This window comes from Chrysemys picta, chromosome 1 (assembly GCF_011386835.1).
Source record: "Chrysemys picta bellii isolate R12L10 chromosome 1, ASM1138683v2, whole genome shotgun sequence".
Lineage (NCBI taxonomy): Eukaryota > Metazoa > Chordata > Testudines > Emydidae > Chrysemys > Chrysemys picta.
This window is the reverse complement of record NC_088791.1, coordinates 181,148,336-181,292,514: the sequence shown is the minus strand read 5'-3', so window position 1 is coordinate 181,292,514 and position 144,179 is coordinate 181,148,336. Positions and strand designations below refer to the sequence as shown.

At 41.2% G+C, this 144,179-nt stretch overlaps 2 protein-coding genes across 3 annotated transcripts in view; both read left to right on the top strand.

Moving 5' to 3' along the window:
* LOC135977113 (uncharacterized) overlaps nt 1-763 on the top strand; it is a 2,422-nt gene extending 1,659 nt beyond the window's left edge. Inside the window, exon 2 of the mRNA XM_065576255.1 lies at nt 288-763. Coding sequence (XP_065432327.1) covers nt 288-763 — 476 coding nt within the window. The remainder of the gene's footprint in view (nt 1-287) is intronic.
* Nucleotides 764-57,738: 56,975 nt separating this feature from the next.
* TMPRSS15 (transmembrane serine protease 15) lies at nt 57,739-139,766 on the top strand. Of its 2 annotated transcripts, none has more exons than XM_065576235.1 (21): nt 57,739-57,818; nt 60,069-60,188; nt 65,363-65,471; nt 73,272-73,381; nt 76,229-76,366; nt 77,546-77,695; nt 91,380-91,485; nt 92,315-92,465; nt 93,999-94,140; nt 102,708-102,797; nt 104,199-104,324; nt 104,816-104,956; nt 106,643-106,753; nt 109,550-109,682; nt 120,831-120,926; nt 125,706-125,755; nt 126,083-126,257; nt 133,512-133,693; nt 133,998-134,093; nt 136,699-136,838; nt 138,364-139,766. In XM_065576235.1, exons 1-21 carry the CDS (start codon nt 57,785-57,787, stop codon nt 138,517-138,519), a joined length of 2,556 nt encoding a protein of 851 aa, XP_065432307.1. In that variant the 5' UTR covers nt 57,739-57,784; the 3' UTR covers nt 138,520-139,766. The 2 variants fall into 2 exon arrangements, with proteins under 2 accessions (XP_065432307.1, XP_065432317.1); XM_065576245.1 differs by having other exon boundaries at nt 57,739-57,822.
* Nucleotides 139,767-144,179: the final 4,413 nt, after the last annotated feature.

Here is a 144,179-nt window from a genome sequence, read left to right as displayed (position 1 = left end):
TTTAAATGTGAAATGAGGCCAGTGGTAATATAAAAGTTTTAAACTGCCACAAGTGTACGGCTTACCATGTCTGCCTGCAACAGAAATTCCGTTGTGCTGCCCCGCTTCTCAAATGTGCTGTGCAAGACCCCAGGCACTGAATGCAAAGGCCGAAAATTCGACCTTGTGCTGAGTGCGCATGTGATAGGTGCTGTGCATGGTCTTGTTCACAGAGAAAGACTATGTTCTTTGTTCACAACTACATTTTTCTTTCTGAGGAATTCACTCCCTTTTTCCCATTTCCACAGCCCCATCTGCGACTGTCTCACAACCTAGCCTGGAATCACACTCCCAGAGGCTAGCGCGGATTAGGCGTAGGAAGAGGAGGACACGGGAGGACATGTTCTCTGAGCTTATGGCCTGTTCCCAAGCCCAGGCAGCACAGCAGACCCAGTGGAGGGAGAACTTGACCCGAATGCACCAAGCCAACATGGATCGGGAGGAGAGGTGGCGGCAGGAAGACCAGCAGGCGACTCAAACGCTGCTTGGACTACTGAGGGAGCAAACGGACACGCTCCGGCGCCTTGTGGATGTTCTGCAGGAACGGAGGCAGGAGGACAGAGCCCCGCTGCAGTCCATCTCTAACCGCCCTCCCCTGCCACCAAGTCCCATACCCACCTCACCCAAAGTGCAAAGAAGGAGAGGCGGCAGAGTCCCTGCTAAGTCTCACTCCACCCCTGCAGAGAGCTCTAGTAGCAGAAGGCTCTCATTTCCCAAAATTTGAAAAGTTCTTTCCTTCCCGCCTGACACAAGCCCCCGTCCAAGTTTCACCTCCCAATGCCATGTGTAGTTGATAATAAAAAATACGTTTCTGTAAACTACTGTTTCAATCATGTTCTTTTGGAGGAGGATGGGAAAGGGGGTTGGTAATTGGACAGGACAGTCACCTTTGGCAGGGTACATAGTCGGGGGCAGGCACAGCAGCAGGGCACATACACAGTGCAGTGATGCAGTGACTAGTTACCCTGGTTAGTCTGGGAGGTTGTTTTCATGTTATGTGGTGGGGGGGTGGGTTGCTCTGTGACTTTGTGGCAGGGGAGGGCAGTTACAGATCTTAAGCGGCGGTCCTTAGGCAGGATCACAGAGCCACACAGCAGGGGATCTGTAACCGTCCTCCCCCTGCCACAAAGTCACATAGACCCCCCCCATACACACAGTCCCGATCAGGAGGGGTGACAGGCTCCGTTGAAACAACCATCCCACCGCAGCGGAGCCTGTCAATCCTTGAGTTTAGAAGCTGCATTCGCGTCACTACACTACACCCGCTCCGCACCACAGTCTGCGTCCCAGTTTTAAAAAATTCCCGCGAAAACAGTATTAAAGAAAATGGTGTGCTTTAACAAAGTTGAACTATTTTTATTTCGAAACGTGTGTTGGAAGGGGGGTGAAGGGGGTATGTAACTGGATAGGATAGTCAACATTAACTGGGTAAAGAAACGGGGGCAGGTTTAGCTTCTCAGTACACAAACTTTAAAGTCACAGGTTACCCTGCTCACTCAGGAACTTTGCTTTGCTTTGCTTTCAAAGCCTCCCGGATGCACAGCGCTTCCCGCTGGTCTCTTCTAATCGCCCGGCTGTCTGGCTGTGAGTAATCAGCAGCCAGGCTATTTTCCTCAACCTCCCACCCCGCCATAAAGGTCTCCCCCTTGCTCTCACAGAGATTGTGGAGCACACAGCAAGCTGCTATATCAATGGGGATATTGGTTTCGCTCAGATCACAGCGAGTCAGTAAGCTTCTCCATCTCCCCTTGAGACGGCCAAAAGCACACTCCACCACCATTCTGCACTTGCTCAGCCGGTAGTTGAAGAGTTCTTTTTCAGTGTCCAGGGCTCCAGTATAGGGCTTCATGAGCCAGGGCATTAGCGGGTAGGCTGGGTCCCCGAGGATGACTATAGGCATCTCCACATCCCCAACAGTTATTTTGTGGTCCGGGAAGTAAATACCTTCTTGCAGCCGTCTAAACAGACCAGAGTTCCTGAAAACACGAGCGTCATGAACCTTGCCCGGCCATCCCACGTAGATGTTGGTAAAACGTCCCCTGTGGTCCACCAGTGCTTGCAGCACCATGGAAAAGTAGCCCTTTCGGTTAATGTACTGGGTGGCCTGGTGGTCCGGTGCCAGGATAGGGATGTGAGTTCCATCTATGGCCCCACCGCAGTTTGGGAATCCCATCGCTGCGAAGCCATCTATGATCGCCTCCACGTTTCCCAGGGTCACTACCTTTGGCAGCAGTACATCAACGATTGCCTTGGCTACTTGCATCACAACAACCCCCACGGTAGATTTGCCCACCCCAAACTGGTTCGCGACTGACCGGTAGCTGTCTGGCGTTGCAAGCTTCCAGAGGGCTATGGCCACTCGCTTCTGTACACTCAGTGCAGCTCGCAAGCGGTTGTCACTGCGCTTCAGGGCAGGGGACAGCAACTCACAAAGTTCCAGGAAAGTTCCCTTCCGCATGCGAAAGTTTCGCAGCCACTGGGATTCATCCCAGACCTGCAGCACTATGCGGTCCCACCACTCAGTGCTTGTTTCCCGTGCCCAGAATCGCCGTTCCACGGCATCAACATAACCCATTGCCACCGTGATGTCCTCGGCGCTGGGTCCCCTGCTTTCTGAGAGGTCTGTGCTACTCTCAGACTTCAGGACATCACCGCGGTGCCGTAGCCTCCTCGCCTGACTTTTCTGCATCTGCCTCAGGGAAACCTGTATGATAAGCTGCGAGGCGTTGAGAGCGGCCACAACTGCAGCGATGGTCGCAGCGTGCTCCATGCTCGCAGTGCTGTGGCGTCCGCGCTGTCAATGACTGGAAAAGTGCGCGAACTGTTTTCCCGCCGGCGCTTTCAGGGAGGGAGGGCGGGAGTGATGGACGGATGACGACAGTTACCCAAAAGCACCCTCGACACATTTTGTTACCCAGAAGGCATTGCCGGCTACACCCAGAATTCCAATGGGCAGAGGGGACTGCGGGAACTGTGGGATAGCTGACCACAGTGCACCGCTTCGAATGTCGACGCTTTCACCGTTAGTGTGGACGCACAAAGTCGAATTACTGTCCTTAGTGTGGACACACACGTTCGACTTTGCAATATCGATTCCAAAAATTCGATGCAAGTAAAATCGAACTACTCTCGTAGTGTAGACAAGGCCTAAGAGAAACAAAAAAAATGAGGTAACAAATATGGGAGCAGCTATAATCATAGTAGAGTCACCTGCTTGGTGAAGAAACGTTTTAAGTAGTTTCTTGAAGTGCTGAGAGATGCATTTCAATAGGAAGTGAATTTCATGCCCTACCCACCTGGAATACCTCAGAATAATGAAATACAGGATCAGATTCTGTGCCTCTAACTCAAGGAAACTCTGGTAATGCCAAGGGAGTGGAAATGTCTTTTAATAGCCCTGCTTGGGATCCCTCCACTATGAAGTAATCCCCAGCAGGTATAGAGTCGGCAAGTCCAGCTTCTATGTCTGTCTCCCCCACCATAGCCACCAACATGAGTGCACCTTTGGGGTCAGGAGGAGTGTGTCAGGGTTGAAGGGGAGCTGGAACGACTGGCCAGAGTGCAATGTGGTTTGGTTAGCCTCAGCTGGGATATAGTCCCTAGAAGCTCATAGTCAGATGGCAGAAGTAAGAGCAGCCCCTGGGCTCTGGTCAACCATGCTAGAATTGGGGGCAGAGACTCTCAGGGCCCTTACAGATTCCCTCACTGCCCCCATTCTGCTGAGCCCAGCAGAAGCTCAACGCAGCAGGAAAGCTGCCCCACAATATTCTGCTTCCCTTTCTGTCCTCTGCTATTGCTGAGTTTGGCTGAGCAATGTTAGAAAGGTGCTATATTCTACTGCACGGAAGGCAGCATTAAAATTGATGGGAAAAGTGATTTCTCGGTACAGTTTGTGTATCAGTTCGAAAAGCTCTTTGGGATCCTTCAAGTGCCTTAAAATTGTAAATTATTATTACACATTAAAATTAAATACGTTTCCCACGGAGAACAATTTTTGTAACTTTATGTTTCAGTGCCAAGAAGCTAGAGTAATTATATTCAATTTCTTTTACCCATTTCCTTGTATTTCAAGTTGACAAAGTAGCAGGATTTACTCAAGCAGAAGTAAAGCAGAACATAAAAAATGTCTGTCTGTTGTTGCATTTTAATATGCAGTGCTCAAACTGAGTTAATACTTTAAAAAGTATTTGTCAGTATTTGTTTGATTAAAAACCATGTACTGGCTTTAACAGTATTTCTTCTCCTTCCATACTTCCATCCTTTTTAACAAGAAAAATTTCCACAAAAATGCACAAGAATGATTTTTTTGCAAGAATATTAATAGAAAGTGAAAATTTTGTAAATGCTTGTGCAAATGTGCTAGTGAGAAGATTCACTCCCAAAACGTTCATGCAGTCAGAATTAATTGATTTCCTTGCCCCTTTTAATAAAAAATGCAGTCATCCAATTAGGAAACAGAAATGATACAGCTGTTTTACACCACCACTGGCCTACCATTAACATCAAAGAGTGAGAAACTGAACCAAATAATTCAAAACAACTCACAGGCTGAAATTTGGTTGCATAAAACAAAAGGTGAATAATTTCAAATAACTGGCATGTTTATAAAAAATCAAAATCTGTTTGCCAATAATTCACTAAACTAAAAAGATGGGAGGGCAGATAGATACAAAGTACTAATCCATCACTTTCAGAAACGTTCACTATTTTAAGGCACCTCAATTTTGAGGCTTCCCAAAATGAAACCCATTGGTTTCTATCAAAGTTCTACATCCTCTGCACCTCTGAAAACCAGGCACAAGCTATGTTATTTTAGGAACCAAATAGTTTGAAGCTTAGACAACTAGTGATTGCTTCTGAAAGTGTGACTGCATAGCCACTCAATAAATTATACACTACAAATAGGTCAGCTGGCACATAAACTTAAATTGGAATGGTGGAAGTGCACATGTAAGCTTTCCCAAATTTTGAATTGTGTGAGAAATAATATTAAATGTATTAAAGACTCTCTCTCTCTCTCGATAGAGATATACACTGAAACCTAAGTTTGCTGTATTTGTACTTTCTGATTTTTAACTGATATTGCTGGAAATGACCTTGATGAAGAGCAGCAATGCCCTCCAGTGGCCAGATTTATCCTTCACAAATGTGAGATCCTTTTTGATTTTCCTTTGATTCTCAAGTACAGGCTTCCTTAAAAGATTTCACCTACAATAATTATGTCAGCAAAATATATGTTCATGCAACTTAAGCTTTCTTGGCATGTATTATATCTGATAGTAATGAGTGTTCTTACAGTACTCTGCACAAATATTTCCACACCAATGGCATCAGAAACGTAAAGAACTATAGAAATGCAAGTGGAAAACAAAAGACAGTAGTAAAGAATTAAGGCTTCAGTAAATAATCTACAATCAAATCAGTGTCTCTGATAATGAGCTTATTTACTTTATAGTTCAATGTATTGTAAAGCTTCTTAGCCCTTTGGCTATGTTTATAGACAATTTAAAGTGATTTGTGATTAATTGGTTTAAAAGTAAACAATTAACAATTGAAATCCAAATATTTTAATATCTGGATAAAGCAGAATAGACTGTAGGATAAGTAAGTAACAGAATCATTCCTTTCGCAAAGCCAATCAGAAAAAAAAAGGAGAACAAAATCAGTATGATTTCCATACATTTGTATTTTTTTCTTTTATCTATTGTTTGAAATATGAATAATTCTTCCTCTTCTTTGGCTATATTTTCAAAGGAGTTACTCTGGCTTTACACTGATATAACTGAGATCAGAATTGTGACCTTTGTCTTTAACCGTAAAAACAAAGTTTTATTAAGATCATTTTGAAAAAAATACTTAGATTTTCATACATTACTTCTTTTTAGCCATGACTTTACCAGTGTTTCAAAAATCTACTCAGCCACTTGCATGTGGAAAGTAACTTTGTTTTTCTTGTTCTTTATTTAAATTCATGACTAAAATACCATTTCTTTTGTCATTAACATCATCATTCTAAATAAAGGCAAATAGAAGTTGAGGTTTAGCTACTAAATTCCCAGGGCCATTTTCCAAAGCTGGATTATATGTAACATTTGGGCTTGGCTTGCCTCTGCCCAATATGTTATCTTTTATCCACAGGCACTGCTGAGCTATACCTGCTGTCCACTGAAAAGAGTCATGATTCAGTGAAAAGACTAATTCTAACAGAGCATTTTACTATAAACCAATTTTTCAAGCAATGTTGTCAGCAAGCAGGTTTTCCTTAGCTCCTAGCAGCTGGAAATAATTTTGTTGACATATTGCACCCACTTATGTTGTTTCCACTAACTACTGAATGATGAAACATCTTAAGTGAAGAAAGAATATTATTCCAGGCAGATTCTAGCAGATTCTAGTGTCAGAGCTGCTGGGGGGGCTGCACTTAGATCTTTATCAAATAATAGTTAATTAACTCTTTGCTGATCAAGTTTTTTTCTTATGTCTCTATACTGAGAAAAAATCTGGTATTGAAGAGAATCAGAATAGTCTGCCTTTTGTAGCCTAGCTCTTACCATTCATCACACGGCACAGGTGTGGCAGATATTTTCTGTTTCAATTCATTCACTCATGGAAGTAATTTCATATTTAATATTTGCAGGCTACCCAATATTACCCTTAGAGTTATACATCAAGCTGAAATTTTCTAAGGATTCTCAGAGAATAAGGTGCCCAACTCCCATTGAAATTCAATGAAAGTTGGATGCCTTACTTCCTTAGGCTCCTATGAAAATCCCATATTAATACATACTCAGATCTATATTTAATTTCCTGATTTCTCCACTGATGGCCATTCTCGTATTACTCGTGGTTTAGTAGACATCAAGCCAAGTGTTCCATTGTTATCCTGATACAGTCCTCTGGATTGAACAGAAATTGGCCCCTTATATCTGGCCTTCGTGTTGAATATGCCTAAAGGTGAGGTTCTTTCATTGACTTGGAATAGTGCAGTACTTTCCTGTTCTCCCTTTGAGGTTGACTTCATTTTTATCACATTCATGGCAGTGCCAAGGAGCTTGGGTGCCTTTGCTGAGTCTGACATGCACCCTCACTTGTCCCTCTGGATGCTACCTATTTGACATTTTTTTAAATGTGTAACTTCTAAATTTGTTCTTCAGGTATATCTTTAAATCACTCATTATTTATTCCACAATTGGCTATTCCCTTAGCCCTCCTGACAGACTCCCTTTTTCCTCTGCCAACTCCTAAAATCATTTAAAGCCATGCTATTAGTCTAATCTTCACCATCCCCATCACTCACATGCTTCTCTATTAATGTTTACTCATGTACACTGGCTGTTTCGCAAGGCCCTCATTCGGCAAAGCACCTCAGCAAGTGCCTAACTTAAAGTATGTGTTTAAGTGCATTGCTTCTGTTGCTGACTTTCAAAATCCTTAAGGCTGTGACAATATTTTTCCTTCAGCAATTGGTTTATTTTGTATTCACTAGCAAGTGTTTTATATTCAAGTTTTAGCCAAGCTGCTGATCAGCCCATCACTTCTATTTGCAAATTAAAAATATAGAATTGAATACTGAATGTTTCGATATGCTCCAATGGCTTTCTTTCTGGGAAGGGATGAGGCTCACAGACTGTATAGTTACTTTCAAAGCTAACCGGTATATTTATTCAGACGCGGATCACATTTTAATTTTGTAAGCCCCTGTGGGACTTGTGATTGGTGATACAGAATAAATTTCTCAGAAGTGTCTATCTGATTTAGGAACACAAGTCCCATTTTCAAAAGTGACGTAGGGTACGTCTACACAGAGTAAAAGACCTACGGCATGGCCCCGGCTGGCCCGAGTCAGCTGACTTGATCTCGCAGAGCTTGGGCTGCAGGGCTATCAATCTCAGTGTACATGTTCAGGTTCAGCCTGGGCCTGAGCTCTGGGACCCTCCACCCTCCAGTTTGAGTCCAAGCATTGACAGAACAATTTTTGAGCCCTGGAGCATGAGCCCCATGAGCCCAAGTCAGCTGACTTGAGCCAGCTGCGGGTTTCATATCCCTGTGTAGACATAGCCTGAGACACTTACAACCAAATATTTCACTGTATCTAGAAGCCTAAAGATGTAAATGCCTAGGCATCTATCTGCATCTTTAGGTACTTATTGACACCGTTAGGTGCCTAAATACCTTTAAAAATCTGGCCCTAAGTCCCACTGACTTTCAATGAGACATAGATGCTGGCACATAAGGGTGGGATTCCCAATGGGGGCTCAGGTTCAGTGTTGCAATGCCTAATGTTTAGCCACCCTGCAGACAAGTGGAATTCACAACTATGAGTTACATGCCAAGGCTCCCTATGCAATACATGGGGAGAGTTAGGCTCCTAAAAAAGGATTCACAGAAACCTACATGGTGAGTGGGGAGCCATCTCATTAGCCAGTAGGAAATGTGTGTGGGGCCCATTCTATTAGGCAGCTTCTTACAACATCTAACAGAGCAGACCCAGAAGTGAGATAGATGGAGGAAAATCTAGTCTGAAGATCCTCCCAGGGCTACTCATGAGATAGGCACTGGGCATCAGGACCTAAGCAGCTGTGCACACGTGCACTAGCAGATTTTTAGTGGTCTAGGGAATTTAGGTTATTATAGGGTTAGGCAAGAGATGAGAGTCTGAGGATCTAAATTTTGGACTTTGGCAACTAAAGTTCAAGGCAGGTACACACAGGGATTTAAGTTCAGTGCTTAAATCCCTGTGTGTACCTGCCTTGAAATGCCTAAATCAGTTTTGAAAAGGGGACGTAAGTGCTTTTGAAAATTTTACCCATATTTTATAGATGAACAGATAAGTTAAAAATAATAACTGAACATCATCTCTATGCTTTGCAGCAGAATTGATTTTTTTCTATTACAAGTTTTTGTTTTCATTTTTGTTTTTTAAAGATATGCTCAAGCCCCAATATATGGATCCAGATGCAGATTCTGTACCTAATAAAATTCAGGGATAAATAGGTTGAGTTTTCATTTGGGTCTGTCTCTGTTAATATTTAGTGTAACAAGATTAAAATATAGGTAAAGTTTATTTATATAACAACTTCCTAATATTTCATAGGGCCTTATCCAAAGCCTTCTGAAGTTAGTGGGAGTCTTCCCATTCACAGATTTCAATGGGCATCAGAACAGGCCCATAAAAACAAATGTAAACCCCAACTCTAGCTGTTTTATAACATTTGGTTTGCATGTTCCCCCAATGCCTGTGGGTTACTCACTGGGCTCTTGAAAGAGCAAAACCACACCATCTCCAAACTTGGCTGATTCCTTAATAGATCTAAAAGGCAAACTTCAAGGCATAACCTATTACTGTAACAATGCTTCTTCTCTTCCCCATTTCCTTTGGGAAAAGGCAATAGTGCTAGCCCCAATATTTTTAAAAGTATAAAGTTAATAAAGAAATCTTAAGCTCATAATTTCACTAATTCTACCTAATTGAAGCTATATGGGCATGAAAACTCAGAACTGGAGGTAGATTCTGGGACAAATTCTGTCCTGGTTTACACTTATGCAATACCATTGTCTTCACTGAGGTTTCATGAGATGTCAGAACAGAATATTATCCTTGGTCATATTGCTGCTTGTTATTGCTACCTCTCTCAGATTTCCTCTTTCTCTCAAACACTGAATAGTGTCAAAGTAGTTAAATAAAGATGAGCTGTGCCTATCCACCTTAGGTGTTTATAAGGCATCTGTCACCTTGGTATCCAGGTGCCAGTATCCAGTAAAGAGACAGGATGAAGCTGAACCCACAGTTCTAGGAAGATTATTTTAGTTCTATTAGTCTACAAAATTGCAAGAGGTCCAATACAGTCTGTGGAAGATTGTAAAATGAATTAACCTAGCTGTACATTCTCTTATGGTACCTGATTCCAAAGCAAAACACTTTCCTCTCAGTCTCCATAAATATCTTGTCTGGTCACTCCTGGGTTTATTTTACTGTAGGAATATGATTGGTTTTTATCTGCTTTTAAAGCTCCATTTTTCACAGAAGGGAACAGTGTTTGGAACCTTTGCCATCACCATCACTTTAGTTTTGGTGAAATTGGCCTTTTTCCTCTTAGAGAATGTGAATGCACATGGTGAAAGCTGATCTTTGCTTGATCTTGATCTTTTCCATTAGGCATCAGGAAATGATCAGGCAAAACTCCAAGTCTCTACAAGATCAGCAAAGAGAAAAAAAATGAAACAGTTTTACTTTCTCCTAAACTGTACAGCGGTACATTCTTTATATATACACAACAAAAGAGAGAGTTAACTTCTCCAAACACCCATTATGGATATTAATACATGGACAAATCCTAAAGTCCTTTTTCAGACTACACCAGATTATCAAAGGTATTTAAGCACCTATTCCCATTTATTTCTATGGGAATCAGGCAGCTAAATACTTTTAAGACACTGGACTTCAGCCCTTACTTTAACTCCAAATAAAGATTTCCTATCTCATGATCTGGCTCTTTATCTTTAAATATTCATCTGTGGTAATAATTCTCAAAATGCTTCATCTTTGTCTCAGGTTCAAATTCAGCCCAGGCTGATAGCGAGCAAGAGAGTGATAGGCATTACCATCTGATGCCTCTTTGTTGGCCCATGGCAAATAAGTTGATAGTATCTATCCAGCTTTTAGAATGATTGTGTTCATAAAACAAAAACCTCCAGCACAACTGGCACTGAGCAGCCTCAGCAGTGAAGTCAAGGACTGAAAGGGCATGGAAGCTTAAGCTACCATTTTACCCATAGTGATCCCACCTCCATATTAGTGTTCAGGCACATTACAGAGTTGTGTGGGGAACCAGGTACTACTGTTGTCCATTATTAGAAATATTGCAGAAATATTGTTTTCAACTGAAAATGATGTTGACTAAATAATATTATGATCCCTTTGACATCCTATCTTTATCTCAGTCATCAGTGATTCTGATACATTATACTAAAATTCTTCCTTTTTATGTATTAGATTGTGACTTGGACTTGGACTATACACCTGCTTTTATTCCCTTGAATGGGCTATCTGGACCTTCCTTGGGCTAGGTATGTGGAGCTATGGCCCCATTTAGGTGGATTAGAGATCATGCAGAGCCTTGGATCGACCTTCTTTCTTGCTCACCAGTACAGCTGAACCTGTGCAGGGCGTGTCATAAATTGCTGCTGGTTTAGTCCAGCAGAAAATCACACCCCTTCCCCTCTTCCTGTAAGAACAAGTAGAAAGCCGGAGAGGAATCATGACTGAGATGTGTTTCTAAGTAACAGTGTCATCCAGGACTATGTGAGAGGTGGTACAATTCATACACCATGCCTTACAGAGGGCTGTGCCTAAGGTTGCAATCTGGCCCTATGAATAGTTGAAGCATGGCATGGCTACTATGATTAAACTAAGAATAGATAATTTGCTTTTCTTTGAGTATGTGTCAATGTAGCTCTTTCTCAATGCAGTCTAGGTGCACATGTCCCCATGTGCTTGAGACTGGATTTTTTTTTAACAACTGCATCTGTTGGGGCTGCGCACATGCTCTGTGCTGTCTTGTGTTCCCTCATGAGAGCATAAGTGGCAAGGCAGTCATGATCGTCCCTCACTTTCCTCTGAATGCCTGTGGCAGCAAGACAGAACCTAGCTGGTATCCGACTCACCAGACTTTAGCTCCAGCTAAATTTCTCAAAAACTTCTCTAAACTCTCTAAGGCTCAGGAGAACTATATTTATTCTATTATTTTTACAACCCCAGTCTGCTCTAGTGGTTGTCAAACTGAAAGCTGCTTGCAGAGCCTCCTGTACGACCCTCCAGCCTGTACAGACCCCTTCCCGGTACACACACACCCATATAGATTTTTAGAATGACAGACTTCAAGCCTTTTCCATCCTGTAATGGGCTAATTCCATTGAAAGACAGCCATAGCAGATGCTGGTTCAGCTTAGGGAGAGTCTCACATCCCAAACTGGTGATTGGTCTACCTCTCCTTCTATACAGAAACCCACATGTCCAGGGATACAAGGTTGAAGCTCCATCTTCTGGACCAATCTATGAGAATAGCATCAGATTCAGAAGACTCAAATTTGAAAACCTCCTTTAATGGTCAAGCCCATGTCTTCCAGTGGTCTATCCAGCAGGCAAGAAACACTGGACATCTCTGCAAAGAGGGTAGTACTGAAGCCCGACCAGTGGCAACATTGATATTGACATTTGGCACCAGTAATGAAGCTATCAGTGGCCTCAAACATCAATGCAGGGTGCCATAAGGGGCTGACCCGAGAACTGATGCAATAGTTGAAGATAGAGCTTGAGATGCTCTCATAAGAGGGACACAGGAAGACACTCCAGCCAAGGTAAGCATGGTGTCAAAGATGGGCAAAAAAGAGCGGACTGTGCTGCAATGAACTCCATCAATACTGGGATCATCACCAGAAAAACCCCCAGCAAAATCAACTCTGGCACCAACAGTGAGCAAAATCAACTCAGAGTGTACTGGAGCCACACTCAGCACCGATATGGGCACGTGTACCATTACAGCCCCAACTAATACCACCCTACCAGATGATACCATTTATGAAAGAGGCATATTCCTCATCACCATCCCTTGGACACATCTTTTTGTCAGAATCGAGGAGAAACCCATCGCCACTGAGATTACTACCAGTGTCACCAAGAGACCAAAGGATCTCTACAGACCTCAACCACCGGAACACCAAGACTGGTGCTGACCTGGTCATCTACTTGTTAACCTCCATACATATACAGAACGCCACCATGGTCCTACTGAGGCTATTGAGGCCCAGCCAATTGGGCATCTAGATGATGGTCCACACCTTTATAGAAGTGGAGAAAATCCCCTTCTGTGGCTTCACTAGTGAGATCTTAGTCTCCACAATATAGAGACAAATGGGACCTGGAAGCTGAATGAACCCTCTTCTCATCATCCCCAGATGAAACAGTAACCTTGGCACCAATGCTGGCACTAGACAACTTCAAGGTATGGATCATGGACACCTTAGAGATTAAGACTTTGGTCATCTGCAAAAAAAAATCTCTTAAACAATTCAACATTTTGTCACCTGCTGGTTCCTCCAGGATTGCCCTTCCTATAAATGAAAGCCTCTTAGACCCAGCAAGAACTTTGTGGCAAATGCCAGCCAATATTTCACCTATGGAAAAACATGTCAGAAATGATACCAGGAACTTCCCCTTGGGGTTTTGATTATTTTTACTCCAACACCCAAACCTGGTCTCAGATGTCCAGGAGAAGTTGAGATCTGCCAAAAACATGCATAAAAACAAGGATTGTAAGGTCTGTTTGGAAGAAATGGTCTTGCTCCAACTGAAGGTGACCAGCTGCCCGCCATTGCTGGCCAAATAAAAGTTTTTGACATGGGACAGAGGGACACCCTTCATAGCTAAGTTCCCTCATGAAAACAGAGAGAAGCTGAAAAGACATCATAAAAGGACTGCTCCTGGACAAGTTGGCTCACAGGTGGCAATGGGCACTTCTGACAGTGCGGAAGTGACCATGTAGAGAGTTTTGTGGCTCCAAACCTCAAGTATCCTTTGCAAGGAACAATCCATAATTGAGGACTTCCCCTTTGAGGGTTTGGGGCTGTTAAGCAAATGGACAGATAGCACCCCACATTCACTGAAAGATTCCACAGCAATCCTGTATTCACTGGAGATCTACATTCTCCCACCTTATTAGAAGGTGTACTATCCTCAACCATTGCACCAACAAACAACACTCATCCTGTTGTACCACCGACTAGTGGAGTAACATGCCAGGAAATGCCTGAGGTACAATAAGCTGCATCAACCTTCCTCAATCTCAGCCCTTCACTCTTCTGTGATCACCACCAGCAAATTTGATGGAATGGTTGAGAGCTGCATAGAAACTAATCCGGGGAACACAAACTTTGGTATGTACCTCATATCCTTCCACCAAACAGGATCTGTATAACATCAGACAGATGGATATTGGGAATCATAGACCACAGCTACCCCAAATAAATCCGTTCACTATGCCCTACCCATCACCTTCCCTTTCTATCTACAGAGACCCTTCTTCTGAGAGCCTATTACAAACAGAAGTGGCCTTGTTGCTTCAGCTAAGAGCCTTAGAGGTGGTTTCCTCAAAAATACAGGGAGGCAGAGGTTTCTACTTCTGTTATTTCTTTACTCCTAAGAAAAAAAGGGGCTCTTTGTCCCATCCTAGTCTGAAGAAACTCAACAAATATATAGGCCGTCTCAGGTTCAGGAAGGTTACATTTGCCTCCATCATCTCATTGCTTCAAGCTCAAGGTTGGTTTGCAGCTCTTGACATGTAGGATGCATACTCCCATATGGTCATGCATCTGGCCCACTGGATGTACCTATGATTTACAATGGGGTTGAACCATAACCACTACAGGGGGCTAGCCTTTGGGCTCACTACAGCACTTAGTGTTCACCAAGTGTCTAGCCATAGTAGCAGTGTATTTAAGGAAACAAGGAGTCCATGTCTACCCACATCTAGGTGACTGGCTGATCAAAGTCAGGTCCCAGGTGGAGACTGAAGCAGCCCTGAATTCCACTTCAATGAGCCTTCCTACCAGAGGACAGGATCCGGTCCCTGAAGCTGATGGAGGATGACCTCTGAACAAGACCTATGACAGTATGTACATGTCTGAGACTCCTTGGCTTTTTTTATGGTGCACATATGTGATGCCACTTGCCATACTTCACCTGCAGCCTCTGCAGTGCTTGCTGAAGATGGCTCACTCTCCATCCACACACTTTATGATATGACCAAATGAATTTCAATCTCACCCTGTATCCTTCAGGAAGTTAACTTATAGCTAAACCCATTAAATGTACAAAACACCCATTTTAGTCCCTTCCCTGATGATGGCATTGGTCACAGATGCATCAGGGACAAGATGGGGTATCCACTTGAATTACCTGAAAATGAAAGGTATTCTGGTCTCAGGATCATCTAAAACTACACATGAATATCTTTGAACTAACAGCCATCAGACTAACTTGCATGGGATTCCTAGTCACCCTTTGAAATGCCATTCAGATCCTGATTGACAGCATGTTGGCGATGCACTATATAAACAAGCAGGAAGGTGTTTGATCATTCCCTCTCTCCCTGGAGGTGATCAATTTCTGGGAATGGTGTCCACAGCATGGAGTGACTCTGAGGGTTCTGCACCTACCAGGGGTCAACTAAGACCTGTCAGACTTTCAGAGCAGGTCATGAACCATAAGTATTAATTGCAGAGACTCCTGCCTCAAGGGAGGTGAGAACACTGGCTCCCTTCCAAATGTCTTTCAACTTTGGCGGTCTTGAGGACTATTGTGTGCCTTCCCACCAATCCCCCGGATTCCCAGGATCATATCAAAGATCAAATGGAACAAAGACACAGTCATCAGCACCTTATTGGTCAAGGCAATTTTGCCTTTTGGATAGCCTACAGATGTCCTGCCAGCCATCCATATGCTTTTCCATCTATCCAGACATGTTCTCACAGAGCCAAGGTTATTGCACCTGGACCTACAGTAATTGCATCTGATGGCCTGGATGTTGGCTGGTTGTGCAGGATTGACATAGACTGTCTTCTGACTGGTCCAGGAGATTCTTTGCAGGGTCATAAATCCTCTACCAGTGAGATTTACACTTTGAAGCCAAAAAGAATTTCCATATGATCAAAACAATGTGAAGCCAGCTGATGTCAAAAATTCTGTACTGCTCATGAAGTAAGCAGGACTACCCTTTAACTCCCTTAATATCCATCTGGCAACGATATCAGCATGTCACACTCTAGTACAGTCACTCTTGGTCTTTTCAAACCCTACAGTGTTGAGATTCCTTAGGGGAATTCTTCATATCTGTCCTCCAATTAAGGACCCTACTCCCACAAAGGAGTTTAATGTGGCTCTCCTGTAGCTCACAGAGCCAGCATTAGAACCATTAAGAACGCTTTTTTTATCATCACACCATTTAGATGTCTTTTTTTTCTCATAGCCATCACATCAGCATGAAGAGTCAGCAAATTACAAGCTCTTACAGCTGGGCCACCATATACACCCTTCCATGGGGACAAAGTGGTGATGAAACCGCACCCTAAATTCATCCCTAAAGTGGTCTCAGAATTCCACATGAACCATTCTATTGCCTTAGCTGTCTTCTTCCCAAAGTTGCTATTTAAAAATATCTGGTCTCACATATGGGATGCATGCACACCTAGAGTGGGATCGGCCTTTAGTACAACATCTCAAAGAGTTTCAGTTACTATAGAGTAAGTAACCATATTCTACTTAGACTGAGAGATAATATTTAATTTATTTTATGCCATCTCTGAAGGCTGTTTATATTACAGGATTAATTAATAAACCAAATAAGAAAGACAAGAAATAAGAGGAATAAAATTAAACAAAGTTATAATTTCCTGGAATATATTGTCTCTTTTATAGAGTGAGGTGAAGGGAACTTTATCATTAACATAAGCAATTATATTAATAAGTTTCAGAGTATCAAAGATTAAAAAAAGTTCCTGACTATTAAATTATAATTACCAAAGCATGAGGAACTGTGAAAAATTCATAAACTGAATGGAAATTGATAATATTCAATTACATTTGTAATTACAAATCAGAATAGAAAACAAAAGGATAAACTCTTTGTTGTCACCATGTAATTGTGAACTGAACTGATCAGCATATGAACAAGAAACATTATGAATTTACAAAGTAAAATTTGCATTCAATAAATTTAGAGGAAGAGGCATTACCATTTTTTATTGTGTCTGTTTTCTGGGATAATCCTGAGATTCTCTTAACATTTTTATACACAAGACTGTGGTGGTTGATCAATGAATAATACCTGTGCCTATGAAGTACACCTCTACCCCGATATAACGCGACCCGATATAACACGAATTCGGATATAACATGGTAAAGCAGCACTCTGGGGGGGGGGGGCTGCGCACTTACCGGCGGATCAAAGCAAGTTCGATATAACACGGTTTCACCTATAACGCAGTAAGATTTTTTGGCTCCCGAGGACAGCATTATATCGGGGTAGAGGTGTATGCTGCATTCTCAGGCTCTCTGGGTCTGAGAAGTCTTCTATGTGGATGAAACACTCCTGCAGGAAGAGAGGCACAAAAAGGCCTTTATCCTGTGGCACTCCTTTGTGTCCTTGTGTGTGTGTGGTTGGATGGGATGGAGACAATATGGGGGAAATGGTCCTGCATGGTGGACTCTGCATTGGCTCCAGAACGAAACACTGAACGTTGGCCAAGACAGGTGGTCTATGTATCAGATAGCTCAGTTCCTGTTTAGCACAGACACATAAAGCCTGATAACTTGGGCTATATGTGGGATTCAAGAATTTCTCACTCTAGCCATAGAACAGGAACAACTTGTCATATCTGTGTAAATGTAAGATTATGGAAAGCACATAAAATAAAAGAAAATAAAATTCTGGGATTCATCCTCAAAATTTGCTCATCCAGACCACTAATATGCTTTTTCAGGTGACTGACAAACTGTTCTAGATACATCCAGATAGAGAGTGTTTATGTGCACGATGACTCATTTGCATACTAATACCCTTCTAAATCATAGCAGGTTATTAGTGAGCCTGGTGTTCCAGCTCTGGAGAAAGAGAAAGAAGACAGTGGTGTACACAAAGGCATTGATTTTTGCAGTACGATTTACAAATGAGATATCAAAAGGCTCCCTGCTTTTGTTCTCCCTATGATGGGGCAAATTTTTGAAATTATTACAAAAACTCATTACAAAATTGTAATCCACCAGTTGTATCCTAACTAGCTTAAAAATAAATGTATTCAGGAAATATACAAAATTAAGGCCAAGATTTTCAAAAGACTAGTGGTTTCAGTTGTCTCAGTTTTTGGGTGCCCAACTTAAGACACATCGAAGACGCCTGATTTTTCAGTGGGTGGAAGCTCAGCACTTTCTGAAAATCAGGCTCCATTAAAGAGTTTCTAGTCAGGCACTCAATAACTGGTTGTTTATGAAAATTTTGACTTCAATGTTTTGAAAAAAGCCAGGTTCTCAAAGCTGTGAGAGCCAAAGGGTTCATTTATAGGGAACTAATCAGGATCGTGGAAGACGAGCTCACTCAGATTCTCAGTGGTTCTGGACTATATCGCAAAATGAAACAACAGTGACTCTGTCAATTTTATCAATTTTATCAAATCTATAGACAAGCAAAATTAAAATTAAGAAACACATCCCTAACCTTCCATTAACAATACTATCCAGTTACCGGCAGATAGCTTGTTGTTGTCTACCCTTTTTATATTTTATTATTAAATACCAAAACTTTGTTTCAGATATTGATTATGTTTAGTGTTACTGATTTATTACCAGCGTGGGAAACATCTTGATAAAGTTTCCTTTCCACTGGGCCATTTGTGACAAATATTAAAGGTATTCTATCAACTTAAAAATCACAGTTCTCTATGAAAACAAGTTAAAATGTAGTTGTAAATTCACAATATTACCTGTGGGGCTCGGGGGCAGGTACAGTACCTGAAACTACTTTTAATTCTATAATTGGCCAGATTTCAGGTAATCGTCTTCTAAAGTACAATATACAGTGTAATTTTCTATCCACTTGTTGCTCATGGAGAAAATTTACACTTGAATTCAAGTGGAATTTTCAAAACTGCTCAGTGATGGCCTGTTTTAATTAAAGTCAATGGTAAAACTCTCACTGACTTCAGTGGGAGCAGACTAAGGTCAGTGGAAGCCTTTGAACAGCCCACTTGAAATATGTTTCTGTTTCTAGCTAAAATGTTGATCTTTTTCACAGCCTCTTTCTGCTCCAGTTTTGATGGCTGTGTACACTAGATCTGAGTTGAAGGCAGTATGGGCTGGAGGAATGGGCCCTAGTTTGAGAATCAGGCATTACTGCCTTCTGATTTTGACTTTGCCACTAACTGTGGTCTCGGGTAAGCAACTTCATCTTTTTCTCTCACTCTTGGAGGTGGTGGGGGTGGAATAATAATTATTGAACCATATCACAGTGGGGGTTAATTATTTTATATATTTGTGCATTAAATATATAAATCCTAAGAACAGTCCACTCCTTAGAAGCTAGTGGTCTAATAAATACTCTAGCAAAATATAAAGCACAAAAGCAAAAGGTATAACTAGTACAGTTTAATGACTGGAGCACTGAATGATAGTATGTATTGTTCCTATACTGTACTAGAAAAATAAGCTTGTCACATTGTTTATTATCTATTGTATTCATGTATAAAATTTTGAACAAATACCATGAAGAAGAATTAATTAGCCAATCACCAGTAACTCTGTTTCATTTTGCAATGGAACCCTGATTGTAAAGTCATATACAGTTCATAATAAATTTGTTCACTTTTAAATAAACATTTCTTTTTCAGTCAAATCAGAAACTGATTTTTTACCAATTACCATTCATATTTTAAATGCTCAAAGGTTTCTGTTGTTACATGTCATCATTAGTTCTTAATTCAAATACCTTCTCATATGCTTTTTTAGTGAATAATATAATCTGTGACTGACTGTAAAATAAGTGTTGAGAAGAATAGAGGTTAGGCCCCTCCCTAAGGTTATAGAACACATATATCCTAAGAGGTTGCGTATATTATTTGTCTGATATAAAAATATTTAATAGTGAAAGTTACTGAGAAATATGATTAAGATAAAATTATTTTATTGAATATAATGTCTTAATTCTGTATGAATGTTCCTATAATTTAGATCTGTACATTTTATATTAGTGCCAGTTCTTTAATGGTTCTGTGGAACACAATAAAATACAATTTACATTAATACATTAACTTCCATCAGCAGCATCTGAAGGCATTTAGTGATTAATAAAACATTCCTGCTTGTGTGTCAATATAATTAAATCTTACAAACTAATGGAATAGATAAGGGCCATAATTTTATGTAAGAGGAAATAAAATCTGCACAAAGTCCAAAAATGATCCTCTTAAAAGGCAAAAGTTCAAGTAACAGTAAGCATTCAATCAATACAATTGCCTCAATGACAGTTTACAATTTGTAGGCTTTATCTGTAATATAGGGAGATTCAAGTCAGCTTTCTGAAATTATACCACGCATATTGGAGATAAGGAAGACTATTATTGAATGGAATTGGCAGGGAATTTACTGATGAAATGTGTTTTTGTCAGAAAATGCTTATTTGTCTAAACTGAAACTTTTTGCAGGAAAGAGTTGGTTTCAACAAAAATTTGATCAGGAAGGTTTCTCAGGTCCAGGATTAAATTTCTGATCAAAAGCAGAGAGGAGGAGGAAAGAGTCTACCCTAGTGCGACCTCATGTGAGCTGGTACTTGATCCTGGATTTCTTATGTCCTAGCTGAGTGACCTAACCACTAGGTTAACGAGCACTCTAGGTTTGGTCTTTCTCTGTCTCTCCTATTGGAGCTGTTACATTTTGTATAAATAATTAAACATTCATTGGGCTAGAGAGAGACTGACTCCTATAATCTGGTGGTTATAACACTCACTTAGGGTACGTCTACACTACCCGCCGGATCGGTGGGTAACAATCGATCTATCGGGGATCGATTTATCGCTTGTAGTGTAGACGCGATAAATCAATCCCCAATCGCTGTCCCATCAACTGCTGAACTCCAGCTCAGCGAGAGGTGGAAGCAAAGTCGACGGGAGAGCGGTGGCCACAGATCCCGTGCCACGAGGATGCGAAGTAAGTGATTCTAAATTGATCTAAGATACGTCGACTTCAGCTACGCTATTCTCGTAGCTGAAGTTATGTATCTTAGATCAATCCCCCCTTTCCCCCCCTCCCCCAAAGTAGACCAGGCCTTAGGATGTGGAAGACTCAGATTCAAGTTGCTGCTTGGAATCAGGCAAAGGGACTTGAAGCTCCATCTCTTATATCCAAGGTAAATGCCCTAACCACTGGGTTATTGGATATTCTGGTCTCTTGCTTTCTGTCTTTTTTTTTTTTTCATTAAGCATTTTGAAAGTTCTGAGTTTCATCCGAATACAGAATGGGGAAAGTTTTAAAATCTCAAAAATGTTCAAAGGACAGGAAAACAATTTCCTATCCAGCTCTCTTATTGATCCTTTAATTTTAAAAAAGAAACATATCCACATTATGGACAGAGTCCTGCAAATCTTTGATAATTTGATGGCAGAGTTTGGAGGGGCCTTTTGTCAGAAACCTAGGATGTTTTTTGGTCCTGAATTAGCTAAATAATAATGTACTTAGAAGACAAGTTTCCTGTGAAATTACATAGAGTCTGGGACCATTTCTTTATTTATAGAATATCTTCTATTTTATGTAAAGCTTTTAATTATGTAATCAAAGTATTTCCTTTTTGCTTTCACTGCCCCTCTATTCTCTTCTAATATTTTGGCTTACTTTCATTTAGGTACGTGTAGTGCGCAAAGAGATTCTCCATTCTTTGTTCACGCTGAGCACAGTAGCTGGTATGAGGGGTGCTTTGCTTATTCTGGAGCTGGCTGGCATCAGCCCAGCTTCCCAACATAAAGCATCTTCAGGGCTGCTATACATTACACTCAGTTTCCCATGGTTCTACGGGATCATTCCAGAAGCCAGGAATAACTGGAGCACAATAGTACATCAGCCATGTCTCCTTTCCTCAGTCATGCCCTACATAACTTAGGCAAACTCCTTGCACATGGAGTATTCTTTAGTGGACAGACCAGCCTTCTTGTATGGCCCAGTCATAGGGGCAAGGCTGCCCCATATAATCTATTTTTGGTCAGAGTGGGTGACTCTCCTTGCCTCAGTTTTCTTCCCCAAGGTTGGTCTCCTCAGCTTCGCACAGGCTGGAGATGTGGCTTAGCCCTCTGGCCAAATCACAACAAACATAACCTCTTCTGAGTACTGAGTCCAAAATAAATAATCACAAACAAACAAAAGGTCCCTCTGTCCTTCCGGGCTTCTTTTCAGACCAGCCTCTGGGATCTGTTTCCAGACCCTTTCTAAGTTTTGTGCCTCATGTCATTCCTAGCTCACATGTACAGTCCTGGGTTCTTAGGCTGGTTCCCCTAAAGTACCCTTTTCCTTTCAGTCCCTGGCTCAGGGTCTACCACCCAGTTCATTTTCCAAGACACATGACATACATCAGGCATGTGTGATTAAATCTGCTGTATAGTTCCACAGTAAAATACCCCAATATTATTCTAATAGTCATTTAAGTTAAAGGGTAACTTTGCAGAAGCTTTTTCTTATCAACAAATACAATAATGATGAATGCTGGGGCAGAGGTCCTATCTTCTGCCAGTTCCAAGTTGACATTTTGTACATGAGTGTGGAATTTATATTACATATCAAAGGTTGGCACCTTTGCAGAGCCAAGGATTGGAGAAACACATTAACTTTTCTCTTAACTATCCTTTTTCATTTAAATTAACTTTGGAAGAGGTTCAGTGCAGGTTTGATTTTGACTTTAGTCAAAAGTTCAGGTAGAATTTCATTTTATCCCATCTCCCTTTTCTGTTTCCAACCACAATGTTCTTAAACATACTGATTTTAGGTTATGAAAACTTGAAGCACTCATAACAACATTGAGAAGTATAAAGAGTGGAAAAAAGTAGTTTTGTCCAGAAGTTGTTGGGATGCAGATAACTCAGAAATAATCTTGGCCTTGATTTATTTAAAGCAACTTTAATAGATCTTGTTTTCATGGATAGCAGAAGTAGAACAATGCCTCTGGGCACAAGAAAACAAACTGAGGCAGCTAGAAGAAGGATTGAGTATGGCTTAAGGGGAAAAGAAGGATGACTTATGGAACTGTAACTCTCACAACATGTGTTTCTTTGTTCTCAGAAGTGGATAAAGACGGTGACCCATTCAAATCTCCTCTCTGATTTCAGCCACATCCAGGGGAAATGGAGGCTATATGTGGTAGTTTCTGTGTTGCAGAGAAAGCAATCATCTCTCTCTTTTCTACTAAATAAACTGAATTGATCATCCCCATTCCCCAAAGGAAGTGCAGTAGAATAATGTTCATTTGTATGCAATAAAGCTATAAAACCATTGAGGGGTTCTGGTGAAAGAGTAAACCACAAGAGTAAAGGCTTTCAAATAGCACAGCTGCAATTCCTTTCAACTTTCACTTTTTATTAAATAAGCTAAGGGACATGATTCATCCCTTGGTGCCTGCACATAAGTCTCATTAGCACTAATGGGAATTACACGTTCAAAAGAAAATATAACCCTAAATTGGGAGCTTTCTTTTAAAATAGAAAATAAACTTTCCAAGTAGGGCAGACACAATGAGAGAACACTGAAAGTCACACAATTTACAATGAAAATTTTAATTTAGTAGAACAATGTAGTGTCCTCTCTTGGGGCTACATCTGGTTGAGGATGCATTTTTTCTCCAGTCTCTTTCACCACACCCCAACCTCTGTCACCTGCTGATCAGGCAAACCATCAGTTTTTTTTCTTTTTTTTTTTTTCAAAATAAATAAAATCTGCAACAGGCTTTATCAAGGGCCTGACCATTAGGAAGACTTTCCAATCTCGGGAAGTCCCACAGAGAGGAGAGACTTTAACTGTGGGATATGCTTTAAAAGCCTGGCTTCCATTTCTGCACATGCAAGTACATGCACTAGGACTTAGCAAGCGTGTGCTTGCTTAAAAAATGGCTGTGTCTGTGGTCTACTTTCATTAGAACAACACTCGCACATAAGAAAGATTTTTAATATCTGGGTGAAATCCCCAATGGGAAGAAATTTTTAAATGAGATTTTTGCCAATGACTTTAGAGGGGCCAGATTTCAATGTATTTCTTCAAAAACAATTGGTCCCAACACGTTTTGAGGATGCAGATTGTAGCAGATGTTAGACTATTGATAATGCCAACATAGGCATTTGAACCAGCCAACTAAAGATGCATGAATGTACACGTGCTGTTTTGTGCAATATTTGTTGAGAGACCCATTCAAAATGGTTGACTCGAGACACAGGGTTTAAATTCCAATTGTCTAATCTCCAATCCCAATCTAAAAACCAGATCCAACATATTACTCCACCATTGTCTCCTCCCCATAACTGTACTTCTACTGTGGCCAGAAAGAGAGGAACATTGATACAGTCACCCACTTCTGGGGTTTCTGCATCTCTAACCCAATATCAAGGAATCATAAGAGAGAAGAATTCAAAATCCTCATCTCTTATAACAGTAGGGGCAGCTTGTATCCATGAGTTCATCTACACAATCTCATCTTTAACACTCTCAGAGCTTCTCTACACACAAAAGCTGCACCTCTTTAACTATGTAGGTATAGTTAAAATGCTAATCCTCTCCCCTCCGCTGTTATACTGGTATAAAATTGTTTATACCAGTATAGTTTATTCTCATGTGGGAAAGGAATGTTGATTTAAGTCTTTATGGTCTATTATTTCTAAGGTAAAATTAAATTGTTTAAATACCAGTTAAATGAAAGTGTGACATTGGACTTTCCTTTTCATTTCAGGAAATAGAAAATTGCTGCTGCAGTTCTGTGAAATCTCCTGGAGAAGAAATTTAATCCACAGAGTTCTATAAATATTTTACTAACTAGTTAACTTTTATATTCTTGGGCACCTCTTAATTCTCAAGCAGTTCTTTACTATCTGTGCAAAGTGTACTTCTGTTCCTTTTGAAGAAAAGAATTCTTTGAGTTTTCCTATACTCATTTTATACTTAAAATGCATTTTGCATGGACTGTTACAAACTTTTTGCAATGCCACATCAGAATGTTACTTTATTTCATCCTCAGTCCTTCAATGAGTTCCACCAGGGTAAATCCAGTTGCAGGATCGGGGACATAGTGTGTTGTTCAGCATCAGGTAATGGCCACATGTCTGATGCCTTAGAGGAGGGACGGGGGGAAGCACCTATATTTCACCTCGGGTTTGTGCCAAAGCCCACTGAACTCAGCTATTTTGCTGAGTTCAGTGGGCTTTGGTACAAACATTAAATTTTAATAGCCTTTGGATACAGGCCCTAGTGAAATTGTGTGCAATGCAGTACATAGAAAAAATTCCTTCTTGACCCTCATTCAGCTTTTACCCTGAAACATTAGATTTGATGACCCTATCATTATTTTAGCTTGGATTGTTAATGGTCATCAAGTTATCAAGTGTATGTATAAATCTAGAGAATTCCACATTGACTGTGCTTTGCATTAAAATTATACAGGATTTAATATACCGAACTTTAATTTATTGTAACTAATGGATTATGAGAGAGGAGGCTGAATGGTGATTTGTTTTCAAACTCTGGCCCCAATTCTTTCTTTCGAGTCCAAAGAGAGAGTGTTTTCCAAAGCTGTAAGCCTGATAAGCAGACAATTTCAGATGTCTGTGAGAAGCTTAAGTAAAGCTGCCTGAAATATTTTTGAATGCAAAATTTTGTCAAAAAATGACTTTTTTTAAAAAAAATGTGCGTTTTAAAGAAAACCTGAAAACAAAAAAGTGGAGGATATTTTGGATTTTTTTCCTTTTTACCCCCTTTTTCAGTGAAGAAAGGGGGGAGGGAAGAAGAGAAAGAGGGCAAAAACTGGAAAACTAAAACTTGAAAATCTCAAAACCAAAAAATAATATTTTTTATCAAAAAATTCAATTAAATAATAAATAAAATTCCTTTTCAAAACCTGCAGAATTACAGTGGTTTTAAAGTTTTAAACATTTTTTTCTACCAATTTTATACAGGAAGGGATTAAGAAAGTAACATGGACAGAGAAGCAATGGAGAAGCATTATGTTAGTAATGGCTGTCTCTCTGCAGGCCTTTCCAAAAAGACTATAGAAGATGCTACCTTTATTACCTAGAGAAAGGTGACTTGGTTTGGATAAAATTAGAAGTACTTTTAAAATGTAATCTGTTCTTCAAAATGAATAATACTTGATATTTGAAAATGTTCAATTACTTTTTCTATATTATATTTGTACCCCTTCTATATAGGACTAACCCAAATATAAACAAGAAATATCATACATTTTATTAAAAAAGACTTTTCCTGTATGAGTTTTATCTCATTTTTCAGGTCAAAGTAATTTAGATAATGTGGAGAAGATGAAAGCTCTACATCAGTGCAGACTAGTGCTTAGTCACAAGATTCTGAGCTACCACATTCACCTCTGGGACAGTAGGCATCCAAACTTCAGTGCACTTATTCAAGCTTTCAGACAATTTGAAGTTAACCCACTATCAGTAAATGTTAGTGTTTGGCAGGTTGCCTTCCTTAAATATTGATGGTCCCACTGCTGTTTGCCTTCTACCTGTATGACTGCTCCATTTAGAAGTCACAATAAAAAAAAGTTTTTGCATGAAAATAAGTTTTATTGAAACTCTTGTCAAAAGCAGGTTCATAAATCTGCATTATAGGAAACTTGCAGGCATCACTGCTGGAACAAAAATTGTAGGAGTAGACTGAGTAGAGATATATAATTTACAGTGATGCTACTGCCACAAATTCATTGCAGCAGTGCATATAAAATAAATAGTTGGATAGGGAGTGGTTCCATGAGATGTTTCCTATGTTTTAAATATATATATATATATATATATATATATAGGGCAAAATGTACAAATAGGGACAGATTCTAACCTCTGTTACACTGGTGTGTATCTGAAGTAACTCCACTAAAGTCAATGGAATTACTCTGGATTTGTACTTTGTGACTGAAAGCAGAATTTGGCCTACAAAGTATAACTTTGTCTCATGGCTTCAAAGCCTTCAAGAAAATGTTGATAAAATGTCTGGGTTTGTTAAGATAATTAACATGATAGATAAATTAATATGATGACAATGCCATGTTTCTTTAACTCTCAAACAGTTGGAGATTCATCATTTATTTTAGGTAAGATGTGTGTGGAGGAGACAGCTGTAGTAATTATTCAAATGTGTTCTTTGGAAATATTTTTTTTCTGTTGATAACAGATGACCTCTCACACAGTGGTCCATGACACTAGGTCCAAGTTCCTTAACATCAGCCTCCAGAAATCGAACTAATAGAAAGAAAGTATTAAAAATGAAGTCACACGGTTTGGGCAACTAATTAATTATTATTATTATTACTTAATTTATTTGTATAATCATAGCACAGGACCCCATTGTGCTAGGCGCTGCATGAACACAGAACAAAAAAAAAAGTCCCAGCCCCAGAGAGTACACTTCAGAATAGCCTCCTGAGATATTGATTCATCATGTGCTCTACTGAAATGGAAAGGATAAGAACAATCTTTCAAATCAACAGTGAAATTCACTCAGAACTGCAAGATTTAGTTTTCAGCTGTAAATATTTAAAAGGTTCCCTATATTTCTTTTCTTTTATTTACAGTAGGTGCATGTGATGAATTTTAATCTTGTGCTTTATTTACTTTAGAAATTGAACTAGGTACATAAGTGAGCATTCTCCAAGGGTCTTCTGGTGTCTTAACTTTGGTGTGGGTTCTTTTCAAATTGAGATAGGAGAAGACTGTTAAATAGGTCATGGATCAAAAGTACTGAGGTGTGGCTTTGTCTCTGCTAATACGGTAGATCAGTGAAGAAAAGAGAGAAAAGATCTCTAAGGCCTGATAGTATAAAAAATGGTCAGTCACAAGATTAGGGAGACTTTTTAACAATCAAAACTGATATTGGGTCTGAATTCATCTGCTTATTTTCAGTTGCATTGTACCTGACATTGTCATCTCAGGGGCCCTGATTCAGGAAAGCATCCCAGTCAGGAAAGGGGCTTAAGCACAAGCTTAAATATAAGCCTATGTTTTCCTGAATAGGGATGGACTAGAGCACTGTTTAAGTGTTTTCTTGAAGGGGGGCCTGAGTGGGATAAGAACATTTAAAATTCAAACACTTTTATAGATGGCATTGTGATTCCCAGTCTGAGTTCACAGGACAACGTTCTTCTAATATTTAACAAATTCCAAATTCTGCTCACAGCCACCCTCTGAAATCTTTATTGAGCTTATGTGAATGTATGTGATGAGTATTTTAAAAAAGAGCAAGTAACAAAAAACACACATTGAAAATAGATGTCTCACATATGTTCCCGAATTACATGACATTATGCCTGTTACCCACAGTTTAAGTGGTAATAGTTATGCTACTATGCAGGAGTGATGATCAAGGATTAAGTTAAGCAAATATTTTGTTCAACCAAATATATATATTTTAATAGGCATGCAAAAAGTCTACGCTTAGTAATTTATTTGCTCTTAGTGTTCTACATCTAATGATTTAAAGCAGATTAACTTATCTGTATCGTTGAATGTTTCTGTGACAAAGATTAATGATTAATGTATCATTTTTAACACTTTTTGACATCTGCTAAATTTTCTCTTAAACAGTTTTCCAAATATGACTTGTAGAAAAGTAAGTATTATTATTGGGAGGAGAACCAAACTGTTTTTTATTTAAAGAAAATAATGATGTGCATTGTTCATTTCAAGAAAGAATACTCCTCATTTAGATTATTTAATACCTGTGTTAATGTTGTTAGTTCATAGACTACATTTTTCTCATATTGTATGTATTCTTCTTTAAGCCTTTCACTTTAATGCTTCTGAATGCACTTTTAAAACTATAGTATTTGTATAATTTTCTTTTACAAAGTCTTTCGTACTTCTCTAGTAATTCTCTAATTTCTCTGGAAGAGTTATAAACACATTACTCTGGCCTTTTTGAGGCTTTCACACTGTCCTTAAGATGTTCTCTTTCTTTAATTTCTTTACCAGACAACTTGTCTATTGATCCTCAGTCTCCTTTTGATTAATTTCATGTTCATCCTGATTCTCTGCATTTTTATTCTTCAGGTAGACAATGGTCCATTCCCAGGAGTATTGTTTGTTAGAACTGGGTGAAAATTCATAGTGAATACTTTATTGACAAATTTAATCTATTTTTTTCTGTTTGTGAATTGTCTCTGAACAGTTGGGTAAATCTCATCGATTTTCTCTGAACCAGAGTTTCTGAGTGCTTCTGAATATCCCACCCTGGCTATTTATTTCAGATATTGATTCTCTTGTTTTTATGCTTTATAGAATAGAAATTATTTTCAGAATAAAATTCTGGGAACAGTAAATGGAAAAATACTTAGATTTCATTTGTGTGTCTAATTATCGTAATTTGCTTCATATAATCCCCAGCCCAAAATCAAACATTTAACATTATGCAGCAGTTTGCCATAAATCATCAATACCATATCATTCATATAAGTTTCATACTATATATCTATTAATTCTATAATCTTTATGGTTGCAAAAAAGGGCAAATGTCCTATACTCTTTCATAGGTACTTTAATTAGCCTACTTCGCTCTGAAATTTTTACCCTTTGTGTTCATATTTGACTATTCAGCTTCATGAACTTAGTATAAACCATTGCTCTTCTAAATTATGGTACTTTCAGTCAGCACATATTGTTTGAGAACCATGTAGAACTGTAGATAGAAAGTGATTTAAATTTATAATTTATGGATCCCTTTTTCTCACGTGCAGACTTGATCTTAAAAGGATAAGTATAAAAAGTAACCAGCAAAATAATAATAAATAATAATAATACTGAAACAATTAAATTAGACATTGGCAAAAATAATGCATAAATATCCTTGGTGAAATCCTATCCCCACTGAAGTCAATTAAAGTTTTGCCATTGATTCAGCAGGGTCAGGATTTACACCTTGAATGCAAATTTAATAGTATCTGGTTTCCTTTAAAATTTCTTGTACAAAATTAAAAAGTTTAAAAGAATTAAGAATTTTAAAATGTTAGCTAAATATTAGTATTCAGAATATTCCACGGTTGTTACAATGGACTACAGTGTATGCATTAATCTAGAATGGTGCAACTAGTTAGTGGAGAAACCCCTCATAATTCTTTACTAGTGCTCTCATCTTCAGTCTCAAGAAACTAGACACATTCATCTGTGATCCTTCTGAGAGGGATAGAGTATCATGTCATGTTATCCTTCTTAAATAGGTTATAATCAATGATTTTAGCATTCCAGTTATGTGAATCAGGTTTCTGTGATACCTGTTAGACAGAATTTATGCCAATAAATGAGCAATTCTAATTTCTCTTGTTTGCTATCTAGGTTCCTGGCATTAGTATATAGGCAATTCAATAATTTCTTCTCTTCGTGTCCTTTGGTTCCTTGATTAATTTTCTTCTCAACATCTCAATTTTGTGCTGAGTGCTCAGATCTTCCCTCTTTTTACCCTCTCTTTTTGCCATTTGTTGAACGCCCCTCTACTTTTGGAAAATTGATGATCAGCAATAAATTTCTTTTATCAAAATATATACAATTTTTGAATTTGATGTAAGGAACACTATGATGAATAGAACTGGAGAGAAGTTTGGGAAAGAAAAAATCTTTTATTTGAAAAATTGCCCTTTTTAATTGGAAAATGTGAGCATAATTTTTTCAAAAATGTCCAATTTTTCTGAAAAAGTTTAGCCATCTTTTTTCTTTTTTTCATTATTTCAGGATTTGTATTTGTTTTTCTTCCCCTTTCTTCTTTCCCCACTCCATAGTAGCAAAGTGGGCAAAAGAAAAATAGGAGAGAGTAAAGACGAGGGAGCAAGGGAAAATGCAGGAAAAACAAAACAAAACAAAATAAAACCCAAATTTGTTTGATAAACATTTTGCCAAAAAATAGAATTAAAAAAAATCCTTCCTTTTCAAATCCCATGGAACAAAAAAATAATTTATTTTTTTCCTTTAATTTTCATGTTTTTTTCTTCATTTTTGACTAGTTGTAATAAAGAGGCATTGAGATTTGAGAAGGCACAAAGTCACTTTTAACTAAAACGTTTGGAATTATATGCTTATCATTTATTTCCCCACCTATTTCTCTTTGTACATGGTCAAATTCTCTTTGAAGGACTGACTGTGTTAAAGGAATCAAATTGGCTGATTTCATGTTGTTGTCACACTGGTTGTTGGTTGTTAAGCATTGCAGAGTGTTTTCAAGACTCATAGTTTATTGTATATATGTACAATAGCATAGTGATGGGAGGAGAGGCAGAAATTATTGTAGTTTTCATTATAATTATAATTATTTCACCATTATAGAGATTACAATGAGATTCTTCTCAGACATGTTTTGTACATCAGATTGGTTACTCCTAGTTTCAATGAGGAGTATTTTAGAAGTAGCATAGGTATTAGACCACATACAAATCTCACTTGGAATCGTCTCCAGAGTATTTTATTTTTATTTTCTATTGTATCCTCAATGATAATAAAAATAAATATTTAAAAAAGAAATCTGCAGAGTCCTGTGGATTTTCCATATTCTCCCATTTTGCTTAAGCAATTGGTTGAGAGCAATGTGGCAAACAAGACTCATGGACAAAGTATCCCATCCTTTATGGTACCCACCACATATAGCCTATTATCAAAGGCAGAAGACCCGGAGGGCAATGAAAGCTACTGGGTAATCATTTCATCCAGCTTCTGCAATACAGTCATTTGCATCTTGTGTTTTTTTCAGATCTGTAAAGGTAGAGCTCAGTTTCAAACAGGGTTCTATAGTAGGTTTTCCAAAGAGCTGAGGCATAGCAGATTGACCAAAGACTTGAGTGATGTACAGAATTGGGAGTCAGAAGGTTCTAGTACAACCTCTCCAGGAGGCTCACTGTGTGATTTATTTTGATTTACCATCTATAGGTTTCAGTTATCCCTTCCCCCCCAAATGGGGATGATAACACTTACCTATGTGTAAGGAGACTGTTGCCCCCTTACTAACACTCAGTGGGGGTGTTTTGGTTGGCTAGCTCCCAGCACTAAAAGGGGAAGGGTCGATGGCAAATCAGGCGCCTGAGACTGACAGTCCCCAGGAACAATGGGGAGAGGCCAATGCTCCAGATCAGCCTGATTGACAGGGCGGGCAGGTTAATCAGGGAGTCAGGAGGCCAGGGGGGTCCCGTCCTCCTTTTGAGCTGGAATTGCCTGGGTCAGACAGAGCGGGGCCGAGCTAAGGAGAGAGCAGGGGCCCGAGCTAAGTTGCTGGAAGCAGAGCTGCAGCCCCAAAGCCAGAGCACAGCCCAGAGAGAGCAGAGCTGCCCTCGGAGCAGAGCTGCAGCAACCAGAGCCAGAGGGGCCAGACAAGCAGCCAGGAAGCAGGTTAGAGCTGGGAGCAGAGTCACAGAAGCAGCCTGCAGAGCAGACCTGTCCTGGGAGCAGAGCAGTAGTAACCAGAGCCAGAGAGGCCAGAGAAGCAGCCCAGGGAGCTGAAGGCAGAGCAGCAGCAGCCGCCGTGTTGAGGCCGAGTGGAGCTGAGGCCGAGTGGAGCTGGGGCTGGGGCTGGAGCTGGAGCTAGAGCTGGGGCTAGAGCTGGGGCTGGAGCAGTCCGGAGCTGGGTGCGGTGAGCAGCTGGGGAGAGGAGGGGGACCCTGGGCAGTGGGCCCAGCACAGGGAGATGCCTCAGCCAAGAGGCCTTGCAGGCCAGACTTGGAGGGGGGATCATAACCCCGACCGGGTGGGGGCGACGCTGGGAAAAAGGGTCCTGCCACCTAGAGCCTGAGAGCCTGTGGCCACCACCAGAGCAAGTGTCCAACCCACAGCATCTCTGCAGCACAGCCAGGGCTTGAGAAGAAGCCTGGGACCTACAAGGATCAGACTGTGAACTGCCCTGATGTTCCAGAGACACTGTTTGTAATGTTCCCTGCCACAGAGCAGGGTGATGTGTTTTCCTTTAACCTTTCCCATTTTTCCTTATTCTTTTTTAAAATTAATTGTTAATTAAACAACTTGTATTTGCTTTAAATTGTATGAAATGATCAGTGGATCAGGGAGGTGCCCAGTGCAGAGAGAGTACCCCGGAGTGGGGACACCCTAGCCCCTGTCCTGGGTGACCACAGCAGGGTTGGGGGTCGAGCCCCCCAGGAATCCTGGGCCCAGCCTTGTCAGGGTTTACGAGGACTCTGCCAGACAGGAGAGTGGAAGGGGAGTCCTCAAGGACAGGGAGGCCTCTGGGTAAAGGAAGTGGGAGCGAGGACTTGGATCCTTTCGCTAGCCCACTTCACTGGGGTAGTGCAGAAGCCAGGAAAGTTCCCCACAATAGCGGGACCATTCGCCCGCTTACATATGTTTGTAATACATTTTGAGATCTACAGTAAATAAAGTTATATATATACTCCTTAAACCCAGATGCAGATGCTCAAATAGGCATTTAGGCATTTCCCATTTTAAGTGTTTAAATAGCAATGTGAGTATCCAACCTTTGGATTTGAACATTGCATTAAGTCACCCCTTTTTTAATGTGTCCTGAGGAATAGTTCATCAATTTGAACTGGCCAATGAATAGGCATATCAGAAATGTACAGAAAATGCCTGAGATTGTAAAGAAAAAGAGGGTGCATCTATACATAGTTAAAACCAGTGATCTCCCCACCTTTTTATACATTTCCCAGTACAGATATCTTTAATAGACTTGAACAGAAAGGGATAACGATGATTCCGGCCTGTGACTTAAATTCTTCTTTCAGTCGTATCCTCTTTTCCTTTTCCATCTCTTGGTGATCCCTTAGTATCATCACTGTACAGATATTTCTACCTAGACAATGTACATTTTGTTCAAAAAGCTGCTTAGAGGGGGAGGGATGGCTCAGTGGTTTGAGCATTGGCCTGCTAAACCCAGGGTTGTGAGTTCAATTCTTGAGGGGGTCACTTAGGGATCTGGGGCAAAAATCAGTATTTGGTCCTGCTAGTGAAAGAAGGGGGCTGGACTCAATGATCTTTCAGGGTCCCTTCCAGTTCTATGAGATAGGTATATCTCCATATTTACAAGCAGCAGATAGTATAATTTCGTTCTTTCAAATGCAGAGAGTCAGGGGTGGGGCAGAGACCCATATACCATCCATCTTGATTTTCTTTTCAGGATTTCCATATTTGTCTCCAAGAAGGAAATCTACATACATAAAATGTTTCATAATTGCCTGCCACCCCTGTACCCTGTTATATTGTCCTTGGACTTGCTGCTGTTTTCCAGTCATTGATATATTATTAACTCACTGGCTTTTCTACAAATTTAATCTGTGCATCAGTGATGTTTTTACTCCCTCTTGACCTTTCTCTTTTGCCTTCTTGTTTTGCTATTAACATTATCAGTGGAGATAAGAGGCTGATTCCTCCTTAATTTGTCTTATCTGTCCCTTCCCTCTGCTCTTATTTATCTTTGACAGGGAGAACTTTGGGCTTATATGTACTTTTTATTCACTAGTCCATGGTTCATGCCTTTTCTCCTACTGTTTTTCTTGCACCATGTGTCATTTTTGTCATTCACATGGGCTTTATATTCCAATTTCTCCTATGACCCACACATTCCCTCCCACCTTTCATGTCACCAAACACATCACTCAGAAACAAATGTTTAAAAAAAAAAAAAAAAAAACCATGAGTGGAAATATTTGGGGTTAAATTCTGACAGCCTTACTTACAGCGAGAAGCACTTAGTTCCACAAGTAGTGCTATTGAAGTCAGTGGAATTCATCACAGAGTAAGGTGTTATTCCATGTGAGGAAGGGTCTCTGATTGTGGCCCTTTTCTGAGACATGTCTATCCAGTGCTGTATGTGTGAGGGCACAATTTTGGAACTAGTATTAGAGAAAATGAATGATGAAGAGAAGCTGCCTAGAGCTGGGCAAAGTGTGGCCAGGTGTAATGAAAGTTTCCACACTCAGCTCTGGCAATGCACTTCAACCAAGGCTGGCAAGATCCTGCTGGCCTCCGTTGAGCACAGAGAGTTAAGGAAGCTACTTTTTTTATTGTCTTTCAGCAATGTCTCCAGTTTTGCTTTATGTGCAGATTTTATTTTCACCTGAGTTGTCTAAGACTTACAGATTCTTAAGACAGCAGTGTGTTTTTAATTATTTCCCTGATATGGATCAATTCACACTGCAACAGATTAGTTCCCAGCAATCCATCTGGGTCATTTCACTGGATACTTAATTTCAGTTCCTATTTCTGAACCCTCTTCAGAAAATGTATGATGTCTTCAGGGGGTTTAGACTATATTTTTTATCATAGGGTTATTGAAAACCAGAGTTTAATTAAATTGTGAATGCACAAAACATGGTACAGCTCAGATATTGGCTTATGTGATATGAAACTGAATATACTCAAACCTCATTCTTTAGATCCTCAGCATTCTCCTCCTTATAAAGAAAATGTATCAGTTACTTCATTGCATTCAGTTACCCATCAAAGTATAATTTTGTGCATCTGTTCAGCCAGTGCCCCTAAAAAACCTTCTATTATTTAGCAATCTTGTATGTGAAAGTTCTAGGATAATATCTTAAAGCATACTCCTCTTGGGTATGCCCATGAGTGGGTCTTTCCATTGCCTGTGGCTCTCCCAACATGAGCAGACCCATGGATCTTATCTCTCAATGTTTAATCAATAGTTAGACATGGCGTTTCCTACATTCTTGGTCCAAGATGCCGGCTCTGACCAGCAAACACAGGCACTGCTCCTTGGTACGCTATCACATGAGTAAAATATCAGCCTCAGTGGAACTTAAATTGTGCTGAGAAACTCATAAAATCAGACAAATTATTGGATGGAAGTTTGTGTCCTAAAAGACTAGGAACACAACAGTTGTTCCACAATGGATTATTGACAAATGTTTTCCAGTAATATGACGTATTATATCACATACAGGCCAACAATGACGTAACTCCTCTGCTGGATTGCTGATGAAGTTGGATAACCCGGCATCAAGAAAAGAAATTGTAGGGGCAACAGAATTTTATAGAATGCTAGCGAGGTATGTTATGTCATTGCCATGCAGGCAATACCAAGCCCAAGCTAACTGTGCCACGGTGGAGAGAACAGGTTGCATAAGAGAGACACAAATAAGGAGTCACATAGTCCTTTAAGTTACCAAAAACAAGGCAGGTAACTCATGCTGTGGATGGAATTAAGAATCATGTGAGCCTTTTTTCTCCCACATGTGAGGTTTGACAATAAATATGCCACAGTCCTCATTTGGAATCTCATTAAGTTCTGCAATTGTAAAGCTTGATGGAAAGTCATTTAAGTCCGTGTTTCTTAAAGTTGCAATTGCTAGAATTTACCAGTATAACAAACCTAGGAAGCCATATATATGCCTGAGTTCTGTTTTAAAATGCCAGTTCATAAGCATCAGCAAAAATAAGTTAACTGTCTGTTACTAGGTTTTCATTGCAGATGTATTGATGCAGTTTTCCAGTGCTTTCCACAGCAGCCTGCACAGCAAAATGCACTCACATATCTGAAAACACCTGCCACAAGAAAGCTGAGTCTCACTTCATCTTGTTAATGGAGGGCATTCCTGTGAATGTAACCAAATCATTTTCCCACAGACGGATTAACAGAATGTCAGGCTTTGAGTGTGTTTTGTCGTAGACTGAGTATTAGAGGAATTATCTGAATACAACATTTCCCCTCTTTCTGTGTCAGCAACCTCTTTGCCCTATGCAATAGTATGATTAAAAAGGGAAATAAAAACATCACAATGAGACTGTAAATTTTGCTTGGTCTGCAAATGATGTTGGCACAATATAAAGTGATTGTACTGTCAATCTGCTGGGATTGCACTCTAATATATTTCTTAGGAAATGACCTGAACTAGAATTTGGTTACTGAGACTATGGAGTTGATAATGAAAAGCTATCAGTCAAACAATATTTATATGTAATAACACTGTCATTTATTGGAAAAAGTTGTCCATTCCTCTCTATTTTTGAATACAGGGACAGATACAACATTTGCCCATATAATCGTTAAATATTGTACTCTTTTAAATTATAATAATTTAAAAAATATATTGTTCATAGCTCAAACTGGGTGAAATTGTTCTGCTGAAACTGTTTTTGATTAAAAATGCAGATTCAGGACAACCTAAACATACTGCTAATTTGTGTTGGTTTCACTGAATTATTTCAGTCAAAGAAAAGAGGGAAAAAAGATCAGAAAAGATGCATTTCAACATCTCCAAAATAAAACATTTTGACTTTCAAATGTTGACTTTGAGTATCATTCAAAGAAACCAAGTAGGAAGAAGAAAATTCTGAAGAATTTTGGTTTCCAATCGACCCAAAATTATTTTTTTCTGACATTGCTAGTGAACAAAAAAGCTCAATCAAGACATCTCTATTCATTCACCAAACTACAGCTTAGCAAATAATTTGTAACGTATAATTTGATTAATTTCATCTTTTTTCTGGTTGCAAATTGTTTACCAATAGATCATAACATTCTCATTTATTATTTTAAATTAGCCATTAATTTATTCAGTAAATAATTAGGTTGTTGGTGAATTATAAATGATTGCAACTTGCAATTTGGAAAATGCACAGAATTGGTAATTACAGCCGATTTAGTTTTGATAGCCCTTCTTGATGGGCAGGAAACGATCCCTCCGGGCTGGGTTCACAGTTTCAGAGCAAACATTTTTTAAAGTTACAAAACAAAAACTTAAATATCACCTTATAGCCTGTGATAAAGATATTATAAGTGAGATTAATTCATGCAGCAACTTACAAGCATTTCATAATGTCTAAACACATTGTTATTCATTCAATACCCATGTTAACCATACTAACACAGAGTTGAAACAGACTGGTTTCCAGCAATGAATTTGCCAGTGATCAGCTGAGACCTAAAGCCTTGGCAAGAGCTGGCACCTGGTCTGACAGTGTCACAATGAGATTGTGCTCTTCCAACTTCAGTTAAAAGATTAATTTATGTGCTTGACTAAGCTTTCCCCAGGCTTTCTAATTTGGCTCTTTATTTGATTACAATCATCCAAGAGATTACATGGAGAAAAGAGCTGGTGCAGTAACACTATTCGCTTGGCAGGCAAAAGGGCTTCATTCACTATTTTAATTGTGAATTATCATATTGTAAAATGGATGCTTGAAGGGATTTTTTAAGTGCTTTCTCTGTAGTAATGAACTGGGTGAGTGCCTGCAGAAACATCTGAGCAGGGGAACATGCTTGGACACTGTACAAGAAGTCATTCAACTGGTATGATACCACCACTAATTAAACATGATGTCAAAATATGTCTATCTCCAAAGTCTTGAAGGTTTCCAGTTGAAAAAAGCATTGGTTATCTTTTTATTCTTTTTCAATATGACTAATATTGGAGACAGCTCTTCAAGTTTATGCCCTTGGCCAAAATTGAGTAAATCCAAGCATATACATAGCTTGACTATGTATGCCATGCATCATAAAACATAAAGCAGTTGAGCTGTAGATTACTGCAGCCTCTTTTGCTACTTCTCATATAATGAGTCCATCAATTCACTGTGTGGGCATAAATTCAAAATTCAAAAAAAGTCTCCAACTGTGATTCTTTATTCTTGTTCAAATGTGCAAAATGGTAGTGGTGCAAATATTTATATAGCTAGAAATCCAGAAGTCCTCACTCAATATTCACTTAAACTTTATGCAGGCAGAACTCTTGATGACTTTGATGGAAGAGTTGCCAGATGAAGGATGTGACCATATTCTTCACATATTCTTCACAGTGATATTATGATATGATGATGGTATAATTATGATGTATTTTGTACTAGACGGGTCATGTGAGGTGTCATTGGAAAAGTTATGATTTGCTGAATATTATTATCCTATTTGTATGCATGTATCATGTTTGTTTCTAAAGTTAGGAATATTGACTATGTATCTGTATTTCAAATGTGCTTACTCTGGGTGACACCCACAACGAGCCTTTCAGGTACAACAATGAAGAAGCCAGACAGTCTTAATGGCCCATCAACAAAGACAATGGACCCTGGAAGAACTTAACCTTCCTGTAAATGTTCAACACAGCCTGTAAGTAATGGCTGCTATGACTCAGCAAGGTATGCAAAGGCCTGTGACCAGGCCACATACTTACATACTTACTCCTAAAATAGTAAACCAAACCGCAATAAACTGTATTCATAACATGTATTTTAAATTTAAAATTGCCAAATGACAGGTAATTATAAAGCTGATGATTAACATTTACGACTTTGGGTAGCTGTTTGCATACGTATTTTTTATCTTAGACATTATCATCTTCCTTAATGAGAATTTTATTTTCTGTTTATACCAGCATATACTGTACACTGATATAACCATTCAGGAATGATATAAAAACTACATCATACTGACTGAATGTAAATGAAGATTAATGGTGCAATTAATTTACAAATTTCTCCTATAAATATCTGTTCATGTAGATCACTGCCCTCTTTGTCATGCTTATATGTTTCTTGTGACAATTCTTAATTGATATAAACTTCCTAGCTGGAAATGAATCTGAAAAAATCATTATCTAAGAAAAGTATCCCTCTTAGTGACTTTGAAATCTGGCTTGCTGCTCTGCTTGCAATTTTTGTATGTGTTTGTGCTGGATTAATTACACTTTCATGGCTACTAATCAAGGAATCGCAACAAGGTTAGTAGTCAAGATTTAACCTTTAAAGGAGCTCTCTGGTAAGTGTTCATATTTGGAAGCCAACTGTTGTTTCATTGTCATTATTTTTTATGTTTCATGCTCTGCTGTTACCACTGTTGCTTTAAAAAGATTCATTACCATTTTTTTCCCACTGATAATCGGTACAAACAAGAAAAGCAAAAATTTAAGCACTTCAGGCCTGAGCCAAAGTTCATTGAAGTTGATGGGAAGACTCTTATTGACTTCAGTGGGCTTTCGGTCAGGCCCCTGGACTTTAATCTAAATAGTAAAGATTATGATATTTGATCAGATGTGTCAGAGGAAAAATTAAAAGCACTAGTTGGGGTATTTTTGTTTTTATTTTGTTTTGTTTTTCATTAAAGTAGGCTGTATCATTTTTGTAAATGTCCTTTATCGGAATACCATTTTATTTTACAAGCTTCTGGCTTGATCCTGTGAGGTACTGACTTCCATGTAGTGTTGCAGATTCTCAGCACGTCTTGGGAACACATTTTTTCAGAGACAAATAATGTTACTAGTTTATGTAATATTTTGATTTGCAGTGCCATCCTGCACAGTGCCTTCATCTCCCAACCTTGTGGATAGTGATATGTGAGGGCACTCAGCTGGTAGTAGGAGGTTCTTGGCACATTGACTATCGAGAGCCTGACTGTGCAAAGTAGGTTACAGTCACCGTCAGTGCTAGTGAATTTTTTTTCCATAGGAAAATGCAGTTTTACTAAAATAAAAACCTGTCACAGGAATGTGTCAATTTCAATGACAATGGGAAAGTGCAGAAATGAATCATTTTAAACTTTCTTATTTCTTTTTAAAATACTTTTTGCAAAATCATTATATAGAGGCATATGGCAGTGAAGCTAATTTTTTTTGGTACTACCAGATTGGGTCCTGGCAAGTGAGATAGGAGGGGAAACATCTAGTCTGAAGAGCCTGCTGGGACTTAGATGTGAGAGAGGCACCTGGGTGCCTAGACTGAGGCAGCTGTGTGCATGCTCACTAGCAGATTTGTAGGCACCATGGGCACTTTAACAGCAGAAATTTAGCTGCTCTAGAGACTTTAGATGCCTACAGAGTTGGGCAGCAGCTGGATAGGGGGGTTGAAGACTGTACTGGTGCCTAAATGTTGGATTTAGGTGCCTAAAGTGGCAGTGAGGTGTCTGTCCTTTTCTGGATCTAGCCCTTACTACCTACTTTCACATATTTTTTCCCCATAGATTATAAAGCCGCAAGGGACCACTGTGATCCTCCAATCTGACCTTCAGCATATCTCAGGCCATAGGATTTTCCTTGAATTAATTCCTGTTTGAATTTGTTTTTTATAAATTCATCCACACCATCATGTACGTTCTGGTAGAAAAGGTCAGTCACACATACCATATAATAATTAGTTCAGTGAAAGTAGTATTTTCAAAGCTGCCTCTCAAAGGGGTGTACGTGTATTTAGAAGTTCACAGAGCTTTTAATTGTAGAAAGCCAACAGTGTGAGATCTTGGTGCCTGCAGTCCAAGAACTGACAAACTTTTAATAGCTCATTGCCCACCATGCTTCCCTTGTATCAGTCCCTCTAGCTGGAGGAAGCTGACCGGTCATTGCCTCTTTCAGCAGGTAATAGTGGTTCCAGGAAGCTCTGAAATGAAGATATAATTGAAAGTAATGGGATTAGAAAAAATAGAATGGATTTAAAGTTGTTAGCATTGTGAAATAGTGTCCTTTAAGCAGCTGAAAAGAATCTGACTTTTCTTTTGAAATCAGTACAATGCAAAGAAAAGCTCTGAATAGAATGTGAAAGGAGAGAGTAGCAATATTTTATTATGATCTTTACTGGAAAAGTCAAATACAACCTCTTGCTTACATTTCTACTTAATTCAACACTTCCACTGTTTTGTTTTTCTTTAAATAATACAACTGAAGTATACGGAAACAGTCATGCATCCACAGGAACATTTAAAATACTGTCAGGAGCATCATTCAGCCCTGGTTTACAAGACAACTCATCAGCTGACTTCAAGGCTCTTGCCTTTGATGTTCAACAATTGGTAAGAGTCTAGAGTTAATTTAAGAGGATATAACAGATAACATGCCATTAACTGTATTGATTTCTTAAAGGCATCTAATATCGGTTATAACTGGTTAGGAAATTTCTGACAAAACATTTTTGGAAAATGCAGATTCATCAAATATGAGATGGTTCCATCAGAAACCTGCCTGGGGATTCAGCTGGCACAGGACCCTGAGCCCTGGTCTACACTGGGGTGGGGTGGGGGGAATCAATCTAAGTTATGCAACTTCAGCTATGTGAATAACGTAGCTGAAGTCAACATACTTAGATCGATTTACCCTGGTGTCTTCACCGCGGTGAGTCGACTGCTGCCACTCCCCTGTCGACTCTGCCTGCGCCTCTCACGGCACTGGAGTACAGGAGTCGACGGGAGAGCGCTCGGGGGTAAATTTATCGCATCTAGACTAGACACAATAAATCGATCCCCGCTGGATCGATCGCTGCCCGCCGATCTGGTGGGTAGTGTAGACATACCCTGAGATCCCTTGGTCCCTGTCCTCAATGCCATGGCCTGCCTATCTAGGAGCTCTGGCAGCTGGTGACTGAAATTGACATGATTCTTATCCCTTTAACCATTGTTATTTGAATAGCAGCAGTGAAACTGACAAAAATGTCAATTTCAGTCACCTCAAGGAGCATATTTCATTTAGGAAAAAAAAACATGTGCAATGTTAAAATCATAATTGTAATGTGTAATTGTGTATATTTCTAACTATTGTAGTTCTTTAGAAGTTTTCATATTTTTTGTATAGATAAATGAAATCTATCAAGCAAGTCAGCTGAAGAATGAATATAAGAACTCTGAAGTTTTGCAGTTCAAGTGGGTATATACTATAGTTCATAATTTTTAAGTTTAAAAATCCTCATTAGATTATGAATGTCAACAGTGTATAAAAAGGATTCTATCTCTTAAAGGGGTCGGACATTTCATCTCTCCCCTTGTGGAACACTTTGTGGAAAGCACAGTGTAACTATATTCCTCTGGATACTTCTTCTTCTCAGAACCTATTGATGCAATGCCAAGCCTTGGCCAAAGGTCGTCAAGCAATATACAGTGCTTCTCTTCCAAGGCCAAAAAATGTCAACATTTGAATGAAAAATGTTTTTTAAAATCTGTAAAAAAAATTCACAGAAAATGTGTTTACCTTTTTCCAAGCTCTACTGAGTGTGCTTCATCCACAGTGCTCCCAGGCCTTGGTGGCTGAGAGTAAAAAAGACAAGTTCAGGATTGAGGGACAGATCCTCAGCTGGTTTAAACTGACCTAGCACCAATGAAGCTACATCAATGTACAACAGTTTAGGATCAGCTCTTCTTGGTGATAGTGATTAGGCTAGTATTATAACCCAGACGGACCCACGCTTTGTGTATTTTGTACAGTATAAAACATGTGGGGTATACTTTGTTTTATTAAAGGATGGTTAGCTTTATTTTCCAATATCCCACATGCCAGTTATGCCACAAGCCTAACCAAACTTGAATTCAGTCCAGTCCACTCATGTTTCAGTGCGGCCCTGATTCAGGATATGCTCAGGACCATCCCTATTCACTAAACAACTTCAGGATATGCTCAAGTCCCAGTCATTTCAATGTAGCTTCAAAGGTATACAGCAGAGCACTTGACCTCATGCTTAGGGATGGATCTCTGAATCAGGGCCTGAGAGTTCAAAAAAGTCTCAAAATCAGGTTATCAGACAATGTTAACTTGTACAAGGGCAGGAGACATCAGTGCTATTGAAGCAGAAAGTAATGCTCTTGAACAATATCTGTGGGTGTACCATACATTCAAGGATTGTATCAGACAGACAGAGGAGCATGTAATTACTATGCCCCTAATAGTACTTTTCCCCCACAAAATCTTCCAAAATAATAAAATAAAGCATCTGATTCTCTGTTACTCCATTGCAGAGTGCGTGTAAAACACTGCTTTTCTGATCTAGTAGCATTTTAAACCCTGCATTGGCATAAATGACTCTGAATTGGCATAAATGACTACAGAGAATCAGGCTTTCAGTAGAGAAAAGAGAAGAGACATGGAAACCCAACACTGCATTTTCATTCATTTTAATACAACTGTAAGAAATTGAAATGAAAGAAAGAGAGAGAGAGAGGATCCCAGAGCTGCACTATTAATATGTATTTAAAAGAGTAGGGTGTTCATATATCTGTAAAGAGCTGTTTTCTCCATTTATAAGCATACAAGAGGAAATGTTAGTGAGCATGAAATATTCTCCCACAACCATTTTCCTAATCATAGAAGATTACATATCAAATATTATTTCTATTTTTGTGAGCTTCAAAATAACATGTAGAGATGTTTCATTTTCACCCTTCCACTCCCCAATAGATTTTAATTAATATTTATGCACCTGACAAGCATTCAGATTTTAGAAAAAATGCCTCTTCTTAGGGTTGACCTACACTGGAGCCGGGGAGCAATTTCCAGGTTAGATAGACATACTCACACTAGCTCTGATTGATCTAGTGTGCTAAAAATAATGATGTTGCTATGGAGACATGGCTGCTGTGACATAGGCAGTGGCTTGCACTAGACACTCAAGCACCAGGGGGACAAGTGGGATTATAGTTGTGGTCACTAACCATGGCTAGGCTATTATTTTTCGCACACTGGCTCAATCAAAGCTAGCACAGGTAAGTTTAACCAAGACAGAAATGATACCCCCGGCAGCAGTGTAGATTTACCCTAAGTGATTTGATTTTCCTGAGGTTTGAAGCTTCCTCTTTCCATCCCCCCAATACATTCCTGTTCATTTATGCCCTCTAGACATTTTATGGCAAAATAGATTGTTTTCCTTTTCTTTTCCTTTTGTGCAGCTAAAGTGAGAGCCAAACCCCTGTGAAGTCACAGGGAGACACCATTGATTTCAAAGGACTTTGTATCAGGCCCCTAAATTCTTTGGAATAATCTCTATTCCTGTTTACTGTGGAAATACTTAAATTATTACTTTGACTCAGCAATTGTTTTCTAGTTGACTCTTTTCATAAAAAAATGTTTACCCTTTTGGGCAATCTGGTTATTGTTTTACCCTTGGAACTCAGCTGAGTCACAAAGATAGCAATAAAAGCTTTTGTTTACTCAGCATGGCCTAGAGGTTATCAGAATCATTTAAGAAATTAGTCTATTAATATATTGCAAACTGTGCTCAGTGCAGTGATAGGATTAATCACCTCATATCAAAGAGCACTGTTGAATCAGTGGCACTCTGCTAGCACAAATACTTTGCAATAAGGATGGTCACTGCTGTTTTTCAGCAAGGAGAGAAAATGTCCTTTTCTCCAGTAAGCAAAATTATATATTCAACTCAACCAAGATGTTGCTATAAGTATAGACCTGAATAACAGGGGTTACCAATAGAACTGGGTGAATAGATACATTTTCAGTTTGATGGCAGTTCTGAAAAATCAGGAGGAAATGGTTTGGGGCTGACTCAAAACTGAATTTTGGGGCAATTTTTGGTGAATCAAAAAGTCAGAAAAAGTTGTTGCAGGTTAAACGACATGTTTCTCCCCCCCCCCCCCAATTGCAGACAATTTTAAATGTTTCTTAATAAAAGCAAAAGAAATATAAGGGACTTAAGGCCATGCACAAAACAGGAGGAGTATGGGGTGCTGTTCTCTTTTATATCAAGGGCATTTACCTGGAATGTGGGAAACCTGGGTTCATATCTCCACTCTGGAGCAAGAACTTGAACCTATGTACCAGGTGAATTCCCTAACTACCTGGCTATTTGGTATTCTTTCAGTTTTGCCTGTTGAAGTTGTTCCATTTTGTATTCAATAGTGAAATATTCATTGGGCCAAAGAGAGAGCAAACAACTCTATATCTTGGTGATTAGAGCATTCATCTGGGAAGGTGGACACCTAGGTTCCAGTTCCAATTAATATTTAATTATTTTAGAAAGTGGGACAGCTTCAATGGGAAAGACCTGGTATCTTGGTGATAAGGACAGCTATCTGGGATATGAGACACCTTGGTTCAAGTTTCATCTCCAGAGTGGGGATTTGAACCTGGGTTTCCCACAGTCCAGTTGATTGTGATTATTAGTGGGCTTAAGGGGATACCACCACCATCTTCTCACTTATGGGAATGGCACCTAAGTTCCCTTGTGAATCTAGCCCCCAAAATCAAACTATTTCAGTTTGGACATGTCAAAACGAACCATTTTGAAAGTTCAGAATTTTTTTTCTAGTGAGACAACTTGCCAAAGTCGAGAAAAATTCACCACATATTTTGTTTTCACAAATCTGCATTTATTAGTGAAATAACGTTTCTGCAGAAAATCTTGCCCTGCTCTAATTACCAGGGCCTGTCCCCAAAGAAATTAATGGAAGTTTTGCCATTGACTTCAGTGAAACCACGATTTCACCCTGTATTGTTTCATGCGAGCAGTCCCAGTACTTATGGAATCCACCTGTGACACAAACATACTTAACTTTGGGGTCACAAAAATGAGTACTTTACATGATGTTTTATCATGTGGATATTTCAAGGCTATCTGTCATTGTTATAAAGCCTAAAATAAGAGGCCTAATGAAGACTCAGTATGGGTTTAGCAAAACACAGGTCCTGATTCTCCTTCCATTTACACCAGTATAACACCATTGACTCCTTTGACATAAATGGAGTTACTTTTGATATACAGCAATGTAAGTGAAAGGACAATCAGGCCACAAGTTTCTAAGACGTTCTGTACTTTTTAAAAATTTGCCCCTTTCACCATATCTCTAGTTGCCCGCCCCTGACAGTTTGAGGTTAGTGGATGGAACCTATTATTAGAATGAGGTCCTTGTTAGATTCATATATTCTATAGCCAGAAGGGACCACTGTGATCATCTAGTCTGATCTCCTATATAAACACTGGCAACAGAACTTCACCAGAATAATTCTTGTTTGAAATAGAGTATATCTTTTAGAAAAAAAAAATCTAATCTTGATTTTAAAAAATGTCATATTGCATTCACTTGGTATTTTATATGATTAACTTGTTTTTTTTCTTCTGTGATGTTTTCTGTTTGGCAGAAATGGCAGCATTATCGTAATATTCAACCTATACTTTGCACAGTGGATATCTAATGAGAAAGCAAAGAATGAACTGGTTTTAGGTATTGAAGCAAATAAAACTAGCCTTTTGCAGACTATTAACATTGATGTGAACAGCATAGAAATCACAGGTAACTATGAAAATTATTTGCTTTCTTTGAAACCTTGACATGTAAGTGAATTGCAGATGTTGACACTCAATCCTGCAATGGCATGTGTGCAGGTATACAAGTCCACCCATGAAAATTCCATTACAGAAGATGCCTTTACTAGCTGGCACAACAGAGGCTACATAATCAGAAGCTGTAGGGAAGAAGGCCCAAATCCTCAGTGGGAGTTAGGTACCTAAATACTTTTGAAAATCTTGACCAATAGCCTGTGAACTGTTCACAAGTGATCTCCTTTAGCCAACCTGGAAGCAGCATTCACAAACCACACTGGGCGCCATGTAGAGCCATCTTCACAGAAGGCTGTGTGAGCGTGATATATACGCTTTAAAAAGAAAACAAGAGGGTAAAATAAAAGGTGGACTCCCAGTGAAATTCCATAATATTAATCCTTTATTTATGGTGTCCATCATTTGTGATGCCTACCAATGTCCTTCAAGGTAATGAAATTAAGGCCCAATAATGCTATTTCTTAAGTAAATACAGTTATTTTACCCAACATTCGGACCAGGGGTAGTGAGAAGTTCTAGTCTTCATAGAAAGCTAGATGTTCTGCTTTACTTGCGGGGGCAGATAAGGGAAAGATGGATGATATATCTTGCTTATTGCCGAAAGTGGGATCTCATGTAAGTGGAAACAAACATTAAGAACAGAATTTAAAAGGCTTGATGATTCAGTTGCATCTAAGCATCATAAATATGATTAAAAAGTGGTGGTGGGACCCTTGATACCCAGAGGGAAGAGATGTATGAGCAATGGATAAGACCTGATCCAAATCCCAGTGAAATAAGTAGGAATCTTCCCATTGACTTCAATGAGTTTCTGAACAGGCTCTCAGTGAGGAGAAGGATAAAAATTAATTTGAATCCATTGAAGTGGAAGTTGATTAAATGACATTTTCAGCCTCTGTTGGAGATACTAATAGGTAGCTACTGATTTACCTTCATAAGGGGAGGGAGACATCTGGTGTGTAAAGTCTCTTATGCTCTATATTCTAAAGGCACATTTCATGCTAGGTACTTTAGGTATTCAATGACTAAATTCAGAGCCTTGACATAATTATTTATCCTGTGTGCATGAGAGAGAGAGAGAGATGGGAGAAAGGGCTTGATGTGAAGTTGTAATCCTTGGTGAGCTTGCAGAGTGGGAGGAAAAGCTGCAAGAGAGGTAGGATATTCACCAGGAGAGAATTGGAACATTTCAAATGGCTCAGAGGAATATTCAAGTCAAAAACAGTCTCAAAAATATTTGCGGGATTCCTACGCTAATGTGAAACTCCAAAATACTTTATATAGAAAGTTTACACTTAACCTGATTTTGTTCCAACAGCTCCTGAAAGTCTGACTACAAGCCCACCTCTAACATCATCAGGTCAGTACTTCTTGTAAATGAAAACTTGCTTGTGTGCACAAGTAAGGTATGATAACAAGTGTAGGGCCACATATTCATCTTGTATAAATTGGCATAGCTGCATTGACTTCATTGGAGATACACTGCAGTACAGCAACTGGGGAGCTGTCCCATAAAGTGATATGTTACCTGAAGTAATACTCTAGATAATCTAAGATGCTTGGATTTGAACTCACCTATAATGAGGAGACAAGCTTTTGTATTTTGTATGGAAGTCCTTGGAGTCTAGTGATTTAAACCAGTCTGGAAAAAAGTAAAAACAAACATAAATCTTTTCCCACCCATTGACTCCAAACAAAAACTTTGTAAAGGTTCAAATTGGTTTAGATAAGGCCAGAGCTATCCATACTTATGCTATGAGAGATGGTTAGTGCAACAACTTTGCTAAGCTTTGGTTCCATTCTCAATGGAAATCTTATGGGGAAAGGCACACTTAGGTTTCCCTTGACATGGAGATGCTGCCACAGTTGCTGGGCCTTACAAATTCAGATTCAAAGGTGAGCAATTAAAGCCAGTTAGAAGAAGGTCAGAGAGAGAGACCTTGGACCCTGCAAGCAATTGTCATGAGAGAAAGTTGTACCATAAATGATCAATCACTACATACACACAAGCAACTTTGTTTGCACTACACCACACATTTTGCACCTGATTTGCAGCTCAGGTCAGTTCTTCTCCAAAAACAAAGCCTCTATCTCTTGAGCTGAAAGATGCTCTTCATTGGCTGTGATAACACATCTTTTTTGAGATAAAGATGACATGATCACACTTGAGGAGGTCTTGGCAATAGTACATAGTACATAGCAGTAATGCATATGCACAATAACCAATACCTTAATCAGCAGCCAAGGGCCTATGATAAAGGAAGAAGGTGCTTCAGGAGGAGTTGGGAGATTTTGGGGCATCATGAGTAAGAAGAAAAAAGTAGACTATTGTTAGGAAGGTTAAGAGGAAGGTATTGATGGGATAACCAACAGATAAGCACCCAAACTTTTCAGATTTTTTTTTTGAGAACCATCAATAAAGTAAATCTACACACTAGAGTGTTTACAGATATAGATTAGAATTAAACTATGGGTTATCTCAACTGTGTTTTGTTCTAGCAGATCCTGTGAATCTCACTAAAAGCCCCTTTCCATCAACTTCAGGTCAGAACCTTTGCATATCATGAGAATACAAAATAATGTTATTGTTTGTTAATGGAAGGACCTGGTATCTACCTGAAGTCAGTCTCTCTCTCTCTCTCTCTCTCTCTCTCTCTCTCTCTCTCTCTCTCTCGGTGTGCCTGCATACACACATATATGATGAGATTGGCTTAATAAATCATGAGATTTTAAAATAATATATGTTGGATTATTTATGTTACATTACGGATTTTTGACCTTTTAAAGTTAATATTTTCAAGCTTTTCTACAAAGTCAGGAGCAACGGAAACTTACCTATTTAGAAAATCAAAACTGAGATTCTCACCTGACTCCAGGAGCTGGAGTTTTGAGACTCATGAGAGTTGGTAACTCTGCTTGACTCTGGACAATGTCAGAGTAGCAAATATGGGCTTCTTTGAAGCAACAATTAACACTTTTCGAATAGTAGAAAGATCTTTTTTAGGCCTTTAAGGAATAGGAAATGTGCTTCTGAAATGTTTTAATCTTGAGGTTTGTTTGTTTACATAGATTCAGAACCACTCACTACAAGCAAGTCTTCAACAACTTCAGGTTGGTAACTTAAATATAGTGAAAAGGTTGATGTTTTACATAGAAGATTTTGGTGTCCATTCAGTTGTACAAATTATGGGCTGACCCTACAAATACTTCATACATAGAATTTCCATTGACTGAAAAGGGAGAGCCATGCACAAAGCAGACCTTTCAAGATTGGGCCCTAAACACAAAGGATATTGTATAGTATATACGGTGTTGGATTAATAGAGCTATTTTTGCAATTGTGGACTATAGGGAATATTTTGAAAAACACAAATGACAGTTAGGTGCTTAATTCTCCATTGAAGTGGAAGTTGATTAAATGACATTTTCAGCCTCTGTTGGAGATACTTATAAGTAGCTACTGATTACCTTCATAAGGGGAGGGAGACATCTGGTGTGTAAAGTCTCTTATACTCTATATTCTAAAGGCACATTTCATGCTAGGTACTTTAGGTATTCAATGACTAAATTCAGAGCCTTGACATAATTATTTATCTTGACTATTTGCACCATCTAGAAGGTTTTTTTTACATATATATAACTTTTTCTATATTACCATCATTGTGGGAAATGATTGACCACTATATCCCAGAAGTTCTGTAGAAGAAAATTATGAACTAAGGGCAATATATCTACTTGTGAGCTTTGGAATAGGCAAACTTTTTTGCTGTGAGAGATTAACAGGTCTGATTTAAAATTTGAATGATAATTGTATATAGCACTTTAACTTCCTAAATCTCAACACGCTATAGCAAGAAAAGTCTCATCTCCCTTTTACAAATGAAAAAATTGAGGCACAGAGGTGAAGTGACTTATCTATGGTCCCACAGCTTCCATAGTGATAAAAAGAAACTTTATTTTTGGAAAATTGCTGCCACACCCATTTTCATTTCAGCTCATTTAACTGATCCAAATATTGTCTTATGAGATGCAGGTACCTCAAGGAGTACTGTAATATAAATGGTAATATGACTCAAGATGGCTGCTTGAAAAATATGTCCCTTCTGACAGTCACAGATGAGTCCCCATGAGTCCCCAGACACACATTCTCTATAAAATCCTTCTTGAAGAGGAGAAGGAATAAGGATTGAGGATCCTGTGTGCATGAGAGAGAGAGAGAGATGGGAGAAAGGGCTTGATGTGAAGTTGTAATCCTTGGTGAGCTTGCAGAGTGGGAGGAAAAGCTGCAAGAGAGGTAGGATATTCACCAGGAGAGAATTGGAACATTTCGAATGGCTCAGAGGAACATTCAAGTCAAAAACAGTCTCAAAAATATTTGCGGGATTCCTACGCTAATGTGAAACTCCAAAATACTTTATATAGAAAGTTTACACGTAACCTGATTTTGTTCCAACAGCTCCTGAAAGTCTGACTACAAGCCCACCTCTAACATCATCAGGTCAGTACTTCTTGTAAATGAAAACTTGCTTGTGTGCACAAGTAAGGTATGATAACAAGTGTAGGGCCACATATTCATCTTGTATAAATTGGCATAGCTGCATTGACTTCATTGGAGATACACTGCAGTACAGTAACTGGGGAGCTGTCCCATAAAGTGATATGTTACCTGAAGTAATACTCTAGATCAGGGGTGTCAAACTCAATTGCACAGGGGGCCAAAACTCAAAACTCGCGGGCCGAACAGTATAACCATTTATTTAACAGACTAAATATTTATGTTTTTTAACCATTAATATGAACCAAAATACAGGATATCATTCCAAAATAAATACATTTCAACTTAAAATATTTTGCTCTTCATAAAAAAATATCCTGTCAATACAATACATTCAAAATCTGTACATGCTGGAATATTAAAAAATCTGAAAATATAAATAAAAAATTGAATTTAAAGCAAAAGTATAATCATAACAAATCATAACATTCCATTTTCTTGTCCTATTTAGTCAGAGCCTGATACTTGGAGTCTTTTCTTTGCAACAAGTTCGTTTATGTTTGGGGTTAGGTTCTGTGTTGTGAAGATTCTCAGGATCGATTGCAGGTGTTCATCAGTGAGGCGACTCCTGTGTGACGTTTTGTTAATTTTCATCACAGAGAACAGCTGCTCGCACAGATATGTGCTGCCAAACATGGACAGGATTCGAGCCGCATGTTGGCGGAGCTGCGGCATCGCTTCAGGAATGAAGCGAGTGAACTGTGCTGGCCCCGCAGTGTCGTACTTTGCCTTCAGTGTCCCGTTACATTGCAGTTCTATCAGCTCCATCTGCATTTCTACAGGTGCGGTTTCCACATCGACTGCAAATGGGTTGCGAAGCAGCTCGAAGTTACTTTTCTGTGCCTCAAAGTCACTGAAGCGCCGTGCGAACTCAGTGCGCAGCGCGCTGAGTTTTTCAGCAAAGGTGGCATTTGGGAAAACTGTGGCACTTTCTTGGTTCCGTATTACTTGGCAACAGGGAAAGTGAGACAAGTTGCATTGGTGCATTTGTGTCTCCCATAAGCGCAGCTTCACTTGAAATGCCTTCACTGCATCATGCATATCGGTTATTATGTGCTCCCGTCCCTGGAGTTGAAGGTTTAAAGCGCTAAGATGCGACGTTATGTCAGCCAGGAACGCCAACTCACATTTCCACTTTTCATCCCGCAGAACTGTGCAGTCTTTCCCCTTACTGTCCATGAACTGGCAGATTTCCTCTCGCAGCTCAAAGTGTCTTTTGAGAACTTTTCCCCGACTTAGCCACCGGACCTCCGTGTGATATGGCATATCGCCAAACTCGCTATCTATTTCCCGCAGAAAAGACTGGAATTGGCGGTGATTTAAACCGTGGGCTCTGATAAAGTTGACGGTTTGTGTTACAGTGTTCATCACATGATCCATTTTTAGGACTTTAGCACTCAGCGATTCCTGGTGTATGATGCAGTGATACACTGTCAACTCACCGGCACAGTTCTCCTCCCGCATCTTTGAGCGCATCCTTCCCACCAGTCCATTTTTTTCACCACACATAGCAGGTGCGCCATCTGTTGTAAGTCCAACGAGTTTTTCCCATGGCAGTTTCATGTCGGTTACACTTTGAAATACATTTCCAAAGATGTCTTCTCCTTTCGTTGTCCCGTGCATCGATTTAATGTCCAGTATTTCCTCTGTTACGCACAAATTGGAGTCCACACCACGGATAAATATCGCCAGCTGTGCAGTGTCAGTCGCGTCAGTAGTTTCATCCACGGCAAGGGAGTATGCAACAAAATCTTTTGCTCTTTCAATCAACTGTGTTTTCAAATCAGTCGCCATCTCACAAACCCGATTAGCAACAGTGTTTCTGCTGAGGCTTACATTTGCAAACGCTTGCGTTTTATCTGGACAAAGGACGTCGCACACTTTCATCATACAATTCTTTACGAATTCCCCCTCGGTAAACGGCCGTCCTGATTTGGCGATCTCTTCGGCCACAATGAAACTTGCTTTCACAGCAGCTTCACTTTGTGATTTTGCTTTGGTGAAAAACGTCTGCTGGGATGTCAAATTCTTCTTCAACTCCTCTACCTTTTGTAGCTTCTGTCCTGCGCTCAGGTTTTTGAATTTGTTCTCATGTTTCGTCTCGTAGTGCCGTCTTAGGTTATACTCCTTCATTACAGCGATATTACTCCCGCAAAGGAGACACACTAGTTTACCTGCAATTTCAGTAAACATATACTCATTCTCCCACCGGCTTTGAAAGCCTCGGTTTTCAGAATCAATTTTTCTCTTGGCCATTGTTGGGGCCTAGCTTTGATTTGAGATTAGCGTTGTATACATCAACAGACCGCGAACTTGAACCGCGGCTTGCCGTTGGCGGCAATTGCACTGCATCATGGGATTTGTAGTGTGTGTTATTGGGGCGTCATATCACAGGGCCATTAAAAACAGATATATAAAACGATTTCGCGGGCCGGATATAATTGTATGGCGGGCCGGATGTGGCCCGCGGGCCTTGAGTTTGACACATGTGCTCTAGATAATCTAAGATGCTTGGATTTGAACTCACCTATAATGAGGAGACAAGCTTTTGTATTTTGTATGGAAGTCCTTGGAGTCTAGTGATTTAAACCAGTCTGGAAAAAAGTAAAAACAAACATAAATCTTTTCCCACCCATTGACTCCAAACAAAAACTTTGTAAAGGTTCAAATTGGTTTAGATAAGGCCAGAGCTATCCATACTTATGCTATGAGAGATGGTTAGTGCAACAACTTTGCTAAGCTTTGGTTCCATTCTCAATGGAAATCTTATGGGGAAAGGCACACTTAGGTTTCCCTTGACATGGAGATGCTGCCATAGTTGCTGGGCCTTACAAATTCAGATTCAAAGGTGAGCAATTAAAGCCAGTTAGAAGAAGGTCAGAGAGAGAGACCTTGGACCCTGCAAGCAATTGTCATGAGAGAAAGTTGTACCATAAATAATCAGTCACTACATACACACAAGCAACTTTGTTTGCAATTACACCACACATTTTGCACCTGATTTGCAACTCAGGTCAGTTCTTCTCCAAAAACAAAGCCTCTATCTCTTGAGCTGAAAGATGCTCTTCACTGGCTGTGATAACACATCTTTTTTGAGATAAAGATGACATGATCACACTTGAGGAAGTCTTGGCAATAGTACATAGTACATAGCAGTAATACACATGCACAATAACCAATATCTTAATCAGCAGCCAAGGGCCTATGATAAAGGAAGAAGGTGCTTCAGGAGGAGTTGGGAGATTTGGGGGCATCATGAGTAAGAAGAAAAAAGTAGACTATTGTTAGGAAGGTTAAGAGGAAGGTATTGATGGGATAACCAACAGATAAGCACCCAAACTTTTCAGATTTTTTTTTTTGAGAACCATCAATAAAGTAAATCTACACACTAGAGTGTTTACAGATATAGATTAGAACTAAACTATGGGTTATCTCAACTGTGTTTTGTTCTAGCAGATCCTGTGAATCTCACTAAAAGCCCCTTTCCATCAACTTCAGGTCAGAACCTTTGCATATCATGAGAATACAAAATAATGTTATTGTTTGTTAATGGAAGAACCTGGTATCTACCTGAAGTCAGTCTCTCTCTCTCTCTCTCTCGGTGTGCCTGCATACACACATATATGATGAGATTGGCTTAATAAATCATGAGATTTTAAAATAATATATGTTGGATTATTTATGTTACATTATGTATTTTTGACCTTTTAAAGTTAATATTTTCAAGCTTTTCTACAAAGTCAGGAGCAACGGAAACTTACCTATTTAGAAAATCAAAACTGAGATTCTCACCTGACTCCAGGAGCTGGAGTTTTGAGACTCATGAGAGTTGGTAACTCTGCTTGACTCTGGACAGTGTCAGAGTAGCAAATATGGGCTTCTTTGAAGCAACAATTAACACTTTTCGAATAGTAGAAAGATCTTTTTTAGGCCTTTAAGGAATAGGAAATGTGCTTCTGAAATGTTTTAATCTTGAGGTTTGTTTGTTTACATAGATTCAGAACCACTCACTACAAGCAAGTCTTCAACAACTTCAGGTTGGTAATTTAAATATAGTGAAAAGTTTGATGTTTTACATAGAAGACTTTGGTGTCCATTAAGTTGTACAAATTATGGGCTGACCCTACAAATACTTCATACATAGAATTTCCATTGACTGAAAAGGGAGAGCCATGCACAAAGCAGACCTTTCAAGATTGGGCCCTAAACACAAAGGATATTGTATAGTATATACCGTGTTGGATTAATAGAGCTATTTTTGCAATTGTGGACTATAGGGAATATTTTGAAAAACACAAATGACAGTTAGATGCTTAATTTTCACTGGCTTTCAGTGGAAGTTTAGTACCCATCTGCCATATGTACCTTTGAAAATATTTCCCAGACTCATTAATTAGTGAAAAGTATGAGAAACACAAATGTATTTCAGATATGTCTAAGCATTTGTAATTTTTACATGTACAGTAGCAATTTATACTCCTCTATCGATTATGATTTAGAGGTAATTTGTTCTTCAAACTTAAAATAAAAAAGAAGCATTTTCAAACAAAATATCAGTTTTCTTGTGCCCAGAAGATAGCAGTGCAGTTTGGTTTTTTGAATAGGAATAAAAATGGAATCGAAGATATCTTTTGTAAACACAACATTCTTTTTGCATATTAATTTCACTCAAAGCATATCTCTGGGTATTTGGTGTAGTTATTTTGGGTTTTTTTCATTGAGTCTGGAAACGTACTAGGTTCAAGCATCTCAACAAGATTTGTGGTCATTCCCTTTGCTGATACTTCAGTGAAGAGTTAGAGGGGTGTTGTGTAGGGTTACCATACGTCCGGATTTTCCCGGACATGTCCGGCTTTTGGGGGCTCAAATCCCCGTCCGGGGGGAAATCCCCAAAAGCCGGGCATGTCCGGGAAAATCGGGAGGTCAGCCGGGCCGGCGGGGAGCCGGGTCAGCCGGGCTCGCGGGGAGCCGGGCCGGCGGGGAGCCGGGTCAGCCGGGCCCGCGGGGATCCCGGCCTGCGGGGAGCCGGGTCAGCCGGGGATCCCGGCCGGCGGGGAGCCGGGTCAGCCGGGCCCGCGGGGATCCTGGCCGGCGGGGAGCCGGGTCAGCCGGGCCCGCGGGGACCCCGGCCGGCGGGGAGCCGGGTCAGCCGGGGATCCCGGCCGGCGGGGAGCCGGGTCAGCCGGGCCCGCGGGGATCCCGGCCTGCGGGGAGCCGGGTCAGCCGGGGATCCCGGCCGGCGGGGAGCCGGGTCAGCCGGGCCCGCGGGGATCCCGGCCGGCGGGGAGCCGGGTCAGCCGGGTCAGCCGGGGATCCCGGCCTGCGTGGAGCCGGGTCAGCCGGGGATCCCGGCCGGCGGGGAGCCGGGTCAGCCGGGCCCGCGGGGATCCCGGCCGGCGGGGAGCCGGGTCAGCCGGGCCGGCGGGGATCCCGGCCGGCGGGGAGCCGGGTCAGCCGGGCCGGCGGGGATCCCGGCCGGCAGGGAGCCGGGTCAGCCGGGCCCGCGGGGATCCCGGCCTGCGGGGAGCCGGGTCAGCCGGGCCCGCGGGGACCGCGGCCGGCGGAGAGCAGGGTCAGCCGGGCCCGCGGGGAGCCGGTCAGCCGGGCCCGCGGGGAGCCGGGCCTGTGGGGCCGGGAGCGGGGGGGTGCGCCGGGCCGCCGGGGGCCGGCAGTGCTGGGCGGGCCGGGGGTGGTCGGCCGGGGCCGGCACCCCAGGGCCCGAGCTGACCCAGGCTGGAAACGCCGGGGGGCCAGCCTGGGCCGCGCCTCCTCCCCCCACCCCCCGCTTACCTGCTTCAGGCTTCCCGCGAATCAAATATTCGCGGGAAGCAGGGGAGGGGGCGGAGACTTTGGGGAGGGGGCGGGGCTGGGCGGGGTGTGGGCGGGGCTGGGGGCGGGGCCGGGGGCCGTGGAGTGTCCTCCATTTGGAGGCACAAAATATGGTAACCCTAGTGTTGTGCTTTGTATTGAATGCTATGATTAAGGTTCTTCTGCTTATCCTAGGTGGTTGTCCTGTGGAAAGTTGTAACTCCCATTACACATGTGTGGTGCCCTGGCCAACATTCCCATTCTGCATAAAATAGGCTATGATATAAAGGCTATGAAGTGTATAGCCTATTGCTTGAGTGCAAAATGGCAGATTTTCTTTCTTAGGCCTTCACTTTGTATTCAGGGGCGGCTCTAGGCACCAGCAAAGCAAGCACGTGCTCGGGGCAGCCCACTTGAAGGGGCGGCAGGGATCCAGCATGGGAGCTGAGAACCAACAGGGGGCCCTGGGATCTGTAGTTCCTTGGTTAGCTCCCTGCCTATAGAGCCAGCCCTGGAGCAGGGAAAGAACTACATTTCCCAGCATTCCCTTGGCCATTACCAACAGGAAAGAGGGGGAGGGAGTGAGGAAGCTGAGACCTCATGCTGCAGCCTGCTGTGAATGGAGAGCTGCGCTGTGAGTAGGGATACCATATTTTAACATTCCAAAAATAGGACACTCCACAGGGAGGGAGACTAGCCCCACCCTGTCACCATCCACTCCCTCCGACTGCCCCCCACAGAAACCCCAACCCATCCAACCCCCCCCCGCTCCCTGTCCCCTGATCACCCCCTCCCCGGGACCCCTGCCCCTAACTGCCCCCCAGGACTCCACCCCCCTAACTGCCCCCCAGGACTCCACCCCCTATCCAAGCACCGCTGTTCCTTGTCCCCTGATTGCCCCCTCCCGGGACCCCCACCCCCCTATCTAAGCCTCCCTTCTCCTTGTCCCCAACTGCTCCCTCCTGAGACCCCCCCCAACTTCTGCCCTAGGACCCCACCCCCTACCTGTCCCCTGACAAACCCCCGGGACTCCCATGCCTATCCAACCACTGTCTGTCCCCTGACTGCCCCCCCCAAACTCCTGACCCATCTAACCCCCCCTTCTCCCTGCCCGCCCCCCCCCCCCGAACCTCCACCCCATCCAACCCCCCCAGCCCCCTTCCCGTGCCACTCAGACCAGCGTGTCTGGCTCCGTGCAGCGCCAGACACACTGTTGCATACATGCTGCCGTGCTCCCCCGCGTAGCCACAGCCCCCCCCACCCCAGCATCTGCCTTCCAGATTTGAACATCTCAAAATTCAGGAGTGCTCAAGCTCAATTTGGGCAGCTGTTACTTCATTTCTCCCAAATCAAATATACTGATCCACTGTAACTTGCTGTAGAAAAAGTAGGATAAAATTGAGCAAGAAATGCTTCCCAGTGGTTATTAGGACTGGAATTGCTATTTTCAACAGCCATTGCCTTTTTTGTTTGTTTGTTTTGTTTAAAAGGAAGACAGTGATACTGCATTGGAAAATTCCCCATAGAAAGAAAGAGTGGAACAAAAGAATAATAAAAGCACCTCAACTTTTCCTCATTTATGTAGGACAGTCTTATAATATGCATCCAGATATCCTCCAATCACACAAGCTGAAAATTGTTCCACTTTCCTGTAGTTCTGTAACCATAGGGCAACCAATCCTGTCTGTGTTCTGTGCACATCTAAAATTCCTGCTGAATGACCTGCCCTGGGAGCGAGTTACCAGTGACCCAGGCCTGTGGCAGAAGGAGGGTGCAGGTGGGGCGGGGGGAGAGAGCCCAGGGCTGGGGCGGCAGGAGGTGTGGGTGGGCGGGGGGAGAGTCCAGGGCTGGGGCAGCAGGGGGGTGTGACGAGGAGCCCAGGGCTGGGACGGGGGGCAGCCAAAATTTTTTTTGCTTGGGGCAGCAAAAAAACCTAGAGCCGGCCCTGTTTGTATTACAAATACAATACAAAGACCCTATGTCTGATCCAGTGTGGTCAATCTTATGTTCTTATAAGTATTTTGCTGCTTTTTTCTTAAGTCAGTCTTTTCCACCTTCACTCATATGCATTTACTAACAAAAGCAAAAACAAATGTACATACAACTGAGTGATTTCCCTTTTCCCCACCTCCATCCCATCAGGTATGTACTTCCATGATGCTTATTCAAAATGTCTTTATGGTTCAATCCTGTTCCATTGGCAGAATTCTTATTCACTCAAATGAGGACAGGACTGCACTCTTTGGCCCTGATCCAACAATTAGATACATGTGGAGGGATGCATACACCATTGGGCAGTCCTGTTAGTGTGACTCCATACAGACTTAAGGGTCCACCCCCAGGAGCTGATTGCAGAATCTGGGCAGAAAAATTGTACAAACATTGATTATTTTTTTTCTCAGAGATTTATAATATTACTAAAACTTGTCCTTAAAAAGGCTTTTTTATTAGTGCTGGTCAAAATGTGGGAATTCTTTTCCATGACAAATTTTAAATTATTGATTAAATGATTGAAGGTGGAAAAAAATGAACTTCCAATTGAGTCAAATAAAAATGATTTTTTTTTCATTTTGCAAAAAAAAAAGGGATGAATAGATTTCCACCAGCCCTAGTTTTGAGCATAGTTCTAACAAGAAGTGAATGTTCTGTTTTCATATGTCTGAACTTATTCACTCTTCTGTACTAATATTCACCTTTCTGATGAGTTTGTTCAGCTATTATGTATTGACTCAGAGCATGTAAAAACACCATAAGCAAGTTAGACATACAACTCACACAATTGTTGTGTAATTAGGTTTGTGCTGGAGTCCCAAAGGCAAGTCAGTTCTCCTTTGTAATATAATTTTCTTTTTTCCCCTTTTTCTTATCTCAATTATTATTTCAGTGAAGTGTTTGCCTCCTGAGGAACCTTGTGCTGATGCCATAAACTGCATAAGTAAAGACTTATTTTGTGATGGAGTATCAAACTGCCCAGATGGTTCAGATGAATCTGAAGAAATATGTGGTAAGAATGTAAAGCTCTGAATCAATCTTTATATCTGCTTGTACTTGTCAATATATTAAGCAATAAAAGTATTTTCCAAACCAATCCCAACAGAAGTGAAAAATAGAATTCAAGAAGATATTTTACTCTTCAAGAAATGTACGAAACTACAGATTGGCTTGATATTTTTATGAATATTTGTATGGTATAATGCTGAAGCAGCATAAGCCAGCTATATTCATCTAATGGAAGAGCCGTTGTCAAATAATTTAAAATTATATCCAACATTGTGCTATCAAATGATGTTGCTATGCAGCTGCAGAACCACATACCCCCATCTCCAGGATGCATAATTCTTAATTTCTTGGTGGAACCAGTACAAAGATGTCCCTTGTGACAGTTGATAATGGTATCCTACTTCAATCTGATGTTCTTCCAGTGCTTACTGTTCTTAATTAGCTTTTAATACTATTGACCAGGGGGATTCTACTGCACTGAGGCAATTTATAGGTCTTCCTTTATTATCTCAAACCTGGTTTCCATCTTACTAGAATGTTTGCAATGGAACTTGTGACAAATTTATGTTACGAATCTGCCTGGGACATCAGGTGATCAGGCTGAGGCTGCAGGATCTTTAGGGGAGGAGATGAAGAGCACACAGAGACAAGAGTGTCTGAATTTTAAAGCTTTATTAATAAGATAATAAAATAACAGCGGTGAGTGTTGGGACTGCCCGCACGTCACTCAGAAGAAGCAAGAAAGCATTAGTACCCCAGCCCTAACCCACTTTCATATTCACACACGCACGACTCAAGTCTGACCAAGTCTGAGTGTAACATAAGAAGAAGAGGGGCGGGGTGGATGGGAGTTCTTGTCCTGTGCACAGGTCATCCAAGCTCCGCTGTGATCTCCGACTTGCTTTGGCTCTCAGGAGGGTTTTTAAGTCCTGGGTTCTTTTCGGGGTGTTTCATTCAAGGACCTCTGCTCCTGGTGCTCTTTGTATCAGTCCAAATCGGCTTTGTGTGGCCTTCTCAGCTTTCCCCAAAACACGTCAGCTTCAGGACCATGTTTTTTCCTTCATTGACCATGTTGTCTCACTCCTTTTCCCGGCCCCTGCAATTTGTTCAGCCACTCTCCTGTCTCACGGCTGGTCGCAGGGGGGGAGAGTGGACTCCCTCCCTTCTTTCTTGGCAGGTAGCAGAGTGTGTGCAATGGCCTTGGGCTGGAGTCAGATCCTTATCTTCGGCTGTAGCTGGAACATCAAGTTAACCCGTTCTTTTCTCCTTTCCTCACCCTCTGGCCTTTCGTTGCCTGTAAAGAAACCTTTTGTTCCACACTCACACCTTTAACCCTTCCCAAAATGCCTTGCAATGCTTGTGACAGTGTTAGCAACATACAATGCTGATCTGTCTCCCCAGGGGACCCCCTGAGGGAAGGGGCCACTGGGTTGTGACAAACTGATTAAATAGTACCAAAAATGACTCAGGAACATCTCAAGAATAGGCCTGATCTCAAATGGTGCTGAGCCCCTTCTTCAAATTGTTGACTGCTCTTGTTATGGGCTAACTGCACCTCTGCCCCATTTCTGATCTCTCTGGTCCCTTGCTTATACCTGTCTTAGGGGTGGAATCTCACTCTTCTCCTCACACTTAGCTCAAAACCAAGTTACACTCCCCTCTGGGAACCACCACTTATCACTCTGCAAGTCTGTCAGGGTTTTGGACACCTGAGTTTCCTCCTTTCGGGAGCCTGTGACCAGTGTTAGTGACCTTCTTGGGGGGAAAATGTAGTTCCTTAACAATTGGAACAAAACACTAGAGAAAAAAAGCCGTTTAAAACAACAAAAAGCCACCACACATACTTAAATCTCTTGTAATCTTGCACTTTGCTACAAACTAAGTCAAATAGGCTTCATCCCAGCCATCAATTCCTATTAAATCAGTGGAACTGGAAGGAATTCAGGAGTTTGTGTAATTCGGCCTTTGACTCAGAACAATGTTTGATGCAATAGCTCCTGCCAATGACTTAGCTAATGTTTGTACAGTGGTCTGAAGCCATACATAAATGTTCCATTTTATATGTAATACAAAGTATTCTACCTGCTACAATTAAAGAAATAAACTGATTTTTTAACAGTAATTGTATAGGTTTTTCATTAGAGTAAATAACACTTTTTCATAACATTGTAAAAATGCAGGGCTGGAAGGGACCTTGAGAGTCATCAAGTCAAGCCCCCTGCACTGAGGCAGAACCAAGTTTGTTTGTGAGCTCAATTTTGCTCACAAATTTTGCTTATGTTTTGTAGAGAACTAATAGAAACACTTGTAAAATAAGAGAGAATTCAGTGGACTCTTTGAATGCTCAGTTCTTTTGAAAAATCAGAACATTATTTCTTACTCATAGCAACATGTCTTTAGATTGCATTGAATTGTAAAAATGAGTCCAAACTTGCATGGGTCTTTAGGACAGAGATTATGTGCAGTTATGTCACACAGAAGCTTGATATAGAGTATTCACAAAGCAAAATCCAGGAGTTACAGCCTGCTCTAGGGAGTTACTGGTGGTATCCTTTTCCTTTTAATTTGTGCCTGGTGGATCAAGCATCCAACCTATTCTTTTCAGTTCACATTTTCACTGAAAGCTGCTCTTCACAGCCTGGGGGGAAATAAAAGTCTGGTTTCAGGACAACATGTTATTGAGCCCATCACCTTTATTTTAGATTTTGAATCTTAAATCTTATGCTCAAAAGTAAAGAGCTTTTCCAGGCTTCTATATTTAGACTTCTTAGCAACGTTTGCAGAGCCAGTGTACTGAATGGCAATAAGCCATGTGCACATTTGGGAGACCTGCCAAGTTTTCCACCTCTTTGATTTTTCACTCCTGTACCATCCCCCAGAGTGACTTAATACAGCCATATAATAGCTAAAGTTGTCTGGCTTTTCAGAAGTGCTGCAGAGTTTTACAATGAGATTTACAGCCAATTTATAATTCTTGTTGCAAGTGCTTTTGCACACAAAAAGTGCTATTTCCCTTTAAACAACTAAACTTGATTCCTCCTCTCCCCCCCCACCCCCACCTCACTCCTCCCTGGTTTATTTCTCCCTCTCGTGTTACTGAGTTTAGCATATGTTAGAGATGTATAGATACATTACAGGAAAGGTGAAATTCTAACTATTTCTTCCTGACTTTGACAAAGTGTAGTGAAATCCATAAGCTTTTAAGCAGAGATTCAGACAACAGATGATGAAAAATACATTCATTTTCTATTTTATCAATAAAATTGCCCTGAAATGTTTCCTTCTGGCTCTGCTATGGGCAAGAGCATCAATAGGCAATACTGAAGGGCAGTTAGAAATAGCAGTTAAGGGGTCTCTAGAGAAGTAGGGAACACCTAGACTGTTTATATTATTAAACAATTTTGTTGGAAAAGCAGCAGTATAGCACATCAGTCTAAGGAAAAGGAGTCTGAAGGCTCATCCCTTGGGGGCATTATTTTTCATAACGGGCGCTAACAACCCTGTTTTTGTCTACCATAATAAACCTACTTCACAGCATCGCTACTTTGCTGAAAGAGATTAACCTATGTTAGCGGTGAAGAAATAAACCTTCATTGGCAGGTAAAGACTCTGCACATGAAACAGATGGGCTGGATCCTACTCTTTTGAAGTTAATGGGAGTTTTGTCATTGACTTAATTGAGAGCAGGATTAAATCCTAAATGCACCCAGCCCCCAAGACAACTGGCTGGAGCTGTCCAGATTCTCCTGGGATGGAGAAGCAACAAGAGCAATCTCCAGGAAACCCTACATTGGACCAAAAGGATCTTCTTCTGACCCAGCAAGGGAAGCAGCTGGAGCTGCCCAGAGGCTCCAGCAATGAGGCAGAAGAAGTCAAAATGACAGCTCAGACTCTGCCTTGCCCTGACCAGAGGTGCCTCCTCTCTCCGCAAGGGAAGTAGTTGGAGCAGCCCAGAGTCACCAGTGAGGTGTCTAGGGAAATCAAAAGGGACAACTCCAGCTAGCCCTGTGCCACTACCTTTAAACTAACTTTGTGACTGTTGGGGAAATCTCCTGATTAGATAAGTGCATTTATGCTTTAATGCCCTTGTGTTGTGTAGTAGTCCTCTTACAGTCAGTCCAAGGTCTGTGATGGGAAGGGTTGGATTAGGGGCAGAGAGTGAGAGAGAGCAGATAAAGGAAAGGGGGATGGGAGAGGAGCAAAAGGGAATTGTTGAACAAATGAAGCATATGCTAATCTTTGCCATAGTCATTATGGGGTGATAACTCTACGAGGCTGGCACCTATTTTGCTAAACCTCTATAAGAAAATACCACACCTTTGTGCACTTTATAAATTCAGCACATTATTATTATTATTAATAATGGGGTAATAGCCACATCCATATTAATAAAGACAAAAATCTCTTAGTAACAATATATAACTTCTTATGGTCCATATCAAATTGACCAACTTTCTCTTGCTCCCTGAGTAATATGTGGCATCGCATTTAAAATATAGTAACTGTCCATTTTTCAAGTAAAATATCTAAATGGTAAATAGAAAGCGTAGGGGAAAACACTTATGTTATTTTAAAAATAAGACTACCATAAAGATCAGCATCAGTGAGGATACAGGAAAAGTATTTAATGTAAGATTTGGACAATCCCTCTGTTTTAGCAAAAAAATACCTTATGAAATTCAAAATGTGCAAACGTAAAACTTTGTCCATTTTCTTACTGGGCTTTTTACATTTGTGTTTTTGCTTAAATTCACTGATTAAAAAAAAAGGTATGAACCACATCCTTCATGAGTTCAAGGATGAAATATGAACTCTAAAGGCAAGATCCTGTTTCTCTGCAAATGCACTTAATAATAATAAAACAGGGAAGGAGAATACAAAAAATGAATGGCTAGATAAGCAGTGTTGTCTCTGACTACTGTACAATGTTTTCCATAAGATGTCAGTGAGACAAAAAAAAGTCAAGCTTGTATTGTGAAATCATACAGTTATAGGAGTTAGAGATAGGAAAGATCTATTGGGTCATTTAGTGTATCCCCCTGTCAATGCAGGATTGTTCCCTATAATACATTTTCAAAATTGTTGATGTAAGCCTGCTTCTGAGTCCAGTTTCATTCAAGCAATACCTTCAAATGTCATATTGTACTATGGCAAATATTAATGATTATTTCTTTACAGCTACAACTTGTGATGGAAAATTTATGTTGACTGGCTCCTCTGGATCTTTCCACTCTATTAATTATCCAAAGCCTTATAATTCAAATATTGTTTGCCAATGGATTATACGGTAAGTAGCTTCAAAACATGTTGTTACCTAACATCTATTTGATTGTAAGGTGTTCTCATTTCCTTTATATCAGAATTTATTCCTTGTGTTTTGTATTCTCTGTTAAGATGTCCCTGTAAAATGCACAATAGAAATTTATTCCATTTATGTACACAGCTTTCCTTAAAACAAGGCATAAACTTCAAGAGTGAAATATACCATCAGTTTTCTCACTTAAGATATTTGATGCCTAAGGTGGTAGGGATCGTGTGAGAAATCTTGGGTACTGAATTTCTGTATATGGAAGTATTTGTCTGCTCTGGATAATTTGGGTGTATTGCCACTCAATTGACTCTCCATAGCGCAGAATGTTGTCTTTCATAAAAATATTACTGGAAATATTACCTTCAAAGCAATAGTTTTGAAAGTCAACTGTTGTTGACGAGTGGGATTTTAAGATGTTCCTAAGTGACTTAGGGGCACAAGTCTTTGCTGGAAGTCAATAGGACTTCTGTTCCTAAGTCACTTTGGCTCAGCTCTTCAAAGTTTTTTAAACACTTAACTCCCATTGATTTCAATGGGACTTATCTTCAAGGATCTGGGCCTTAGTTGCTTCTGAAAATCCCACTCCATGCCAAGTGACACACTCAAAAGTACTTTGAGAGGCAAAGGCTCTTGTAATAGCTTTGTAAAAGAGGACAGTCTTGTGATCCTCATGTTCCCAATGAGTGTGATTAAATTGGGAGTTAGACACCCAATTCTCACTGAAGCTCAGTGGCAGTTGGGATTTTAAATCACACAGGCTCCTTTGAAAGTCCCAGTCTTTGAGGTTGTTCTGTCACAGCAGATCCTTAACTTGCCCATTTATCTCAACTAGTCAGGAGTACATTTAAGTCTTGTGTTTTCCTTTTTATAAACACATTCATCACTCTTCAGCTTCTGATATCTGAAGTGCCATTCACTGGTAATTGCTGGCAAACACTAATTATCAGATATAGTGGGTATTATATATTAAGGGTCAGATTTTATCTTCAGATGCATGACATCTTATGCTCCTTAGCCTGATGTTTCCCAGAATTTGAAGCATAGTGAATAATTGTCTGGATAATGCTACCTCCAGGTGGCTGGTGAGGGGACCATACACTATACTCTTTCAAATGTTGCTGTAGAGGCTATGATTACTCCAAGAGGAATTATGATTATGCATGTGTGTCCAAATATGAACTGCTATTACCTGGCCCGTAGAGCAGTGGTTCTCAACCAGGGGTACATGTACCCCTGTGGGTATACAATAGTCTTCCAGTGGGTACATCAACTCTTCTAGATATTTGCCTAGTTTTACAGCAGGCTACATAAAAAGCACTAGTGAAGTCAGTACAAACTAAAATTTCATACGACAATGATTTGTTTATACTGCTCTATATACTATACACCAGGGATCGGCAACCTTTGTCCTGCGGCCTGCCAGGGTAAGCCCCCTGGCAGACCGGGTCGGTTTGTTCACCTGCCGCGTCTACAGGTTCAGCCGATCGCAGCTCCCACTGGCCGCGGTTCGCCGCTTCAGGCCAATGGGGGCGACGGGAAGCGACGTAGGCCGAGGGATGTGCTGGCCGCCGCTTCCCACCACCCCCATTGGCCTGGAGCGGCAAACCACAGCCAGTGGGAGCTGCGATCAGCCGAACCTGCAGACGCGGCAGGTAAACAAATTGGCCCGGTCCGCCATGGGGCTTACCCTGGCGGGCTGCAGGCTAAAGTTGCCAATCCCTGCTATACACAGAAATGGAAATACAATATTTATATTCCAATTGATTTATTTTATAATTATAAGGTAAAAATGAGAAAGTAAGCAATTTTTCAGTAATAGTATGCTGTGACGCTTTGGTATTTTTATTTCTCGTTTTGTAAGCAAGTAGTTTTTAAGTGCGGTGAAACTTGGGGGTAAACAAGACAAATCAGAGTCCTGAAAGAGGTACAGTAGTCTGGAAAGGTTGAGAACCTCTGATCTAGGGATTTTGGACCAAGATTTTCAAAACTGGGTGGCTAAAATAAGGCACCTAAATAAGTAGCCTGAGCACCCAACAGCTCTCAGTGACATCAGTGGAAACTGGTAGGTACTCAGCACTTTTGAAAATCGTGTACCTAAAAAAGAGTTTAGGACCCAAACTGTAGCCACCCAATTTTTAAAATATAGGCCTTGGTGCTGAATTTATCCTATTTAAACACATGGAATAAATTATGGCCCACATACCTACAAAAGATGGAATAAGGCATAAGGTCCCTAAAAGAGTCATTGGGGCTCTGCCTGAATGAAAGTACCCCTCTGTGCTGGGGTGTCCATCCCAGACAAGGCTTGAAGGGGTTAAGCTGGCTATCAGGGCCAATGTACTTCCCAGGCAGCACCTGGAGGAGGAGCCAGGGAGCAGGAATTAATTAGACAAGGCTCAGCTGGGCAGGAACAAGCAGGACCTGCATAAAGCCCAGGAGCTGAAAGCAGAAAAGGAATGCAGGGAAATAGACTCTAGTCACTTCCTGGAAAAAGGAAGGTGTGTTTGGGGGTATAGAGAAAAGTAGCCTAAAGTTACTCCCTAGGAGGAGGGAGGTGTGTGGCTGACAAACCCAGAGAAGGGGGAGAGCCAAAAGGTAAGGAAAGCCTCAGGGAAAAGGCAGTTAGGTCCAGGGTGGAACAGAGATTGGCAGCTAACTAGAGGGTCTCTGAGCTGGAACCTGGAGTAGAGGGTGGGCCTGGGTTCCCCTGCCAGCCTATGGGGAAGAGGCACAGACCAGGCAGTAGTGAGTGGACTCCCTTGGACAGTTTGCCTTGAAAGTCTTCGATGCCCCAGAAGGGGTGGCCCAAGTCACAAAGAGAAAGCTGCAGCTACTGAAGTAAGAGGGGCCACAGGTGAAAGAGGACGATGGGTGGAGAGACTGCCACAAGTGGGCACAGCACCTGGAAGGAGCTAAGCCCCAGAGTGGCCAGGAGGATGCACCCCTAATGGTGAGTGAACCCCATGACATCATCCCACAAAGGTCAGAGTAGGTCTGGATGAGAATGCTTTCATATTAAGATACTCCCACATCAGTAATCTGAATCAAAATCACCCCATCAGTTATTACTAACAATAATACCTAGCCCTTATATAGCAGATTTCTAGGGCTATGTCTTCACTACGGGGGGGGGGAGTCGATTTAAGATACGCAAATTCAGCTACGCGAATAGCATAGCTGAATTCGACATATCCGAGCCGACTTATCCCGCTGTGAGGACGGCGGCAAATCGACCTCCGTGACTCCCCCGTCAACGGCGCTTACTCCTACCTGCGCTGGTGGAGTACAAGTGTCGATTCGGGGATCGATTGTCGCATCCCAACGAGACGCGATAATTCGATCCCCGAGTGATCGATTTCTTGAAGACGTAGCCTAGCACTTCTCTGTCATGAAGTGTTGGGATTGTGCTGCATAGTGAATTGATAGATAAAGAAGCATAACAGATAACATGCAAACATAAGAGGGATTGTCCTGTATCTTGGGGTTTACCTTTGGATGCCACACCTCCCGGTGTAGTTGAGTTCTTTTGAGGCCTTTTAAAGGTTCATCTTCTATGTCCAACATTACAGTAATGATGCAGCAAATGTGTGTAGCTACATGTTTCTCAATGGGAAAAATAATCATCTAGTTTTATTCTTCAGTTCTCTGCCTTAGAAAAGCCTGAGCACTTACAGTGAAAGCCTGAAAAGATCGGCTGGGTATCTCCTAACTCAGACACTGTCTTCTTTCAGGGCGCAATTGTTTCTTTGGGGAGTCTTTTGAATTTTGCAGTCACTAATGGAATGCATTTTATGTTATTCTTGTTAGAAAATCTTTATTAGAAAAAAATCAACATGCAGCACAACCAACTTTGATCTTTTCCCATCCTTTCCTTCTCTACTAAGTAACCAGAAAGCTCAGCAGTGACCCCTGTTAAAATATGTTTTCCGTTTTCCCTTTTCTATTTGTTTCCTTACAAAGACATAATTTCATCTTTTTTTTTACTCAAAGCATAAACATAATATGATACCAACAGTGTGGTCAATTTCCCTCCATCATATTTAATTACACAAGTTCTCCCCCAGCGCATTTACTTTTCACAGCATTCTTCATCTTTTCATTTTCATAAATATATATATTTATGTTTCTATCTGTGCACAGCCACAAAAGAAAAATAAAAAGGAGTACAAGCTGCATGAAACCTTGTTCCATGTGTATCTCCTAACTCGTTCTGACAGGCATGTTGAGACTGTTGCTTTCAAATCGTATTTGGACTTCCGCTGGGAATCAACCATAGAGAAGAACAAATTAATGGTTCTATTGGAAAGATTAATTGATTTTGGCAGTGGAGTTATGGATCTTGGACCATCATGTATTTCTGATGGGGAGAGTATGAAGAGAATCATTTAGAAAAAATATGGAGAATGTGATGGGGGGAATAGGATGCAGCACTTGTGATATTGAACTGATGCAGCAGACTGCTGTGCGATGCTTAGAAGTGAAGGCATAGAGCCAACTTGTAGGTTGGACAGCCCCGGTTCTTCTGAACTTAAATTGTGGTTTTGGAACAAGGAGGAAGGTAACATGGACCAAGTGACAGATTCTGAAATCTTTACTCTTGTTGATTATCGCAATACTCCACAAAAGTTCATTTGACTTAAATGAGGCTACTTGGGGATTAAGGTGATACTCATCATGAGCCAAGTATCAGAAGATGGCCACAAATTAGCAACCAGTTTAAAAAAAAGAGCTATCCATTTCAACTCCTGATTCCAAATTATTAGACGGTTCAAACCCTGAAGTAAACGTTTTATGTATGTAAGGAATCTGTAGGCTCTGGCAGTAACCAAGGTTATGTGTTATCACTATATGAGAATTTGCCTGAGCATTAAGGCCTTTTAGAAAAGATAGAACAAATGGCCAAGAGAATAAAAACTCAAGATCTAACAGCTAGGTTTCTTCAATAGTTTGAGAAAAATCAGAGTTGCTACAGGCTTTTGCAGGAGTGTACGGATGGAGCTACAGAGACTTCCCCTTTTTCCTGTCTGTGAATGAATGAATGAATTAAAAATTGATTTAATATCAAACATTAATATTATATTATGTGCCAGATACAGTAGTGAAATAGGAAACTTAATTAAATCTAATATTATGATTAAAATGTATGTAAAAGGAAAGGCAACTATAGGTGATACAGTTTGGGGCAAAATATTGAAGACTTTAATGACAGGGTTTATTCATGCGCAGTATTGTCAGGAAAGAAAGTGGTTGTGTTCATACTGATCTATTTTAGTTTAAGTGATAAAATAAGCCTAATGTTTGCAATCAAGCATGCTTATGCTGTCAAGCTAATGAAATACACCTGTAGTGAGAAAGGCAATAAATAAAAGAAATTGAAACCGAACAGTGAGTTTATAAGGACACTTGAGCACAGAGTGGAATAATCAGAAATGTAACTGGTTATATATAATGCATGGACTCAGCTCAGCCATACATACCAAGGTCTCACCATTGTTGTTGAAGGAAGGAGAACAAAAATGGAAGATTTATACAGCTGTTTTGGCCTGTTGGAGAACAACAGTTCTTGAACTGATTTTGCATTGTATAATGGACTGTTATAACAAGTTTAAAGAGTATCAAAGAATATGGATGGACCTTGTATAAATGATATGAACTTTGAGGATTTCAGCAGCTAGCAGAGTTGCTGAAGAAGCTGCAACTTGAGCAAGCATAACTGCAAAGTTAGCCAAAAGATGCACCGCAAAGTGGGTCACAGAAAGCAATCTGTGGTGGTTAGTTGCTGACCAGGGCAAACCAGCTAGTGTTCAAGATACGTCTCAAGATGGTTGCATCAACAGCTATGACCTAACTTGCTGTACACAAACTGGTGTAACAAAGCGTGTTGCATAAAATGCCTGGAAAATTCCAATCCCAGTTGCAAGAACTCAAAAGCTGATGTCTCGTTCCCTGAGAGAATGATGAGAAAGGACAACTCTTATTTTGGTTGGTCATTTCAAATCTTCTGAAGTAGTATGGGTCACCATCTGATTGGTCCATTCCAGCATCTCCAAGAAAAGGGATAAAGTTGAACCACCCAGCAGAAATGGGCTCAAAGGACCTGTCCCCAATAGAAATGGGATCAAAGGGCCTGTCTTTTTCAGTACATCAGTTCCTGAAAACCAAAGACATCTGGACTAAGGTCCTGGACCAGCCACCAGGGCTTAATGTCCTCCTGCTGACATTAAGTATCTTGGATAGAAGTCTTTAACTGAATGTTTCTATTTTCCAGCAATTCTGGTTGCCTACTAGAGCACTGGGGAAAAACTATAGTTGTGTCTGTCTTTTGCTCCATCTGTATTCGCAATGTGAACACCTACTGTGAATGATAACTGAGCTAAAAAGTTGACCACTAAGCAAAGATCAGGTGATACAGACTTTCTCTTAGGTGATGACCCAAATCAGTCAACTGACCACTTCTTGAAACTAGGTACCTACTTAGTAAGGAAGTGTACATGCTTGTATATGTGCTTTAAAGAATGTCAGAGTTATAGTGTGTGTCCTTGTTTTGTAATAGGTTCCAATCAAGATTATTGTAAAGTAGCTTTAGAAATGAAAGTTTGTGTTGTTAACTAAGATTGTAAAAAAAAATGTGCATTCAGCTACCGTAATGAATGGTTGCATACTGCCTTTTAAATTCTAGGTGTATACAGACATAAAATGAGACCAAGTATACAAGATTCTTGTACTACACTCAGTCTATACAGTTTGTCATAAAGGTATGCGTTTGTTAGATGGTTAGGAGTGTTAGTTAGATCCTGGGGCTAATATAATTCATTGGGAAATAGGTAATAAGAGTTGACTACTATAGATCCATTGGGAAAGAGAAGTTGGTTATGAAGAATTGTTATGAAAGTAACTGACCAAACTGTGTTGTGATTTAGCTTTGGATTGTTTTTTCCTCTCTGTTAGCAACATCGGAGTTGATAAACAAATGACACAAGTGGGGCCCTGTTCTAAGGGATTCCTGGTCAAATATCTAAACTGAGTCACCTTCCTAAGATAGTAATTGAGGATAAATATTATTTTCTATTGTGGTTGTTTAATTTGATTCTGAAAACCTGAATGGTTATATCAACTAATTTTTTAGTTTGTGTTATCCAAATCATAGTCCTACACTAGTTTTATCTTCCTATATCAGGGATCGGCAACCTTTGGCACGTAGCTCGCCAGGGTATGCACCCTGGCGGGACAGGCCGGTTTGTTTACCTGCCGCATCCGCAGGTTTGGCCTATCGCGGCTCCCACTGGCTGCAGTTCGCCACTCCAGGACAATGGGGGCTGCGGAAAGCGGCACGGGCCAAGGGATGGTTGCTGATACCTGTCTTATAATATTAGTTTCTTCTGGTAAGAATATTTAATAAAAAACTATAAAACTAAAATTCAACTCTTGAGTCCATTTCTCTAGTTAAGCAAAATTAAAAGAAACCTAAAAAAGGTGGTATGGATAATCAATTAAGCAGTTGCTTAAGTGAGGTTTGTTTTATACCCTATCTTTCCTACAGTTTCCACTGTTGAAGAGGCTTCCCGTCTGTTCTCTTTTGCTATTGTACAAAGTGTAATGCTTCATCTCAAATTTCACCATGATTAGCACAGATTAGAAAAGCTGATAATGCCATTCCCATAACCTTTCTGAACTATCTATTAAACAGCCTTCATATAAACAGTCCATTTACTACAGACAAGGAAAATTACTAAAACATATAATCTTCCTTTTTTTCTTTTGTTTTTGTTATTTTAGTACAAATCAAGGATTATCCATTAAACTAAACTTCACTTCCTTTGATACCCAACAATATGCGGACACTTTAAATATTTATGAAGGTACAGGACCAAGCAAGATTTTAAGAGGTAAGGCAGTATTACTTTTCAGTCATTATATTTTGAGGTGAATCAAATAAATGCATATAGTTGTCCAGATTACATTTTTCTCTGAAGATTTGTGATCAAAACATATTTGCTTACTCATTTAAAGTGACTTGCTAAATGTTGTTTGAAGATACAAAGGAGAGAGTCACTTTTTAATGCTTTATTTGGCTTAGGGTCTAAATAAATCAGAAGATCACCAAGGCATAGTATTTACCACTGTGTTCTATTTTAAAGAAGTGGGATTCCACCTGTATTTTACCTGAAAAAAACCCATTTAAGCAATTTCCATATTTTGATAAGGGGTTTTAATACATATTTAGAGAAAAAGTTGGGAGGTTTCCTTATCATTATAGTCTTCTTTGCCTTTGTAAGCGAAGGGAAATGTGCACTACAAATAGTGTCTGGATGGGGAAGGGGATATATAGTGAAGAAAGACAAAATTCTGCCTCTGTGACATTATCTCACCTCACCCTTATACATACATGGTTCCTTTGTGGGGGATCAGGAAGCTTCAATTGGGAGATCCCTTGGTAGTATTGCTTCTGCAGCAGCCATGCTTCCCAGGAGCTGAAGGAATTGTTGGGGGAAAGATCTGGTGGTAGTATAAAGGCATAGGATACCTATATGCACTTTACCACCATTAGCTCTTTCCAAGATCTGTAGATCCAGGGGATCTTCCGTGGGGCACTGCATATCCCATGAAGGAAGAATTACAAGGGATTTCCACACAGAGTTTCCATTCTGCTAAGAAGGAAAAAACTGTGGAAGGGAAGAATTTGGTACAAACATATCTATATCACCCTAGTTTTAAATGATCATTTTGGCATATTTTTAAAGATTTCATAGAATCATAGAATATCAGGGTTGGAAGGGATCTCAGGAAGTCATCTAGTCCAACCCCCTGCTCAAAGCAGGGCTAATCCCCAACTAAATCATCCCAGCCAGGGCTTCGTCAAGACTGACCTTAAAAACCTCTAAGGAAGGAGATTCCACCACCTCCCTAGGTAACCCATTCCAGAGCTTCACCACCCTCCTAGTGAAAAAGTTTTTCCTAATATCCAACCTAAACCTCCCCAACTGCAAATTGAGATCATTACTCCTTGTTCTGTCATATGCTACCACTGAGAACAGTCTAGATCCATCCTCTTTGGAACCCCCTGTCAGGTAGTTGCAAGCAGCTATCAAATCCCCCCTCATTCTTCTCTTCTGCAGACTAAACAATCCCAGTTTCCTCAGCCTCTTCTCATAAGTCATGTGTTCCAGCCCCCTAATCATTTTTGTTGCCCTCCGCTGGACTCTTTCCAATTTTTCCACATCTTTCTTCTAGTGTGGGGTCCAAAACTGGACACAGTACTCCAGATAAGGCCTCACCAATGTTAAATAGAGGGGAATGATCATGTCCCTTGATCTGCTGGCAATGCCCCTACTTATACAGCCCAAAATGCCGTTAGCCTTCTTGGCAACAAGGGCACATTGTTGACTCATATCCAGCTTCTCGTCCACTGTAACCCCTAGGTCCTTTTGTACAGAACTGCTGCCTACCCATTCAGTCCCTAGTCTGTAGCAGTGCATGGGATTCTTCCATCCTAAGTGCAGGACTCTGCACTTGTCTTTGTTGAACGTCATCAGATTTCTTTTGGCCCAATCCTCTAATTTGTCTAGGTCCCTCTGTATCCTATCCCTAACCTCCAGCATATCTACCACTCCTCCCAGTTTAGTATCCGCTTGATACCAGCTGCCAATTAGACACGGAACTATTGATCACTACCCATTGAGCCCAACGATCTAGCCAGCTTTCTGTGCACCTTATAGTCCATTCATCCAGCCCATACTACTTTAACTTGCTGGCAAGAATACTGTGGGAATTTATAGAATTAAAATGGGCAAAACATTCCTCTCCAGGATAACACATACTTGCTAACTGTATGAAATTGTCTAAACATTGAGGAAGGAAGAGAGCCTAGCCTAAACTCCACTTCATAATGGAAACTGGGAGTCCAGGATTTGCCTCTCCCTGGTTATATTATAATGCAGTGGCTCATAAAATAGGACCCGATCCAATGCCAATTGAAGTTAATTTGAGTCTTTCTACTGACTTCAGTTGGGTATTGGCTCATGCTCATAACCAGGAAACTAACTACATGACTGAGTTACTTATTGCATTACCCCTTTAGTTTCATAAAGAATTTTTTAGAATTCACAGCCATATATGACTTTTGACTACACTGTAATTGTTTTTGTTATATTTTTCATAGTTTTATGATGTATACATTATTAAAAAAATAAAACTACAAAGTAATCATAGTGTATTTAAAGTTCTTTGATTCTAAAAATAAAAGTATTAATTACCAAACCATGGGGATAAACTCAAGTAATGAAATCATGTAGTCAACCTTCTGGTCTTAGAGTTTTGGAGTTTATACATGTATCAAAAACTCCAGAATATTTATAGGGAAATAAGTATGAAGTTGAAGAGCTAATATGTGACTAGTTAGATATTGCAAAATGCAATTAAAGCACAACCACAGTTTAATTACAGTTATTATATTAGAAAATGTACTTTGTTCACTAGCTGGCATCTGTGCTGAAGTTAAAGTAAGATGGATGTGCAGATCTGAGGGCAGAGCTTTACCTCACAAAAGTAATTATATTTTAGCTAATTAGAAAAATGCTGTTTTGTTTGTTTTTTTTAGCTAGAGCCACCACTTCTGTAAAGAGGGATTTATTCAGAATTGAAAGAAACAGTCATACTCACTCTCTTTTTATAATAGCACCACTCATTTTAAGTGACATTGAATTACCTTCTGTAATTTTTTTATTTATTCTTAGCTTCGCTCTGGGGGACTAATCCTGGAACAGTTTACATTTTTTCTGATGAGGCTACAGCGGAGTTTATTACAGATTATTCTGAAAATTATAATGGATTCAAAGCAACATATACCACATTTCAAACCAGTGAGCTAAGCAGTAAGTGTCTTTTGTCCTTTGTTATTTCTCAACAGCAAAGGCTGATGAATCTGTATTTTGTGTTTGATAAAGGGAGAAAGTAGAGATATTGAGAGCAATGAACTGATACATCTTATGGACCAGTTCTGCAACTGGATCCATATTCATGGGCCCTTCTGCTTCTTTGAAGCTCCATTGACTTCAACATGAATCTGTGTAGCCTTAAGATCTGTCTATGTGGAACTGATTATAGTATCAAGGCATTATGATATTATCTATATTATAGGTTTCATAAAAACTAAAGCTTGTGGATATGTCATAAGAAATATATTTAAGAATGAGCAATTGAAGATCATTGGCATTACCATTTGTTCTTCAGTATCTGCTCACTTGAGGGTGAATTAAACTGTGTAGTTACAGGTGACTTAACTCATTGCAATGAGTGATGGTCCTAGAACAGTTAAAGCAAATAGAGGAGCATATCAGCTTCAGTCAATAGACATATTGGAAGAAAATCTGAATGTAGCCAATCTGTTTGTGACAAATGAAGGACAACTACATGAGTTAAGCTTAGATGTTTCCAGATATTCAGGGAAAAAATAGGCATAGGCTGGATAGGTGGTTGCTGTCTAGGATGCTACATTTTGAGGGTGAGGGAGGGGGTGAGGAGGGCATGACCCTGGGAGAGACTATGGCTACATGAGGCAGCTGGCTGGCCAAGATTCCTGTGCTCTGGGAACCCTTGCATAAGGTGTGAGCTGCAATAGAAAGTATGGTGGGCAGAAGACAAGATCCCTTTCCTATTGGGGAACAATACTGAGCAAGATAGTGTGAGAGAGAAAAAGAATTGTGGAAGCCTTCAAAAGAACAATGCTGGAGTGAACACAGGGAAAGGGGAAGAAAAGAGAATGGGATATTGTTGAGCTATGGAGCATCAAAGGAATTCTTAAGTGCTTGAGCACTTAGAGTCAACTCCATGGATACTGCAGCACATAAAGGAGTTTAGGCTCATTAGGAAAACATATACACTGTTTCAACTTTATAATGTTGCTCCTGAGTGGAGTGAATCAAAAATGGCCATATGTTGCAGTCCTCATAGGCACTCTTTAAAAATCCAAACTCTGTTTTTTCATAGAAATGAACAGTTGGATATGCTGATGAAATCATCAGTCTTACACTCTTATCTGATATTATTCACAGATAATGAAAAAATTAACTGCAATTTTGAAGATGGCTTTTGTTACTGGAATCAAGATTTAGAAGATGATGGTGAATGGGAGAGAATTAGTGGGCCCACCTTTCCATTTATGTCTGGCCCTGATTATGATCATACATATGGCAACTTGTCAGGTAAGAACAAATTATAGCAAAGAGTTTAATAGAAGGAACATCCAAAGAAAAAAGTTAATTTTAAACAAATAGAGACTATTCATGGGCTGCACATTTTGAATTAGTAATTGTGAATACTCATCCTAGAAAACTGAATCTGAAGTTTCTGCTTATTCAATGGGTAAACAAAAATATCCCCATATGATCTGTCAGCCCAATCAATACTAATCATTGTAGTTTGAATTTCACTTTGAATAATCACAACAAACACTTTGTAAGACTGAGAATTATTCAGAATTTATTCAGTGATTAATTAAATACAGAAAATTGTAATTTGCTGAAATATAAATTACTTACAGAAAAAGAAGTAAATTCCCTAATATGTTATTTGGTATAAAGTATTAATCTGGCTGTAATACATAAATGTGCCCTCCCTAAACAGTCTTGAGAACAGTATCTTATTTTCATTCTCAAATTCTGCAAGCCAAATCAGTTGAAATAACATGGAATTAATTTAGTAAAGCATTTGGCAGTGATTTTCAACTCTGAATTTTTCATTTATTCTAGATGTTTCCTCTTTCACCTCACCAGAGCTAAACTGACAGTTCTTATATGCAATAATACCATTATTTCAACATTCAGATTTCTACTGCCTCCCTTTGATGTAAACATATGAGCTGGCATCATTATACACAGATATTAAAAATTTTCAATTTTGTTCGCTTCTCTCCAAAAAAGCAAAAGAGATAATACACATTCAACAAGCCTCAGAACCAAATCAGCATAATACTTCAAACTTACACTAGAAAAGATTTACTTTCAACTTAAATTAGATTTAAATCTCACCTCACTTTCTTCACATCATATTGTATTAAACGGTGCCATGCCTCATGCCAAAATGATGCATGCTACATAATAATACATATAAACAGCACAAACTCTAAAATAAAACTATATGTATTATTGGACAAGTTTCCCCAAATTGATTCAGATTGCTCAGAGAATTAATGAACCAAGGATCAGAAAGAAGTACATTGCTTGAAATATTTGCAGACATTTTCAAAATAGGGATGACATGTTCTTCTTCGAGTGATTGTTCACGTCCATTACACATTAGGTGTACGCGCGCCGCGTGCACGGACGTCGGAAACTTTTTCCCTTAGCGGCTCCCGTCGGGCCGGCAGGGCCCCCTCCTTCCCGCCAGAGCGGCGCCCCGCTCCAGGGTATATATATCCCTGCCGACCCGACCCCTCCAGTTCCTTCTTACCGTCCGTGGCGGCGTTGGAACAACTCTGTCTCTCGTCTGAGAGTGTCCCTTAGCAATAGTCATTAGTGTTATTAGCAGTTATCAGTTAGTTTGTAGTAGTGTTGAGCCAGTAGTTAACAGCTCATTAGGGTACTTAAAGTTCCTGCCGTGGTTGTTTGTTCAACCCCGGCACCGGCCCTGGGCGGCGGGGCATGCTGCACGCCCAAGGCTTTAAGGCTTGTGCCACGTGCCGCAAGCCTATGCCGTTGAGCGACCCCCACGCCTCGTGTCTCCGCTGCCTGGGGGAGGCTCACCAAAAAGAGCGCTGCAAGATCTGCAAGGCCTTCAAGCCTAGGACTAAGAAAGAAAGAGACTTTCGCCTTAAGCAGCTGCTCATGGAGACGGCATTACAGCCCTCCACTTCGACGGCACCGTCTGCCTCCGTGCGAAGCGCGCCGGCATCGGTGCGGGAACCGGCGCCGGTGGGTCAACCGAAGCCCACGGCACCGACCCAGCGGGGACATGTACGACGCCGGTCGTCTTCGCCGGCAAAAGTGAAGGGTCAACCTAAGGCCCGAGGACGCTCCCCGCACAAAAGGGCGGCACCGGCGAAAACCTCGAGTGCCCCTAAGGCCTGTACGGCCCCAGCACAGACCCCGGTAGTGGCTCCGGCGCCGAAAGGGCCGTCGAGCCCTGGGATGGGCGCGTCGAGTGAGGATGAAGGGCTGGAGGAGCTCTTGGAACAGCCCTCCACTCCGGACACGTTTGAGGCAGCTAAGGACCTCATTGCATTGTCCGTCGAGGCCCCTACACGCGCTGAGGACGCTCCGCCAAAGCTGCCACACAGAGGCAAGCCGGCGATGGTGCGCCCGTCACGGTCGCCGTCTCGGCACCGTTTCGGGAACCGGTCCCGGTCGAGCTCCGCCTCGGCGGACTCCCGGTTACCCTCAGCGCAGGAAGCACTGCAGCAGTCGGGCTTCAACAAGCGGTCGGCACCGACTCAGCAACCCAGCACGAGTCGGCACCGCGAAGTGTCGGTGGTACGTTACCCGAGGCCGACCAGCCGTAGCCGTTCCCGGTCCCGCGACCGCCGGTACCGTTCCAGGTCCAGGTCGGCGAGACGCTATTCCAGATCTTGGTCGCGGAGGCGCTACTCCCCAAACCCGGACCGGCACCATCCTACGGCTCCGCCATGGCCTTCCAGGTCACCGTCCGTGGTCTCGGGGACTGACTCGGACCGGTACGGCGGATATGGCCATAGGTCGCAGGCCAGCAGGGACTATGGCCATTCTCAATGGGGCCAGCCGAGCCAATGGCCATTCTGGACACCCTGGGCCTACCACCAGCAAGGGCCCCCATCGAGGGCCTCGAGATCTGGGCCACCGGGGTACCGATCCCGCTCCCCGCGGCACTGTCCGCCATCGCATAAGGAGGCAACGGTCTCTAGACCACCGGAGCGGGAAGGAGTGGACTCGGCACCGAGTACGGTACCGTCCCAGTCCCACACTGCGGGTCAGGCCCCAGAGGAGCAACTGGTCGATGCCGGGTTGCAGGACACTGAGGAGGGGCAGAAGGCTCCGACCTCTTCCTCCTCGCCAGATGAGTCAGTAGCGGGCACCATGGTGTCCGGCCCTCCCCCGATTGACCATCGTGCACACCAAGACCTGCTTCTCAGGGTAGCCCTCAATCTGGGCTTGCAAGCGGAGGAGACCGTAGAACAGGAAGACCCCACGGTCGATATCCTGAGCCCAGAAGGCCCCTCCAGAGTCGCTCTCCCGATCATACGGACAGTACAGTCCAACTATAAGACGGTGTGGCAAACGCCGGCCTCCAGTGCACCGACTGCAAGAGGCGTGGAGAGGAAATACTTCGCCCAATCTAGAGGGTTCGACTTCCTCTTTTTACACCCGTCCCCTTGTTCGCTGGTGGTCTCGGCGGTCAACGAGAGAGAGCGTCATGGCCAGCAAGCTCCGGCCCCCAAGGGCAAGGAAGCTAAGCGACTGGACTTGTTCGGGAGGAAAGTCTATTCCTCTGGGGGCCTTCAACTGAGGATCGCCAATCAGCAGGCGATTCTGAACAGGCACAATTTTAACTCTTGGGCATCAGTCGCCAAGTTTAAGGACTCCCTCCCACCTGACGCGCATCAGGAGTTCACGGCCCTGGTGGACGAGGGGATGGCGGTGGCCAAGACCTCATTGCAGGCCTCCCTCGACTCAGCCGATGCTGCGGCTAGAACAATCGCGTCAGGAGTCGTGATGAGGCGTTCGGCGTGGTTACAGGCTTCAGGTCTTCCACCAGAGGTGCAAACCACACTGCAGGACCTCCCGTTTGAAGGTTCGGGCTTGTTCTCCGACCAAACGGACGCCAGGCTACATAGCCTTAAGGACTCGCGTGCGACCCTTAAGTCGTTGGGTATGCACACCCCGGTAACGCAGCGTAAGCCCTTTAAACCCCAGCCACCGCAGAGGCAATACCACCCTCGCCCCCGGCACGAGCCTTACCGCCGTCGAGGCAGGGATAACAGGCGGAGACGTAACAATATGCCTAACCAAGGCCAGAGTCACGGCCAGAGCAAGCCGCAGCCAGGGAATAAACCAGGCTTTTGAAGCTACACCCGAGGACAGCGTACCACTTTCTATACCGGATCCTCCTCTGGGTTTCAAGGACCGCCTGTCCCATTTCCTCCGGGCCTGGTTGCGCATAACATCGGACCGCTGGGTCCTGCGCACAGTGAAGGCGGGCTATACCCTCCAGTTTTCCTCGCCCCCTCCCTGCCATCCCCCTTCCCTGTCCCTCTTCAGGGACCCTTCTCACGAGCAACTCCTCATACAGGAGGTACAGACCCTTCTCGCTGCAGGAGCAGTAGAAGAGGTCCCACCAGACCTAAGGGGAAAAGGATTCTATTCCAGATACTTCCTGATCCCCAAGGCGAAAGGGGGCCTCCGTCCTATTTTGGACCTGCGCGATCTAAACAAGTTTCTGATCAAAGCGCGCTTCCGTATGGTCTCCCTTGGAACTATTATCCCATCCCTGGATCCGGGGGATTGGTATGCTGCCCTCGATATGAAAGATGCCTATTTTCACATCGCAATCAATCCGGCCCACAGGCGGTTTCTGCGCTTCGTTGTCAACCAGCGCCATTTCCAATTTACGGTCCTGCCCTTCGGCCTGGCATCAGCACCACGAGTGTTTACGAAGTGCATGTCCGTGGTAGCAGCCTTCCTTCGAAAAAGAAGGATGCGTGTGTTCCCGTACCTGGACGATTGGCTTCTCGCGGGCAGGTCGGAGGCCGAGGTCCGATCTCACGTGACGCTGGCCTTGCAGACGTTCGACAAGCTCGGCCTCTGGGTCAATGTGCCCAAGTCCACGTTAGTCCCCACACAGAGACTGGACTTCATAGGTGCGACCCTGGACTCGGTAGCCGCACAGGCAAGCCTACCAGAGGCACGGTTCATGTCAATTCAGAGAGCCGTAAGCTCGGTCCAAAAATTCCCCACGACAACGGCAAGGTGTTGCATGCAGCTTCTGGGGCATATGGCAGCTTGCACACACGTGGTCAGACATGCTTGCCTAAGGCTCCGGCCTTTACAGTTGTGGTTCGCCCGCACGCATCGCCCCAACAGAGACCCATTGGATCAAGTAGTCACGATCCCAAACCAGGTGCTGAGCTCGCTCCGCTGGTGGCTCGATCACCAACAGGTATGCGAAGGGATCCCCTTCGCTGCCCCACAGCCCACTCTGACGTTGGTAACAGATGCATCGGACCTGGGTTGGGGAGCGCACCTGGGGGAACTGCGGACCCAAGGGCTGTGGTCCAGAGAAGACAAGCTGCTTCACATCAATCTGAAGGAGCTAAGAGCGGTTCGCCTCGCCTGTCAGACCTTCCGCGCCACCATAAAAGGTCACAGCGTGGCAGTCCTGATGGACAACACTACCGCCATGTTCTATATAAACAAGCAGGGCGGGTCCCGGTCTTCTCCCCTCTGTCGCAAAGCACTCCAATTATGGGACTTCTGTATAGCCCATGCGATACACCTCATCGCGACGTATCTTCCGGGGATTCAAAACGGCTTAGCGGACCGCCTCAGCCGATCCTACCGAATGCACGAATGGACGTTGAGGCGAGACGTCCTGCATTCGATCTTCCGGAGGTGGGGCTTTCCCCGGGTGGATCTATTCGCCACCAGGGACAACAGCCAATGCCCTCAGTTCTGCTCATTCCAGAACCTCAGCCGGGGATCATTAGCAGATGCCTTCATGATCCCATGGGGAGGGAGCCTGAGTTATGCCTTCCCTCCGTTCCCACTCATACACAAGGTTCTCCTCAAGACCCGCAGGGACAGGGCGACGATCATACTTATCGCCCCGGCCTGGCCACGCCAGCATTGGTTCACGTCCCTGCTGGAACTGTCCATAGCCGATCCAATCACCCTCCCCCTCCATCGCGACCTCGTCACACAAGACAAAGGTCGCCTACTCCACCCGAACCTGTCTTCGCTACATCTCACGGCATGGTATCTCTCTGGCTGAACGATGCAGAACACAGGTGCTCTCACCGGGTTCAACAAATCCTCCTTAATAGTAGAAAGCCCTCTACAAGAGCGACCTACCTGGCAAAATGGAAAAGGTTCTCCCACTGGTGCGAGCCTCTACGCATACGGCCTTTACAAGCCTCAGTTCCCTTAATCTTGGACTACCTACTGCACCTCAAGAATCAAGGCCTTGCGCCCGCCTCGATTAGAGTGCATTTAGCCGCTATTTCGGCTTTCCATCCAGGAGAGTTGGGAGTGTCAGTGTTCTCCAACCCCACAGTGGCCCGATTCCTCAAGGGGCTGGACAGGGTGTTTCCCTACTCGCGCCCGCCTGTCCTGGCGTGGAATCTGAACCTCGTCCTAACAAGACTCATGGGTCCCCCCTTTGAGCCCCTAGCCTCTTGCTCCCTCACGCACCTCTCGTGGAAGGTGGCGTTTCTCGTGGCCATCACGTCGGCCAGAAGGGTATCGGAATTGAGGGCCCTCACTTCGGAACCACCCTATACAGTGTTCCATAAGGATAAGGTGCAACTGAGGCCGCACCCCAAATTCCTTCCAAAAGTGGTATCGCAGTTTCACATGGGGCAGGACATTTGCCTACCGGTATTCTTTCCTAAACCCCATACGGACCCTCACCACCGCAGCCTACATACCCTGGATGTTCGAAGGGCGTTGGCATTCTACCTGGAGCGGACCAGGTCGTTCCGCAGAACACCTCAGCTGTTCATTGCTATTGCAGAACGTATGAAAGGCTTGCCTATCTCGACACAGCGCTTGTCGGCATGGATTGTGCATTGTATACGCACCTGTTATGAGCTCGCCAATGTTCCGGCCCCGGAGATCCGGGCCCACTCGTCTAGGGCCCAAGCGTCCTCAACAGCCTTCTTGGCGCAGGTCCCTATCCAGGAGATCTGTAAGGCGGCCACCTGGTCGTCCGTACATACGTTCACAGCCCACTACGCGATCCATCATCAGGACAGAGAGGACGCAATGGTCGGGCGGGCTGTGCTACAGTCAGTTGTACCTTGACTCCTACTCACCTCCAATGGTAAGCTCGGGAATCACCTAATGTGTAATGGACGTGAACAATCACTCGAAGAAGAAAGAACGGTTACTTACCTTCTGTAACTGTTGTTCTTCGAGATGTGTTGTTCACGTCCATTACACTTCCCACCCTCCTTCCCCTCTGTCGGAGTCTCCGGCAAGAAGGAACCGGAGGGGTCGGGTCGGCAGGGATATATATACCCTGGAGCGGGGCGCCGCTCTGGCGGGAAGGAGGGGGCCCTGCTGGCCCGACGGGAGCCGCTAAGGGAAAAAGTTTCCGACGTCCGTGCACGCGGCGCGCGTACACCTAATGTGTAATGGACGTGAACAACACATCTCGAAGAACAACAGTTACAGAAGGTAAGTAACCGTTCTTTTCCATTTAATCTTTCATTCACCTACTTCTAAAGAAAACTTTTTCAATATAGTTGAGGATCATGGAATGGCTGATATGGGACTTGATTAATAAATAATTAAAGGACGGTCCTCTGGTGTCCATGCCTTGTCGTGGCGGGACAGCTTGTGTGCTCTAACGATCCCCAGAGTCTGTGTTGGCCTGGGCTTTTTGCTCCTGGTAGGTTCAACCATGCTGGATTGGTCTGTGGGGAAGGGGCCAGACAAAACTGAAATCCTGGTCCTCCAGGTTCGGGAGTTAGGCATAGGGCTAACAACCCTGTCCCGTAAAAAACAAAATATGTTATGGAAACAGCAACGGAGAAATCTACCTTTATTGTGTGTGATGGCCTTCAGGAGTCAATGACCTGTATGACTGCCAATGGTGAAAGCCAAAAGGAAGCCACTGGCATGAAGACTGAAGTGCTCAATACCAAGACAAAAACCAGACTTGTTTTTTGGAACGTACGGACAATGTACGAAACAGGGAAGCTAGCTCAGGTCACAGCAGAGATGAGACGCTATAGCTTACTCATTCTGGGTGTCAGTGAGAGCAGATGGAATTAGATCAGAAAGATTAATAGCAGCCTCGGGAGAAATTTTGCTCTATTCTGGACGGGATGATGGACAATTCTGAAAGGGTGTTGCCACCCTTTTGAAGAAGGGAGTGGAGCATTCCCTGCTTGAATCGAAGCCCTTCAGCAACTTATGAGAGCCAGACTGAAAGGGAAACATAATAATATCACCCTGATTCAGTGCTATGCTCCGACAAATGATAGTGATGAAGAAGTAAAAGACAAATTCTACCTTCCACGACAGGTGGAGTTAGAGAGAGTACCATGCCACGACCTAACTATCGTCATGGGAGACCTGAATGCCAAGGTCAGTAAGGACAACACAAACAACAACAGAGCAATGGGAAGACATTGGTGTGGCATCATGAATGAAAATGGGGAAAGGCTAATTGATTTCTGTAATATGAATGACCTAGTCATCAGTGGAACCCTATTTCATCATTGTGAAAATCACAAGCTGACATGGTATTCTCCAAATGACAGAGATAAGAACCACATTGACCATATCATGATCAATGGCAAATGGTGACGCTCACTGACAGATGTGAAAGTGAGAACGGGTGCAAATATAACCACCACCTTGTGACAGTCTCCATCAAGCTAAAACTGAGAAGTGAGGGTCCACTAAACAAGGGAATAGACATTATGACATTGACAAGCTAAAGTCCCCTGAAATACAGAAAGTCTTTGTTCTGCAATTAAAGAACAGGTTTCAAGCACTTGCAGACCTTGATGAAAAGGATGGGAATGCAGATGAGGAGATCAACAAGAAGTGGGACAAAATAACAATTTATAAACAGAGCAGTGAAGGTCTAGGCTACAGCAGAAAAGAAGGAAGGAGTGGATTACACCCACCACATGGAACTCTATAGAAACCAGACGAGCCCTGAAGAAAAAAGTTTTAGACACAAAATCCCAGAAGCTAAAGGACAAATACCACAAGCAGTGTAGTAAGGCACACCGGGAGGTCAACCACCTTGTGAGAGCAGACAAACAGCATTATATTGATAATCAACACAAACAGAGGATGCAGCTGCTCATGGTGAACAAGGAACCGTCTACAAAATGACATGGCTTATCAGTGGTAAACGGCAGACACCAACAAACACTCTCATCAGGAACAAACAAGGACACCTACTAACAACCAAAAAAGAACAAGAAATGTACTGGATAGAGCATTTCAAAGAATTGTTGAACAGAGAGCCACCTAAAAAGGAAGTAAACATCCAGGAGGCAGAAGAAGATCTTGATATTAACACAGACACGCCAACAAAGGAAGAGATAATTCAAGCCATCAAATCCTTAAAAAATGGGAAAGCTTCTGGCAAGGATAACTTACATGCAGAATTGTTCAAGGTAAATCCTAAGTTAGCAGCATCTATCCTGGCCCCTCTATTTAATCAGTCTGAGAAAGGGAAAAGGAAAAGGTGCTGGATGGGTGGACCAATGGGGTTATAGTGAAGATACCAAAGAAAGGAACTCTCAGTGATTGTAATAACTGGGTGGTATCAGACTTTTATCTGTGCCAAGCAAAGTAGTGTGTCATATCATAGTCTAGCATATATCAAAGGCAGTCGATAGCATTCAGAAAAGAGCAAGCTGGTTTTTGGAAAGTGCGTGGCTGCACAAACCAGATTTTCACTCTATGAAACATAATAGAACAATGCTTAGAATGGCAATGGCAATTCTACATAAACTCCATAGACTTTGAGAAGGCTTTTCTTAGCATTCACAGGACCAGCGTATTGTGCATTCTGCGGGCATATGGAATCTTTTTCCATATAATCAACATCATCAAAAGCTTTTATTTCAATGTTACATGCACTGTTGATCACAGTGAGCTCAAAGTCAAAACAAAAGTACGTTAGGAGTGTCTCATGTCTGCAATCCTCTTCAACATTGCCATCAACTGGGTAATGCAGCATATAACAGAAAACCTGCCAAGAGGCATTAAATGGACACCCTTCTCATCCCTTGAAACCTGGATTTTGCAAATGACCTCGCTCTCCTATCACATACCCAACACCATATACAAGAAAAGGCAACTCAACTCAATACATTCAGCTAGCAAATTGGACTGAAAATCAACCGCAATAAGACAGCTATCATGACGTTTAATATTGCCTCACCATCACCAGTATGGATAAAGGTTTATGTTCTCACCAATGTAGAAACATTCACATACTTGGGCAGCATCATCAGCCAGGATGGTGGAACAAGCCAGGACATCCAGAACAAAATCACTAAAGCCAGGAACACCTTCAGGAGCTTAAATACAGTCTGGAAATCATCAACATACAAAACCAAAACCAAACTCAACATTTACCAGAGCTGAGTACTTTCAACATTACTTTTTAGTGCAAAATGCTGGGGAATGAGAAAGTATGGCATGTCCAAACTGTCTTCATTCCATATAACCTGCCTCAGAAACATTCTCCGGATCTTTTGGCCCACAAGAATCTCAAACCAAGATCTGTTGAAGCAGTGCAGCCAAGAGGTTTTGAGCACCATCATTGCCAGGAGGCATTGGAGATGGATTGGTCATGTGCTTCGGATGGAAACTGATTCCATCACCAGAGAGGCAACAAGATGGACACCTGAAGGCAAGCAAAAACGAGGCCACCCAAAAAGAACATGGCGAAGAGCTGAAAAACCTGTAGCACAGCTGGGGAACCATTGAAAGACTTGCCAAAAACAGACAGGAGTGGAGGAGCTTCGTCACTGCCCTAATTGCCAGAGGCGTAATAGGATGATGATGATGATGATTATAATTAATGCCATTCAACATGAATTTATGGGAAATAGACCCTGTCAAGCTAACGACATCTTTTCGGTGAAATTAACAAGTATGGTTAATAAAGGTACTAGTGTAGATGTAATATACTTAGACTTCTGTAAGGCATTTGACTTGGTGCCACATGACATTTAGATTTAAAAAACTAGAGTGATATAAAATTAACATGACCCACATTAAATGTATTAAAAGCTGGTTAACTCTGATAGGTCTCAAAATGTAATTGTAATAGGGAATTATTAACAAAAGGGTGTGTCTCTAGTAGAGTCCTGCAGGGATTGATTCTTGGCCCAATGCTATTTAACATTTTTATCAATGACCTGGAAAAATACATTAAATTATCATTGATAAAATTTGCAGATGACACAAACTGGGGGAGTGGTAAATAACGAAGAGGACAGGTCACCTCACAGATTCAGAACAATTTGGATTGCTTTGTAAACTGAGCTGAAGCAATAAGAACATAAGAATGGCCATTCTGGGTCAGATCAAAGGTCCATCCAGTCCAGTATCCTGTCTTTGACAGTGTCCAATGCCAGGTGGCCCAGAGAGAGTGAACAGAGCAGGTAATCATCAAGTGATCCATCCCCTGTCACCCATTCACAGTTTCTGGCAAACAGAGGCTGGGGACACCATCCCTGCCCATCCTGGGTAATAGCCACTGATTTTTACTATGGCTAAATGTGTACATCTGGGAACGAAGAATGTATGCCATACTTACAGGATGGGGACTCTATCCTGGGAAGAAGTGACTCTGAAAAAGATTTGGGCATCATGGTGGATAATCATATGAACATGAGCTCCCAGTGCAGCTCTGTGACTAAAAGGTTCTGTTGATCCATAAAAAGGGGAATCTTGAGTAGGAGTGGAGAGGTTATTTTCTCTCTTTATTCGGCACTGGTGCAACCACTGCTGGAATATTGTGTCCAGTTCTGGTGTCCAGAGTTCAAGAAGGATGTTGATAAATTGTAGAGGGGTCAGAGGAGAACCACATGAATGGTTAAAAGGATTAGAAAATATATCTTCTATTCATAGACACAAGGAGCTCAATCTATTTATCTTAAGAACTAGAAGGTTACGGGATGATTTGATTACAGTCTATAAGAACATACATGGTGAACAAGTATTCAATAGTGGGCACTTCATCCAGCAGAGAAACAGGTAAGACAATCCAATATCTGGAAGTTGAAACTGGACAAAGGAGTAAATAAGACAGAGGTGGACAAACTATGGCCCATGGGCCACATCCGGCCCGTGGGACTGTCCTGCCTGGCCTCTGAGCTCCTGGCTGGGGAGGTTAGCCCTGGGCCCCTCCCCCGCAGCCTCAGCTTGCCGTGTCGCCAGCGCTCTGGGCAGGGGCTGCGAGCTCCTGCCAGGTAGCGTGTAGTGTATTAAATTGCTCCCAGTAGGAATTTGCTACTTACGGAGCACCAGGACTGGCAGCCGTAAGCAGTACACCGTAAGTAGCACATTCTTACAGGAGCAATTTAGTATACTACTCCTGGGTAGGGAAGTCTGTGCCTCCCCAAACAGCCTGGCACCTGCCCCCATCAGAACCCCTGACCCATCCACACCCCCCCGCTCCTTGTCCCTTGACTGCCACCTCCCTGGACCCCCCACCCCTAACCAGCCCCTGGAACCCCACCCCCATCCAACCTCCCCTGCTCCCTATCCCCTGACTGCCCCAACCCCTAGCCACACCCCCGCCCCATCACAGACCCCCCAGGACTCCCATGCCTAACCAACCCCCCCTGTTCCACGTCCCCTGACCGCCCCCCCAACCTCTGACCCATCCAACTGATGTCTGTCCCCTGACTGTTCCCCAGTACCCCATGCCCCTTATCCAACCCCTCCCGTCTCCACCCCCTTACCATGCTGCTCAGAGCACCAGGACTGGTAGCTGTAAGTAGTACAGCATAAGTAGCACATTCCTAAGGGGAGCAATTTAATACACTATGCCCGCCCTCCATACAGTTTCGGAACCCCAATGTGGCCCTCGGGCCAAAACGTTTGCCCGCCCCTGAAATAAGGTATAAGTTTTTATCACTGAGAGTAATTAACCATTCGAACAATTTATCAAGGGTTGTGGCGGAATCTCCATTGCTGGCAATTTTAAAATCAAGATTCGATTTTGTTCTAAAAGATATTCTCTAGGGACTTTTTTTGTGGGGCGGAACGTTCTATGCCCTGTGTTATACAGGAGGTCAGATTACACGATCACAGTGGACTTAGATTCTACGAATCTATGATTATGAGCATCTCTAAATCAATACAGAAATGAAGGACCTGATTTGGATTTCATTCTACAAACCAATCTTTTATGTATTTGAATGAATCTTGCAGACATGAAACATCTATACAATAGAGTCTATACAATACAATCCTAGCATCTGTAAGTTTTCTTCCTGACATCACTGGAACCAGAATTTCACCTTTAGGACTCTTAATTCTGTGGCTAACATTGTCTTTCTGATCTGAAATGAGAGTGTTTCTCCACTTAATTTTACCCCATTTATCATTTTCACATTGCAAAAGAAAGTTTGGGCTCCTAGCCTCAAAGAATTAGTGTAGGAAACTCTAGCAAACACATTACCAAACAATGTATGTTTCATGTTGATATTGCTTCCAGCTACGACAAATTATTGTCCCAATCTTTTTTCCTCCCCCGCACATCCCATTATGTGGTATGGAGGGTATGGAGTGGGAAATAATCTCCCTCCAAAAGCCTGTACAACTGTCATAAGGGCAGTCTCTGATTAATTCATTATAAACTCCTTGTGTTAAATCCTGCCCCACTTGGTGAAATTCCCACTAACTTCAATGGGGCCAGATTTTCACCCCTTGGGTAGTTGCTCAGTCATTGTGCAGGTTAAGGGCCCATTAAAATATATAAGAAGTTTTAAATCAATTGCTTACCAACATGGATAACTTTACACTTACATTTTCACCTGCTATTGTGACACTCCCTAGTCTTTCCGTGTATTTCGCTCTATCTGCACTTAACACTGATGTTTCTGGTATTTTTTACTAACCCAATTTTTTTTATTGACCATAATAATTTAGTGTCATCATCAAACTTCATCAACTTGATAGCCAATGAAAGATATTTACTGTTTTACAGGATTTTATATTTCAACACCCATAGGACTTGCAGCGAGACAGCAGAGAGTTCGGCTTTTTAGCTTGCCTTTAGTTCCGGCTTCAGATCAATTCTGTCTAAGTTTTTGGTACGTTAGAAAGCATCTGCAAGTTACATAATTACTAAGTATAACCTTTAATTAAGAATGAAATCATATGTAAATGTATTTTTGTCATAAATTATTTGGTCAATTGGTTCAAAGTCTACAACCTGGCTTAACCATGCAGCAGGAGTGCAGCACAGTTCTGCAAAGAGTTTGGATTTCCATGACAAACTAGAGATTCCTCTGCTGAAATCCTGGCCCTATTGTAGTCAATGGGAATTTTGCAGCTAGGATTTCACTCCAGGTCTCTAACTATCCAGTTGCATAAGAAATTACAATATGGGCCTTGATCCAAATCAACAGAAGTCAATAAGAGTCTTTCATTGACTCCAGTGAGCTTTGAATCAGGCCTAGCAGGGATTAACAACCTTTGGCACGCAGCCAAAGACCCATAATGAAGTCATGAGGCTTAAAACCTCATATTATAAAACCATTCTAGCTTGTTGAGCTTTCAGATGCCAGTCCTTCAGAATGACACATGCTGGAAGTCTGGTGACACATATTGGAGGGATGCTGCCATAATCAAAATGCGTTTAGAATATCAGTTATCAGAGTCTGAATATGATATTCTTTTGATACCCTGTATTGTAGGAATTTATAAATATTGGTGAGGTATTAGAAACAAATTCACAGAATTTATTGGGTGAAAATACATTAAAACCTTTTAGTTTTTGACCCATCTTGACTTCAAAAAGCTACTTATGCAATGAAAAGCTTGAATTAGTATTTTCAGTATGATATTTCTTTTTATTCACTCATCTGGATGAATTCCAGTCTGATAGGATAATATAAAATCTTGGTATTTCCCCTCCAGGTATCATATGTATGGTACTAACGTTTATCGTTTAAGTATTAACATTGTGAATAGCAATAACATGGAAAAGACAGTTTTCCAGAAAGAAGGAAATTATGGAAACAACTGGAATTATGGACAAGTAACATTAAATGAAACATCTGACTTTAAGGTTTGTTAAGCTATTAATCTTTTTTATTACTTTAAGCTAACTCTCTTTCACTTTATTTTCCAACAACTTTTGGAACTGTTTGCAGTATTCCACATCTGCAAAAGCAATATCCTTTGTTGTCTGCTAACACTTAGGGTACGTCTTCACTTACCGGAGGGTCCGGCGGCAGGCAATCGATGTTCTGGGATCGATTCCGGAAGTGCTCGCCGTCGACGCCGGTACTCCAGCTCTCCGAGAGGAGTACGCGGCATCGACGGGGGAGCCTTCCTGCCGCGTCTGGACCCGCGGTAAGTTCGGACTAAGGTACTTCGAATTCAGCTACGTTATTAACGTAGCTGAATTTGCATACCTTAGTCCGAAGTGGGGGGTTAGTGGGGACCAGGCCTTACTGTCAAATAATTATTAGTATGCAGAAGACTGGGACTTCAGAACTGGACCTTGTATTTTCTAGGGTTTAAATTATTGTTGTTGTTGATATGGTAGGACAGGGAGACTTACTGCTGTCTGAGGACTGCCAGCTTTGTATCCAAAGAGAGCTCTTTGTCACAGCAAGGGAAATCTGAGAACGTATCCAAATCTGATTGAAAGTTGAAATACCTTGACAATGAATGAAATATGAAGCATTTGTCCCTAATGAGATTCGACCAGAAACTTTAGATTCCCAAATAGTTCAGCCAATTAATTACATAATTATATATTTGAATTTAGCTTCAAAAGGAAATGTTTTTTATATCCAGCTGGGTATTCTACTTGTATCAAAAAGAATTAGTCTATAGTAGAACTACACTAGGTAATTCTTTCAGCTATTCTGGATTAGACAACAAATTCATTCCATAAGTATCAGGGATGACTAGTCTTGTTATGGTGGTGAAGATGAGCAGCCATTTGAGCAAAACCACTGCCAGAAAAGAATGCTAAAGATTGCAGTTACCATCTGACCAAAAAATGCTTTTGTAATAAGGGTATAGTCAGTTTTCCAGGAAACCTGGGTTTCCTTATAACACCATGAAAAATATTGCATTTGGCTGTTCAGATCACCAGCGCTTAATGTTTGGTAATAGGCCTGCTGTAGGTAATAGTAGGTTTGGGGCACAATAACAACAGTAAATTCTCTTCTGATTAAATTAGTGCAGCTCCTTGGAAATCAAAGGAGCTAAGCCAATTAAGGCCAGTAGAGAATTTGAACAATAATGATTTCAGATTCTGTGTGTGGAAACTTCATTATAATAGATAATGAAATTATAGAATTGTGCATTAAATCTCCTGACTCATTTGATATATAGGGGATAGATGAGAGGATCTCTCTGTTTGTAAGCATAAGCCACAATCTAGTCTTGTGTAGTGCTGTTTCACAAAGTTTTCTAGCAGGGAATTATCTCTTCTCATTAGTGACCCACCAGTGGAATTCCAGACCAGAGATTATGGTAGAAATAAAAAAAAAATGCATGAAAGAAGGGGAAATCTGTTCTGAAGGCACAGATGGTTAGATAATTTAGCATTACATTCTAAATTTGTGTTTTCCATGAATTTCAGGTTATTTTTGATGCCTTTAAAAAAACAGGTCTAAGTGATATTGCCCTGGATGACATTGGACTGATAAGTGGACAGTGTAAGGAAAGTATTTATCCAGAACCAACTTTGGTTCCAACAAGCACTACTCCACCTTCACTTCCCAGTAAGTCTGTTTTAAAGTAAAGTATATGTTTATTTTCTAAGAATATATTTGTTTTTAAACATTTTCAACTCTTTAATTACTTAGACCTTTGTTCGTAGTTACAAATCAGGGGTCAAAATCTTAGCTGGCATATATCATCAAAATTCTGTTGACATGCATAGGGCTACACTGTTGAGGATCAGGGCCTAGATTTTGAAAGTATCAAAGAATAAATCATCTAAATTTTTAAGGCCCACTGAAGAACTCAAATCCTGTCTCAATAATATGTAGAAAGGGAGGTTTCCTGGAATTTTATTTTAATGTTTATATTAGACTTTAGGTTTGGGGGCACCATCCAAACATTCCTCCCGAACAACAGTTCAATTTAAAGTTCATGAGCCATTAAAAACATTGGCTGTAAATCTCCTTTCTGGTGCACCCTACTCCTCTGTCTACACCAATTCTGGAAAGTTCACAGGAGCCATTGTATGGAGACCACAGAGATTTTAAATGCCAGAATTTATATTGTTTGAGGGTTTTTTAAAAAAAATTCTTTAATGCAACCATAATTTTGTTTTTGAAACATGCATATAACTCAGCATAGAATCAATATATCTGATATTAACTCAGTAAGCTAGATCCACCGATCCTTCTAGGTGCCTTAGTAAACATATGAGTAAAACTAGTCAAAAAATGGTGAAAATTTATTTTGTTTTATTTTGGAGGGCTTTTTGCATTTTTTTTTTTTTGGTGGAAAAAATCATGAGAATTTTGATAATTAAAAGAAAAAAAAAACTTGATGTGTGCCCAGAAGGTCTGAAATAATTGAAATTAACAATAAGTGCACAAGAGTCCTGTTTCATACTGGGTTTACTGTCATTTATAAATCCTTCTAGTTGCTAACTTGACAACATATAGTAAATAATGATGGTCTGAAATTAAAATAACGGGGGTAATTTATTGGCTGGGTTTCCCATCACTCAAAGTACTGTTTACTAATATTGACCTTCCACTAAAAATCCCATCACCTCTAAATGTAAAGCATCAGTAAAGGAAAGCAAACTAAGACTTTCTGATTATATAATAAAAGATTAATTTTAAACCTTCCTTGCAATAAATATAAGAGGAAAGGAAAGCTCAATAAAAAGTTTCCGTGTCCAAAGTTAAATTTGGACAACAAATTAATATTAATCACCATAATAAATTAGTTTAGTTCTTTCCTTTGTAGGCCTTCATTTATGTAAAATTCTCAGTGAGTTTTCAATAATATTATCTAGCAATATGGCATTCACTGAGTGAGAACACGGATCGTTCTTGGTTCATGAAGCAGTGTGATGAAGCTATCTTAATTCATTTCAATCTGGATACATACTATTCCATTTGAGCAGCATTAGAAGTTGAAAGTTTTTGAGATTGAAGCACATGAGTAAACTTCCACCAGTTTTTAAAATAATGCAAAAGAACGTTGAAGGATGTTCTAATGGTAGATAAATGACCAACACACTGAGCAGTTCCATCTGTGGGATAATAGAATCAGTATAAGATTTCTGTTTTACCACTGACAGCCATGTGCTCACCTGATTTTAAATCTATAACACATTTCTGAAGGTTTCAGAGGGGTAGCCGTGTTAGTCTGTATCAGTAAAAATAACGAGGAGTCCTTGTGGCACAGTCTCTAAGGTACCACAAGGACTCCTCATTGTTTTTACATTTCTGAAGCTGAGTTGTATCTATTTTTCTATGCCATCACACAAGAACTGAAAATTTCTGCACAGTTGAAATATTAAATTAAATCATTTATCTAAAGTATCAAGACCAACATGTAACATATAATGCATATGTTCAGCATGGAATTGATGGTAAGCACCCGATTGTCCTTCATAGTGAAAATAAAGCATGCTTTCTGCGGACACAGGATGGTAGAAAACTATGAGCATACCTTGTTTGCTTTCCTGTATCTAAGGCATACTAAAAATTATCTTCTTTTTAAGCTGTCAAAAGTCCTGAGTGCTTCAAAATAATATTGCACTACAAAGATGGACGTTGTGCAAGTTTACTACTGATACTGATTTCATTAGAAATGTCATGTCAGAAAACAAGAGATGAGGAATCTGAGTTGAGTCAATTTCTTCTGTTAGACATTATCTTTCAGTAAAATGTGGCATTGTCTTTTGCAGTATCACAAAATGTTATTGAAATGCCAAGCATTTCTGTAGCTTTTTTGCATAAGACTGTCAGTTCTACATTTTTATTTGCAATATTTATTGCTGTAATCTGTGAATGCTCATTTTCAAATCATCTTCTGACACTGAGCATAGCACACAAATAGAGTGGAAATGACTTAGAGTGTTTTTTGCAACGGAGTTGGTTGTACCCGTCTAGATTGTGATCATGGCCAATGCACAAGGGATCTTTATGTGAGTAAGGGATTCATGGCTGGGCCTATTTGGATTAATTAATAGAGCTGTCTTCAAAAGTGCCCAGAAAACCTTCCCCTGTAGTGCACAGTTGCCAACTTTCACGCAGTAAATAAGAACCCCGACTTTCACAATAAACCAAAAATCAAGCTAATCCCATTTCAAAACAAGGCCCAAACAAGCCAATCCCTAAGAGCCCCAACCCTCTATGTGACTAGATCCCCCTGGCGTGCAATCTGGGACTATGATGGGCCTGCTGTGCACCCCTGACTCTCTCCCCCCACCTTGTCCCTCCTTGCACCCCTTTGCACGGAGACGATCAAAAAAAAAAAAAAGAAGCAACAAGCTACAAGCCAAAAACTAGTCAACAAGCAACTCACAAGCCAATTAAGCCAAAAACAAGCCCAATTTCTGTGGGTTTTTTTGTATGTTTGGCATGTCTGCTGTAGTGTCGTCATCAGTGGGAAAAAAATGTGTGTTGATTGCAGTTTGTTACTGGTAACTAGCGTCAAGCATAAAGTCCAAAATAACTGCATAATACTTTGTTTTTTATAAAGACCACTAATGATTTTGCCAATAATTTTTCCAGACATGAGTAAAATCAATTACTTTTCTACTGTATTTCCTTGCCAGGGTAGTGCTTAGAGGATTGTGAGTAATGTGTCTTATGCTTAGACTTTACAAGATCAAATTTTGCCCCAAGCAACAACAAGCCATACCATTTTAAGGTAGCTGTTGTTGCTCTGCTAAAACCATCAGATGATATTGATTCAGAAAGCCAATTATCAATTGAAATATCTGTGTGAGTGTGTGTGTGTGTGTTTCTTAACAGAAAGCTAGTGTCGTCATTTGTTGCTGATCCTATCTATAGAAAGCGGACTTCCCTATGAACCCTTTGAACCATAACTCTAACTTGACATATTTTCTAACTCTACGTAATTTTTACATAAAATGTATGCGTCTTGAGACTACTGGCACTATTTTTTCTTTTTTTAGAGCTTTTGCCATTTCTTTCCAAGAATAATAGTCAAATAGGAACCCATTTAGTGGGGCTATCAAAGGAAAATATTAAGCCATTCCTTATGTCCCAGAGCTTCCTCCTGCGAGAATTTTGTGGACAATCTCAACAGGAACTTTCCCATTGTGCAGGCGGTCTCTAAATGGCTGTGGAGGAATTCACTGCTTAATTCTGCTAAACTTGCAATTAAAAATATATTACTCTGCACATTAGGTAATTAAGATTACATTCTTTCACTGTTTGCCCTTCTACAATGGTCATCCCTCTCTAACCACTAAGGCCCAAATGTGGAATGCAATGAGTGGCAAAGACCAAAATTAGGTACACAAAACTATTCTCCATGCAAGAAAATTACAGTATAGTGGAAGTCCTTCCTTTAGGGTAAATGACTCTTCCTGTGATCTCAATTTCAATGTTCTTTATTTTTGTTGTAAATAATTGTCAACAATAGAAGTGAGGAGACACCAAATTTGTGTTAATCATAGGTAACTCTGGGACAAAAATAAGTAAAATCCCTCAAAATGAGGTATACTTAAAAGATATGGCAACGATGCATTTCAGACATAAATCATCTTTTATAACTGTGCCTAAAAAAAAGAGTATCAAATGTTTAAGGATTTTTTCTATCAATATAATTTCACCTCTTGTCTTCATGTGACTCCTGTCCGCTAGCTGAGTCATACTAATGTCTGTTGAAATTGTCTCACTGTGCATTTACCAAATCTGGGGTTTTGCTTTGCTTCTGAACAACAAAACGAAAGGACATTCCCCCAAAGAAAAATCCACAGAATCAAATCTTAGAATAAGATCTCCAAAGGTCACTGGGAAAAATCCCCACAGGTGTTTTCATAAAAACATGTTTACATCATAGTCCCAGATAGTGCATGATGACTCGGAAAGATTCACACACCAGAATCACACTGGTTCAGATTTAAAATAGAAATGATAAATGAATAACCCAGTGGGAACTCTACCAAAAGTCCAAATAAAACTGCCTTCCCCCAGCTCCCAAATCTAGAAATGTTTTACTACCTCTCCTTCATTATCATTCTCATATTTAGTTCTTCAGATGAAGTTTGCCAAATGGAAATGATGAAATATCCCAATAAAGGCCATTTTCTTCTGGGCTTTTTCTACACTTAACAGAGCTTCTTGTCAGGAGATTTTTAGTTCAATTTTGCAGACTGAAGAGGTAAATTTATTTTGATGCTAAAAGTTTGGATGCTTCTGTGAAATGAACGTAATAACTTTTGGAGGGTCACCAGTCACTAATGGAAAATGACCTTCAAGTATTTTTGATGATCCCTTATAGTTTTGACAATGTAAGTTTCACATCCTCAGAGACAGCAGCTCAGTTTCTGCCCATAGTTAAAAGAAACCCCACTGACTTAAGTGGGTTTGCATGGGATGCGACTAAGGGCAAAGTTTGGCCCAATGAATCTTAGTAGAGATAAAATCTTGTAAAACAAACAAAGATCAGATATTGCCAAGCAAGCAGAATTTTGCAATATGTATTGTTTTTTCCAAATCCTTCAACTCCATAAGAAATTAAGGCATGAAATTTTCTTAGTCTATTGGCATTAATCATAAACCCTAGAATTGGCGACTGATTTACAAATGTAGCTTTTTATTTTAGCCAAAATCTTTAATTAGATGTTTTTTTCTTGGCGTGCAGGATGGTGCATTCTGTTCAAGCTGCTGGATCTAAAAAATGTATCCTGTGCAGATAAAATAGCATTATTAGAGAAACAGCCAGTTTAAACCAAGAGGGTTATATATATAATCACTTCAAATATTCTAATTCTTTACACACATGTACACGCACACACAATTCATATACGTCTTGTACATACAGAAGGTTTTTTGTCAGATCATAACTCATGAGAAAAATTGTTCCATGGAAAGACAAATGGCTAGTTTTAGCATTTAGAAAGATTATGTGAATGAGCTAATAGGTATCCAATGAAGTGAAAGTAACTGACATAAGTGTTTGAGAAATTCAACTATCACCCATTGTACGCTTGTTCAGTAGTTGTGGCCCTTTTATCTAATAACACTGCATATCAGGGATACTAAAGATCCATTATAATACAAGTCTTTTGTTGCTTTATTACAGAATATGTACCATCTTTTCTAAATAGCTGGACCACCATTAGTGTAAATGGTATCATCATAATTAGAATGGCAGATACTATAAGTGCTTCTGCCAATTCCTTACCATCATTTATCTCTAGACAACTCGTAATATATATATCTTGCTAGAGCAAGTATAAAGGATATCTTACTAGCCAGCTGTTTAATGTGAAATTATACTTGAAATGTATCTAAAATAGTAGCTCTTAAATATTTAAAAGCAATGACCCTTTTGAAACTTCCATTTAGTGTATAAATACTACGAGTGCTATCCATTTTGGCAGGCTCACTAATGCCACTGAAGTCTGGATGTATTTACACGGGGTCCTGACTATTCACCTTAACATATTTTATTAAAATATATTTTGAAAGGCTAAGATACACGTGCAGAGCTCTCAAAACTCTATGTTAAAAAAAACCTTTATACGTAACCCCTACACTTGTTCAGTATAGTCACACTATAATAATACCCTGCACGAACATAGCCCTTTTCATCCAAAAAGGTGCAACTGTTTTAAAAAAGTGGATAAGTATTATCATCTCCATGTTACATATGGGGAAACTGAGGTATAGAGAGGTGAAATGATTTGGTCCAGGTCACACAGTGAAGCAGTAGTTGAGCTGGGACTACAGCCTAAGTCTCCTGACCTGAGTCCTCTGTTCTAGCTGTGTGTCCAGGAATGAAGGGAGAGTGCAGTGTCATAAAACAAATAAAAGCTCACATCAGCAAATGGTGCTACTGTTCATGGTGACAGGCACACTTTTGGCATATCTTCAGTGCTCTCTTTTTTAAAGCATAATCCAATTGGGGCCTGTTAAATTATTCATCTTAAAAGTAGAAGGACATGGCTAGTTTTATGCACTGCCATGCAAGACAGCTAGGTTCCCTCTCATGCCCTGAGGAAAGGAGCTGCATAGAAAACAGAGGAGAGAGAAAATCTCATGGCTTGAGGAAATGTTCTTTGTGGCGGGGAGGCACACACAGAAATAGGTTCAGAGGGTCTATTGAAAGCATTGCTAAAGCCTTTTCTATAGGGTTAGATTAGATATTTGTACTATTAAGTGCACTGGGCTAAATTCTTCCCTGTGTTTCACGGGCTCATTGGAGAGGAACTCTTCCTTTCACCCACCAATGCATCTGCACATGAGTAGGGATGGATACCTTCCTAGTGCTCTATTGAACACAATTATAATAATTCCTAATAATAATACTAAGCTTTTCACAGAGCTTGGTTAGTGCATATGCTGCCACACTAGTCTCTTCGGGCAGGATCCACCCGTTTGGAAGTAGAGTCAGGTCCCTGATTTTGTAGGTGCATGCTCCAGTTAGTAGTTTGCAATAGAAGGGATTGCAGGTGATCCTTTTGGATGAGCACTAAAGTGAGATCCAAAGCACATTTCTCTTCTCGCTCTCATCATCATCTGGAACTATCCTATCCTCTGCTGGCAGTAGAGCTCAGGAGCTCACTGCACAGCCTACATCCCTTGTTCCCATCCCTTGCATGGCCTTAACCAAGGATTAGCAGGCTTTTCCTTTTTACTAGTAATACCAGGGATTGGCAGTACAGTATGGTGAGGGATGCTCTGGAATAGCTCACTGTAATTTTATATTTCTCATAAATCAGCTTGTACCCTTCAAGAACTGAATGCAATAAAGCACTATTGGCCATGTCCAGACCTAGTGTATGCCTGGGTAGCTCCTGGGAAGACAATGGGAGTTGTGTCCATTTTCATCAAGACTTAAATTGGTTCCGTATTTTCAGATGCAAACATTTGGGCTGAGATATTCAAAGCTGCCTACAAGATTCAGAAACTCAATTCCCTTTGGGAATTGGGTATCCAAATTCCTTAGGCAACTTTGAAAATCTCAGCCCTAGAATTTTACTAGGGTACTTAAACAAGAGTGCAATACAGAAGTATAGGGAATCATGCAAGATATTGTGGCAAGTTAATGTTTTAATTATGGCCAAAGCTGAATGAAAAATCATTAAAACTTTTCCCAAAAAAATTTCTTGGCATTATTTTTCTTATATATGTATGTATGAATATGACAAATTTTTAAATGGCAAATTATCTGGCCCACTTTGCCATTTTAGTTCCACATGGTCTCCATTAATAATTTATTCAGTGGGTGAAGAAAGGAAAGTACCTTTGGTGTGTCTAAGAGCATCAAGTATTTTCCCAGGCTAGCAAATCAAATACAAAGACATTTAGAAAGAGAGTAAATGACGGAGATGTTGCTAACTAAAATTCCAAGGTTTACATTAATTTTTTGTGGGTTTTGTTGTTGTAATTCTTGAATAACAAGCATTTAAAATATTGTACAGCCAAACAATACAGTGTACATTTAAAACTGTCTGTTCATCTATAAAGCCTTCAAGCTTTGCTCTCATGTAATGCCCTTAGGAATCCTTGATCAACAAATAAGGGACAGATCATGACCATTTCCTCTGCCAAAGTTCAAGGGGCGGACTTCACCAAGAGTGGTCACACTTGCAGCACTTGTGTTGCCCAGAACACAAGAACTATATAAGCAATAGAATCTACAAAAAGGCTTTTGATGGAACCATGGTACTGTCCACCTCTGCATCAGCCAGTAGAGCTGACTGGCCCTGGACAGTAGTGCATGTTATATCTTCCTAAGGAGAGGAGCGGCTGCTGAATTCCCTAGGAGTTCTGTTAGATACTCTGCTTCCCTGAGACTTAGTGCTCCCATTGGGGTAGATTGACTCCTAGCTGCGAGTGGTTCAGGATCGTGTATTGCCCGAGGTTCAGGATTGTGTATTAATAGCACCATCTGGCTCTGAACCTTTATACTGTTACTGTAAAGTTGAATCCAGTTCATTCTCTTTATAAAAATGTTGCTGTTCTTTCCAGGTCTATAAAGCAAAAGGAAATACCATTAAGTGACCATTAAATGTATGACCTGTAATTTTACTGACTGGAACATGGTCTTTCTGGGCAATTGGTTGCACAAACAGGCAGTAGGTGACATATTTCTGAAACACTTTCTCTTTCAGCTGACTGCGGGGGACCATTTGAACTCTGGGAACCAAATACTACATTCAGCTCTAAAAATTTCCCGAACAACTACCCCCACCAAGCCTCCTGTAAGTCTCCCCTCCCCCAGATCTGCAGGGAGGATTAGTACAATAAAAATGGAAATAGATTATAGGAACTATGTGCTGTGAGGAAGGAGAAGAAACCTTGCTGTGTAATTGGATGACTGTTAATTGAGGGCCATGTTGGCAACTTGCCAGGAGGCTGAGGTACCGTATGGTAGCTAGCTGATAAATTGTGAAGAAGATTGCATCCACTCTCAGTTTCGGTGCACCCATCACAGCAATATGGGAGCTGTAGTTTTTATAGGCTGTATTTCTGTCTAAAAGCAGTGAGGGTAGCCACAGGCCACACTGGAGAACTCTATGTCAGTTCGATGTATGTGACCTGCAGGCAGCACTTTAATCACACCTCCTATAAAATAATTAATTTTAAAACATTTTACGTGGAAGAACATTTACGTGTATTTTGTGAGTTGTTTGATTGGAGGTTCTCATCTCGCAGTGGTGTAAATCAGGAGTTACTCCACCAAAGTTAATGGAGTTACACCAAGGTAAAACTGGTGTAAGTCAGAAAAAAATCAGGCCCACAATGTTTTGATAACGTACAATATTCGCTACTGATGCTTGAAGTGAAGAAGAAAGCACTGTTGTTGCTTTTCAATTAAATTTAAATGTTGTTCGGTTGTTGTAGGAGAGCTGTGTGAATTCTCTGGTGTGCTAATCACATGAAATCAAATCCTGGGGGTTTATTTGGTCACACTAAGGTATGGTATCCTACTTTCACACACTAATTCCGCAAGATGCTTAATCACATGCCTGACTTTAAGCATGTGCAGTAGTCACATTGAGGTCACTGGTAGTGAGGCCATGGTTAAAGTTAGGTATGGGCTTAATTACCTTGTTGAATTGGGATCTTAGTATGGGACTCAAGACATTCTGAGCATTGCATGGTGCTCAGAAAAAGATTGTCAGTTACATCCTACTTATGCTGCTGTATATGTGTCCTTGGGCAATTCTGGTTACATGAGTTCTCACTTTGTGGAGAAAAGAGTACATGTAATCTTTTGTTTGTTTGTTTGTTTTCTGTCAAACAAATCTTTCCCTTCAATACACCGCAAGCTGCAAAGGCTTTTTCCACAGAAGGAGCATAATTCGAATGGCCAGACCTATGTCATATGATTCTTTTAATTAAATAATGCTGATACCAAGTTGCACGGGATTTAAGTGCCAAGAAAGATCATTTGGAATTAGGCCCCTAAATATCTTTAAAAATATGACCCTTAGTAACTGATGAAAATAGGATTTAGGCTTCATAATCACTTAAATGCTTTTGAAAATTTTACCCAAGATCTTTTTCCCCATGGCCTGTCAAAATGCAAATACTATAGTAAATATAAAGTACGGGGTTTTTTTTTGTTTTGTTTTGTTTTAATTGGTGATGTTTTCTAGGTGTGTGGTATTTAAATGCTGGAAAAGGGAAAAACATTCAGCTTCATTTTCCATATTTTGAGCTGGAAAATATCTATGATGTAGTTGAAATCAGAGATGGAAGAGGAGCAGATTCCTTGTTTTTAGGCAAGTACCACATATTGAATTATAAGATAAATGAAATCAGGGATGATTCTAGCAATCTGATCAACATGATGGAAAAGGAATTAGTCATCTCTATTTTTATCTGTATTTTGGGATGATCCATGATACTTGGGAGTTAACGAGAAGGCATGAGGATATAATTTACTTTATGTGATCCTGTCACGACTTATGCATGTGCTTAACTTTCCACACAGGAGTACTCCCATTGTAGCTCAGCGCACAATTAAGTGTTGACAGGATCAAGGCTTATGTTGCTATATTAATGTGTCAGGTGTGGAATATATACCTTACCTGTTATAAACACCTCAAGGATGTGGGAGGCTTGGGAAATAATTACTACCCATATGTTGCTGTTGCTATCTCTTAATTTGAATATCTTTCATCCTATGGCATCCAAAAACATCTGACAATCCATCTAAATTAAAATCATCTAACCCACCATTGCAATGTATTCATCTTTTCCTTGAGAATAGCTGTCTATACAGGACGAAACCCTGTTCCAGATGTCTTCTCTACCACTAACCAGATGACAGTGCTCTTCATTACTGACAAATCTGGAACTCAGAAAGGATTTCTTGCAAATTTCACTACTGGTTATAATCTTGGCATGCCTGGTGAGTAAAGTACGCAATCTGTTGGATTTAAACAGACACAATTATGCTCTAACAAAGTTAAGATTGTAGAAAAATTGATATGAAATTGGGAATGGCGAAAGCACTATGCAGCACGTCGGTCTAACCTTTGGATTATCTGATCATGGACAGCTGTTGTCACTGTAACATCATTTAAACAGAATATTAAATTTGACCAAATTCTGAACTGTCTAGAACTCTGTGCAGTGCCACTAAATTTAAGGCAAAATTTGACTCAGTATTTTCATGTTTACCATATTTTTTTCTTTTTTTTTAGAAAAATAAATATATGGAAAGTTACCGACACGTATTAATTATGTTCATGCCCAATAATCAGAATAGTTCTTTGTGAGTCTTTTTGGTCCATCATGGGCTGTATTTAGGCAGATTTTGTAAAATATTTAATGTGGACCTGATAAATTAGAACAGTACACAGTAATTATGGGCCAGATTTTGAAAGATATTTAGGTGCTTAACAGTGCAAATAGGAGATTTTCAGAAGTCCTAGGCACCCAACTCCCACTTCAAAAGTGTCTAGGTGCCTAACTTCCATTGAAATCAATGGGAGTTAGGATTTTCAAAAGTGCCTAGGCACCTATATGGTGCCTATCTATATTTTAAGGTGCCTTTAAAAATCCTGTCCTTTTTTGTTTACTGGGAATGGGCAAATAACTGCTCTTCCCAAATGTGGTTCAAAAGATTTTGGCAGTGAGCAGCAGCTGAGCTATTTTGAAAATTTGGCCCTAATTTTGGGTGCTGAACACTTGAAAATCTGATCCAAAGAAGTTTTGGAAACCTGGCCCACTGTGTATATAACGTGTATAATTGTTTTAATCAAAATTGTGTCAAAGGCCAGATATGTGTTTGTATGACTCTAACCTGGTATTATATCACTTATTTTACCAAAAGATAAAACAATGGATTCACCTTAAACAAAGGTATAAAATTTCAGCTACCATAGCCAGAAAGGCAAAGTAAACGGGAGTAAACACGTTTGTCAATAGAATAGGCAATTTTTTTCCATTTCCTTGCTCCCTAATTCGATCTGTAAGCAATGTAATTAAAAAAAATATATATTAACTAGAGAAAACAAATGTAGCCGTATATTCTGAAGGAATGTAACATTCTTCTGGTATGCAGTCAATTGAACTAGATTACACCTAGCTTGGTGCATGCACCCTTTCTTCCTATCCCCCTGCCCCTACGCAATATTTCTCCCCAAACAAGATTGTTTTTTAAAGTGACTCATGATTTGGGGTGCCTCCAGATTTGGGTGCCCAATTTTTGAGATGCCTTAAAGAGGCCTGATTTATGGAAAGTGAAGAGCACCCAGTATCCAAAATCTGTAGTCACTTTTGAAAACCGTGGGGTGAAGTCCTAAACCCATTGAAGTTTTCATTCCTTTCTCACCCCTCAGATGTGTATCGTATTTAATAATAGAAAACCAGTAACTACCATATAGTTGTTTCCATTTAAATTTTGTATAAATTAATTTTAAAAAAACCCATGTGTTTCCATAACAATAAGATACCAGTGAAGAGCGAGCCCCTGCTCATTTCATAACTACATTCAGAGTTTTGTCCCTTCAGTTGGGTTGGATGATCTGTGTGATTAGTCTTACTCTGTAATTATGCTTTTGTTTCCTTCATTGACCAAATCTTTCTGCAGAACCCTGTGGACCCAATGCTTATCAGTGTGGAAGTGGGGAATGTATACCCCTTGCTAACCTTTGCGACAAACAGTGGCAGTGTAAAGATGGCTCTGATGAAGCAGAGTGTGGTAAGTGTTTGTTTTCCTCGTACCCAAAGAGCAATACATGTATTTTCAATAATGATCATTTCTTTTATTTTTATTACTTTTTATTAAAGGAAATAACCATTCAAGAAAAAACAAATGTAAAGAGGCAGAACCTCTGCAGATGTAAATTGACATAGCTCCATTTATTTCAATGGAGCTGTGCCAATTTACATAAGCTGACGGTCTGGCTTGAAGTCCGAGAGAGAGAGGACAAAGTGAGTCAATTCTTTGACATTGCATCTAAACAGGCAAATATCCCTGTGAAAGCAGGGAGTGTCCTCAACACTTTAAGGTATAGGCTACTTAAAATACCAGGAGAATATCCTTTTTCAGTTGTATAGTTAATTCTACCACTGTAAGCAGGCAGATTTCTCTTCTAAGAAAACCTGTCTGACTACTGGTTACTGCAAAATGATTACTGCTTGTAAACCACTGCTCCGATGCCTGACCCACAGAGCTTGCCTAGGCTCTGTCTCATACAGGTGTTGGAGCAGCATTATGACTGCTTTTCACAGCTGCTCACATGTGCAGGTTACCATGACAACAAGAGCAACAGCTGCTGTCATGCTACCATCAGTGAAGATAATAAAAAATTAACTGCACAGTACATGGTTTTGTTTCATGCAAAATGGGAATAATGGTTCCCAAATGACAATTTATATGCAAAAACTATGTTAAAATCATGTTGGGTCTGGCAAAAAATGAAATTGCTATTTCTGACAAAGTTCTGTAGACCACAAATGGGAACGTTTAAGGGTAGGCTTTTAGGCTCAGATACAAATTTGTTGCCTTTGGTTGGTTTAAGGAAAACTTGTAGGGCCAAGATATGACCATAGACGTGTGCTGTGTCCCATTGACTTAAACTGGAACTGTGTGCATGCATCCAAAAGCAGAATTTGATTCTTTCCATTATTTCAATGTGTTCTTTTTGAGTGTGAGAATGTCGTTGTCTTTTTTTTTTTTCTAATTTCCTAAAATAAACTGACCTGCAGCCTCTACCTACAGGAAAAGCTGTGAACATAATTATGTAGCTAAGAACAGCTGGAAAAGATTTTCAACCATTTATATTGCAGATTTAAAATATGGATAAAGCAGTCCTTTCCTGCCCTGTTATTATGTACTTCGTCCCAAAGAGATGTTTTTGGCACAGTTTGCTTTAACACCTTCTACTGAGTTAGACATCTAATGCTGAGTGAGCTGTTACCAAAACAAAGCAAAAAAACCCACAAGAACTGGCCCTAACCTCAGTCTAAGCCTCAAAAAGAAGTGAAAAGTTAACTAGCCCTCATTTAGTCTCCAAAATTTCTCCTAATTTTGATGAAACCCATTTCAAGATCTCAGCTGTTGCAATCAAGTTAAACTACCTGCTATCTTCAAATGCTCTAGTTCCTGGGGCTTCTCAAGGGTCAAAGTCAACATATTCTAAGGCCTCTCTCACCTAGGGAAGCTTGTTAATATATTGAACACTGAGAGTAGCAGTTGTTTGGGATCCAGTATCAGAACTCCCTGCATCCTGTACCAACGTTACCAAAATAAGAGAATCTATTAAGTGTCATACATGAATCACGGATTACAGGGGCTTGTTGGATACGGGGGAAAGGGAATTGTTGTAGTTCATGGGAAGATAAAGAATTTCAAGGGGATATTCAAGGAGAAGAGAGGAATAGAGTCAAAAGGAAGGCAGAAAGATCTGATTGAGATAGAAGAGAGGGAAAGGGAGCTCTCCCAGTGCAGATGCCTCCAATGTTTTCCAGCCTTATCCAAGCTTCCTGACATTTTAGGTTTGCCAGTCACTAGTTACTATACATCATCACTGCCTTGTAATGATATATTTCACCAATATGAATACCAGAAGGTTCATACTTATACTAATTGCATACTAAAGAGGACATTCTCAAAGCTCTGCTGTGTGATGTTTTAGATACAGCCAGTCAGGAATATTTAGCAGATTTTTTTTTAAATGGAAAATGCGGTTTCTACATAATCAGAAATTTTCACAGGAAAATGTTGATTTTGTGTGGGGGGAAAATGTTGATTTTTCCATTGGGAAAATTGAAATGTAATGGTTCATTTCAGGTCAGGCTGACAATAATTTTCATCTGCCTGAGCTTCAGCAGTGCCTGACCAGAGTCATAGTTTGGAGTCTTCATGCTGTCCTTCTCCACTGGGGCAGGGCTGCTTAATCGGATTACAGCTTAATGCAGTTTAATGTTGAACAAAACCAAAATGAAGCATTTCAACATTTGAATATTTTAACTTTTTGCTCTGTGAAAAAATTTGACATTTCAACTTTTAGTCCCAATTAACAATGAAGGCAAATGTTAAAATATCAGAATTTCTCATGGGATGAAAATTCCAATTTTCAGTCAGCTCTGGTTTTAACTTAATCTCCAATTGGTTTTAGTGAAAATTGGGTAGCTAAATCATTGTACACTAGTTTGAAAAAGAGGATGATACTGGCCAGGAAGGGGCCTTGGATAGATTGGTTGGAGCATTTGCTGCTTCAGCACATCAACTCAATAGCTTCCATTAACAAGATTCCTGAGATCCCCTGGCTGTAAACTAAAACTCTCTCCCATCTCAGAAATGCCAGAGGAAGTGGCAGTAGCATGCCTGCCTCCTGTTGGGTTGTATCACCTCTGGGGCAGAGGGTTCCTCATTGCTGCTAGGCTGTGCAATTTACACTTCCCTCTGCCAGCACCAGTGAATCTGTCTGTCTGTTATATTTCTAGTATTATAAGCCTAGCTGCCAATCCATATGCCTGTTTTTGTCCACAGTGCGTCTGTTTAATGGTTCTCTAAGCATCAATGGATTGCTACAGTTCAGGATTGAGAATAATTGGTATATAGCATGTGCAGATTACTGGAGTGAGCAGATTTCAAATGAAGTTTGTCAACTGCTAGGACTAGGGTAAGTAATGTTATTTATGGTCTTTGTCAGCATCTCATTTACACATCTATTGCATATGAAACATGTTTTTGCTTCTCTAGCTGGTTTGAACAACTTCAGGATTGTCCAGAAAAGGAAGCATGCACTTATCTGTGGAGAATGACATTGTTTTGAGATCTGGAAAATATATATTAAAAAGATTACCCTTTGGATTTCCAGGTTTTAGCTGGATATAAAACACTGGAAAAACTAAAATACTGCCAGAGAGGCTGTCTTCAAGTTGTCTTTTTCTCACCTCACCAAAACCAGGAAATCCAGAAATCTCATGAGAAAAACGTTTTTTCCATGAAATTTCCAGCTTGATACCCAAATCTCTGTGGTATGGAAAATCTCTAACTGTTATATATAGCACTTTCTTGAAATTAACCTCCTGAGGCTTGATCATTCCAATATTCTTTATTGCAGCTGTCAAAAAAATTTCAGAGTAACAGCCGTGTTAGTCTGTATCTGCAAAAAGAACAGGAGTACTTGTGGCACCTTAGAGACTAACACATGTATTTGAGCATAAGCTTTCGTGGGCTACAGCCCACTTCATCAGATGCATAGAATGGAACATATAGTAAGAAGATGTATATACATACAAAGAACATGAAAAAGTGAAAGTAGCCATATCAACTATAAAAGGCTAATTAATTAAGATAAACTATTATCAGCAGGAGAAAAAGAAAGCTTTTGTAGTGATAATCAAGATGGCCCATTTTGGACAGTTGACAAGAAGTTGTGAGGAAACTTAACATGGGGAAATAGATTCAATATGTGTAATGACCCAGCCACTCCCAGTCTCTATTCAAACCCAAGTTAATGGTATCTAGTTTGCATATTAATTCAAGCTCAGCAGTTTCTCATTGGAGTCTGTTTTTGAAGCTTTTCTGTTGCAAAATTGCCACCTTTAAGTTTGTTACTGAGTGACTAGAGAGGTTGAAGTGTTCTCTTACTGGTTTTTGAGTGTTATGATTCCTGATGTCAGATTTGTGTCCATTTATTCTTTTGGCCAAATCGGACAGTCTCTACCCAAAAGAATAAATGGACACAAATCTGACATGAGGAATTATAACATTCAAAAACTAATAGGAGAACTAGACTGGACAAAGTGCTACTGCTGTCAGCTAATTAAGTCACTTATTTAGCTCAATTAGTAGTGGTCTGTGTTTTATTCTGAAAGTCCTAGGCATAATTCTGAGTTCTGCTTTCAGCTCACATGGGGTCGATATATAAATAATGCATAAAAATTAATTATGGACTTCAATGTGTGGCTCTGATTTAGTGCTTTGAAAATATTGACTAAGCCTCACAAAACATCTGTTTTACTTATTTTACAGAGGAAGAAATATAGGTTATGTGACTTGCCTACGTTCACATACCAAGCCAGTAGCAGAGCTGGGAACCCAGGTCTCTACCCGATTCTCAATCATCCTGCTTAGCCATTAGACATACTTCTTCTGAGAGTTCTGTCTGCTTTATAAATGAGACAAAGGCCATTTCAGTCTTTTATTCCTCAGTATGGTAGAACTGGCAGCATAATAAGAAATGATAAGTATTGTTGGGATATACCTTTTAATCAGTGTTAGTGCTATGGACTCATTCAAATAAAATAACAAACCTTAATAAATTAGTGAGGAGGAGTGGTGAAGATATTCCAAGTAACAGTCACCTGTGTTCTTCTCTGTAGAAACCTTAATCCATGCTCCCTGCCTTGGTAAGGTGAAATTTGAGCTACCATTGAGTGGGGGCCACTTCCTGGGCTCCAAGTGGTGGAGGGTCCTGTCATTGGATTCTGTCCCCTACCTCTGCAGGTTCCGCTCTTACCTTCTGCGACTAAGGGATGGACAAAATATTAGGCCCCATTATCAAAATATTGGCTCTTCATCCTCCTTACTTCCCAAGAGCTATCACAGGACCCCAATAACTCCGGTGTCCATTTGTAATATACCAGTGTTCTGTGGAATAATGGCCCATCTTACTGTGCTCCTTTATGGTTATTTGGATGTGTAATGGTAGCTCTACAGTGGTTCTCAAAGCCAGTCCGCCGCTTGTTCAGGGAAAGCCCCTGGCAGGCCAGGCCGTCCGCCGGTTGAGCTGATCGCGGCTCCCACTGGCCGCGGTTCGCCACTCCAGACCAATGGGGGCTGCAGGAAGCGGTGTGGGCCGAGGGATGTGCTGGCTGCCGCTTCCCGCTGTCCCAATTGGCCTGGAGTGATGAACCACGGCCAGTGGGAGGCGCAATCGGCCGAACCTGTAGACGCAAGTAAAAAAACCAGCCTGGCCCGCCAGGGGCTTTCCCTGAACAAGTGGCGGACCGGCTTTGAGAACCACTGCTTTAGAACATTTTAAAACAGGTCATATTTGATTGAGGTTCAAGGCCAAATTCTTTGCCAATGTAAATCCATTGACTTCATTGTGCAAGCAGAAAATTTGGCCTTTAGTCTGCTGGGAAATAGCTTATACATTCTAAATATAAAGACATATTGAAATTTTATGATTTGTAAAAAAATGTGAACATTTATTCTACTTTGATCAGCTATAGAGCTGTTTAAAAAGTCAAAATTGGAAATTGTAATGAAAAAGTGAAGAATTTTTCATGAAAACTTGTACTGTGACCTGACCAGCTCTAAAAATATCTAATTTTGCACTTGCACTTTTTAAAAAAAAAATGCACCCTATGGCTAGAGAGGTTTTGCAAAAAACACTGGTTTTCTGGGGGGGGACACCCACAGAAACACCAATAATGTAGTTTATGTCAGTGGTTCTCAAAGCAGGTCAGCTGCTTGTTCAGGGAAAGCCCCTGGTGGGCTGGACTGGTTTGTTTACCTGACGTGTCCAAAGGTTCGACCGATCGCAGCTCCCATTGGCCACAGTTCGCCGCTCCAGGCCAATGGGGGCTGCGGGAAAGGCAGCCAGCACATCCCTCGGCCCGCGCCGCTTCCCACAGCCCCCATTGGCCTGGAGCGGCAAACCGCAGCCAGTGGGAGTCGTGATCGGCCGAACTTGCAGACGCGGCAGGTAAACAAACTGGCCCAGCCCACCAGGGGCTTTCCCTGAACAAGCGGCGGACCGGCTTTGAGAACCACTGGTTTATGTGATCTGGCTGTTGCTTGGCAGAAGTGAACAAGAAAAGCAGTGATAATTTCAGCTATGTTAGAAAAACTGGGAGTAAGGGACAAAGAGGAGGAATAATTTCCTACATGGAAGAAGGCAGTCAGTAGGGAAATAAAATACTTATTTGTAAATGTTGAAAGGGATATTGTAAAGAAGGGGACATTTAAAAATGTAAACTCAATAGCGCAGTGGGGAGGGAAGAGAGGAGCCAGCAGCAGCTTCTTTTCTAAAGCAGGAACATCTTTTAAAAGAGTAAGCTTCAGCAATCAAGGTCCACAGGGAAACTTGGTGTCTGCCCACATCAACTTATTGCCTGAAGGAAAAAGACCAACCACTGATGAAAATAGAAAAGTCTGGCCTTCCCACAGTGGCAAAGAGGAGTAAGTCAGAGGACTGAGTGTTCTTACATTCAACTCCCTTGATAGTGACCTGAGGACAGTTTTTGTCTGGCATTAAACTTACAAGGGAAAAGAAGTTGAGCTCTTTCTTATCCCTGTATGTGTGACTTAATTAACTTCCTCAGTTATCCTCGCTGCTTGAGAAGTTAGAAGATGGTCTCCTGAACTCTGTTCTTACTCTTTAAAGAGATCTACTGTAGCATAGTAAACTGAACTCGGGTAAGCTCTGACCTCCCCATCAAAGCTGTGTGTGGGTCCTGCTGTTGGGCAAATACTTCAGTAAAGTAGGCTGGACAGATTGAATAATAAAATCAAAGAAATTGGAGATGTATAAGACCTATTAGGTCATTTTGTCCATCCTCCTGCAAGTGCCAGATTGCTCCCTTCAGTATATTTTCTATTACTTTGTCCAGTCTAGTTTTATGACAAGAGTATTCCCCCAGTATTCCACAGTCTATCATAATTCATGGCCTATGTTCTCCTTTTCTTAATTTCATCCAAGAAGAGGATCTGTTCAGTGCTGCTGCCATAAAATGGGGACACAAACAAAATTTGGCCTATCACCTATAGCCCAGTGACTCTAAAATTACATATGGCTTAAATCAGTAGTATGTGAGATTCCCTGTGTGGTAAGATCCTGAAGGCATTGCTTTTTTTAAACTTTCACCATTTACAGTGCAGTTTTATGTGCTATATTTTAGCATCATTTACACTAGGAGCAATTCTAGTGACATCACTGGTGCATCACTGAATAACCAGCACTATTTCTTGCAGCAGGCTGGTTTTCAGTGGATGTCACTCATCCAACTATTAAGTGAAATCTTAGCTTGTGAGATCTGACAAGAGTACAGCCTAAAGCTCCTTTGTGATAAATAAGCAAACTACAAAAATCAACCTAATCAGGAGCCCTTCAAGAAAATATTCAGGGTCTTATTTTTCATCATTAGCTAGGGTTACCATATCTCAAATAAAAAAAGAGGACCCTCCACGGGCCCTGGCCCCGCCCATTTCCCCACCCCTAGCCCTGCCCCAACTCCACCCCTTCCCCGCCCTAACTCCGCCCCCTCCTCCCTCTCACTCCCAGCCAGGGGGAAAGGGCTGCCCCAGCGCTACCGGCTTCAGGGTTTGCCGGGCAGCCCCCAGACCCTGCGCCCCCAGCCGGCGCTTCCCCAGCGCAGCTGGAGCCCGGGAGGGGAAGCGCCCAGCCGGGGGTGCAGGGTCTGGAGGCTGCCCGGCAAACCGTGAAGCCGGTAGTGCTCGGGCTTTGGGCAGCCCCTATGCCTCCGGACCCTGCGCCCCCAGCCGGGCACTTCCCCTCCCGGGCTCCGGCGGCGCAGGGTCCGGAGGCACGGGGGCTGCCCGAAGCCGGTAGCGCTCGGGCAGCCCAGCTCTTAAACAGAGCCGAAGAGTCGGGGAGGAGCAGAGCCGCCATTTTCCCGGACATGTTCAGCTTTTTGGCAATTCCCCCAGGACGGGGGTTTGACTGCCAAAAAGCCGGACATGTCCGGGAAAAAGAGGATGTATGGTAACCCTATCATTAGCTGAGGAAATGTGTGGTGTTTTTGCCTGAACAATCACTGCATTTGTGTACACATCAGGTATTGATGCATGCAAATATAATAACTGTATATGCATATTAGGCATGCAGTTTCACAGCAAACTTATCTTAAAACAAACCCCATCATGTTAAGATTCTTATGTTAGTTCTTCGAATAGCGCCTCTGCAGATGCTCCACTTCAGTGCGCTTGCGCCCTGTCCCTTGGAGCAGAGATTTTTGGTAGACATGACAATTTGGTCCACTCATGCACCCCACACATCCTCATGCCCCACACAGGCAAACAGCCCTCAGTTCCTTCTCAACCACCTTTGGCCCAAGATGGAGTCAACTGCGTGTCTGTTCTCTAATATTTAGCTTTTTCTCAGGCTAGGTCTACACTACCCGCCTGAATCGGCGGGTAGAAATCGACCTCTCGGGGATCGATTTATCGCGATCCCCGAATCGACGCTCTTACTCCACCAGCGGAGGTGGGAGAAAGCGCCGTCAACAGAAAGCCGCAGAAGTCGATTTTGCCGCCGTCCTCACAGCGGGGTAAGTCGGCTGCGATATGTCGAATTCAGCTACGCTATTCACGTAGCTGAATTTGCTTATCTTAAATCGACTCCCCCTGTAGTGTAGATGTACCCTCAGATAGTTACCTTATAATTCCTTACCTTACAGTGTTATAGTTGCTAGAAGAATTGTTCCTTTTTGTTTTTTTCTTTTCTTTCGTAAAAAAAAATCTTTATTCATAGAGATAGTTACATAGTTAGGAGATTTTTCCCTTCTAGGGGTTAAATTTTCATTAGTTTGGCTCGAGAATGCCTGGAATTTTCCCAGGATTCAAGAGGTGCCTCTCCTGTCGTGAGGTTATTCCAATAAGTGACAGACTTTCCCAGTACCTCTGCTGTCTCATACCCCCAACAAGTGCAAGATCTGCACTTCCTTCAAGGGAAAATTCCCCCAAAACAGAGAAATTAAGTTTAAACTCCTTATGATGGAGCAAGATTTACATCCAGCTTCAGATTTGGGAGAGAGCCCCCTCTGTACAGATCCCTAGGGACCTGATAATATCTTCTGAGCCAGAGTCTCCACTGTTAATAAGTGCAGGGAGTTTGGGGAGCCCTGTAAGATAGGGATGTGCCATTTTCCCCATTTTAAAGGTGGGGAAGTAAGGCAACTTGCCCAGGGGTACACAGAAGTCTGTGCAAAAGCAGGAAATTGTACCAGGATCTCCCAAGCCCCCAGACCTTCCTTTAAAAAAAAAAAAACTGTAAGCATTTAATCACAGTTTGGGAAACTTCCAATGGACTGATTTCATCAATTGAGGTTCCAATATTAAATCCCAAATCCAGACTTTAAGATTCAGCCCATTATGTTAATAAATTAAATCATACAAGAAAGGATTTTGGATTAACAAAGGTAAGAGCGGACATATTTGTAAATGCGTATGGCTTTTTCCTTAATTTTAAATCATATTTTTTCTCTGTTTCCAACTGCTGATCAGTACTTGACAGAACAATAAAAGAATCTCATCAGAACAGTTCCCTGAAACCTTTCAGGGAACACATGGCCTGCATCACCATGTGTATGTTCTCTTGCATAATGGAGATAATAATGCTGTATAATTGAAATCCTGGCTCTACTGAATGAAATAAAAGTTATTACAATAATAGCTTTCCAATAAAGACATTTGATTTCTTTTTATCTTTACTGAAAAGGAAGAAAATAGAGAAGACATTTCATTGATTTTTAATGAGGTGGTATTTTATTCAACAGATTACAATCCAGTACATGTTCTTGGGATTTGCAGTTTTATGTGTTCCAACAAAATAATCTAAGAAACCTTTAGTCAACTAACTTGCTGTAATTTGATAAATCAAAAGAAACTCTTGAGGGTTAACTCAGAGAAGCACTTTGCTTCCAGGAAGCGAGGGGGCTATTATTTTGAGGAGGTGTCAAAGACTAGAGAAAAATTGAGAGAAATCCAGAACAGTAATCCAGACAGCATAGCACTAGTCAAATAGAGGAGCAAGAGGGAGAAATAGTTAGTTCTAACTTGGCTGAAAAAAGATCAAGAAATGTAGGAGAAGAAAAGCACTGGAGTAGATAGTCAGAGGTCAGTGGGAGCTTTGACTTGAGTTAGAAAGATTGCAGGGTTTTCCCTATTACAGGATCTCTTTTAACCAATCAAATTTAAAATGTGTATTAAATTAAAGGATCATGGTATGAGGCACTGCCATCTCACACCTGGGGTGGCTGCAAACTCATTCTAGACCGAGAGGCCTGCACCAAAGTCTGTTTGTGCTCTACCCTGGCCAGAAGGCCAGAGCCCCTTATAAACTGTTACATGCAGTCTGCCCAGTGGCGGCTCTATGTTTTTTGCCGCCCCAAGCACGGCAGTCAGGCGGCCTTTGGCAGCACCCCTGTGGGCAGTCCGCTGGTCACGCAGATTCAGCGGCGTTTCTGCGGGTGATCTGCCGGTCCCGCGCCTTCGGGGTACCCACCGCCAAATTCCCGCCAAAGCCACGGGACTGACGGACCTCCCGCAGGCATGCCCCCCCGCGGCTTGCCACCCCAGGCACGCGCTTGCTGCGCTGGTGCGTGGAGCCGCCCCTGACTCTGGCCCTGCCAGGAGGCTATGGGCTAAAGACTGTTTGTGCTTTGCCTTTCTCAGACGGCAAGAGCTTCCCCCATAGACTCTTGATTATTGTCTTCCTGTAGTGAGGCAGAGTGGCCTCCCTCGCCACTCAAGAGTGAGGGACCACTACAATTGGTGGAGAATTCAGGCATCGTCCCACCCCTGAAACAAGGGGACAAGCCCAGAGAAGCAGCATATCAAATCCCCCCCATCTGTCAGATGATAGAACGGGGAACCTTCCCAACCAGGAAGGCTGGAGGTCAAGAAGCTCACCAAGTGCCAACAGCAGAGGCATACAGTGCAGCTTGTGCAGCAGCAGCAATGCCTGCAACAGCTCAGGAACCAGCAACAGCAACTCATTCAAGAGCTGGGGGGCCAACACTACCACAAAGGATGGCAGTGCTTGCAGCAGCTGGCCGTGTTGATACCAATACCCAGCAGCTCCAATCCTGGGGGAGCAGTGGCCCCGAATATCCCCATGGTGCCTTTGAGCCTGACAAATATGGGTCCCAGAGGTGACCTGGAGACCTTCCTCAGTTTCAGCTGAGTCTGGACCGGGGAATCTTGGGCATGTAAGCAGCCACCGGGGCCAAGTGACGACCCTGTTAGATATGGACGGAATTTGGATCTCCACCCTCGTCAACTCTTGTTGTGGACCGACTCTGGTATGTCAGGACCTTGTCAAGCCCCCAGAACCATACTTGGGGGTCATTTTGCTGCAGTGTATCATGGGGAGGTGAAGCTTTACCCTCAGGCCTGGATCACCTTGACTGTGAGGGGGGGATACAAGGATTATGACAGTGGGCCTGGCACCAAGGCTGGCCTAGCCCATCATCTTAGGTCAAGACTGGAGCAGCTTCTTGGGGGTCCTGCACACCGTGAGCCTCGAGTCCTAAGAACCCCAGGGTGTCTTTGAGGGAGAAGTCCTGGAAGGGACAGACTGGGCACCCAGGAACCTCAACCCAAGCAACCAGCAATACCTCAAGGCCGACCAGGACCTTCCTGATGAAGGGGGTGATCACGGGCCTCTCACTCATGGTGAACCCCCTGGTTTAGGCTCAGACTTTAACAGTGACTAGTGGGAGGACCCCACCCTTGGAAGGCCTATGAACAGTTGACTCATGTTGATGGGAAGACCATGGAACACTGCCCACCCCCAGGCAATGCAGTATCCCCACTTCTAGTTGACAGGCAACTGCCTCGAGTGAGTTGATCATGACTCCTGGACCCAGGACATCCAGACCCAGCTGGTAGTCCCCCGATGCCACTGATGGGCCATCTTGCAGCTTGCCCACACCATTCCCGTGATGGGACATCTGGGGCATGAGAAGACCTTAGCCCAGATCCTGACACGGTTCTTCTGGCCCAGGATACACCGGGAGGTAAAGGATTTTTGTGACTTCTGTCCAGAGTGTCAACTCACAGCCCTGCGAGGGATACTGAAGGCTTCCCTTGTCCCCCTGCCGGTGATCGACTCCCCCTTCAAGAGAGTTGCAATGGACCTGGTAGAACCCCTCCTGAAGAAAGTCATGGGGTTCCAATATTTCCTGACCATTCTCAGCTACACCACCCACTTCCTGGAGGCGATCCCCCTCCAGAATGTCACGGTGAAAACTGTGGCTGCATAGCTCTTTAGAATCTTTCCCCGGGTGTCTCTCCCCAAGGAAGTCCTGACAGACCAAGGTACCAATTTCACCTCATAACTGTTCCAACAGGTCTGTGGCCTGTTACGAATAAAAAAAGCTACAAATGTCCATTTATCACCCACTGACTGATGGGTTAGTAGGGCAGTTTAATTGAGCCCTTAAAGAGATGTTGAAGTTTCCGCCAGAAAATCTTTGCCACTGGAACCAGCTTATCCCTCCCCTATTACTATCCATTAGAGAAGTTCCCCCGTCCTCAAGAAAACTGAAGATGTCAGGGAGGTTGCACAGAGTATAAATCAGGGCAGAATTGTGACTCAGTGTATTTTTGGTATACTTCATTATTATGTTCCTACAAATGCCTGTGAGGCCAAGTAACTGCTAGGATGGAATTTTTCAAGTACATGAATGTGTCATTACAGTAAAACAATCTGAAACAATGCTACTGTACTGAAAATTGGGTGTGTAATAAGGGTGCATTCCCTTTCCAGATTGCTTTTTAAGCAAGCTGGTTTGAATGGACTTGTAACTAGGAACAGACCTATGTTACTAAGATTGCATCTTGAATTGAATCCAGAGTTAACCTTCTCCCAAAGGTTGGGGGTTTAGTTTTTACAGCCCAATGCTCTATTCTATTATACCACTTTTATACTAGCCTAGCTCCGTTAAATTCAATAAAGTGCAACTGGCATAGAACTGATGTGACAGTGGAGAATCACACCCACTGGGTTCTGGTTCAGCTATTAAAGAACCTGGCTCAGGACACAGAAGTTCAGATCAGAATTTACCATCAGTTTTGGGGGAGTTGAATTTCATATCCGGAGTTATGTATGCAGTTGGGAGAGAACTATAAGTACTGGAGAATTGCTTCACCACTGCCTTGCATCTGTGTAGCCACTTATCTCAATGCAAAGTGAACGTAAGATGCTCCCATATTAGAATGGTTGTATATTATCCTGACATTGCACAGATGTAATAATTACACAAAGTGTAAGTCAATGGAGAATAAATGCACTGCTTTTCTGCTCAGCTGAAATTCTCAAGCTGGCTAGGTTTTTGTATGCTATTCCGTAGTCAGGTTTAAAAACATAGAATTTTTTCTCTAAAAAAACCTCAAACCACCAAGACATACACACTAGCCTCCAAGTAACTGAACAATCCTATTGTACTTGCTCTTTCCATTCCTGTCCCTCTGAGTTGTTGTCTCTTCCATTCTTAATTTAGAGCTAGGCTTATCTTATTTCACAATGTGAAAATGGCAATTACTTAAATAGCTCCATCAAGTCCTTTGACTTTCAATTCTTCTAGATAGAGAATTCACCTCTATTTGTTCTGTAAAGCCCAGTGTACATGATACTGTTATTTCCCCCTAAAATACAGAACTGTACTACACACGTTTCAATTGACTATTGTTGGACACTGCATAATAAAATTTAACTCTCTTTTAAAAATGGCAGTGCAAGACTTTTGAGTAGTGGCATTGAAAAACAGAAATCTGATAACTCACTGTCATTAAAATCATTAATCTGGACCTTTCATTGCTATTCAGGCATCTTAAATGAAATATTTCAAGCAGTGTGTGTCAGAGTGAAGGTAGTACCTGGTTTTTGTGGGAGGTTTTTTTGGTGTTTGTTTCTGTTCTTTTTCCTTTAGATTTCAAACCTCAAAAGTCTTTGAATAAATACCCACTATTCTCTGAACCAGTACTACCAGACAATCATTTTTAAATTTTTATTCAGTCAGAGAAACACAATGAGTATCTTAAAAATGTCTCACTTTTTTCCTCCTCCTAGAAATATGAATACATCATCAGCGATGTTATCCACTGGAAATGGGCCATTTGTAAAAGTCACCAAAGCAGCTAACCAGAGCCTAATACTTACACCAAGGTAGGCATCAATGCATCTTTCTCCCATTAAGGATCAAATTGATCATAGTGGTAAATAAAAATATAATAATAAATGTCTTGTTCTACTTTACTTTACTTGAGAGCCAGTGTGGTCTAGTATATAAGGCACTGCTCTGAAAGCCAGGAGACCTAGATTCTATTCCATCTCTGTCACTGACTTTGTGTGACCTTGGGCAAGTCATTGCATGTCTCTGTTTCCCCTGCCATGTGTTGTGTATTGTAAGCTTTTGGGGCAGGGACTTTTTCTATGTGTTTGTCTATTACAGTCTTGGTTAGGGCATCTAGGTGCTACTGTGGTTTCAATAATAAATAGTACTGTTCTTGCATAGCATTTTGTATCCATAGATCTCAAAGTTTTTACATTAAGTATCATTAACCCCATTTTACAGATGGAGAATAAGGGGTCCAGAGAAGTGAGGTGACTTGGCCAATGTCATCGCTCAGATTGATGGCAAGAATAGAAGAACCCAGATCTCTTAAGTCCCAGTCCAGTGTTCTATCTTGTAGCCCACACTGCTTCTCATATTAAATATAAAATGTTAGGAAAATACTGAAAACAGGTAGTTTGGGACAAAATCCATAACAAGAACAGAGATCAATACAAATGTAATAGCCAGCTAGGGAAAAAAAAAAAAAAAAGTCCTTCTCTTCCTAGTTGGATATGTTTTAAGGCAAGTGGTAGTAACCAAAATAAAATGAGGCCTGTATAGTTCTTATGGCTTTGTCTCCATATCTTTCTCATGGAAATCAGCTCATTAAGCGAAGAGCTGTTCAGAACCATCTCCTACCCCTAATCTGTTTTACCCTATATTATATCTGATGTGACTTTGAAGGATTCCTCTGGGTTTGGAATAATTGGGAGCTTTTCTTGACTATAGACCCTGAATTTAATAGTTGCAAAGAATTGCATTCACAAGAGGTGCAGTGCTTTAGGCACACCTATAAAAGGAGAGGTGCTTGCCATTAACTAGCAAGACAGTTTACACTTCAGTTAAAGCAGTGCCTTAAAGGAGCTAAGAAAGCTTAGTAGTCCTATCACATTAACAGTTACATTTTCCTGGAACCTTGATAGATGCGCTGACACAGAAAATCACCATATAATTGCTCAGTTGCTTAGACTGGATTGAAGATGGGATGCATCAATAGTCTTGTAGGCTTCACTTATGAGCCATATTGCACAATAGTAAAGCTATAGAGAATATTTAATTTGCGGCAGAGTTTTCTTTTTCCCTGCTGGAAGCTGATTGATACATTTTCTGTTCTAATTCTATTCTGTTAATACCAAATATTTATCAGTCTCACTGGTGGTGGAAGAAAAACCATCTTAGAGTAATGGAGGATCATTAAAAGCTATTTTTCTTTTTTTAATAAAATGTACGTCTAAACAAGCATTGCCATGAGAGATCTTAAAGAGCAGCCTATGATTTAAAGGTGTCTTCTATTCCTATCAGTTAAACACTAAAGAATGAGGAGAGCAAGAGGAAAAGGAAGACGACCATTCATCTTAACTGCATTCCTACTGCAGAAAGAGATTTCTTTTCTGTTTATCATCTGGACTCCTGATAAGGGTCACTTTTATTGTGATACCATTATACCTTCATGTAGTTTCACAGAAGTTGTAATGTTACAGAATGAGAGGAGGATTAGAGTGTTTTTCTTTTAGTAAAATAATAATAAAAGTCAATTGATAATCAATACATGAAGGCCACATCCCACACTGCATTTAGTCCTTACTCAGTCAAAACTCCCTTTGAAGGTCACTGGAGTTTTGACTGATTAAGAATAGTAAAATGTGACCCAGAGATGAAACCACTGTTCATATCTTGGACACACAGGGAACTTATTTACTGACAGAAGGATAACATTTGCATTGGACCAGATCCTAGCCCTAGAAGCATTGGTGGGGCTATGCACTAAGCAACTCTGTGGCATGGCAGACTCCACAGCCAGAGACAGATTAGGGATTTGTGGGGACCTCGGCCAGAGCAAGTGGGGGCCCCTCTCCACCCCATTCCTCCTGCAGTCTCCTCCTCGGCGCTCCTGCCAGGGAAATAGGGTTGGGGCAGGGGGACTTGTCCCACCCCACCCCCTGGAACTCCTGGTGGGGAGTGGGGTCAGGGGTGGGGGCTTCCCCCACAGCCCAGCTAGAGCACCAGGAGGGCAAGAGAAGCAGTGCAAGCCCCTGTGCCCCGACCCCACTCCCCGGCAGGAGTGCCAGACAGGCAGATCAGGTCGGGGCACAAGGGCACCTATTTTTTGGGGGGCCCCCCAATTGGCCAGGGCCCCTGGACATGGGCCCTGTTGTCCCAGTGGCTAATCCGCCACTGTCCAGAGCAAGAAATATTTCTGCTAAGAGCAACTGGGAAGGAGAATATTCACGCAGCCATCAAAGTCATCCAGCCCAACTCCTATATACAGTGACACAAGTGGGCCTTTTGGGAGTAACACAGGGGAAGCAGTCAGCACGCACCAGGCCTTCCTGACATTTCAGTGGGAGAGGAGGGGGATTAGAACTGGGTAAATAATTGATTTTTCTGGTTCATTGGCAGCTCTGAAACACTGAAACAATTTTGGTTCGAATCAAACCAAGATCAAAAATTCTGAAAAAATTTGGCAAATTGAAAAAGTCAAGAGAAATTTCATTTTGTGTCGAACAGAACATTTCATTTGACCAAAAATAAAATGTATTGTTTCCTTTGCAGATGCTTTTAAAAATAATAGCAAAGAAAATAAACAGTTAAATTCACCAAATGTGGGCATGAGGGGAAGGGAAAGAGGTAGTACTGTCTATCTTATAACCTTTATCCCAGTGATTAGGGCGCTCATGCAGGAGACTCGGGTTCAGTTCCACCCTCTGCTAGATGTAGAAAAGGGATTTGAACACAGGTGTCCATCATTGCAGGAGTGTACCCTAGCCACTGGACTATAGGGTATGCTGCTGTTGGGGGTGTTTCACTCTCTCCTATTGAAACTGTTCTAGTGGTTAGGGCAATTTTCTGCAATATGGGAGACCAAGTTCAAATCCCTTCTCCACATCAGGTACAGGGGACAACTGGATTCAGCTGAATGCCCTAAACACTAAAGTTTAGGCTAAAGTTATTAGGGTGGTGGCACCGGCTTCTCTTCTGTTCATTTTGCAAATCGCACCTAATCCCAAATCATTGTTTTGGTCAAAAGCATTTGGCAAATTTGTTCCAAATTCAGGAATACTTTCAGGCTGGTCCAAACTGCATGTTTTGGCTAATAAACTATTCAACTGAAAATTTTCATCCAGCTCTAAGGGGAATGGATCCTCCTCCGCTACCCAGCTGGCAGCCATAGGAATGACAAATGGGGATGAACAACCCAGAACCAATCTCCAGACTGACAGCTCCAACATGAAGTAAAGGTGGAGGCTCGCCAGTTTGAAGTCCCTCTGGTCATGGCAATCAGGGGGTGTCAGCAGTGTAAGAAATACCCCAGTGAGTTGCTACTCCTACACATAGCTCCCTGCTGTAGATTAAAGAGTAGGAGATGCTAGATGTGTCACCATCACAGAAGGCATAGGCCCTGTCAAAATAAGCTAACGTTCTATCCCACCTCCTGCTGAACCTGCATTAGGAGTGGGCTGCATTAGTTCCTGCACCCTCTGCAGCTCCATGGAATCCATGTAAGGCAGTTTGGTGGAGATGAAGCTCATTTGCAAGTTACCAGTTACTGTGCAATCCTGCTGGAAGCAGCTGTGTTCCCTGCCCTACCCCTTTCTGTACCAGTTTATTCATCCTCCTGCCAGATGGCCCAATGCACAGCTGGTTTATATGGGCTTATGCGTTTTCAATGGGAGTTTGAGTAAAGACTGAAGAATTTGGCTTCAATGGTGTAAATTACATCCTTGGAGTTATATGTAAGACTGAAAATAGGAGATATTTGCAATGTGAAAACTATACAGTGATTCTGGATTACAATATGAGAGTATATGTTATTGTATAATAGGGAAATGTTGATAGTTACATTTATATAATCATGCTATATTACTCTGTATACATTTAAAAAACAAACTATGTATTAAACTAGTCCTCTGTGGATATTCTTTCCTGGTATATTTTTGTATATATCAGATTTAATTGGTGGCACAGGCACTGTCCCCAGTGCTTGGATTCATTACGAGCTATGAAGATAATCTTAAAACCTCTGGGTGTCAGAAATGCTTGAGTAGTTTTGATCTGTGGCCTTGTGCTCTTCAGGCTTCTGGCTTTATTTTTCTTCTAAATAATTCCTAAGCCTTTATATGTGTCTATATATATTCTACAGTGCAATGTTATCTCTATGAAAGCTACACTGATATCAGACTTATATATATTTTAATTCTTTGGTTACACTGATATCTAGTGGCAAGTTCCTGAATACACCTAAGAAGGCAGCAAAAAAATCCATATTGAATTCAGATTATATTGGATTCAGAATTTTAGCAGATGACATTTCTCCCCTAAAGATTAGGCTATTTTAATTGCTATAATATGCTGTTTTTAATCAAATGTCCAGCAAAGGAGAATTTATATGGGTGATATCCATATTGTATATTATAATTGAAACTTACATTTAAGCATTGGGTAGTACAGCTAAATTACTGCACATTAACACCGTGGTTTTCCTTTAGAAAAAGGAAACTTGATGTACAGAACAAGTTTTGTAATGATGCTAAACTGCACTTAAACATACTCAGGTAATGTCACCTGGCCTGCAGATACCTGTATTTTTAACAACTGTGCTTTCATTCTAGCAAACAGTGTCTCAGTAATCTGGTGATTCATCTGCAATGCAACAATAAACGTAAGTAAATATTTCATAAGAAACTTCCACTTTAAAAATCAAATTGTTGGCTCCATAAACTTCATGTATATTGTTGGAAAGATTTTGGCAGTGAAATAAACTGTATTTTCATATAAACAATGAAGCAGGAACATTTATAATCTTCAGTTGTTTTTAGACTTAAACATACAATGGGTGCAAACAAAAAGATGATATCCACACCACACCCCCGCCCCCAAACTCTAGGAAAGATCAGATCCAGTTCCAGACTGGAACTTTGTATCTTGGGCACATCTTGAAATATGGCATAAATTAATTTCAGACTTCCCCTCCCCTTTCTAATTCTAGCTTGTGGAAAACGACTCATAACTCAGGAGATCGGTGCAAAGATTGTAGGTGGAAGTGATGCCAAAGAAGGAGCTTGGCCTTGGGTAGTCTTGCTGCTTTTTAATGAAAAACCTACATGTGGAGCTTCCCTCATCAGTGCTGAATGGCTGGTCTCAGCAGCGCACTGTGTATATGGGTAATGTTTACTTTCTCCTTAATACATAGACCACGATGACCCTCCCAAAATGTACATGTACCCTGATGAGAAGATGCTCATTCATAAAGCTGGGTTACAGAAAGGCCCTGACCTATCAATCGGCTATGCATGTCTACACTGCGATAAAAGGCATGGCCACTGCTGGCCCTGGTCTGCTCACTTGGGCTCACAGGGCTCAGGCTGCGGGGCTATGAAATTTCTGTGTAGGCATTCAGCCTTGAGCTGTAGCACAGACTCTGAGACCCCGCAAGGGGAGAAGGTCTCAGAGCCCAGGCTCCAGCCCAAGCTGGAAAGCCTGCACTGAATTTTAGACCTTCAACCAGAGCCCTGCTGAGATGGGCTCTGCGACTTGGTACTGCAGATTTTTTATTGTAGTGTGGACAGACCCATAGAGTCCCATTGAAGTCAGTGGGAACCACATATTCACAGGGATCTCCCCTTATGGATCCTATGAAAGGGAATAGATGTGGTTTCCTTCGATAGCAGGGGACTGAACTCATTGACCCAGGAGATATGTTCCAATCCTATATTGTTCTGTTCTGATGGATCTGACTGCAGAATTGAGGCTTACATTTATGCTTTTAATAATATTTTTTATTATTATTGCCTCAGTAAAATGACTTTTCCGTGCTAGAATAATGTTTTGCCAAATTAGTTGTTTATTTTCAAAGTTGAAAAAGAATTATTTAGTGGTCCAAAGGCCCATCAGATAAATGATTCAGAGTAGGTACTTGAAAATCATACCCAATAACAAAACTGTGTTCAAATGGAGAATAGCCAGAGTCAATAGAAAGTATGAGGGAAAAATTAATGTAGGGGGCTTGAGACAGTTCTGTAGGATTTTTCAAACACCTAATTTCTCTCTCTCCCATCCCCCAATGTATAATGTGGTGGTAGAAACTCATGTACAGCAAGGACCCAGTTTTAGAAAAATGACATTACTGCTGAAGTCTGCACCAGTCTAGGGAAAAACCTGAAATTAGCGATAGGTACAGTTAACAACCCAGCTCATCATTTATTATGTACCGAATTATTCACTCACCTAATAAGAGATTGAGTCCAGCTCACAGCTCCCGGAGTTCTTAGTAGCCCCACATTTCAATGACTTCAGTAAGGAGTCATTTACATCAAGAGACACTTTTTTGAAAATGGAAGGTTGTATACATTAAATATATGATACCTCATCAAGCATTTGCTCTTTATCTGTAATTTGGTGTCTTCATTACTCAAAGCTTTCCCAATGGTGTGAGTAAAGAATGACATCATATCTCATAAAGGTAAATTTAGGTGTTGCCTGTGTAATTATGACTCTGCTGTACACTATGAGAGTGTGATAAAGATTTACACTACTCTACATAATTGGAATAAATCTCAATTTGTCTGAATAGATGTTTTAATCACCTCAAGTAGTCTCTATGGTGCACTACCCAGAAGGTTAGGAGATGAGGTATATTTTACAATATTTCCTACAATATGTTACCATTATATCTATAATTAAAGTGCTGTAGAGGGGACCAAGAATAGGAAAACAGTGTTTAAAAAAATCATGGAAGAGCTATCACTATTGTCCGAGAGTAAAATCCATTTATTTATGTTGGTGTATTATATTGGTGAATATTGGTGACATTGTGGCAGAATTTACTGAAGCTTTCTCTATCCATTGCTACCTATGAACACTTAGCAGATGATTTCCCAGTAATCTGCTACACACCATCTATTCAGCTCCTCCATGATCATACCTTATTACAATGACTTGCCACCATTCCTTCTGTGATAACTGTCTCAAAGTTATTTCCATCTCTGTGCCTGATGTGACCAAAGTACGTGAGTTTGTGCCTGTTGATTTCTGACAAAGTCTGCTTCTCTCCAGCAATGCTCCTAACAAACATTCCTCATCTTTTCTATCCAGGAGATATGCAAGAGTCTTTGCCAGCACCACATTTCAAGGGCTTCAGTTTTCTTCTTGTCAGCAGCCTTAATTTCCCACAATTCACATCCATAGGTTGCTATTGAGAAAATTACGTTTTTCACCAGTTGAAACTTTGTACATTTTAAAATTCTAAGTTTTTTTCCTCCAAACTTTTGTTAGGGGGTCATTGCGGAGCAAACCATTCCTATATTTCCTCCAATTTCTTTAGAACAGCCTCCTTGGTTGGATATGTATGACCCCAGATAAATCATTTACTAACTCTACATCTGGAGCATTAATTGAAGTGTTTGCTTTCATCTTGTTTTTGTTAATCATGAATTTCATTTTCACCATATTCAGAGATAGTCTAAGGTGCCACAAGTACTCCTAGTTTTTGTAAACAAAAAAAAGTGATGAATACAGACTAATATTTATTTAGGCATAAGCTTTCAAGGGCTAAAACCCACTTCATCAGATGCATGTAATGGAAAATACAGTAGGCAGGTGTGCACACACACACACACACGTCGCCTTTTCAAGTGGGAGGCTCAGTGCTAACGAGAATTAAATTACAGTGGAAGTGGGCTATTCTCAACAGTAGAATACCAAGGGAGGAAAAAGTCACTTTTGTACTGGTAATGAGGCCAACGCAATCAGGGTGGCCTATTTCAAACAGTTGACAAGAAGGTGTGAGTAACAATAGGGGGAAATTAGCATGGGGAAATTTTGTAGTGACCCATCCACTCCCAGTCTTTATTCAGGCCTAATTTGATGGTGTCCAGTTTGCAAATTAATTCCAGTTCTGCACTTTCTATTGGAGACTTTTTGAAGCATTTTTGTTGAAGAATTGCCACTTTTAAGTCTGTTATTGAGTGTCCAGGGAGATTGAAGTGTTCTCCGACTGGTTTATGAATGTTATAGTTCTTGACGTCTGATTGGTGTTCATTTATTCTTTTGCGTATAGACTGTCTAGTTTGGCCAATGTACATGGGAGTACATGACAATGTACATTGCTTGCACATGATGGCATATATCACATTGGTAGATGTGCAGGTGAATGAGCCCCTGATGGTGTGGCTGATGTGGTTAGGTCCTATGATGGTATCCCTTGAATAGATGTGGACAGAGTTGGCAATGGGGTTTCTTGCAGGGATAGGTTCCTGGGTTAGTGTTTTTGCTGTGTAGTTGCTGGTGAGTATTTGCTTCAGGTTGGGAGGCTGTCTGTAAGCGAGGACTGGCCTGTCTCGCAAGGTCAGAGAGTGAGAGATCGTCCTTCAGGATAGGTTGTAGATCCTTGATGTGCTGGAGAGGTTTTAGTTGGGGGCTTAAAGTGATGGCTAGTGGAGTTCTGTTACTTTCTTTGTTGGGCTTATCCTGTAGTAGGTAACTTCTGGATACCCTTCTGGCTCTGTCAATCTGTTTCTTCACTTCACCAGGTGGGTATCATAGTTTTAAGAATGCTTGATAGAGATCCTATGGGTGGTTGTCTGTCTGAGGGATTGGAACAAATGTGGTTGTATCTTAGAGCTTGGCTGTAGACAATGGATCGTGTGATGTGGTCTGGATGAAAGCTGGAGTCATGTAGGTAAGTATTGCGGTCAGTAGGTTTCTGGTATAGGGTGGCGTTTATTTGACCATCGCTTATTTGCACTGTAGTGTCCAGGAAGTGGATCTCTTGTGTGGACTGGTCCAGGCTGAGGTTGATGGTGGGGTGGAAATTGTTGAAATCCTGGTGGAATTCCTCATGGGCCTCCTTCCCGTGGGTCCAGATGATGAAGATGTTATCAATGTAGTGCAAGTGGAAGGGGCATTAGGGGATGAGAGCCGAGGAAGTGTTGTTCTAAGTCAGACATAAAAATGTTGGCATACTGTGGGGCCATGAAGGTACCCATAGCAGTGACTTAAAGGTATAAATTGTCCCCAAATCTGAAATAGTTCTGGGTGAGGACAGCATTATCGGGGATACTGTTCCTGACAGCTTGTAGTCCACCGTTGAGTGGAATGTTGGTGTAGAGAGCCTCTACATCCATAGTGGCTAGGATGGTGTATCCTGGAAGATCACCAATGGATTGTAGTTTCCTCAGGAAGTCAGTAGTGTCTCAAAGATAGCTGGGAGTGCTGATAGCGTAGGGCAGGGGTTGGCAACATTTGGCACGCGGCTCGCCAGGGTAAGCACCTTGGCAGGCCGGGCCAGGTTATTTACCTGCTGATGCTGCAGGTTCGGCTGATCACGGCCCCCACTGGCTGCGGTTCGCCGTCCCGGGCCAATGGGGGCGGCGGGAAGCCGCAACCAGCACATCGCTCACCCGCGCCGCTTCCCGCTGCGCCCATTGGCCCGGGACGACGAACCGCGGCGAGTGGGGGCCGCGATTGGCCAAACCTGCAGCATCAGCAGGTAAATAACCTGGCCCAGCCCGCCAGGGTGCTTACCCTGGCGAGCTGCGTGCTAAACGTTGCCGACCCATGGCGTAGGGCCTGAGGAGAGAATCTACATAGCCAGACAATCCTGCTGTCAGAGTGCCAAAGCCTGAGATGATGGGGCGTCCAAGATTCCCAGGTTTATGGATCTTGGGTAGCAGATAGAATACCCCTGGTCAGGGGTCTAGGGGGTGTGTCTATGTAGATTTGCTCCTGTGCTTCTTCACAGAGTTTCTTCATCAGATGGTGTAGTTTCCTTCGGTAACCCTCAGTGTGATCAGAGGGTAATAGCCTGTAGAATGTGGGGTCAGAGAGTCGCCTAGCAGCCTCTTGTTCATATTCCGACTTATTCATGCTGACGACAGCACCTCCTTTGTTAGCCTTTTTGATTATATTGTCAGAGTTGTTTGAGGCTTTTGTTGAATAGCCACTTTTAAGTTTATTATTGAGAGTCCACATATCTATTCAAGGGACAACATTGTAGGACCTAACCACATCAGCCACACCAACAGGGGCTCATTCACCTGCACATCTACCAATGTGATATATGCCATCATGTGCAAGCAATGCCCCTCCCATGTACATTGGCGAAACCAGACAGTCGATACGCAAAAGAATAAATGGACACAAATCAGACGTCAAGAATTATAACATTCATAAACCAGTCGGAGAACACTTCAATCTCCCTGGACACTCAATAACAGACTTAAAAGTGGCAATTCTTCAACAAATGCTTCAAAAAGTCTCCAATAGAAAGTGCAGAACTGGAATTAATTTGCAAACTGGACACCATCAAATTAGGCCTGAATAAAGACTGGGAGTGGACGGGTCACTACAAAAAGTAATTTCCCCATGCTAATTTCCACCTATTGTTACTCACACCTTCTTGTCAACTGTTTGAAATAGGCCACCCTGATTACGTTGGCCTCATTACCAGTACAAAAGTGATATTTCCTCCCTTGGTATTCTACTGTTGAGAATAGCCCACTTCCACTGTAATTTAATTCTTGTTAGCACTGACCCTCCCACTTGGAAAGGCAATTCCCATCTTTTCATGTACTGTGTTTATATACCTGTCTACTGTATTTCCCACTCCATGCATCTGATGAAGTGGGTTTTAGCCCATGAAAGCTTATACCCAAATTTGGTTGGTCTCAAAGGCGCCACAAGGACTCCTCATTGTTTTTGCTGATACAGACTAACACGGTTACAACTCTGAAACTTGTTTTTTTTTTGTTTTTGTTTTTTACAGACACCAATATTTGTTGCATTTCAATCACTATAGAGAAGCCTGGGTGTTCAGCTTCAACCAGGCTCAGAAGTATTTATATTGTTTGTAACTCAATTAATTCAGTAGACATTTGATGATTCAAAACAACTTCAGCCATAAAGCAGGTCTCTAACTAAAGTACATCCTAAACAGCTCAGCAATTAATACAGATTGTTGAGGAACAAACTTGTATTTTTCTTCTCATTTAAATGCTATGTTTCTATTATGTTCAGATAGTCTTAACTTTTGATTTTCTAGATTTTTTTTCAGCTGTAGGTTAAAAACCATTTAAAAATAAGATTTCTAATGGTGTCTACTCTGCAATCAGATGGTGTGATTGCAGCATATCTAGACATACCCGAGCTAACTTTGATCTAGCTAGCTTGAGTAACAATAGCCATGAAGTTGCGGCAGCATGGGCTAGTCTTGTCCACCCCGAACCCTGAGTGCATACTCAAGAAGCCACTGCCCCTATACAGTGGTTTGTAACTTGAGCTAGCTAAATTAAAGCTAGTTTGGATATGTCTATAGGTGCTGCAATCACACCTCCCAGTTGCAGTTTAGACATACCCTCAGTCTACCATCCCCAAGGTATTTCATGCTCATAATTTTCTATCTGAGGGATGATTATTAATTGCATAGGAATTTTTAATTTCAGCAGTTTGAAAGATCATAATAATTAATGATTCTTCCATAATTGTACTATTGTCCAAGCAATTCTGTATAAATGTATTTTTTGGCTTAATACCAAAAAATGAACTGATAATTCTGATATGAAACTTTAGGCCACTACCGCTGTCACAAAACCGTAAGCAATTTCAAAAGACAATATGCTACGCCACATAATCTGAAAAAATATACAAAGTGTGTGTATATATTCATTGTTGAGGCGTGTAGAGGAGCAGACTCACCCCTGCGGCACCTCCTGCTGGTGACTTCTGGGAATTAGCTTTTCCAGCATCTTGGAGCACTCCCTGCAGGCCAGTGATCCGCCTGTTCTCTGGCCCCCCGTGTCCCTCCCAGACCCCAGTGCCCTTGTATCTGGGGTACACCCCCCAGTACTAGGGTCTCCCCTCCCCAGGGAACCCCCACCCACTATCCCTACCTCACCTCAGAATAAGGCCACTGCCAGTCACCAACTAGCCCCCGCTCCCTGGAGCAGACTGCAGTATAGGCCACTCATCACAGGTAAGGTTGGGTTTGGACCAGCTGCCTTGGCCTAGCCCTGGGTTTCCCTCTGCAACCCCCAGTACCCCTTGACCTCCTATTAGGCCGCAGCCTGGGGCTCCTCAGCCTTTCCCCAGCCCTGCTCCACCCACATACTCTGTCTTAGCTCCCTGCAGCCAGGCCCTTCTCTCTCTGAAAGCAGAAAGAGCACCTTGCTCCCAGTCTTTTTATACAGGCCAGCTGAAGCCTGATTGGGGCGTGGCCCAGCTGCAGCCACTTCCCCCAGTCAGCCAGGGTTTTACCTTGCCCAGCCCCAGCCCTCTGCAGGGCTTTTCCAGTCCCTCCAGGGCCGGAGCAGGTGTTCACCCCGCTACAAGGGGATTAAAGATTAATGCAAATTATACATAGCAAATTGTTCAAGTCCTTCATTTGATAATAAATAATTGTGAATATTCCTTGCAATCTCTAGGAGGAATTTAATACCGTCTCAGTGGAAAGCAGTTCTGGGCTTGCATACCACTTTGAATCTGACATATCCTCAAACAGTAATTGAAGAGATCGATCAAATTGTCATAAATCCTCATTATAACAAGCGCACAAAAAATAATGACATTGCTATGATGCATCTTCAATTCAAAGTGAATTATACAGGTAGGATTGTTGATCTTCTCTTACACATTTATTTACTCTGTATGAATGAATTTGAGGTCACTCCAGGTGGACTAGTCAACCTGACTTTACTCAGTAATGATGGGTTAATGGGATAGTTGGACTTGTCCTTATAAATTAGATATAATCTTGGGAAAGCTAATCATAGCGGACTCAGTCCTGCGCTTGTTGGGAATTTTGCCTGAGCAAGGAAGAGAGGGTTTGGATCAATGTGCATTTTGGTAACTGACATCACAAAAAACAGAACACTGGAAACAACTTGAAAATAATTATGTCTCTTTCACAGATTACATACAGCCTATTTGCTTACCAGAAGCAAGTCAACAGTTTTTGCCAGGAATGAATTGCTCCATTGCTGGCTGGGGTAGAACTACAAATCAAGGTGAGTCACCACACTTTTAAAAATACCACAAAAAATAATGAGAAAACTCTTTCTTTGATGTCAGAGATGTATTTTTTACTTTACGTTTTAAAGTCTTGAAGTGATGGGAAATCTACCACATTGCTTGGGAAGTTGTTCCAATGGCTAATTTCCCTCCCTGTTAACAAAGTATGTCTTATTTCCAGTTTGATTTCCATTATCGTGTTTCTGATTGTGTGCACACCATAGAAGTCAGTGTGAGCTGCCTGTACATATTTGTGGGCTGGATGTGTATGTAATAGTAATACCTGCCTCTTAAATAGCATCTTTCATCAGTATTTCTCAAAGCGATTTACAAAGGAAGTGTTATTATACTTATTTTGCAAGTGGGGAAACTGAGTCACAGAGTGGTGAGATGACTTGCCCAATATCACCCAGCAGGTGAGTGGCAAAGCCACAGCCAAAACTAAGGTATCCTGAGTCCCAGTCTAGTCATCTCTTCATTCAGCCACCTTCTGTAACATTAAAGGTCTCTAAAAAGGTCATATACTGTGACTGTTTTTTTGCCATTCACTATAATGGAGTACTCTTCATAAGGAAAAAAATGTCCATTATTTCCTTGTTTCTGTAGATGTAAGGCTGAAATCCTGCCTTTCACTCCATTTCATCTTGCCTAAGCAACATAGGATGCAGAGAGAAATAAAATTCAGATCCAGATTTTGAACATCCCAGCCTTCAGGAGCATTTGGGTGCAAGAAGTTGGTTCCAGTCCTCTAGAGGAAGGCCATTTTCATAAAATCTGATTATCCAGTTTGGATGAACACCATGCAGTTCATATGCCATACCACAAGCCCATCAGAAGTGAGGGAAAGAAAAGGGACGTCAGCTGTTGAGAGACTTCAACGAGGGAAGGCTGTTTATCTAAACTTTTAAAAATTAAAAAAAATATTTAGGGTCATTTTAGACAAAAGGATGAAATTCAGGCCCAGTGTTAACATTTCTGGGGTCGTTTGCCTGTTCTTAACAAAGATCTCATATTGTCATGGCCGGGTTGTGGGCAGTCAGACCTGGTTGTCAGAGCCAGAGTCACAAGAGAGGAGTCAGGTTCAGGAGACAAACTGGAGGTCAGAACCATGAATCACATGCCAGGAAATCAAGTCAGAGGAGGAGGGTGGCACACAGTCCAGAACAGGGTGAAGCCCAGTTGTTTGGATAGCTTCCTGTGTCTGCTGCTGGACCAGCAGGCTAATCAGCTGCTCCGGGACTCCACCAAAAGTACTGAAAGGCCAAAGCTTCAAACTGGGGCTGGGCTTTTTGGATCCAAGGTAAGCAAGTCTTAGTAGGCTGCCAGATGGAGGGTTGGAGTATGGCTGTTCCTATAAACCCTGGAAACCCAGGTTTATGACTTGTGGGTCATGACACATACATGCTACCATGCCCTAATGTATCCAACCACATCAGTGACAGAGAATTCTCACTAACATGTTTTCGGTGGCAAACATTTTTAAATGTCCCAAATGATTATTTTAAAATTTAGTGAACAATTGCTCCTGCCTGAGATATTTTTGGTTGCAGGCTGAAATTTTGGCAATTTTTAAGTTCCTTTCATAAACCCACCCAAAATAAAAAATTGCCATTTAAAAATGAACACACCCTGAAATGTATTTATACTGTACTTCATAACAAAGCAGATTTTCACTTTTCAGAGATTGTTATTGCAGACGGAGCCAAATTCTGTCCTGAGACAAAGGAGGTTGCATAGGGGAATCTGATGGCAGAATGTAGCTCATAGGATATTATTATTACTGGTAAAGATGCATACAGAGGAAAGAATGCAGCTTGACTGTTAGAGCCTAGGCTGAATTTCCAGGGCTGAGAATTTACATTTTCATTTGTAAATCAAGCATATTGATCTGGTGTCACAGAGCAATAAACTGCCATTTTTGCTGAGCTACTTTCAGAGTATAATTGCACCGTAAAACTTTGGTTAATAATTAATAACATACATTAGTATAAGGGGTTAAAATGACCAACTGAAAATCATACAATGTACTCAAAGAATCTGGATAGTCGAAGCCACATTTTTAATGAGTCCTTAGATCCATGCATGATAATATTCATTTATTTTAATGGTCTTCATTAAGTTATTTGAAAAACAAAATTTAGTTGTGATCTCTATTATAAAAGCTCAGGATTTCATTCACTGCTGTTTACTCAAGAATAACTCCTTGACTGAGGAGGAAGGGGGGGGGGGGGGGATCTAGTGCACAGCACACTGGACTGGGACTCAGGAGACCTGTATTCAAATCCTAGCTCAGCCTTATTTCTCTTTGTGATCTTGGGCAAGTCACATAATATACCCTCTGCCTCAGTTCCCCATCTGTAAAATAGAGTTAATATATTCTACCTCGCAGAGGATAACATCCATTAATAATAGTGAGCCAGGGCCTTATAAGTTCCTAGATACATTTTAGTGGGGTATAAACTGATATAATGACATGGCAACCCAGGTCCTCGATAGTGCTGTGTAATGAGAGTGAAATATCTGACTCACTAAGAATAATGGCTGTTGTTTATGCTATGCATTTTGATCATTTTGGTTGTGTATACTCTGTATTTTGATAAGGTTCCACTGCAAACATATTGCAAGAAGCAGAGATCCCTCTTATTACAAATGAGAAATGCCAACAAAAGATGCCAGAATATAATATTACAGAGAATATGATGTGTGCAGGCTATGATGAAGGAGGAGTAGATTCTTGTCAGGTAAGTAAAAACAACCCATTTGCATTGCTAATATTATATTCCTTCTAATTACTTGTGGAAGCAGAGAAAGAACTGACAGGAAGGGGATTGCAATGCATGACAGTTCTTTCTCTGCTTCCACATACTGAACAGCTCACTGGTTGGTCCTCTGATCATTAGAAACTAGCCACTCACTGTCAGAATATAATTTCTACTCAGAGCCTTACATATTTCGTACTGTAACAAGATACATGCTTTAAAGATTACAAGCTATTTTGTACCTCATAGACTTTAAGGCCAGAAGGGACTTTTCTGACAAAAAAACCACTAGAGGGCAATATAGGGTGTTGGAAGTGCCACATATTGAACTTCACACAGTTTCTGGTCTGCAATCTCCTCAAGAGGAAGAGATGTTTGTGGGTGGAAATGTGAGGTGTGAGGCTTAAATACCAAGCTGACACAAGCCTAAAAAATACTTTAGATAGATGGATGGAGAGTAGTAAGGGGGCATTACCTTCAAACATTTAGATTCCATGGATCCTCAAGAAATGGAAGCTCCAACAACTTGGAGGAACTGCCCTTCTCTCTGATAAGATAACACTGTTGCTCTCTTATGATTTTCCTGCCCTCTAGCAGCAGAGCTTCCTAAGGAGCCATTGACCACCCCAGCACAGCCTACAATGCACTCCCTCTCTATGGGGAGGCAGGCAGCATTGAATGTTACTTAGTTCTGCTTCTAGCGGCATGAACTCTCTGTTTTTGCTGACTGTTTTCATCACATTCTAATTGGGAGCATGCTACAGAATGTGGTTCTCACTGGATCTACCCTGTGCTGCTTCTGACTTGTGCCCCATAACTGCAAGACTAGACCAAATGAAGTTGCCTTTAGGGAGTTACAGCAGACTCTCAGAAAAAAGGAGGTCATACCGCGTTGGCTCCACTCTGCACTTTTTAAGCTTGTGAGGCTTTCCCTACTTGTTTTGCTTTTATTTGCATCCCCTTATGCCCCACTGAAGAGGGAAGAGCAAGGCCTTAATATTATACAGAGTGCAAGAGATCAGTGTTATAATCAATGACCAAAGAACCATGAATTAGGAAGGATATAGCAAGCATAGACAGCCTGTAGGTTGCTGACAGAGTGAGAGAGCTTCTGCAGCTGCTCTGCAGGCTTTGAGAGAGAGATTTTATTTCCCCCAGACCTTTTTCAGAAGTCCCCTGTGCAAAGCCCGTTTAATCAGGATTTGTGCAAGGTAAGAGCATACAACCTAAAGTTGATAAGTAAAACAATTAATTCAAAGGGTTCTACTATGCTTCATGATTGATACAGTTCATGACTGACAGGTGTCTAAGAGCTTAAGATCACGTTATGTTTAAAAAAATCAGTAGTGTTCTCTTTTGAGTATTTCTTCATGTGGGTCCCCTTCTGGGCATATCGGGAGCATGTGCACCAAAACTGGGATACACACAGACAAAACAGCTTGAAGATCCAAAGTTACTTAAGATAGAAAGCAGTTCTTTTTTTAACTCTTGAATTTCAAAATTGCAGGGAGATTCAGGAGGGTCCCTGATGAGTCAAGACAATAACAGGTGGCTTTTGGCAGGTGTGACATCCTTTGGCTATCAATGTGCATTGCCCCAGCGTCCTGGAGTGTATGTTCGAATCACACAATTTGTGGACTGGATAAAACAATTCATACGTTAGCTTGACTTCAAAAACCAAAATAGAATGTAAAAACAAATATTAAACAAGATTATAATATACCACATAGCTTTCAGAACTAATGATGAGAGAAACTGAATAAAATCCTGTCATTCAAAGTGAGATTTAGACATAAACAAACTTTTGGGAGGAAAACATTAAATATTAAGAAAACTCTGTCATGTCAGAAAGCAATATTTCAAAACAGCAGCTGTCTCTTTTGCCACTGGTTCTTACCACTTTACATTGACAGCTATATGAGTTATGGTTTTACTATTTGTCCACCTTACAGACATATTATTTAAAAAATGCCAATGCCCAGTACATTATGGAAACCTGCACAAAGATTTAGAAGGAGTAAAATCTGTGATTTGCAAAGGATACGCTCTTTATTGAGTAACAACTATATAAATTATTAATCCCAGTTTTTCAGGGTTTTTATGCTTTCCTTCCCAATGTCCATTCCCATTTCAATGAACAGGGAATTTTGTTTAATAATCTCCATACATCAAAATGGGGCTGTACCCTAACTGTTTATGAGATCATGAGAGCTCCTTTGTTTCTATTACAAACAGTTTTGGAATAAATTTTATACATGGAGAGGGCGTGCAAATCAATCTGGCTGCTTTATAATGGGATAAACTAACCTGAGGCCATTTTTTTTCCCTGGTGTCACTGTTTTGGAATTAAGTTACACCAGGGATGAACACAGTACCTTTTTTTATTATTATTTCTGGCAAACATCCTGGAAATTACTGCTAAGCTATCTAATTATAGATAGACGCTTGTGCACACAAAAACCAAACTCTTCTGTTATAAACTGTAATGCTCTTAAAAGCATCTAACAATAAGCATCCTCAGCCAATTTTGCAAGGAAAATAAACATGCCACTCTAGTTGCTGCTTGGTATATTATGTGTTTACTTTCAGTCATCAGTACAAAGGACTTTAAAAGAATGTTTTGGATTGTTTTGTTTTGGATTGTTTTGTTTTAACAATTAGGGTGAATCACCCACTAGAGGACTTCAAGTGTGTAAAATATTAAATAGTCTGACTGTTTTAATTTCTTGGGTTCTTCTCCAAATAAAACTTTCTCTAAATGTAAACATAAATAACTGTGTACTCACAATTTATGTATGTTTGTATCTAATGATGTAATCATTCTAGTGTAGTGGCATGTTCCATTTGTTTCTGCTCAGTGCCTGCTATAGAACAATTAAAATCTAATTAATTCCACGATGTTACATAAAAGTCCAAAAAGAATTGTAATTATTTATATAGACACGTAATGATGCCCATTGCCTAGGTGCCTTCCATCACTGAATACAACTATTAACAAGGGGAATTAAATCTTCAGAATAAGAGTCTTGTAGACCTCATCCCTCTCTCCCTCCCACTCCTTGCTATTAACATGAAGTAATGCTAGGCCTTACTCAGTCTGGCCTTATACTGTGTCTGGAATCTTGCCAGACAATCAACCTGATTTTCTGTTGCCCTCACCTCGTACCATCATTTATGCCAGTCTAAAGTGCTGCCATTCTCGTTTGACTCGAGCAGACCACAAACGGGAGGTGTGAGAGGCGTGGGCTCTCCAGTGAAAAGGGCCAGTGGCCCACTCCAGGGTGTCTTGCTGTACAAGGTGATCCAACAAGAGTGACCAAGTAGATTCTCCCCCGACCAGGACAAAACGATTGTGAAAGATCACAACCAGTACTATGAATTGCACCAAGAGGCAAATAGATAATCAGTGCATAGCAGTAGGATTATAACAATTCACCTCACCCAATAGTGGACCCACAGATTTCCATGCTGGTTGAAGTTCCACAATCCTTTTCAAAGGCAGTCTCAAACCAAGCACATGGCAGTAATCTAGCTTTGGGATTACAAAACCATGGATTGCTGTGACCATGATATGAAAGAATGTAATGACAAGGAGTCTCTTCTCCCATCAATAGAAAATTCAGAACTTTAGCACCAACAGACATTACCAGCATAAATCCGTGCACCTCTCTGGGAGAATAGCTGCCCAAAATGGGCTTAAGTATACATGCAGAAGAACGATTTCTTTCTATCATTGCTAAAGTACAAGCCATTGCTGTCCCCTTTGGTTTTGAATCAATCATTAAGATGATTTGGAAAAAAAATTGTTAATGTTAAAGTCAAAAACTCCAGCTTTTCCAACTAATAGTGGAACTTTTTTTCCACATTCCGATTCTACTTTTCTTCTTTCTAATGAAACACAGCCCCCGAGACATACAGTGCATTCTGTACCAAATTCAAAGTTTGATGTGAGTGAAGCAATTGTTAAAATGTTTTAAACATTTTTATTCCTAGTTAAAATCATGTGAAACAGGTTTGCAATTAGCAACAAAATTAAGGTGTTGATTATTACTGTAGATTTTTCTAGTGTCCTTATATTCAGTGGAAGATGCACTTTCAGAAAGTTAATCACTGGTGTAATTTACAATGGACAGTACTATGTGTCACATTACCATAAATGCTGTAAGTTTTACTCCATTTATGATTTACAACAGCCAGAATCATTAGAGGCCCTAGTTGCTGGAAAACTTGCTTTCCAGAAACATGGCACCATGTTTCCATTTTTTCATTGCATAGTTTTGAATCCCAAATGCAAGCAGCAGGCACTCAGATGCACATGAACTACAGATTTGTTGGGTTCAGCATTAATAAGCCATCCATAGGCCTGTAAAACTTCCCTTTTTAAAATACTGTTTGTGCATAAAGCATATGCTACTGAGTGAGATATCTATAGGACTAGGGTCAGAAACATACATTTTACTCCAGTCCCTTCTGTCTAGATAGAACAGGTGTGTCCTCCTGAGCTAAGTACTTTCCTATTATGAGATTTCTCTCTCTCAAAAAAAGTCTCCATACAGTTAAAATAACAGATAAAGCCTTTAAATCATATTGTGTGTTTACTACCTTTAAATATGCAAGCAACATGGACTATTTTAGAAAAAAACTCAGGTCATTTTGCATGCTCTTGGAAGCTGTGAAAAAGGCAGAAAAGGAAGTTATGGGATTGAGCAGGTTCACGTTGCTGAGATGCTAACTGATTCAAAGAACTGATAGGACAGTGTTCTTTTGGAGCTGTGGCTGGTGCTTCTGGCAAATAGCCAGGACAATTATAGAGGCGGAAGAAGGCATTTCTTTAGGAGGTGACATACGTTTTCAAACACCTAACCTGAGAACAATAGAATCCTTACTCTTTCTTTCTATCTTCTCTTCTCCTCTTCTGCTGCAGCTGCTTCTCTGCCCTCTGCCTCTTTGTGAAAACAAAAGAGGCAGGAGAGGGCTGAGCAGAATGGAATGTGACACAATAAGTCAACTCATATATCTAACCTCCCCTCCTCAATTCTGACCAGCTTAGACCACAGATGTGATGGATATCCAGAACTGCTTGACTTTTGATGGCATCTCTTCTGTTAACTATGGAACATGCCATATAATTACCAATAGTCTCACTGCTGGATTCTAAGAGTGACAGCACTTCTGCCCAGGGAAACCTTGGGAACTATTGGTATCGCCCAATTGCTATGCACTCTCTTTGCAAATGAAAAGGTGGTTCTTCTCTCTCCCTCATGGCTTCACAATTGGTCCTTCACTCCCCACACCACCTGCTGCCCTCCCTCTCTGTGTGCTCCAAAGAGTTAACTTTAAAAATAAATAAAATACAGAGAAAAAAGAACAGTACTTATACACATATGGGATTTGTGCATCATCCCTGTAAAAGAAGGCATTCTAAAAGCTTTGAGAGTTACAGGTTTCCCTAAGGAAACAATTTTGTTTCAGAGACTCAGGCCCACATAAGAAGTCTCCTGAGCCACTCCAAGACATTAAGCTGAATCCCGGCCAGCTGCTGGCCCACTGTATCATTAAGTTTATTTTTGCATTATTTGTATTTATGTATAATTTTATTTTCTTCTAAATGATTTTTCAAGTTCCTTTAGCCCTTTTGTCTGGAGTTATGGAATGTCTTGAGACAGGGCTTATGGAAACACATCTTCTCCCCAATCCAGTGTATACAGATGAATAACAAACATGTGACTATTGGGACAAAATATCCCTGTTACCACTAAGTCCACAGACTAAGCGACCCTTTTTCTGAGATACAGGGCCCTGAAGGCCTTCACATAGCAAGTGTTACTTGTTAATTCCCTCTCCTCCTTGCCGCTTCAACATAGTTTTCCAGACTGATTGCTGCTGCTAACTGCCCAACATTCCCTGTTACTCATTAGCCTGTGGGACAAAGAACTTGAAGGGAAAAGGTACTTGCATTCTCCAAACCTCCATGTGGAAACTCCTCCTCTGTCACGGACATTGTGTTGATCACAATATATATTGGTATGTCCTGAAGTGGTCATTTCAAGCAGAGAGAAATGCAAAGTAGTGAGAGCATATGGGACTTATTAAATCTTCATTCCCCCAACATCACCACCCCATTTTTTTCAATAAGTTGTTCTTTCTTTAAAAATCTTGGATGTCTTTCTAACTATTGTTTACAACACGCATCCTCAGGAAAGACATCTCTCTCTTTTTTTGTGTTAGCTGGGTTCAGCAGTCTTCAGGTAAGTAGGAAGTATGGACTCTGAGGTCATACAGGATCATGCTTTCTTTGTTATAATAATTAAAGAGAAAAGTCAAGTAATGAATGGGGAGAAGGTAAAACCAGGAGAGAGGTTCCAACAGATGGGAAAGATGTATAAATAACACTAGGAAGGGAAATAGTGATCTGAGTTGTAAGAGAGGGTTGTTATCCAGAAAAGGAAGTAAGCACAACCTATAGAATAATGCTAATTCTGATGTCGAGTGTCTGAATGTCTTCATACATGCACTAGCAATGGTATTGTGAGATTATTGTGGGTTTTTCGTTTTTCTTTATCATAAGAGCAGTCAATGGAACACTTACCTCTGAACTTTAAGAAACTACATTTAACAGCTGACCCAACTTTTTTTCTAAGGCCTTGGCTACACTTACCCGCTAGTTCGGCTGCTGGCAATCGAACTTCTGGGTTCGACTTATCGCGTCTAGTCTGGACGCGATAAGTCGAACCCGGAAGTGCTCGCCGTCGACTGCGGTACTCCAGCTCGGCGAGAGGAGTACCGTGGAGTCGACGGGGGAGCCTGCCTGCCGAGTGTGGACCAAGGTAAGTTCGAACTAAGGTACTTCGAACTTCAGCTACGTTATTCACGTAGCTGAAGTTCCGTACCTTAGTTCGAATTAGGGGGGTAGTGTAGACCTGGCCTTAATTCTGGTTCTGATTAACAGACAACACCATATTTATGAGGGACAAAGATAATTGGTGTGAAACCAAGGACAAAATAAAAAAGAATGGACATTAATGTCATTAAAAATGCCTAAAAGTACAGAATTTAAAGATACTAACATCATCAGAGTATCACCATGGCATATTAGGAGAAAGCAATTTTCTTGTAATATCTATATTAATATAACAATGTTACTTAAAAATATGTGTTTTCTTGTGTGATTCTAAAATGCATTATTACTAGCAAAAGCTATTTGCTCCTGTTTTTTATAATCTTTTGACTTTCATTTTAAGCATAATTTTTATATAAAAGATTCACTGACATCTCAGATTTTATATTACAGTGATACTTATCATTTTTGTCTTTTCAAAGGAA

Excerpts from the sequence above, each read along its gene's own strand:
- TMPRSS15 (XM_065576235.1), top strand. The coding sequence starts at position 57,785 with ATGCTGCAGCCTGCTGTGAATGGAGAGCTGCGCT. Across the intron at positions 102,798-104,198 it reads CTACCCCCACCAAGCCTCCT|GTGTGTGGTATTTAAATGCT; the intron begins GTAAGTCTCCCC and ends GATGTTTTCTAG. Across the intron at positions 126,258-133,511 it reads GCAGCGCACTGTGTATATGG|GAGGAATTTAATACCGTCTC; the intron begins GTAATGTTTACT and ends TGCAATCTCTAG.